General features: G+C 30.7%; 13 protein-coding genes across 18 annotated transcripts; 9 read left to right on the forward strand and 4 right to left on the reverse strand.

Moving 5' to 3' along the window:
• Window positions 1–856: 856 nt before the first annotated feature.
• LOC113849904 (histone-lysine N-methyltransferase ATX3-like) lies at window positions 857–10,287 on the forward strand. The gene is made up of 23 exons (XM_027480146.1): window positions 857–2,184; window positions 2,278–2,333; window positions 2,416–2,614; window positions 4,279–4,386; window positions 4,479–4,547; window positions 4,661–4,729; window positions 4,844–4,935; window positions 5,028–5,120; window positions 5,643–5,778; window positions 5,868–5,940; window positions 6,092–6,191; window positions 6,324–6,448; window positions 6,755–6,900; window positions 7,326–7,430; window positions 7,647–7,711; window positions 7,801–8,014; window positions 8,237–8,320; window positions 8,456–8,512; window positions 8,626–8,715; window positions 8,822–8,908; window positions 9,147–9,221; window positions 9,636–9,736; window positions 9,884–10,287. Exons 1-23 carry the CDS (start codon window positions 1,321–1,323, stop codon window positions 9,972–9,974), a joined length of 3,099 nt encoding a protein of 1,032 aa, XP_027335947.1. The 5' UTR covers window positions 857–1,320; the 3' UTR covers window positions 9,975–10,287.
• Window positions 10,288–11,402: 1,115 nt separating this feature from the next.
• On the forward strand, window positions 11,403–15,013 carry LOC113851079 (probable F-box protein At3g61730). The gene is made up of 8 exons (XM_027481566.1): window positions 11,403–11,539; window positions 12,476–12,675; window positions 12,826–12,870; window positions 13,569–13,733; window positions 13,840–13,887; window positions 14,098–14,268; window positions 14,627–14,734; window positions 14,931–15,013. The coding sequence occupies exons 1-8, from the start codon at window positions 11,403–11,405 to the stop codon at window positions 15,011–15,013; spliced, it is 957 nt and encodes a 318-aa protein (XP_027337367.1).
• An 838-nt stretch (window positions 15,014–15,851) lies between these two features.
• Window positions 15,852–24,381, forward strand: LOC113851081 (putative RING-H2 finger protein ATL21A). The gene is made up of 4 exons (XM_027481567.1): window positions 15,852–16,524; window positions 17,351–17,784; window positions 23,688–24,005; window positions 24,265–24,381. Exons 1-4 carry the CDS (start codon window positions 15,852–15,854, stop codon window positions 24,379–24,381), a joined length of 1,542 nt encoding a protein of 513 aa, XP_027337368.1.
• A 22,121-nt stretch (window positions 24,382–46,502) lies between these two features.
• LOC113851082 (cyclic nucleotide-gated ion channel 1-like) lies at window positions 46,503–51,623 on the reverse strand. The gene is made up of 8 exons (XM_027481568.1): window positions 51,595–51,623; window positions 50,359–50,851; window positions 49,823–50,023; window positions 49,425–49,723; window positions 49,050–49,161; window positions 48,506–48,742; window positions 47,867–48,264; window positions 46,503–47,216 (listed from the first exon to the last, which is right to left on the reverse strand). The coding sequence occupies exons 1-8, from the start codon at window positions 51,621–51,623 to the stop codon at window positions 46,916–46,918; spliced, it is 2,070 nt and encodes a 689-aa protein (XP_027337369.1). The 3' UTR covers window positions 46,503–46,915.
• Window positions 51,624–58,905: 7,282 nt separating this feature from the next.
• Window positions 58,906–66,250, reverse strand: LOC113849910. Of its 3 annotated transcripts, none has more exons than XM_027480155.1 (9): window positions 65,894–66,250; window positions 64,922–65,058; window positions 63,546–63,701; window positions 63,281–63,386; window positions 62,791–62,973; window positions 60,983–61,148; window positions 60,264–60,577; window positions 59,659–59,748; window positions 58,906–59,368 (listed from the first exon to the last, which is right to left on the reverse strand). In XM_027480155.1, exons 2-9 carry the CDS (start codon window positions 64,934–64,936, stop codon window positions 59,307–59,309), a joined length of 1,092 nt encoding a protein of 363 aa, XP_027335956.1. In that variant the 5' UTR covers window positions 64,937–65,058; window positions 65,894–66,250; the 3' UTR covers window positions 58,906–59,306. The 3 variants fall into 3 exon arrangements, with proteins under 3 accessions (XP_027335956.1, XP_027335958.1, XP_027335959.1); XM_027480157.1 differs by lacking the exon at window positions 65,894–66,250 and adding an exon at window positions 64,129–64,185 and having other exon boundaries at window positions 59,039–59,368; window positions 64,922–65,047; XM_027480158.1 differs by lacking the exon at window positions 65,894–66,250 and adding an exon at window positions 64,129–64,193 and having other exon boundaries at window positions 59,039–59,368; window positions 64,922–65,042.
• Window positions 66,251–85,736: 19,486 nt separating this feature from the next.
• On the forward strand, window positions 85,737–88,300 carry LOC113851083 (probable trehalose-phosphate phosphatase 2). The gene is made up of 9 exons (XM_027481569.1): window positions 85,737–85,778; window positions 85,900–86,040; window positions 86,192–86,263; window positions 86,365–86,490; window positions 86,645–86,701; window positions 87,072–87,176; window positions 87,721–87,798; window positions 87,887–88,027; window positions 88,169–88,300. Exons 1-9 carry the CDS (start codon window positions 85,737–85,739, stop codon window positions 88,298–88,300), a joined length of 894 nt encoding a protein of 297 aa, XP_027337370.1.
• Window positions 88,301–90,952: 2,652 nt separating this feature from the next.
• On the forward strand, window positions 90,953–96,056 carry LOC113849905 (DEAD-box ATP-dependent RNA helicase 31-like). The gene is made up of 10 exons (XM_027480147.1): window positions 90,953–91,732; window positions 92,310–92,416; window positions 92,690–92,745; window positions 93,222–93,446; window positions 94,043–94,249; window positions 94,349–94,435; window positions 94,550–94,645; window positions 94,868–95,083; window positions 95,402–95,584; window positions 95,692–96,056. Exons 1-10 carry the CDS (start codon window positions 90,993–90,995, stop codon window positions 95,917–95,919), a joined length of 2,145 nt encoding a protein of 714 aa, XP_027335948.1. The 5' UTR covers window positions 90,953–90,992; the 3' UTR covers window positions 95,920–96,056.
• Window positions 96,057–97,343: 1,287 nt separating this feature from the next.
• Window positions 97,344–105,154, reverse strand: LOC113849902. Of its 4 annotated transcripts, none has more exons than XM_027480140.1 (9): window positions 104,123–105,154; window positions 103,495–103,683; window positions 102,816–102,908; window positions 102,534–102,716; window positions 102,351–102,453; window positions 102,064–102,249; window positions 98,958–101,380; window positions 98,208–98,794; window positions 97,344–97,918 (listed from the first exon to the last, which is right to left on the reverse strand). In XM_027480140.1, the coding sequence occupies exons 1-9, from the start codon at window positions 104,354–104,356 to the stop codon at window positions 97,909–97,911; spliced, it is 4,008 nt and encodes a 1,335-aa protein (XP_027335941.1). In that variant the 5' UTR covers window positions 104,357–105,154; the 3' UTR covers window positions 97,344–97,908. The 4 variants fall into 4 exon arrangements, with proteins under 4 accessions (XP_027335941.1, XP_027335943.1, XP_027335944.1 ...); XM_027480142.1 differs by having other exon boundaries at window positions 104,117–105,154; XM_027480143.1 differs by having other exon boundaries at window positions 103,495–103,640; window positions 104,123–104,260.
• A 13,404-nt stretch (window positions 105,155–118,558) lies between these two features.
• LOC113849080 (abscisic acid receptor PYL9-like) lies at window positions 118,559–122,315 on the forward strand. Its single transcript, XM_027478680.1, has 3 exons — window positions 118,559–118,935; window positions 119,815–120,030; window positions 120,953–122,315. The coding sequence occupies exons 1-3, from the start codon at window positions 118,810–118,812 to the stop codon at window positions 121,166–121,168; spliced, it is 558 nt and encodes a 185-aa protein (XP_027334481.1). The 5' UTR covers window positions 118,559–118,809; the 3' UTR covers window positions 121,169–122,315.
• A 398-nt stretch (window positions 122,316–122,713) lies between these two features.
• On the reverse strand, window positions 122,714–126,531 carry LOC113849079 (pentatricopeptide repeat-containing protein At4g01030, mitochondrial). Its single transcript, XM_027478679.1, has one exon. The coding sequence runs from the start codon at window positions 126,242–126,244 to the stop codon at window positions 123,404–123,406; it is 2,841 nt and encodes a 946-aa protein (XP_027334480.1). The 5' UTR covers window positions 126,245–126,531; the 3' UTR covers window positions 122,714–123,403.
• A 911-nt stretch (window positions 126,532–127,442) lies between these two features.
• Window positions 127,443–127,655, forward strand: LOC113851084. The gene has a single exon (XM_027481571.1). The coding sequence runs from the start codon at window positions 127,443–127,445 to the stop codon at window positions 127,653–127,655; it is 213 nt and encodes a 70-aa protein (XP_027337372.1).
• A 2,091-nt stretch (window positions 127,656–129,746) lies between these two features.
• LOC113849708 (rhodanese-like domain-containing protein 4, chloroplastic) lies at window positions 129,747–134,348 on the forward strand. The gene is made up of 8 exons (XM_027479802.1): window positions 129,747–130,586; window positions 130,915–131,017; window positions 131,118–131,204; window positions 131,607–131,684; window positions 131,794–131,868; window positions 132,789–132,869; window positions 133,055–133,246; window positions 133,942–134,348. The coding sequence occupies exons 1-8, from the start codon at window positions 129,940–129,942 to the stop codon at window positions 133,987–133,989; spliced, it is 1,311 nt and encodes a 436-aa protein (XP_027335603.1). The 5' UTR covers window positions 129,747–129,939; the 3' UTR covers window positions 133,990–134,348.
• A 1,838-nt stretch (window positions 134,349–136,186) lies between these two features.
• On the forward strand, window positions 136,187–139,951 carry LOC113849676 (histone H3.3). The gene is made up of 7 exons (XM_027479750.1): window positions 136,187–136,305; window positions 136,385–136,434; window positions 136,514–136,556; window positions 136,648–136,769; window positions 137,660–137,734; window positions 138,943–139,018; window positions 139,896–139,951. Exons 1-7 carry the CDS (start codon window positions 136,266–136,268, stop codon window positions 139,949–139,951), a joined length of 462 nt encoding a protein of 153 aa, XP_027335551.1. The 5' UTR covers window positions 136,187–136,265.
• Window positions 139,952–144,179: the final 4,228 nt, after the last annotated feature.

Genomic DNA, 144,179 nt, shown 5'->3' on the forward strand with positions numbered 1-144,179 from the left:
TAAATTTTAAGACGTGTAACCAAAATTTGTTGTCTTCATAAATTGAAGAGATGGATAATGCAAATTCAAACCATTGCTTTGAATTAATTTAATAATTTTTTCAAAGATAAAATGAGTCAATGAAACCCTATTTTAAAAAATTTATTTATTTATTTAAATTAATTTATTATTTAATTTCCTAGTTATAGTAAAACCTTGATAAATTTCCTTGCACATATTCCTTCTTTTGTTTTTTTAGCAAAGAGAGTGAACCTTTGATGTAAAAAAAATGCAAATTGAATATATTATTTTAAAATAATTTTAAATTTTTTAAAAAAATTAACTAATAAATTGTATGCTTTATAAAATTTATTTATTTGGTCATATGCATAAACAATTCATAAAAAAAATTTACTTTTATTCAAAATTAACGAATTTTCATGCAAATTTTTTGTTCATTTGTTTTGGTAAAAAGAAATACCAGTTAAAGAATTACAAAATTTAAACCGCTACTCTGTGTTAGTTCTATATTTATTAAAAATTCAATGAACAGAACCCACTTTTTAAAATAAATTATTTATTTGAAAAAACCAATAAATTTTCATACATCTCTTTTTTTTATTTGTTTCAGAGGATTTGAGAGAACGAAACTTTTAATGTTTGTAAATGCAAATTCAAACCGTTACTTTGAATTAATTTTATAAGACTTTGAAAATTAAAATTAATAAGTGAAACCTTATTTTTTTTATAACTTTTATATTTTTTATATATAACAAATTAATTAATTAATTAATTCCATTGTTTTCTTTGTAAAAAAATTATAAATTTTCCTTCACATCTCCTTTTATTATTTTGTTTTGGACTGACCCGTTCCTTGTGCCATACACACACAAGCTTCTGCTGCTTTCTTTTATTTTCTCTCTGCCAATTCAAATTGCTTGTTTCTCGGCAAAAATTTTCACGCCGTGTTTTCCCGGAATTAATTGTTCTGCGTTCCCGTAATTGTTTCAGAGATCGAAAACAACGTTTAATCTCCGTGCAATTCTTTTGTCTTTTTGTTTTCCGTGAGTTCTCAAAAGGGAAAATAAAATAACCACTCAAACTTTTCGTTTTCTCATTCACTGGTGGCTTCATTGTTCGATTCAGGGTTTTGGGATCGTAGTTTTGCGGCTCTCGTGGTTCGCAGAGTGGTGCTATTCAAAACTTGTGGTGATAACTGAACATATCGCCCAAGCCACGAGGTTTGGGTTCCGAATTGTGCGAATATTGGCTTCGATTCGTAATTTGATGTGAAATTAGGGTTTTTCGGTGAGCATAAACGTCGTTGTGGATGGTTACAACATGATAATTAAGCGAACGATGAAAATTGAAATGCCGAACCTTAAACGGTGTAACATGGAGGAGCCTGATTCCGAGGATGGGTGTTCGGCGATTCAGAAGAAGCGTAGGGTGAATGGGTTTTACTCTCTGGGCATGCCAGGTGATGCTGAAGATTTCAGCAGCGGTTCTGGTTCTTGGAGCAGTGAAGGATCGTATTGGGGTGGTGGCGAGGTTCAGTCCAATTCAAATTCTGTTCTGTTTAACCGGAAAACAGCGAAATACAGGGGCTCTGAAGCTTCTCGGCCTCCTCTGTTGCGGTCTTCGCGTGGCCGGGTTCAGACACTTCCCTCAAGGTTCAATGACTCGGTTCTTGATACGTGGAAGAATCGAGGAACCAAAGAAGAGGATGGAGACTCCAGCTTTGAAGATGATAAGAGTTTTTTGGAAGATGAAAGGGGTGGCATTGGTGCAAAGGGGATTGTGAAACTGGAGAAGAGTGATAGTGTGTGTTATCCGTATTCTGAAGTGAAGGTGGTAGCGGATTTGGGGGCGTTAGGTTTCAACGGTTTTGATAAAAGGGAGCATGCTGATTCGTGTAGTGTTGGAAGAAGGAATGTTAAGGCTGAGAGTAATACGTCTGGTCTTAGTTTTGAGGGTGTGGATCAAAAGCCTAATGGGAATGCTGAGAAGAGGAAGGAGGTTTACAAGCCGGAGGATTTTGCTTTGGGTGATCTAGTATGGGCTAAATGTGGGAAGAGGTATCCTGCATGGCCGGCTGTGGTGATTGATCCTATCTTGGAGGCTCCTAAATCTGTCCTCAGCTGCTGTGTCCCTGGTGCGCTTTGCGTGATGTTTTTCGGTTATTCGAAAAATGGAACACAGAGGGTAAATTTCTCGTCGGGTCTTGTTTATGCCCTAAATTTGAGTTTTTGGTTTTTGGTTTTTGGTGTTGAGAGCTTAGAGAATGGTGATGCGCAGGATTATGCGTGGGTGAAGCAGGGAATGCTATACCCCTTCTTGGAATTCATGGACAGGTGTGTGGTTAAATGATATTGGCTGCAATTGTTTCTGTAAGGATATTGGATGTTTAACAAATAAAATTTCATCTTCATTCAGATTCAAGGGGCAGACCCGGTTGTACAAGAGCAAACCAAGTGACTTTCACATGGCACTGGAGGAGGCAATGTTGGCAGAAGATGGTATCATGGAATCACAGTTGAGAGGAGAGGAAGTAACAAATGTGAAAGATGATCCTGATGAACTTATAGAGGCCACCTGTTCATATATTGATGAGGAATATTACTGCCAGGATCAGGTGAGGTTGATTTTTTCATTTTATGATTTATGACTAGATGAGAGCTTTTACAAAATTTGCATGAGTTGTGATTGACAGACACTGCAGTAGTCAATATTTATTTGTGGGGGAATGACTGAGGAGTGCCTATGATATATAGGATTGGAGCTAGATAAAAAGGAAAAGCGTAGGATGGTCAACAAAGAAAAACCAAGATTGAGGCCTTGAGGGTGGCCAAGCTTAGAAAATTAATTATTTTTTTCAGAATTATATTAGACATCTACTTCTGAGAAGAACTGAGCAGAGACAAAGCCCCTCTCAACTCAACCACAAGGAGGCATTGCCTTTTATCATTACTGTGTACTTGTATCTGAAGCAGGAGGTCATGTTTGAACATGGCACATGGAGTGATATGCAAAAGAAAAGTGTATAACCTATTAGTCTGTTAACAATTAAACTAATCATCATAGGTTTTAAAATGGAAATAATTATCTTCCACATGTGGAAGTATGGGTTTTAACTTTTCATGGTCAAAATGCTAGCTTGAAGGGACTAGTAACTATGGATCAACAGCTAGTATCTGTTACTCCCAAGTTAAAAATAAAAAGTATTCATCCAAACCAAAGAAAGAACACCAATCTTGTAGTGTAATTTAAATATTTTCAATCACTAGAGAAGCCCTGTTTCTTAAGTCCAGCATCATAAATTATTTAAATATTTGTTCAAATTCTCATGCATACTGCACAGATGTCATTGATGTAGTGATGTATGCATTGCACACTGACATGCCACAGTGCTATTTGTCTGAGCAAGAATTATGCATATTCAGGACTCATCCTAGTAATATTAGGAGATGGATTTAATGAAAAGAATGAGTTGAAATAGGTGTACGAAATTTCTACTGTTCCAATGCATTACAAACTTGTAGATTTTCATCATCAATTGTATGCTGTACAGATTAACTTGGTTAACATGCTTCAAAATTATTTTTTCTTTCAAATTCTTCCCAAGATTATTATTTTAATGACCCCCTAAATTTGAAAATTGAGCATCTATTTATAGTGTTTTGGAAGAGCATACTCTTCTAATCTAGATGACAATTTAACAACATTATATAACTGCAAGCCTTTACAACTTGAGGGTTTCCTCATTGTTCTGAGCTCTGTATTTCTTCTTTTTCCCTTTGTTGACCTTGTTATTATCAAATCTTCTGTTTTTGTATTAGCCTATCAAATCCAAAGCTATATATGTGTGTTTGTGTGTGTCTATATATATGTATTTGTGTATAGCTAGACAATTCATTTTATGATCTCATAGATGATGTAAAATGTACATGGTTCAACATACATAATTACTGCAATAACATAGTAATTTGTGTATCATTACTTTTATCTATAGGATTAGTTTGTTTTCTCACGTGTTTACAATTGTTGTAGAATAAATATTTTACAATTCTTTCTGGGAATGCCTCTCTATGCACCTGTATGAGAGATGGAAATAATCTGTAGTGAATTGCTGATTATGAACCTTATGTTGCGTCTTGTTGGTTGTTATGTTGTGTTGCTGTTTTGTCCTGTGCTGATAGATAATCTGAAAGGAAGGTCTGCGTAAAAGTTAATTGTATAAAAGGGTTTCTTATAGATAATGTTATTTGTATACTTTTATCCATTGGATATATTGTGCAGGATGCAAGATATTGTGCTGGCTGTGGTCTGATGTTGCCATGCAAAACCATGAAGAAGATTAAGGATTCAAATTGTGCACCTCAATTTTATTGCAAACATTGTGCTAAGGTTATGCAGAATGGTTCATTTATAATACTTTCAAAAACTTCAGTAGATAATTTTATAGCAGATATTTGATTTTCTTTTTTTTGTTCTTACAGTTGCGAAAATCAAAACAATATTGTGGCATTTGCAAAAAGATTTGGCACCATTCAGACGGTGGGAATTGGGTAAGATTGTCTGTTTTGTCACTGTAGTTTTTTTTAAAAAAATAATTAATAATTTAGGTTGTTTGAATAACTCAAAATTTTGACATCATTTGGGTCTGAACTCTTTGCATCAGGTATGTTGTGATGGTTGTAATGTTTGGGTGCATGCCGAGTGTGATAAAATTTCCAGCGAGCTTTTCAAGGTCTGTGTTGGTCAATGTTGAGTGTGACACCATTAATTTCTCTGTTTTTTTTAATTATTTAATTTCCCTCTTTCAAGAAGTGGCTGAAGATAAATGACTGATGTTTAATTGCAGGATTTGGAAAATACAGATTATTACTGTCCAGATTGCAAGGGAAAAATCAATTGTAAATTACCAGCATCACAAACGTACAAGACAAAAATCAAGTATGTAGTAATTGTCTGCCACTTCCCTTTTCTTCTATTTACAGCATTTTATTTTATTCTAAGTTTTATGATGCAATATCTTTTTGATACAGATCAATAGAGAATAGCCAGAAATCTCTGATACCTGAGAAAGTAATGGTGGTGTGCAATGGGATGGAGGGAATTTACATCCCAAAGCTTCACCTGTAAGCCTCCAACACTTTTTGAATATTATGGGATTGATAACAATTTAAATATTTTGACTTCCTACATATGATGGAAAGGAATTTTTTTATACTTGCCCCTGCAGTCTTTAATTCATGTTTCTGGGGATGATCCCTCTCCATTTCTCCATTTTTTATTTTCCTTTTGTCCCCAAAAATTTTTGGAGAAAATCTGTGTGTGTGTGTATATATATATATATATATATATTATTTCCCTCTAGCTATTTCATAACCATTTCTTTATTTATGGTTTTGTTGTTGACTATTATGTTTATCAATGGTATCGTGTGATCTATGTAGCTTACCTCACCCAGTAGCATAAGGTTAGGTTGTTGTATCTTTAAGAAAGATACCACCATCAATATAGTTTTGTTTATCAATCTGAATAGGTTCTATACCAACAAAACGGTGAGAGAAAAATAAAAGAACCTTAGGTGAATGCACATTATTTCTTCCTAGAAGAATTCTATTGAGCTGCTTGTGACAGATTGTCTTTCCTTGCAGGGTCATGTGCAAGTGTCTCACTTGTGGTTCAAGGAAGCAGACACTGAGTGAATGGGAAAGACATACAGGTTGCAGAGCCAAAAAATGGAAACATAGTGTGAAAGTAAAAGGCACAATGCTACCGCTAGAAAAATGGGTCTGTATTATTTCTTGCCATATCAGACGGATGCCAAATATTATGTTTTGCTTCTTTCTCATTTCTTTTCTTAACGTAAATTACTTCAGATGACAGATCACATTCCTCAAGAAGGAATACCCCAGCAGTTAGATCAGCAGCAGGTGCTTGCCTTTTTGCAAGGTAAATGTGCATTCCCCTTAAATTTTATACTAAAGCCTTCATTTTTAAAAGTTAACCAAGTTTTATTCCACAACACAGGATCATGCTTTCTTTTGAATTTGAATACATCTTTAAAGACATTTTTTTTTTAACTTTTATCTCACTGTCACAGAGAAATATGAGCCAGTTTATGCAAAATGGACCACAGAAAGATGTGCCGTTTGCAGATGGGTTGAAGATTGGGAAGATAACAAAATTATTATCTGTAACAGGTATTTCATTATTATTCATGATATTTCCCCTAAGTTGTAGAGTTTTGGAGTTGTTTAGTATTTGATTTCAAATTTACAATGCTTTAAAGGTACCACTGTTGATTAATATATGTTCACTTGTTCATTGTGCAGATGCCAAATAGCAGTCCACCAAGAATGCTATGGGGCAAAGCATGTTCAGGATTTTACTTCTTGGGTTTGTAGAGTATGTGAAACTCCTGATGTGGAGAGAGAGTGTTGCCTCTGTCCAGTAAAAGGCATGCTATATTTGTATTTTGCAATCTGAATTCTCCTTTTTTCTTATGTCTATATTCTATGACGTTAAATTCTTTATGAAAGTGATAAATGACAAAATGGCTGATTAGGCACTCTTATAGGAGGCCTTTTTCACTCTTATATTGTATTGAAATTCTTTCTAATATTCAAAAATTCTTTCCTTTAGTGGACCTTCAATCTCTAATGTTATCATTTTTTGTCCATTCTCTCATTGCTAAGAAATCCTCTTATGAGCCTGATGGTCAGTTGTGTGATCAACTGCTAATATGGGAAAACATGTTTTTCAGGCGGTGCTCTAAAGCCAACTGATGTTGAGATGTTGTGGGTTCATGTAACTTGTGCTTGGTTTCGACCTCAAGTTGCTTTCCAAAACCATGAGGCCATGGAACCTGCCATGGGAATCCTTAAAATTCCTCCTAATTCCTTTGTTAAGGTAAAGTGCTGGGCTAAAAGGTGATCTTGGCATTTATTGAGCAGATGGTTTCAGCTTAAATATTGCCTGGAGCCAATCCTGGTTGATTATGAATTTTATTTGGCTGACAAGCTAAAATGCAATGATTATTTTATTTAAGTCTATATACTTATGCTCAAAGTACATGTGGACAACTATTCCTATCCCAAAAGAGAAATTTCATTCTTCCAAAGTACTTTTTGCTAAAACGAATTTCCACACTAATTATCCAAACATTCACTATATAATCTTTTACCTTTGTGTGCGTGTGTGTTGTTCACAAAGATAGTGGTGAGGTCATTATATAATCACTTTACTCTTGCCTTTTTTTTTTCCACCTTTTTTGTTATATTAGGTTGGGATGTACTCGTTAACTCGTGTATGTTTCTTGTCCACTATGACTGCAGACTTGTGTGATCTGTAAACAGAGCCATGGTTCCTGTACAAGTTGTTGCAAGTGTGCTACTTATTTTCATGTGATGTGTGCATCAAGGGCAGGATATACAATGGAAGTAAGTTTCATGCTTCTTTCAAGTGTAAATACTAAATATGTTGATCTGAAATTGTTAATTTTTTCTTGATTTGTTTTATCACTCCCCTACTTTTCTCTATTGGAGGGCATAGGCGACCATTTTATATTTTCATCCTAAATAAATAATTCCTATGATTATTTGAATTTAATATGTGGATTGCTTGGGAAAATATGTTGATATTGTTTAAACTTACAGTTGCATTCCATGGAGAAGAATGGGACTCAAATAACAAAGAAGCTAATATACTGTGCAGTTCACAGGTTTGAGTTCTAAGCGATGTAATTGCATATCTAAGGTTATTTTCCATGTCCTTTTTAATAACATGGTTTATATGTTAATTCCATCTCAGAGTCCCAAGTCCAGATTCAGTACTGGTCATACACACACCCATGGGGGTTTTCTCTCCCCGAACTTCTCTTCAAAGTCACAAGGGATGCTTCAGGGGATCAAGGCTAGTTTCATCAAAAAATGTAGAGCTTAACGAATCTTCAACCACTGAAAATGACAAAGTTGAGCCGCTGTCTGCTGCCAGATGTCGTGTGTACCGAAGGTCTCCTAGTAAGGTGATGATTCTAAACATGCTTACAAGAACATAATAATATATTAACTCCATTCTGTTGCTCTTATAGTGTTTTATTTTATTTATAGTCAATCACTTCTGGTATTTTTATTACATCCAATGCTCTTCATATAATGCTTACTGTTAATACAAATACGCTAATTACTTACATTATCTATTATTTTCAATTTGGTCTCTTACAATATATTTTCTCCTGTATTGCCAGAGGGCTGATCTGCCTGTAATTCACTTGCTGAGGGGACCTAGCATTCATTCTTTAGGTGCAATAACTCAGCTGAACCACTACAAGGTAATCTTCATGGCTAACTTGATACAAATTAGGCTTTTTGCTGTTTAAATAAATAACCTATTCTTAGAGTTGTGACGGTAATATGCTGGGAAAAAAAGGGCCAATTTGTTGTCTAATAATAATTCTTTGCGATAGGATGCTGAAGAATCTAAAGTATTCACTTCTTTCAAGGAACGTCTTCACCATTTACAGGTAAATCTTATCTTTCCATTTGCTGATCTTATTTTTTTAATTTTAAATAATATATATATATATATATATATATTAATTAATTAAAATTCAATTATAATATTTCCGTTTTACAGAAAATGGAAAAACTTAGAGTTTGCTTTGGAAAATCGGGTATTCATGGATGGGGTCTCTTTGCTCGTAGAGATATACATGAAGGAGAGATGGTAATTGCTATATTCATTTAATATGGTTACTGAAATGTAATATGTTTACAGTACCACAAATTTTTCTGAAGACAATTAAGTTCATGCTTGTTATGTTTGTTTGCAGGTTGTTGAATATCGTGGTGTGCAGGTAAGGCGCAGTGTTGCTGATCTGAGGGAAGCCAAGTACCGATCAGAAGGCAAAGATTGCTACGTGAGTCTCTTGTTTAAGATAGTCATAAATATCTGTATATACTTGCAAGTTCCAATCTCTTTGTCTTGATTAACATAGCAAGGCATTTGATAGGCATTAAAAATAGTATCACGTTTCATTCATGGTCTTTTAATCCTATATTTGGTTCAAATGCCTGTTTTAGACAGGTTTGTGTTTGCTGTTAACTTTGAATTCATTTACTGCTAATCTTTAACACTGAATAAAATAAATCATGCAGCTGTTCAAGATAAGTGAAGAAGTGGTAATTGATGCAACGCACAAGGGCAATATAGCACGTTTAATAAACCATTCTGTAAGTTACTATTGTGCTTTGCTGTAACTATGAATCTTGTCTGCTTTTCTTTATATTTTATGGCATGCCCTATGAAGCTCCGAATAATTTTTTAGGCATATTGCAGTGGGGTTGGCTGGATGGTTATTGTTCTCAGCAACATAGGATTTTCTAAATTCAAACTACATTAGTTATATGATAATATAGTTTTATACAGAAACTAGTTCATTTTCTTGTCCTTTAATTCCTGTGTGTTGCCAAAAGAAAGAGGAACAATGTGGAAGATGTTGTGGTTAGATTATGAATATTGTTTGAACATTGTATAATTCAAACAGAACCATGCACTGTGGTTCTGAATAAAGATAATATTGCTATGGTCAAATGACCAAAAAAAGAAAACGAAGAAAATACTGATTTCAACTTGTCTTGCTTCAGTGCATGCCAAACTGCTATGCAAGGATTATGAGTTTGGGTGATCAGGAGAGCCGGATTGTTCTTATTGCCAAGACCAATGTTTCTGCTGGTGAAGAACTAACGTACGGTTTGTGGTGTTTGCATGTCTTTTAATGTGTTCTAATATATGTAAGCATGCATTATTGGGTACGTGTCATATATCTTGCTTAGGCATGAAAAATTTGATTTGTCTGACATGAATTACTTTCATTTTTCTCATGTTGCAACAGGTATGATTACTTGTTCGATCCAGATGAGCGGGATGAACTGAAAGTTCCCTGCCTATGCAAAGCCCCCAATTGTAGGAAATTTATGAACTAGGTTTAACATTCATTGGTTCTTTGAGCAATTGCAGTTACCAAACCACAGCAATATTAGTCCGTTGATTTTTATTTTTTTTACTAGTATAATTTGTATATCATTTATATAATAAAATATAAAATTTCCGAGCAGATGAGCTTGGAGGCATTTTGTAACTTGCCAGTATATTCAAATTATATTGACATTTGGAAGCAATTTACTTAAAGACAAAAGGTGTATAGAGCACATATATCATATATGTTTATACGCTTCATAGGCATATCATGGAAACTCTTACCTATATTTACTGATTGAAGTAATAATTTTATTACTTTACGTTAAAGTGTTCATAAATTGTGAAATAATCTATCTCAATTAAACATGCCATAAATTGGTCCTTACAATTAGTTGTTCACACTCGTTAGACTTGAGTTCCGATTGTTAAATATTTTTATTTCTTTTTATTTATATGTTTAAGAGAATACAAATTCAGAAGTATAATTAATAATGTCGTTTATGTTTAAATTACCTTTAACTTTGTAATATAATTAATATTATTTCTCGTTTATAATAATTAGTGTGTTATTTAAGAATTTGGTAGAAATGACATAATTAAAAATTAGTTAATAATGGATAGATGAATAGAAAAAAAAATATATATATATATATTGCTGAATGTTGTGCTTCTTAATGGGATCAATGAAGCAAGTATTTAATACTAACAAAAAAATTTTGTTAGAGCATTTATATTGTCGGATCACATTTTTTCTTATTACTAAAATTTATATATATTACTAAATTTTTTTCTACTAAAAATTCATAAAACTATTTCTATTTTAAAATTCTTTCATTAAAAAAAGCCATCCATCATTTTTTATTTTAAAAAATTTAATTAATTAATTATTGTTTTATTAACCTTTAATTGATTTGATCTTTATGTTTTTTTATCCTTTCGTACTTAACTTTTTATAACATACAAGTTACATTTTACTTATTTTAATTCGAGAGCTTTATGTTATACTTTAGAATTTAAACTGTAATATCTTCAACAATTGAACTGAACAGAATTTAAAGCTATATTATCAAAAGAAAATACAGTTAATTATTTTAAAAAAATTGATTAAAACTTAAATCTAACGTAAATTGATTTCTCCTAAAACAAAAAGCTAACATGCATTTTGGTAAATTAGTTCAGCGACTATGCTAATCAGATGGAAACGAGACTCCTTTAAAATGTATTTATCACAATAAATATTTAATTGCGCTTTCCTTGTTATTTTTATTTTTATTACAGTTTTGTTTGAATTTGGAGACTTTGGCGCGCCTATATAAGGAGGGAAATTCACGAGAACCGTTGTGTTCAGCTTTAGAGTTGAGAGTGGGTAGTGGATTCAGTGCTTTAGCTTCAGAATTTCAGATAGAAAACTAATCTCAGATTTCTGAGGCAGTATGGGAAAGCGCCTCCAAAGTGCTACTTCTACCGGCGGAGAAATGCCACCGGAGAAGCGGATTCGGAGGAGCAAAACCATCTGCTCTTGCAACTCTCCTCGTCCTCCCTTTCTCTCCGCTCATTCCACTTTCTCCTGGTTCTCACACACTCTCTCAAATGTTACTGCATAAGCGGATTGCACTTTGCTCGTATATATCAATGCTGCTTTTAAATGTGATCTTATGCATTTCTGTGTCACTGATCAGAATTCAGTTCGGATTTTCAATAGGATCTGGTTTTAGAATTGTGCACCGTGCGATTCAGTTAATTTATCTATTTATATTTGGTTTGTGTGTTCACTCTTGAACGATTTAGTGAAATCCGTTCTTTCTTGGTCGGAGACTCGTACAGAAACTGGAGTGTGATCTATTTATACATTTTGTTTGAGATCTTTGTGTTTGTTTATTATTTATATTTTTCAAGATGCTTTTGAATGCGATATTTTCTTCTTGTGATGAACTTCGAATGTGATTCTCGATAGCGAGTTCAATTTTAAATTGCATGCTGAATCGTGTTTTATGACAATTTTGACGTAAGAGGAAACGAGAATGCTTCATCAACTGGTAATTTGCGACTTCAAACATTTGCTTCATTCCGAGAGTTAGATTAGATCGTTTCAAGTTCCATGAGTTCTGGAAGTATCTGCTCGATATTAAGAAACGCATTTTCTGTTGATCACTCTGCAAACTCTGTTTCGTTATAGTCAACTATTTCGATTTTTAACTGCACAGCAGCTTAATCACTCTTTAATTGGTTTCTCAGTAATTTCAGATCGTCGTTTTTCCATAGCTTTAATATGTGGAAAAGATCAATGGATGCATCTTTGTTGTTGTTTCTTTTCATTTTGATTTTTCCTTTTTTCATTTCTAGATACAAAATGTTGTAATGGTTCAAATTGTCGTTTTCGGTAGCTTCTTTCTATACGAGAATATAATTGCTGGAATAATTTTTTTTTCTATTTTTATAGTACTATGGTTAATTATTATTCCTATTTTTGTCTGAACAACGTGTAATGTTAATATTCAACGAGAAGGTTCGAAGAGGACATTTGGACAGAGATTGCTAAGTTTCTGGACGGAAAATCTCTGGTGATGCTGGCAGCCACAAGCCGATGGTTCCGCCGTGCTATCATGGATGACGGTATATGGAAGTTCGTGAGCCTGCGTGATCTTCAGGTCCCACCGCCGCAACGCGTGGCATTCAGGTGGTGTAAGCTGTACACGTCAGCCTTTGGTAAGCCTGACCCTTCTTCAACGTCCAAATCAATTACTTTCTTTTACGTGTATGCAACATATAAGAAATTAAGATCGGCAAAACATAATTAAGATACGACGAACTGCCATATATCCTCCGATTAACTTCGATTTTGCATCGAAATTTCAGATGGAAGCCACTCCTACTTGTTCCGTCAAAAAGAGAAACATATTGGTGAGTGGGTTCTTTGGTTAGCTACCCATCGTTCCTCGTCAGCTGTAATTTTGTTTTTTACGTTTTTTTTAACAATGAAATTAGCGGTTGAATTTTCTTAACTGGATGGATGGCAAACCCTATCATATTTTAACTAAATAGAGGACATATTGTTATGGAAGTGGAGGGTATAGTCCTTTTTTTTTTTTTCACGTCAAAAAGCTATTATTTGATTTAGAAAGCAACACAGCTAGGTACTTCTATATATATCTAGTAATCATGTGAAATTCATACTAGATTTTACCACTGTATGCGTACGGAATTTTAACAGATCCACGCATAATACCTTATCCACATTTTAATATATGTGAAATTCACAATTAATTTTAATAGATCCAACACAATACTACTCCCACAGTATCACTGAACAATGTGCTCAAGCAGATAATTTCCTTGTGAATGGAATTTCGTTGATATAACCACTAATCAGTTTTAGCACCAAATCTTCCTCCCTCTTTCTGATTGTTTAGCTATGATGCACATTCGCGGTGTAGGTCTTTTAGAATTTATACAACCACTGCTGATTCATTCTTGTAGTACATATATTGTTGAACAAACAAGGCCCACATAAACTGAAAATATGTTACGGGCAGTATGTGCAACTTCAACATTGACTTGGAAAATTATTGATGTTGTAACTGTTTATTATGTACCACCAGATTGGATGCGTATTGGCGCTTTTTCTTTTGATTCTTCTGTAGCCGTCCTGACAGAGAGACTGACTTTTCCGGGGAAGATACGGAAAGAAGAAAGCTTGGAAAAGATGTTGCGGTCTCAGGGTTGTTGCGTGCTAGACAATGTTAAATCTGGAATCTGGATAGCTGGTAACTCCCAAGTTGACTTTTACCCTAGGACTATCCTTGAAATGAATGATGTCAGATTATGATCTTAGTTGAATTTAATTAATGTTTGATATCGTTAAATTTTCAGACCTGCAGCTTGTTCGATGCCCTGTTTGTGATCTCAATACGTGCGATGGTAATTTGAATACGATCCGAAGAGTCCTGCATATCCCTAATCCATTTGTACTGTCTGCGATTGCCTTCTAATTTGGACAAGAGTCACAAGACAAATAAAACTGCCATGAATAATACATCACTGACCACTGTGTTGTACAGCAAGGATTTGCCATTAGAGTAAGGCTAGATTAAAGTTAGTTAATTTGACAGGTTTCTCCTACTTATATAGGAACAATGCAGACATTAGATGCAAGGCATATAGAACTGTTCCTCTCTGAAGGATACCAAACTGGGAGCTGGGAATACCAGCTTGTAGGATCTCATGATATTAAAAAACGAGCAGATGGGGCTGCTGGAGCCATTTTTGACATTAAACACCTGGAGGATTCTTCCACGTCTGGTAAATCTTAATACTTCCGAGTCTACTCGATAACCCCGTAAAAATTTTTCCCGAGAATAAACCGCCGACCTAATGTCAACGCATAAAGAGATTACCTTCTGTTTAGCACAATAGAGCTAAAAATATTTGAAAATTATATTTTGCGATTAGTTTCAATTACAGATAGGCTATTTAATTCCAGCGAAGAGTGAATTCATAGATATTCCACAAACGAATTTAAATAAGAATATTATGCCTCATAATATTTCAGTAACTTCATGTTCTAATCCATTTTATTGCCTACCATTTTATAGAAGACAGTTTAGTCATGAGATTAACACATACAACAATCTGCTTTGATTTCCAAATTAAATGGCAGCGGTATTTGATTACAAGTCATGGATTGGGAGACCAAATGACTGGCAACCCAAGGCCATGATTGCTTTCCATGCAGTAGCTGTGAACACTAATTTACAAGAAAATGAAGGTCAGGAGCTTTCCATGCAGTAGTTGAATTTAATTACTGGAATGAATCTCAGCAAAATTGAGTCCCGTGATTTCTTATTTAGACTGTCCTTTGCAATTTCACTGGCCCTTGTGTTGACTCACTTCTACTTCTTTTCTTTCTTTATGCTTGAATATTAAAGTTTCATGATTTTCCATTTTGTTTTCAATACAAGCAGGTCTTCACGTGAAATACCACGCTATGAGGGCAGGAACTGATGGAGAAGTTGTTTCCATTAGAATCTCTCAGCAGCTCCTGTGATTCATCCCTAACCCGTCTTTGAGAGGGGCTGGGCAGTTCTTTCCTAGCTTTTAAAATGCCTTTCTGGCAGTATTATACAAGACTAACTCTTAGACCCGAAAACAATTATTGTATAATTCATTCATTAATTTCCCACATGTAGCTTTGGTTTAAACATTGAAAGATGATAATAGATAATGTTTCCAAATGAAATGTTGCAAATGGTGATGACCAAGCATTATTTTGTTTGAAAGTATAAAAAGTACCCTGTAGATCTTGAAGCATTTGCTTTCCCTAAAATTGAATGATTTGTGTAACATTCTGGAAATATACAAATGAAAATCAAATAGTACTTAATGATCGTTGGTGACGATTCTGAATATTTTCCTCCCAATAAACTGACTTGACAAAAATAGGAATTATAAGTTCATGCCCTCTTGCTGAAAGATCTAGTAGTTAATGTAACTACCCTGTCGAGGCAGATAAGTAATAATTCTGCAGATAGCAATCTTACGTCATATCTTCTATATATCTATTTATTTATTACATTATACTGACATGTAATAGGAAAATGTTAAATTCAGACTAAATTTAAGTAATTAATAATAATAAAATTTGATTAGAAAAGAAAGCTTACATTTTTATATTTCTAATATAATAAATATTTCCTTTTTATAACAACTTTCACTCATAGATATTTTGAAATCAGACCTTTTAACGGGCTGATTAATAAAACCTTACATAATAAAATTTGACTTTCAGCATTGCTATGAAATGCAAGGAGTTAAGATTAAAATACGGTTTTCTCCTTCTTATAAACTGGGACCTCAGTTCAACCGATTTGTACACCTGAAGAGTAATGGTTATCTTGAAGATCCTTTTTTCCTTCTTCATCTTTCCTGTCATATATGCCTCAAATGATTGCCAATTTTCTGTATGTGGTAACGATAATATCCTTATTCGTTTCCCCTTTCAAATCGAAGGTGAGCAACATCCTTATTGTGGCTATCCTGGTTTCAACTTAATTTGTACGAATGACAGCAAAACAGTTCTAAAACTTCCTTACTCTGGAGAATTCTATGTACGCAACATAACCTATCTCACACAACAGATACAAGTTTACGACCCTGATGATTGCCTTCCCAAACGTCTTCTGAGCCTCAAATTTTCAGGTTCACCCTTCACTGCCACTTTCAGTCGTAACTACACCTTCTTAAGCTGCCCATCTCGGAACGCAAGATCACAATTCATTCCCATTGAATGCCTTAGTAATTCCACAAATTTTGTGTCAGCTATTCCTACTGTGAACTTGGGCACTTCATTGCCTGAGTCTTGCCATGTTATTACAACGCTTTCAGTTCCAGTTGCAAGGCCAGCGCAGTATGAGGGAAATCTCGTAGATGACCTTAGTGAAGATCTTCAATTGACATGGGATAAACCCGACTGCCAATATTGCGAATCACAGGAGCTAATGTGTGAATTTGCGAGCAGTAACAGTAATCAAGTTCTCTGTTTCTCTCATTATCAAACAGGTAAAGATGTTATATGATTTTCAATCTGCATTTCATAAGTCTGTTTTCAGAAACTAGATTACCCAAAAATAACATGTTTGAACGGTTAAAAGAAAAGACCTGCTAACATATTGTAGAAGTCTATATTAGGTGCCGACATGCTGAAGTTACAAGGAATCGCTAATCAAATGTTGGTCAATGGTTTACTTCAGTAGCCAGGATAACTATGGGATTTTTTTTGTTTTGTATATACCTTATACCTATTGACTTCAGATTTAATTTGCACGTTGGCATTAAATTAATCCAAAACAATGCTGAGCAAGGTAAGTGTTATTCGGGCATATGCAAAAGTCAAATTAACCCCACTTGTATTATTATAATTAAGGCAGATGTATGAGTGGTTTTTCCAATCCTTTATATTCAATCACTCGGTACTCTCTGATTTTTGGAGTAAAACAACTATTTTAAAGGGAGTGTATGTTGCTGACGTGATCAGCAGGAGACTGAAAAGCCTTTTCTATCCTAGTTCGAACACTATATTTTCACGCACTTGAAATATTACCAAACTGGCTCACGTTTGTCATACGCTAGCTTGATGGATGTGAACGCTTAAGTATGTTCATCCATCATTCTTCATTATTTCAACATACATACAACGTAGCACTGACCCTTCTTCATTTTTCTAATTATTATTTAAAAAAAAAACTTGGCTGCAATATTTCTCAACCATATTGATTTGCTCCTATTGGTAACATTTCCTCTTGTAGGTAGTCCCATTTTATCCCATTTTCGGATACCAAAGAACAATCTTACATAATGGAGTTTACTGGCTTATTTTAAATTTCAGGTAATTCACAGCATGGACTTGTAGTTTTTAGAATCATCGCATTATGCCTTGCTGGACCCGCTGCCGTCTTTGCTATAGTGATGGCAGGTTGCGTGTGCTACAAAGACAGAATAGGGAATATTCACAACAATGCTGCATCTGCACGAGGTGCAATATCACCTACACCACTACCAGACATTGTGAGTAGGGGTTTGGACGAGTGTACAATAGAGTCATATGAGAAGGTTATACTTGGAGAGAGTCGACGGTTGCCTGGACCCAACAATGAATGTTGTTGGATATGCTTGGCAGAATACAACACCAAAGACACAATAAGATGCATTCCTGAATGCAAACATTGCTTCCATTCTCGCTGCATTGATGAGTGGCTTCGCATCAACAACACATGCCCAGTTTGCCGTAACTCTCCTTCCCCTTCTCCCCTTCAAATTCCCGTTACGTCCACTTAGTAACCCTCATCTCATCAAACATTTCGAGCATCCCCCTCTTAATTGTAAGAATAATTATTGCCTGGCATTTATATTTTGAGTGTAGGGTGAGTGGACGAAAGAGAGAGATATAGAAAGAAAGAAAAAAAGAAAAATTATAATTGGTTATGTAATAGAAAGAGAGAGAGAGAAATAAATAAAAAAAAGTAAGAAAAAGTAAATATATAAATATATAAAAATGTCAATACTAGTCTTTAAGATTGAATCTGTTTTTTCCTCATGATTTTTATTTGTTTTTTAAACTTAAAGCCTAAAAATTAAGATTAACAAAACTCATGAATCAAATAGACATAATTAAAAAAAAGTTTGTTGAACACCTAAAAGGAGATACCTTTAGATATTCTTTTGTATTTTAAAGGTAATTTTAGAATGCTTGTATATATAAATTATTCAAATAATGGAACTAAACTATAAATCATGTTATTAAGTTAATAGATCCATGTGTATCAAGTATCCTACACCTTAGCGGAAAGTATCTACTAATTGGTTAAGGATTTATCTTTTCCATAGATATTGTGTTTCTTAATTCTTACTTTCTTACGAAGATTGTACTTTGGTAAAAGTAAAATTAGTAGAATTATTAATTCAGGTTACTAAATTGAGATTGAGTCAGTTCGAATCCAGTAGTGAGTTAAGGTAAGTTGGGTTAAAAAAAAAACTCAAAATAATTCAATTTTTAAAAATGATAGTCTAAATTCAACTTTTTACAAGTAACAAGCTTATGCATATATGTATATCATCTAATCATTTATAACTTTAAGATAAAAGACTTTCAATTAATGGTGATAAAGTGAAATATAGAACTCTAAAAAAAGGACAAAATTTAGATATTTTTAGTACCTTTTTAATTTAAAATCAAATTTCTATTTTAATAAAAAAAATAAATGTATAATGCTATATTGTAAATTATTAAAATAAAATTTCATTGAAAATATTTAAAAAATTGTACCCAAATTTTATCTGGTTGTGCCATGAGTTATATAACTGAGAAGGCGAGTCCAAATAAATTAAACGCAATGAAAAATTTTATTTTTGTCAGAAAGCAACGGATAGTTTTTGTTTTTGGTGTTGGGACTAGGAAACCTACGACGGGCCTTGGAAAGTCCAGTCCAGGCCCAACTCAGCATAGTACTCAAATAGACACAAAGGCACCCTAAACAGAGATTTAAGCAATGGATTGTTTGAAGTCCAACAAGAGAAATTGTTAGGAAATGGATTGGACCCCTCAGGTCAGGATAATGAATCAGGCCATGAGAGCCCCCCACCATCAACAACTTTTAAGGTTTCTTATTTTCTTACTCTCTTTTTTACAACTGTATGATTTAAAAAAGAAAATAAAATATTAGTCGTTTATAGAACACCATTAACATTGATGGAGCAATTGTAGTGGCAAAGAAATGATTTAATTTTCTAAATAAAATATTATTTTAGAAAATAAAATATCCTTAATATTTTTAAATAAAAATTAATAATTACAATGATTATTTTATTATACAGGTAATTTTATAAAAAATTTAACCATTATTTTTTAATTAATAATTATAAATATATTTTATTTTTTGAGAATTCAAATCCTTTACAAACATTTAAAGATGGAGTGCAGTACCCACGGGAGAATTTTGAGGTTGTCTGGTTTCTCGCGAGAATGAAAAGACAGGAACAGTGAAAAGAAGGAGCGAAGGCACATGTTGTGTGTCGTGGTCCAATGTCCATTTTCTCTCTAGAAAGAAGAGCGAGCTTTCCGTACTCCTTTTCATTATTATAATTTAGTGATACGATAGTCAACTTATACTTACAAAAGTAGTAGCACTTATATACGTAGAGGAAGTGTGCTTATAACGAACGTCATAATAATTTAAGCATAACTGTCAATTATTCAGGTGCCGTCCCGCGACTGATGGCTTTATTAAGATAAAGAGGGCCCACTTTTTTTTATTTGATTGTCAGACATTCTCAGCCTCTCTCACTCCACTCACACTCTCACTCACTTTTCTTTCTTTGTACTAGTTAATAAATAAGAAAGTGTAAAAAAAGTGAGATAGAAAATAAAATAAAATAAAAAATATTTATAAAAATATTAATAATCTAATAATAATAAAAGAAACATATATTGACATACAAGAGTATTAAATGGAGGGAGAACAAAATAAAATAAAATAAAAATATAAAGAATGATGTAATAAAAAAGCAAATAATATAAATATAAGTTATCATCATAATAATAATATAAAACTAGTAAGTGCGGCATCTAATCACGGTAATAATGTTAGATCTGTAGCATGGGTCGCATTTGTAAAAGATATTATTGATGTTTCAAAAATTCCCTTTAAATTTCTGAGTTTGTAATAATTCTCTTCAAAAGTGGGATCATGTTGATGTGGGTCACGATCGACGTCGGCAACTATAAAGTCTTGCTGGGATGGTTTCCATTTATTCCAACATATGGGTCATTAGCTTCGTAGGTGTTATTCCTTTCCTTTAAGTTCAATTCTATCCCAAGATTCTACATTAATTATTTTAATTATCATTCCTTTCGTTGTTGTTACTCACTAATGTTTATCTATTTATTTAGTGATTGATTGGTAGATTGGACCAATTTTTATTCACCAATCACTAAATATACTTAGTAAAATTAATTAATTAATTTCAGCGTCAAATTCAACTGGCGGGTACGTTGCTGATGACTAGGGATGGCAATGGGTAAAGTACCCGATGGGCACCCGCAAAATTTATCCACAATGGATAGGGTATTTACCCGCTATACGAGTACGGGGTATGGGTATGGGTAAAAACCCGCAAATTTGGGGATGGGTGCGGGTATGGGTATCTAAGTACCCACCCCGCCCCATACTCGCATATATATATATATATATGCTTGAACTTTATTCTACAATTATGCATTGAATTTTTGTATTATTATATTACTTATGTGAAGTTATATAAGATTAATATAAAAATATATTTAATAATAAAGTAAACCAAAAAATTTATTTTGGTTTATATTTTTAATAGAAAAATTTATTTACTATTTTATATCATTTAATTAGGTTAACACAATTTAATTATTACATAGTTAATATAAGATTGACTTTTTTTAAAATATTATTTATATATGACACACATAAAATATTTTTTACACAAATATTTTTGTTAATAAAATCATATTGATGTTTAAATCATAAAGTGAATGATAAATAATAAATATATTATAAATATTTTATAAATTTTACAATCACCTACTATTACCGTAAACTTATTATTTATTAATAATATTTAAATTTTATTTTTATATTTTAATTTAAAATAATATTTTTCTATGTAACATATGTATTACAAGCACAACTATAATCTATTGAATCTAAATAATATTATTCTTACTATTTATTCACATTCAAAGAAGTTTTTGAAAAGATATAAATATAAAAAATTATTACTAATTTTTATTTGTTAATTTTTTTTAGATAAAAAAGTATAATTTTTTTAATATACACGTATATTTCTTTATTATAAAATTTTATTGTAACTATTTATCTTTTATTCAAATTCTTTTTTTTAAATTTATATACATTATAAATATTTAATTCACTAAAATAATTTTTCAAAAATTTATATTTTTGATAAAATATTTTCGTATAGTATATGAGTTAAAAAATACTAGTATTAATACATATATATATATATATATATATATTAATTATATTATATTATTTTAATTAAATCTATTATTTTTCTTACAATTTCAAATTCAAAAGTTAAAAAAAATATTTTATGTATCAACTTTCTATTGTTAGTATTGAACTTCTCTACCCTAACTCTATTCTCATTCTCAATGTCTGTCTCGCTAAAATTTAATAAAACTATGAAATGTTATTCATTAGAGTTAGTTGTTAATGTCGTCACAAGAGGTTACTAAGTGATCCCACACGAAGGGACAACCATTGTACAAATCTATTTCGTTGTCGTTCTGACATTACCAACAATCAAATCTCACACAAGATAGGATTATCACTGACAAATAACTTGTGTGTTTAGTTTTGCTTATTGTTTCTAAGAATTTTAGTTTAGAAAATTATTATATTAAGATACATTTAACGTTTATGATCTTTGAATATTTATTTTTTATCTATATTTGTACCTTGTTCGGCAACTACATATTGAATTTTTGTATTATTATGCTACTTATGTGAAGTTATATAAACATATTTTTCTTTATAAATATTTTTTTCTTAAATAAGCGCGGGTAATGAGTACAAGACGGGTATGCGGGTACCCAGAGGGTACGGGTACGGGGATTAATGTTCATACTCATGCGGGTATGGGGCCGGATACAGATTTTTTTTAAAACGCGGGTATGAGGATGGGTACTGTAGTACCCTACCCATTGCCATCCCTACTGATGACGAGAGCAGTGCTCACATACCAATGCCAGAAGGTAAAGGTAGCTTCAGCTGCAACGAGGTCAAATATTTTAATGTGAAAGAAGGTCCATAAATCAACAGCTAAGATTGCTTAGAAGATTTTCAACATAGCCTAGTTAGCTACGGATGTCGTCTCACGTTACTGAATTAATGTGCCATATTGCATCATTGATGCAAATGCAATAATAATTATAAACTTCAAACTTTTCTTTAGTTTCTCTTGTCAAGTCCAGCTTCTTTCCATTTTTAACTCATGTACCAGCTTCGAGCCTCATATATAAAATTCATTACTTATATCATCTCAACATTGCTATTACAACATGTATAATGTGTTTTGTCACATGCCATATTTGCCACAATTTAGTCTTCATTATAAAATGGACTTGTTCAAGGTTGCATGATGACTCCCAATCCTGTCACCATGTAGACAGCTGCATGCCACATGCTCTACACATGACATGTACCAAAAATAAAAGGACACTTCTGCTGTCTCTGATGCACTTGCTGATATATAATTAACTAAAAAGATAGTCTTTCTTGGAGCATGAGATGTGGTCCATTCGTGGGACCTAATTTGTGCTACTCAGTTCCCAGTCACGTGTCGTCAACCATTTTGCTAACAAGTATACAAAGGAATAAGGAGTGAGGAGAAGAGAAAAAATAAAAATGTTTTTTTTATCAGCCAAAAGAAAGCAATAAAAAGGGTACCTAACCCACTCTTATAAAGAACACATAAAATCCTTCACATTTTCTCTAGTCCAAGACCATGACCTCATTAATTTGAATAAAATCTAAAATAGATTCCATGTTAAATCTTTATTCTTTAAACATTTGATGAGTGTAAAAGATATAGAGTGAAAAAAAAAAATCAAATTTATCATGACAAATAAAGAAACACAAGGGTGAACAGAAAAACATGTCATTGGAAAAAGTCCATAAAGATGCATGGAGGTGTAAATCAAGTCATCCACAACCAGTGAGTGGCTTAATTAATAAAACAATCTTTTTAACTTATGCAACATTGCAGAAGAAATTATACATAATAAGTTTTATTAAAAATTACATAAGTTAATATATTTGAAGTTGTTGGGTACCTCTTTTCGCAATGATTCCAAGACAAAGGGAAAGTGACTTCTGATGTGGATGATCTCCACACTCCTTAGTTATAAGCTGTTGTACTTATTATATAAGTTGTGGTACTAGTAAAAGTAAAGGGAAAGAACGTTTGATGAATAGAATGTGGTGCCGTCCCCTGTTCTTGTTAGGTTAGGTGGTCCAACGCTTTTTAGATTTGATTCGTTCTGACACTCTGACAAGTCAAGGTCTTTTCTTCCTTTTTGTCTTACATACGAATTCTCTGTATATATATATCCCCAAATGAATCGATGCTCTGCACAAAAATCTATCCTCTTCAATTGTTCTGTTTCAAAGGTGCAATCGAGTATACTCCTAGCACTAGCACTGATGGCTAGAAGTCCCCACCCCGTTTTGCCTGATTTGAATGAATCCACTGTGCCTGATCAAAATGAGCGCAGTCTTCCATTTCGGCTCATTTTGCCTGATCTAAATGAGCCCAGGGTTCCATTCGAGCGCGCTTGGCCTGATCTAAATGACCCCGTTCTTTCTTTTCCATATAAACCCACTTCGCCTGTTCGTAAGGAACCTGCTTTGTCTTTGCCTTATGTGAGTTTACTCCCTCCTCTCGAGGGTATTAATGACGAGAATGAACAAGAATCTGAAGAGAATGAGGTAGGTGAATGACGTGTTGTGTATAATTTAATATGCTTTATATTCCTCTCTTCGATTGCCTCTGTCTCTCTGTCTGTGTATTTAACTAATAGTGTGATTGATTGATTAATTGTTAATGTATGTGTTCGGCATCCATTCACCGCTTACTTACTCAATGAAATTAATTAGTTTCAGCGCCCAATTCCACTGCTGTTTGATGATGAAGAAAGCAGTACTGCTACCACTGCTGCCTCTAGGAAACGTACAAGAGAAAGAGAAGGAGAAGGAGAAGGTGAAGGGGAAGGTAGCTCCAAACACTCAACATGGAAGAAGATGTGTTATTCAGCAAAGAAGGCTGTTAAAAAGTTCGTCAAAGACACATGGAACTAATGTGTGATGATGTATGATTGGATGCACACGGAATAATTAAGCGCACGTTTATGTTTCTGTTTGTTTTTGTTTGCTCTTTAATTAGATGCTTTGGAGGGTCTACTGTGGAGTCTCATGTCGTTCTGTTTTATTACTTAATTTGATGTATTTGACATGATATTGAATATTTGTACCAAATTTGTCATATTATCATTATGTAAAAGACTAGTTTGGATATATCTTTTTTTTATTTTTTTAAAATTCTTCTCTTCTTAAATGGAAGTGAAAAGAGAGCTAGGAAATAAAGTAAAATAATACCCACATAGCAGATGCACCCTGCAAGATACTTTCAAATGAAAAAGCTTACTCCACCTACTTGGCTTTGGTGATGCATAATTAAGTAAAATGATGCTTCCTCTCCTCTATCACTTATCAACTGCTTCAAACCGACACCAATAAAAGTTGTGTTCGCTTTTGCTTCAGCATGAGATGCCCCATTCGTGATTTGTGGGACTCTAATTTTTCCATGGATTTAGAATACCTTTTAAATTTATCAGTAAATACTTTTTTTTATCACAAATTAAAAACTGCATCTTGAGAGAAGCGTGAGAGGATGTGGGATGGTGGGAAAGCATAGGGGATTTTTTTTAATTTCATTTTTTATTTTTAAAAATAGTGATAAAATATAATACATTATAAAATTATTTTTTATCAAGAAAAGTGTTATAATAACAAATATGTTTTAATTATTTCTTTCACTTTCTCTTTTGTTTATTCAAATAAACAAAAAATATATATTTTTGTGAAGTGTCCTAAAAAAAAAATCCTCTCTATCTCTGGATACCATATCTACCAATTATAGAACCTCTACTTACCAACTGCCGACAAAAATAATTATTAAAGTGTCATATCTTCGTTTTCTATTTGCAAAGTTTTGTGAAGGATGTATTCTTTCTTGTTTTTATGATTCCCTTCACAAGACATTTAAAATATGAAATATAAATAAAATGTTACCAACAATTTTACAATTACTAACAGTAGTTGGTTGTTTTGACGTAGACAGATAAAGTAAATTACAGAATTTAATTTTCCAAACAAAAAACTAATTTTGAAAGAATAATACAAATCATGTTTCTTGAATAGAAAATCAATAAATAAAATTATAACTACGTTTAGAATATACTGTACATATACTTATTTTTTTAACAATTTTTAATCGCTATTGTTTTAATTAATAATTATAAATATATTTTCTTTTTTCCTTTGGAGGACATTGAAAGGTGGGGAGTGCAACCCCATGCGGAGAAATTTGAGGTTGTCTGTTTTCTGATAAATATGAAAGACAGATAACAGTAAAAAGGAGATCTAGTTCGTAGGTTTTGTGTCGTTTGCATTATTGCCTTGTGAATCTGTTTGCATAGCTGTCAAGTGAGAAAGGTTATCAGTATTATAAATTTATTGTACTTTTTTATAAATTAGAGAAAATATTAAATTTTTTTGCATTGCTTCTTCCTTTTCTTGTCTTTTTTAAATTACTTCCTCCATGAAATTTTAAAAATAGAACATGAAAATGTGAGGTTTTAATAATTATTGATGTTGGCCGGTAGAGCTTATTTACTGATATGTATCTAGACAAAAGGGACAGCGTTTTAATAATAATTTAATGATAATTGAGGTTGCTTATATACGTTTACGGACTTATAAAAGTAGATGAGGTGCGCATTTAAATAATACTATAATAATTTAACTATGATCATTACTTACTCAGCTGAACGTGGTGCTTCTCGTGACTGATGGCTAGATTAGGTTCGGTGTTCCCACACTTTTTTATTTGATTTGTCAAACACTCTTCCTTTTGCTTCACTCACTTCTTCTCCCTTTTAGTTCATTCATTCCCGCTAAAATGGGTGAAATTTTGGTCAAAAGGTGAAAAAGGAGAGAAAATGAAAGATACAATAAATGATGCTATAGAAAAAAGTGAATATAAAAATATAATTATTTCAATAATAACAAAAACTTATATATTGCCATGCACAAGTGTGTTATTGCAACTAAATTTGTTGAATTTTATTTTTCTGCTAAAAGGTTGTCCCACATGTTTTAAACAGTATCCTTTAACAAGACAATTAGCCATTCCGAATTAAAGTCGCACATTTGTCACTTTCCTATCAGTATCAACTTTTCTTGGGATTGCATCTATTTTTATCCTATGTGAATCGATGTGTATATATGGCTGTGGTTCTCTCAATTAGCCATATACACTTCACTGATATTTAGCTTATAAATAAATTGGTGGTTTTTGCTGTTGTTGGTTATGTTTCTAAACTAATGAATGGGAGGAGGTGAGGTAATTTGTGGACTATATATGCTCTCTGTTTTCTCTTATAATTGTAAGTCATTTTTTATTCATTTTTCAGATTAATATAAATGTGCATTTCTTTTATTTTTCTTATGAACCATATTTTTTAACATGGTATCAGAGCCTTAGTATCCACCATGAGCTTATAAATTATTTGCATACTCAACAGAGAGAAAATCTCACTCTCTCTTTTTGCCTTGTTCTGTACATAAAAAAAAAGCCTTGACTTGGGTTGCAATCAAATCCCTCCATGGCTCTCTCTTTCTCAAGATTCTTTTTTTTTTCAAGCACATGGAATAGTACTTGCTTTCGATACATTAGCCACCACAAGATATTTTCTCTCTCTCTTGTTCGCCGCTCCAACAAAAACTTGCTGCGTTGAGTGGGTGCCTTAACCTTCTTTTGTTGTTTGATGGATCAAGAAGGAGGAGGATCCAACAACAGATCTTGCTACTACTCCATTCTTGAAATTTTTCTAGTGGTTCTTGATGATAAAATTGCGATTTTACTGTGAAACTCTGTTTTCCTTTGTCGTTTTGCTCCCAAGATGGTGTCATTTTTCAAGAATATAGTTTTGCTCTGGGAATAACGGTTCTAGTTTAGCACTAAATCATTGGTTAGATAGGTTTATTTGAAGTGAAATTGGATACGCGTCGTTGTGGAACTCAATTCAATTTGGTCAGAGGCAGTAGAGGTGCCTTCGCTCCTTGGTTGCCGTCCTATTTGTGGTGGAAGTTCGACCAGAGATGTTTCTAGTAAACGCAAATCTTTGAATACTTGTAGGTTCCCAACAACTGAGTTTCTTGGTGGAAGGATTGATGTTTCTCTGCATTTGTCTAAATCTGGTATCTTTTTGTCATCTTCAATTATGGCCTTGGTTGTGGAGTTCACAGGCTGTTTGGATCAAGATCTTTATTTGAAGATTTCTCTTATATTCATGAAGATTGACATATGCTCCTGTTAATTTGTTATTGTTTCAACCTTGTTTTGACTTGATTTTTGGGCTTCTTCCAAGTGGTTAAGTGTTGAGGTATCACTTCTGTTTGGTGGTTAAGTTCTCGTGGATTAAGCTTCTATTCTACGGTGGTTAAGCTTGATTTTTTCTTCATCATGGTTTCAGCTTCTGCCCTATGGTGATTTTCCTACCTTAGTGGTTAAGTCAATGTTGATGAAGGTTTCTTCTTTAGATGGTCAAGCATTGATTTTTTATTACTGGATGATTAAGTGTTGAAGCTCATTTTTTGTCTATTATTCTAGCTTTGATCATATTACAGGTTAGCGTCTTTGTGTTTGTTTTTTCTTTGGCCAATGTATTTCTAGCTTTTTATGTTTGTGTTGTTCATTCTAAGCTTGAAATGCTAGCACTTCCTGCTTGCAGGGAACTGTTAGAAATTAGTTAAGATTGTTAGTAATTAGTTAGTTTTGTGAGCTATATAAGCCCTCTGTTTCCTCCTGTAATTGTAAGTTATTTTTCATTCATTTTTTGGTATAAAAATAAGTGTGCATTTCTTTTATTTTTCTTGTGGACCATATTTCTTAACATATCTCTTGCTAATTTTTCACAACCTAGCCTTCATTATAATTATTTACGTGCTTTTGACTCATTTGAATTTTTTTATTTCCCTTTAAATTCCATCGGCCAACTCTGCTTTAACGTTGAAAAAGATGGGCTTTTAAATGAAATGAAAATGTTATACATGTACAAAGTGTATATATTTAAAGAAAGATAAAAAAAAAAAAGGTTTAACAAAAAAAAATATAATATAAATAAAAAGCTATATAAAATAATATATTATATATGAAATTACAGTCGATATCGATCCTGTCGCAAAACTTGACTTTGGATGACAAGTGAAATTGGATTATCTCACGTCAGATTAATAGAAGTCCAGAAACTTCTCATTAAATTTTTTACCTAAAACTGTAAGTACCTTTAAAAATAATTAGATAAGTAGACCCTTTAAATAGCTAACCTTTTTTTTTAATAATTATTTATTGTGTATAAAAATTGTAAATTTTATTTTACTAGACAAACAGAATTCGAAACTATTGTTTATTATATTTTGTGACAACATTTTTAAAGCGTAGCAAGGGACAGGAGCTCCCTAATCTCAGTAAGCGAATGCTACAAACCAAATGGTAGCTTATAAATCCATGCGTATCAAGTATCCTACACCTTAGAGGAAAGTATCTACTAATTGGTTAAGGATTTTATCTTTTCCATAGATATTATGTTTCTTAATTCTTACTTTCTTACGAAGATTTTACTTTGGTAAAAGTAAAATTAGTAGAATTATTAATTCAGGTTACTTAATTTAGATTGAATCAGTTCCAATCCAGTAGTGAGTTAAGGTGAGTGGGGTTAAAAAACAAATTTCAAAATAATTCAATTTTTTAAAATATAGTCTAAATTCAACTTTTTACAAGTAACAAGCTCATGCATATATGTATATCATCTAATCATTTATAACTTTAAGATAAAAGACTTTCAATTAATAGTGATAAAGTGAATTACAGAACTATAAAGAAGTACAAATTTTAGGTATTTTTAGTATTGTTTTTAATTTAAAATTAAAGTTTTGTTTTGATAAAAATAAATGTATAATGCTATTGTAAAGTATTAAAATAAAAATTTCATTAAAAATATTTTAAAAATTATACCCAAATTTTATCCGTAAAATAAACTACGTTTCAATTTGGGTTGTGTAATGAGTTATGACTGAGATGACTGAGAAAACGAGTCCGAATACATTAAACGCAATGGAAATTTTTTTTGTTGTCAAAAAAGCAGCGGATAGGTTTTATTTTTGGGGAAAAAAACCCTACAACGGGCCTGGGAAAGTCCAATCCAGACCCAACTCAGTAAAGCACTCAAATAGACACAAAATAGAGATTCAAGCAATGGACTGTTAAAAGTTCAATATGAGAAGTTTTTAGGAAATGGATTGGCCCCCTCAAGTCAGGATAATGAATCAGGCCATGAGATCCCCCCGCCACCAACATCTTTTAAGGTTTCATATATTCTTACTCTCTTTTTGACAACTGTATAATTTTTAAAATAAAATAAAATATCACTCCTTTATGGAATACCATTAACATTGATGGAGCAATTGTAGTGACAAAGACAGAAAGTAATTATATGATTTAATTTTCTAAAATAAAAAATTAATAATTAAAATGATAACTATTTTATTATACATGTAATTTTATAACAAATTTAATCGTTATTTTTTAATTAATAATTATAAATGTATTTTATTTTTTGAGAATTCAAATCCTGTACGGACATTTAAAGATGGAGTGCAATACAACCCCCGCCACCCACTGGAGAATTTTGAGGTTGTCGGGTTTCTCACGAGAATGAAAAGACAGGAACAGTGAAAAGAAGAAGGAGCGAAGGCACATGTTGTGTGTCGTGTCCAATGCCTTGTGAATTTGTTTGCATATTTACTATCTAGAAAAAAGGTTTTTCTATCCGTAATCCTTTTCATTATTATAATTCAGTGATAAGTCCGTGCACTTATAAAAGTGGATGCACTTTTATAAGTAGAGGAACGTCATAATAATTTAAGCATAACCGTCAATGATTTAGGTGCCGTCCCCTGACCGATGGTTTATCAAGATAAGAGGTCCCACGCCTTTTTTATTTGATTTGTCAGACATTCTCAGCCTCTCTCACTCCACTCACACGCTCACTCACTTTTCTTTCTTTGTACTAGTTAACAATAAGAAAGTGTAAAAAAAGTGAGATAAAAATAAAATAAAATAAAATATAAAATAATAAAAAGTGACAAATTATGCAATAAAAAATAAATATAAAAATAATAATAAAAGAAGTATATGTTGACAAATTATGCCACATGCTCTACACATGACTTGTACCAAAATAGGACCCTTTCTGACTCTGATGTACTTGCTGATATATAATTAACTGAAAAGATAGTCTTTCTTGGATCATGAGATGTGGTCCATTCGTGGGATCCTAATTTGTGCTACTCAGTTCCCAGTATGACGTGTCGTCAATCATTTTGCTAACAAGTATACAAAGGAATAAGGAGTGAGGAGAAAAGAAAAATAGAAGTATTTTTTTATACCCAAAAGAAAGCAATGTACCTAACCAATGCACTTAAAGTTAACAAACACAACAAGGATAGTTTCACCCACTCTCATAAAGAACACTTAAAATCCTTCACATTTCCTCTAATCCAATACCATGGCCAATTTGAGTCAAATCTAACATAGATTCCATGTTAGATATTTATTCTTTAAACATTTGATAAGTGTAAAAAGAAAAGAGTGAAAAAATCAAAATTATCATGACAAATAAAAAAATAACAGGGTGAACGAAAAGCATATTATTGGAAAAAGTCCATAAAGATGCATGGCAGTGTAAATCAAGTCAGCTACAACCGTCGGCGGTTTCATTAATAAAATAATTTTTTTAAAACCATATAATATTGCATATAATAAAAATTTATATATAATAAAAATTTATTAAAAATTATAAAAGTTACATAACTTAATGTATTGATGCTATTAAATGCTACAAATTTTAATAAAAAATTATTATATATAATTTTTATCATGTAAAACATTATACAAATTAAAAAATTATTAATAAAATACTAATCATGTTGATTTTAATTGAAATTTGCCTAGCTGGCGACAACATTAATATGTATTATATAAAGCTTAGGGTTCAAAATAACATTTTAAGGTGCAGGTCACTTTTCTTCATACAGCCAAATAGAATAAATTAGAAATGCAACCAAGACACGAGATAAAATATAACCAAGATCCACCTTCTTTTTATTCTCTTTCTTTTCCTTTTCAGGTGAAAACAGACAAAACCTCAAAATTCACTCCGTACGTGGGGATTGCCCTCCATCTTTCAATGTTTTGACTAATGTACGCAAGATCCAACTGAGACTGTGGCGGCAATGATGTGGGAGGTATTTCTTTACTGATATGATTTCTAGACAAAGGGAGCGCGGCTGTTGATGTGGATGATTTCCCACTCCTTAGTTATAAATTATTGGACTTTATAAGTTGTCGTACTTATAAAAGGAGGGGAGATTCTCGTTTAACGAATAGCATGTGGTGCCTTCCCCTTTGTCTTATTAGGCTGGTTAGTCCAACGCTTTTTTGATTTGATTTGTCAGACACTAACAAGTCAACGTCGTTTCTCCACGTTCCCTTACACATGAATTCTCTATATAAGGACACACATGAATCATTGTTTTGCACAACATCCATCCTCCTTAATTTGTTCTGTTACAATTTGCAACCTGATATACTCCTAGCACTAGCACTCATGGCTGGAAGTCACCACCCCGGATTGCCTGGTCTAAATGAACGCACTCTTCCATTTCCGCTCATTTTGGCTGATCTAAATGAGCCCCGGGTTCCATTCGAGCGCACTTCGCCTGATCTAAATGACCCCGTTCTTTTTTTTCCATATAAACCCACTTTGCCTGATCTTAAGGAACCTGCTTTGTCTTTGCCTTATGTGAGTTTACTCCCTCCTCTCGAGGGTATTAATGACGAGAATGAACAAAAATCTGAAGAGAATGAGAACGAGGTAGGTGAATGACGTGTTGTGTATAATTTAATATGCTTCGTATTCCTCTCTTTGATTTGCCGCTGTCTATCTATCTGTGTATTTAATTTATTTTGTGATTGATTGATTGATTAATTGTTTATGTATGTGTGCGGCATTCATTCACTGCTTACTTACTAAATGAAATTAATTAATTTCAGCGTCCAATTACACTGCTGGTTGCTGATGAAGAAAGCAGTACTGCTACCACTGCTGCCTCTAGGAAACGTACAAGAGAAGGAGAAGGTAGCTCCAAACATTCATCAACATGGAAGAAGATGAGTGAATCAGCAATTAAGGTTGCTAAAAAGTTCATCAATTGTTCTCGTGACTGAATTAATGTGGGATATTGTACGGTTGGATGCATATGGAATAATTAAGCGCACGTTTTGTGTCTGTTTCTGTTTGTTTTTGTTTGCTCTTTAGATGCTTTGTAGGATCTATTGTCGACTCATGTCGTGCTGTTTTACTACTTAATTTGATGTATTAGTTTCTGGCATGATAAATGCCTATTGATTAGACACGATATTGAATATTTGTACGTGTGTTTATCACTTCCCAAATTTGTCATATTATCATTATGTAAATGACTAGCTAGTTGGATTTTTTTTTCTTAAATTCTTCTCTTCTGCCCTGTCAGCCTTTGCAGTGAATAAAAAATGATATTTTGATATCCATTTGTCGGTGTTAAATGGAAGTGAAAAGAGAGATAGGAAATAAAGTAAAATAATAATATAGAAAATAAAATATAAAAGAAATGTACAGAGAGATATAGAAAGAATGAGGATGGACAATACATATATATATGTCCCCACATAGCACATGCACAATGCAAGATACCTTTTAACTAACACCGAAAAAGAAAAAAGTTTACTCCAGGTACTTGGCGCTGGTGATGCATATTTAACTAAAAAGATGCTTCCTCTTATCTATCACTGGTTCAAACCGACAGCAATAAAAAGTTGGGTTCGCCATTGCTTGAGCATGAGATGCCCCATTCGTGATTTGTGGGACTCAAATCTTCCCATGGATTTAGAACTACGTATATGACAAAAAGAAGAAAAAAAAAAACTGTACACTTTATTTGAAAAGTGAAAAGAAGAAGAAGAAAGAAATAAGGAATAGAAGAGAAAAGAGAAACATCCTTTGTTCAGATGCAAAAGAGAGAGAGAGAGATTTTGTTTTTCTTCGTTGGTTCTACCACAAAATAAAAGTCGCATTTTGAGGGAAGTGTGAGGGGATGTGGAGTGGTAGGAGAGCATAGGAGATTTTTTAAGATTTTCATTTTTTATTTTTAAAAAAATAGCGATAAATATAATAAATTGTAAAACATTTTTTTATCAAGAAAAGTATTATAATAAAAAGTTATTATTTTCATATTTTTTATAATTATTTTTAATATAATTTAATTATTTCTTTTACTCTCTTTTTTTAATTTAAATAAACAGAAATAAATTATATTTTATTTCAACTTATTCAAATATTAAAAATCTTTATTTCATATCTCTTCTAAATGCAGCCTTATAACATTGAGGTTATACTTACTAGTTTAAAGTAAATAAAAAGGTAGATTCAAATTCTTTTAAGTGAAAACAGGACCCTTCAATTTATTTATTCTTAAATGATTAGCCAAAAATGATGTAAAAGGCATGCAAATTTTATATAAACGACCTTAAGTTTGCTTAAACAAATTTGCTATAAAAAATAAAAAGATAAATTAACAATGAGAAAAAGGAGAATTAAAAGTAATATGATATTCAAACAATATGCTCTCGTATCCCTTTCTTGTGTTCTTTCTTTACAACTTCTAGGTTTTTCTTACTCTAACACCAACCCGTCCTATTGAAGTTTTGGTTTTACTTGCACTTCCATTCCTTTTCTTACTTTGATTTTTCACTTTTTAGGTTTTTCTTGCTCTCTTTCATTGACATTTTTAATCTTGGAAATGGACAACTAAGATCAAGGAAGAAGTCAAACTGCATTTTCTCCTTAAAGGGTCGCTGGTCTCATTTTTCCTTTTCTGCCTTTTCATTTATTTACTTTTTCTCTTTTTCCAAGTTTTGTTAGTTTGGTGTTTTTCTTGAGTTGGATCTTTCGCTTACCGACTTTAATTTTACTTTGAAAAAAAAAAAAAAGTTATGTATACTCTTTAGACTAAATTCTTTTAAAAAATTTAAATTTTATCCTTATAAAGTATGAAATTCAACAGAATTTTAAATCTGTCTTATTTTGTTTGTTTCATCTACCTATAAAACTTAATTAAAAAAAATTTAAATTTTGTCCTTTGAAAGAATGAAGCTTACGGTTACATAACAAAACGATAGAGAAATTATTTTAAAAAATATTATTTTAGTAATTTATTTTTAAAAAATAAAAAAACCTTAATAATTATTTAAGATGGTCGGTACAGCTTATTTAGTGGTATGGTATCTAGACAAAAGGGACAGCGCTTTAATAATAATTTAATGATAACTTAAGGTGCTTATATAAGTTGGGTACTTATGAAGAGGAGTTGGTGGCATTTAAAGAATAAGAATTTAATTATGAGCATTACTTACTCAGCTGCATCCCCTCTTTTACTCGCACATGTTTTAAACAGTACCCTCCTGATAAGACAATGGACCCAGCCGAATTAGAGTCGCACATTTGTCACTATCCGATCAATGTCAACTTTTCTTGGGATTGCATATATGGTTATATATAGAATCACAACCAACTGAAAAATGCAGATCCAAAATCTCGCATTTGCTTATAGTATCAGTGAAGTGTATATGATGGCTGATCGAGAGAGCCAAAGCTCCGGGTCGATGAAGAGTGGTGTTACTGATTCAGCTCCTGTGGTGTTAGAGCAATTCATGCAGCGTCCAAATCGGCTGCCCGATCTCAATCAGCTCCCTCCTGACAGTGACGATGAGTCTGCTGTTACTACTCAGCTTTCTCATCATCAGCAAACCCATGTTCGTGTTTATTATACAAGTTACCAACGTGCTTTCATATATGTTTTTATTCATCTTCTTAATAATTATTTTGCTATTTTATAAATTAACCATTAACTACATCGTAGTTCTTTATATTCTCCCCCTCTCTTATCACATTAAACGTTAAAAAAGAAAGGTAAACCGTGTGGTTCAGAAAATATTTTTGTTAATTTATTAAATTAAACAAACTTGACAGTATTTTTTATTTGTGCATTTCTTTCCGAGATTTCAGGTCTCAAGGAAACGTGAGAGACCAGCAGGTGAGAGTGGCAGTAGCTCCAGCTTGCTCAAATCAATGTTGGAGAATATCTGTGGCTTTTATAAGAAGTCCAAGAAGGACCACCGTCCAGATGAGGATGGACACAAGGCATGAATTGTGGAAGCATATGTTTCAATATATATACATATATTCCCTTTTTCGTTGTATGGGGATAAATAAATTGGTGGGGTTTGCTGTTTAGTTGCTCATGTTTCTAATTTAATATTATGGTCACGTGGTTAGATATCTCTTGCTAATTATTGAGGATCCATACTTCATTATAATTATTTACGTGCTTTTGACTCGTTTGGATTTTTTTATTTCCCCTTAAATTCCATCGGCCAACTCTGCTTTAACGTTGAAAAAGATGGGCTTTTAAATGAAATGAAAATGTTATACATTTACGAAGTGTATATATTTAAAGAAAGATAAAAAAAAAGGGTTCAACAAAAGAAAAAAAACGATATAATGTAAATAAAAAGCTATATACAATAGCTAAAAAGATAAATAAAAAATGTTTCAAGTACTTAGATGTTGGTGATGTATATTTAACTAAAAAGATACTTGATCTCATCTATCACTATCAGTATCACTGGTTCAACATGACAGCAACAAAAAGATGGGGCCACCTTGGCTTTAGCATGAGATGACTCATTCGTGGTTTGTGGGACACTTGACGTAGATCTCTGCCCATGGCGTAGTCCTCATTTGGTAATGGAGGCAAATTGAATTAATTCCTTCGATTCAGTACATGTTTGTCTCTTAAAGGGAAAAGCTTTCTGAATGGAACTTCAAATATTACCTACCAATGACGATATATATATCTTATGATTTAATAATATTATATTATATTAAAACTAATCTAATTAACTTAAAACTACACCTCATTTTATTAAATTAAACCCTTTGCCGTACGAGTGTGCATAGAGTCGTATGAGGAGAGGATAGTTGGAGTGAGTGGATGGTTTGGCTGGACCCAACGTGGATGTTGTTGGATATAATTCTCAGAGTACTGAACAAAATATATTTTATTAAATCTATGATTGAACCATGCTCTGCTCTTGATTACTCTCTGCAATTCAATTCAGCTAAACTTTCACGAACTAAAATGATTAAATCTATGATTAAGTTAAACTAATCCATTGTTAAGTTAAAATACTGTACAATACAAAGTGTACATTTTGCAAATTAATAGTAGCATATAAATGTACTTCATTTAAAAAATAAGACTCACAGATGTAAATAATGTAATCATGTTTAACTCTAAGATAAAAATGTTTCATTATGTATATTTTTGGTCGTGAACCTGGTTTTTTCAAGTAGGTTAGTGCAAATTTTCAGAAATGAAATGGACTCTTTACGATAATGAATCAGGCCCACAACTGATCCATTATGAACTTTTAGTCACCGTTGCTTGGGCTTCGTACTTGCTCGTTCTTTGCACAGATGGCACTAGTATTTTTAAGCCTTTTCCTTTGTTACTACTCTTTCAAATGTTAAATTGTTAAAGAGACTTTTAAATTTTATTTTTTAAAAAGGAATAATATTTTCCACAAATTAATATTTAGAAAAATAATAATATTCTAGTGCCTTGTGTTTTTAGTGTTACTTGAATGTTTTTTGTGCTCGGGCCTTATGCTTCAGTGTTTTGTACCATCGACCTAAACAAAGATTAATATACAGAGATACAATAATGCAGAAAAAGAATACGATGACATTATTTGAAATGTTTAAAATTAAAATTAAAATGAACGTGTTTAATATTTTATTTTTCTTTCATTTAATTCGGAGTGCAAGATAGAATTAGTTTATTATTCATTAATTTTTTTATTACTCCGTTAACTTCTTAAACAGTGAAATGAAATCTTCAATTGATCCATTTCATTAAAAAATACCATTCTATTTCGTATCATTTTATTATATTCTATTCAAGTCACACCATATTTAAGTATGCCTTACATTGGAGTCCTTTTTATTTTTTTTATTGATGAATCTGTGGGTTTGATGCTAACAAATAAAGCCCATGTATCACTGTTTTTCCGACATGTCATCTAGGCCCAACTTTACTTCTGGCGAAGGGAAATTTGTATTTAGAAACAGAAATAGGCATGACAAAAAAGAAAGAAAGCAAGGCTAATACTTTTTTTTTTATCGGTGCCTTTAGTTATTTAATTTATTATTTGTAAATAATTTGTGTACTTAACAAAAAAAATTGTAAACAATTCAAGGATTATCTCATAAGTTTTATTATTTAATAATTTGTTTAATTAATTGAGAAATTTTAGCTAGATTTCTACACTTAACAGGATTATTAGTGATTTGACATATATTTATTTTTAGGCAAAAGTATCCGATCGTATGATAAATATATATTGTGTTTTGCTTTAGAACGATTAAAATAAAAAGTTTACATTCAATTTAGTCCAATTCAATTTGATTAAAAGTTTTTTAATATATTATTTAATTAAAGAATGTAAATAAAATATTTTATTATATTTTATATATTTAATCAGTATAAAATAATTATTTATTATAATATTGTAAATACATAATTGTATAAATATGAGTAAAAAGTTTGTATTGAACATATTAAAATTAAATCTAAAGTTCGATCTAATATAATAAAAAACTTTTGAGTTTTTTCAAATTTCTTTTCGTTTTCTTATTGATTTTAATTCTAACAAAAATATGAACAGAGACCCAATTGAAAATGATTTAGAAGTTTAAAGATCTATTCATAAATTTTTAAAGTATACAAACTTGTTTAAAATTTTTTAAATAATTCAAGTACTTATAAATAATTTAATCATATAAAAAAAATGTTAGAAGAACACAAAAGAAGGAGTAACGAGAGTTAAAAAAAGAAAAGAGAAGATAGTTTCATTTTATTGAAACGAGTAACGTTAATGCAAGTTAAGATATTAATAAATTGACTATTTCTCATCAATTACGAGTTTTCACGTAATTAAAAATAAGAATACAGATAAAAATAAAAAAAAATTAGTGAAAAGAAAAAGGTTTGTTGAACAATGTCATTACCAACATTATGCAAATATTATATATCACCCAAACCCTAAACACTTTTATGTTTTTCTTTTCCAACAGAATATTGATTATTGAAGGCCCAATAGCCTGGGTTCAGATATTCCACTTTTTAATCAAACACACTGAAAGATAGATAAAGCAAAAGCGCAAATCTCCAGTCACGGATATTGCCGTCAAAGATCAAGATTCGTGTGCAGCTAATTATTAATATATTTAGATGACATGGCTAGCATGGGATGGGAACCCTAATTAGAATTTAATATTATAATTTTAAAAATGATTAAATAATATAATTTTAAATTTTAATCTTTTTTTATTCAAAGTCAGAATTTACAAATTCATAATTAAATAACAATATAAAATATTTTGTAGTATCAGTATATTTTAGTTATTATATGCATATATACAAACAAATATTCTGAACTTTCTTATCGCTTTTTCCTTTGGATCTGGAAAAATATAATTACTAGAAGATGATTCAGAACGCGTAACATCAACAGTGACTTATCTTTGAACCAATGACTATGCTTAAGAAAATGACCGCTACCTTTAAGTTTTTCATTGTTTATGATTCCTTATTTTGTATTTTCAATAGATTGGATTTTAAATTTCGTGTACTAGCTAGTTGACTTAGTATAGTCAGACTTGTTTGATAATTAACATCCATTTTTGTCCAAAATATTTTATCTAAATGTAAGTTTTAAGATAGATTTTTTCTTATGTTATCGATTAGGCACGTGTATATGAGGGATAACTCAATTATATCAACACCTCGTTTGATAAAAGAATTAAAAAAATAATGAGAAAAATTATGTTATCTAATATTGTTTGGTTTGAAAGAAAAGTAAAGAGTCACTATTTTTGTTTGACAAGAAAAAAATGAAACAAAAGAAGTGCAAAAAAAATTTACGATTTGTTTGAATGAAGTAGAAAAGAAAGTAAAGAAATTTGGAGGGGAGCAGGAAAATAGGAGAGGAGAGAAGCTTTTTTTTGGGTCTTACCATAAAAAAACCTCTAAAAGTAAACATATTTGTCTTTTCCAATCGTCTACTCGTCGTTGCAAAAGAGAAACCATCGTTGATCAAGATTGCTTTGTTGTATCGATCAAGAATCAATAAAATAAATTTTAACAGCCTGAGAAGGACAGAAGAATTAATTAATGCATGTTTAGGAAATATTATTATTCTCTTAAAAATAATATCTTGTTATTTTAAATGAAAAAATGATTAATTTATAAAATAAATTAAACCAATAACATGCTTTATGCGAAGCTGAGGGAATAAGAGCTAGCGTGTCCCTCTTTCTCTCTGATAGTGTCACATCTATTTATTTCTCAAATTTAGGAGCACAACTTTAGCAAGAACCTCATTTCTTTTCTGGAAATGTGGTCCATTTTTCAACTTCTATATCTTCATTCTGTGAATTTTTAACCCCACTGTCTTTGCCAACCAAACCTTTTCTTTTGCTCTCTTTTGCTCCCTGTATCATACTCATTCCTAGCCATTGGATTTTAAAAATACAAAGACAGGGAGGACGCTAGAATCACGCTGAATTCAGCTCTTGTTTTCTGATTGAAAAAGTTGCTTTCTCTTTTCACTTCCACTTTCCACTTCACCCCAGCTATCTCGTCTTTGATTTGGAATTTCACATAAGGACAATGTCGTTTTCGAGGTTCAAACCATGGGGAGTGAAGAGAATTGTCCCAGGCGAGTTGACAATTTTGTTTTTTTTTTCTTAACAACTTCATGACCTAATATACATACATTCTCCAAAACAAACATTTAAATATCTCACAACACTATAAAAAAATTAGTACAAATAAAAAAGAAAGCCAGGTACAAATAATTTAAAGTGTTTCTGATTGATGCGGTTTAAAATAAAAACTTATAATTAGTATATAGTCGTAGTTCTCATTCTTCCTTCACAGCACTGATTAATATAAAATTTGTTCTAAAATATTTTATTTCAAATAATTTCAATAGCACATTCCTCATTCATATACATGCTCATATTCTGAACTTTATTATTATTTTTTCTTTCGCTTCTTGTATATAAAGGAAACATATAATTACTAGAAGAAGATGATTCGTAAATAAATATATCTTTGAACGCAATGACTATGCTTCAGAAAACCAAATGCTGCCTTTAAATTTTTCATTGTTTATGAGTCCTTATTTTGTATTGTCGATAGATAGAATCTTAGATTTCGTGAACTCGGTAGTTGACGGAGTATACTCTTATTTGTTAGATAATTAACATCCATTTTTGTCCAAAATATTCTATCTAAATATAAATATTAAGATATGTTTTCTAAAGTTAATGTAGACTTTTTCTTATGCTTATTGATTACTCACTTGTGTGAACACAAGGGATAACACAATCTCCGAACTGGGGTTATAGTTTTATTGTAGAAAGGGGTGGTGGGTCTTAAACATCATCCAAGAGAATAACATATGGTGCCATCGCGTGTCGACAACATTTCTATATAATTCTTTGTCGTGTGGACCTTTTATCTTTTAATATAGCCCTCTTTTCTTTTTACTTTATTTTTTGATTACATCATGATAACCATACCTCCACCAAAAAAATAAAATAAAATCATGATAACCATATTCTTGGGGAATGCCACACGAGCAGGATATATCGTCTCCAAGGATAGATGGGGGTTGGGGTATAAATCAAAGACAGTATTGGAGAAGGAAGTTTCTTAGAAGCTGCATTTTGAGTGTTAAGCGAGTAGAGAGAAGAGAGAGACAATAAAATAAGCCCTACTGGCCTTAGCACCGCTTCTACTGTGCTTCTCTCTGTGTTGGTGGTCTTCTAAAAAGTAGCGTAAAAATCTAAAACACTCAAAGGAATTATAAAATGTGGTGGTCTATAGATACTACAAAATTATGAATAAAAAATAAACTGAATTCAGGTTGAATAGTTCTCTATTTCCTTTGTTTTCACTTATTTCAGACGCATATATTACATTTACTAATTCTCTATTACATTTAACAATCCATCCAGCCATACCCCCGACAAGAAGTTCAGGAAAAGTACCGAATAGATGAATAAGCCATCATATACCATACCAATTGTGACGTTTCAGTTAATTAATTGCAAATATATTTCTCAAATATAATTGCAAACATAGGTTGTGTTTGACTTTGACACATGATATCAGATTGATTGAAAGGAATAAACCAATGTTAATTCCGCCTTTGAAATCTTGTAATATACAAATGAATATATAGTTTACATTTTGCAAGAAAAAGGGTTTAAGGCTTTAATGTTTGAGAATCAAGTGTAACAGCCAGCTAGTTCAACAGTAAAAATTGACAAAAAGTTTATCTCACAAGAATAATATGTTCTAAGAGACAAAATTAGATCTATGAAGTTGTGAAATATCCATCAAACTACTTATCATGATGAGGTGTAACCCTAATAGATAATTTTCTCATGCCCACCTACTGGATGGATTCTATCAAATTGGTATGATGGAACTCAAAATGCCATGCCTGCTTAATAGGTGACGAAAGGAAGTATTAGAGAAAGAAGAAATGCACTTTAAGGGTGGGATAGTTTCAAATTGAACTTAGAACACTAACTCCTTGAAGCAAATATAAAAATGTTGTTTCAAAAGGAAGAAGCATAGTTAAGAGAATCCAAGAGAATAAAATAACATGAATGAGTCAAATGCTAAGTGGAAGTATAATTCCAAATTAGGCTGCAGAAGTGTAGGCCAGGAGGAGAGTTCAGCATTCATATCTGACCAACTGGGACACGGGGACCCATGAATTTGAATCAGTTCTACATAGAAATATCCTAATTTGAGTTTTTAATGTTTTCAAAGTTTAATTAGTTTTGGTAGAACATCAGATGCGCTCTATGAATAAGATTATTTTATATGGATAGACATTCGAGAGGATCTGAACTCCAATTAATAAAGATTCTATCTAGTGATCGGCCTTTTTCTATGAAATTTGCCAAATGAAAAATTTTACGCTTTTAAAATTTCTCTTCTCAAGCCTTCGAACCTCTAGAGTCAGGGAACACTAATGTTTGAGATCCATATTCCTTGAACTCTTCATCTAAATTTAAATATTATATATGTTTTATTGATGCTTTTAATAAATATACTAGATCTTTCTGACGAGGCAAAAACATGAGACAAAATGATGTTTTATCTAATACTAGCCACAAATTGCAGAGCGTATTTATAGGAGAATTGTTGATGAACAATGAGAAATGTTAGAAATATTCTTTTCGAAATTTTTATTAATTTGTTTTATTATTAGATAAAGCTTCAGGTAAATTATATTAACACTTCGTTTGGTAAAAGAATAAAAATAAAGAGAAAACTATACTTTATCTAATATTATTTTATTTGAAAGAAAAGTAAAGCGTGACTATTTTTGTTTGAAGAGAAAAAATGAAACAAAGGAACTGTACACAAATTTAAAATCAGTATTAACTTTTACATTATTCTGATTAATAATATTATTGATTAAGTATTATGCACTGTTATTATAAAATTATTTTACACTGACATTTAAATAAGTTTTGACACCTCATACTTTTATACATTAAAATTATTAAATAAGCTTATTCGATTAATTCTATTATATTTAAAAAATTAAACCTAATGTTTCTTTTCCATGCCTCGTGATCAATATTTCTTTGTCGTATCGATCAAGACGTCATTCTTAGCCCACTTCTCGCGAAGAAAGCATCACCAACGCCAAGAATCAGTAAATAATGTTAATCATATATAAAAATAAAGCATAGGAATGGGATAATTGTTGCGGAGGATTGCATGTTTAGGATTTAGGAATAGTATTATTTACTTAAAATAATAGCTTATCTTGAATGAAATGATTTTTATTAAATAAATCAAATCAATGACATTTGAGTTTGGCTATGAGCGTGATTGCAGCTTACATTTGGCTTGCGAACCTTGGGGAATTATGAACAAAAAGCATATGCTGTCTTTCTCTCTGTCAGTGTCACATAGATTTATTTATTTTCTCGATATGTGGTCAACTTTGTTTTCAACTTTTATATTCGTTCCTTCTCTGGTTACTTTTATAATATTCATTTCTTTTCTGGAAACCGAAACCTTTGCCAACCTAACTTTTGTTGTGTCGTCAATGCAGCAAAGAAGAAAACAAAAAGGAAACATCTATATATAGCCCAAGCTCTTTTCAAGAGGCATGCAAGAAATACCATATCATTTTTAACCTTTGTTCTGGTGAAGAAGCTGCAGAGCTAAGTGGGATATCATGACTTCTTCTGAGTCATCGGTGAATAATTACGATACTACCCCAACTCCAACTCCAACTCCAACTCCAACTCCAGCTCTAGCTCTAGCTCCAGCTCCAGCCATGGTCGAGGTGGTTTCACTCCCAAAACATGCATTTGATCTGAATGAACTCCCGGCTTCGGAGAACGAAGAAGCATTTCCCAATGTTACAAAGGTGACGTGTTTAAACTTAACTCATGTCATGTCATTTTTAACAAGTCTCACGCTTACATGTCTCTGCCATACCTGATTAGGATGCTTAGTAATGAATTATTAATTAATTTTGATTAGGTTGCTGTTGAAGAAGCACGAAACACAAAAAAACGAAAGATACGAGAAGAAGACAATGAGCCCAACTGGTTCAAGAAAAGGTTGAAGGAGTTTACTAATTTATTTAAGAAGGTGGCTCCAGCACATGAGGAGAAGAAGAAACACAAGACCCAACAAGAGTGAGAGCGATTCGGGACAAAGTTTATGTCTAATACTTTATGTTTAAACATTCATGTAAGTTAGATATTTGTGTGAACTTCAATTTCCTTCTTAGATAAGTTCTATTCAGCTCTAATTTCCCGTGTTTTTTAATGTACCTTGGATTCAGTACATGTTTGGTCTCTTGTTTTCTGATTTAAAAGGTTTCCTTCTCTTTTCACTTCCGTGTGTTCCACCAATCATTAATTTTCTTTTTGGCTTTTCTTTCAAGAATGGTAATTTCTTTCTTTGTTATTATTTTTTTAGTTATTATTTTATAATTGAAATATCAGAACAAGTAACAGATAGCGCATCACTTTGGTCCTGTGCCGTTTTTTTCCTTTATTTTTCTATACATATTTTAGTAGAAAAACAAAATTACAAAAGTGGGCGCCAGCGGCACTGGAAAGTCGCACTTCTCCGACGACCTCGCTTTCCCTTCCGACAAAATGCAACTCTATCGAAGACCGAAACAGAGTGCCACACCCCCTTCTCAACCCTTCCAACGGCGAGTTCACCCCGTCGGAGCCTCGTCCACGAACCGAGAGGAAGCTCCCCCTCCAACTCGTGCGTTCACGCCTTTCCCGGGGAACGAATTGACCCCGACTTGAACGGGTTTTTGAGTACCGTCCGAGTTGACTCGGTTGAGGTGGGAGTGTTGCTTCTTGTGGGTGGATGTTTCGTTCTCGGGTATGCCAAGTAACATGGACTATTTTCAACCATCAATATTCTTTTAATATTATAATTTTTAAAATAAATCATGAGTAATATATTAATATAAATTTAATATGTCTTTTCTTAATTTTTATTTATTTTTTCCAAAATCCAATTCTCAACACAGTGAAAGTGTGAAACAGGCTCTCTGCCAAGGCCCTGTCCCCACACGAGTGCCCAACAAAACGTGAAGGAACTCACAATTTCACAAACGAGAAAAAAATTCACAAGCATTTTTATTCATTCTAAGGCTGGCTCCATTACCTCCTCGGCCCAAGTAAGAAGCCCATACCAGTTTTCATATTAATAAAATGGTAAATCTTATTTGGAATGTATTAAATCCTCGATTTTTTTATTATTATTAAAAGAAATTATATTGATATTAGCATATACTTCAATTGATAGTAATTTCGAATGTAAGTTCAAATAAATAAAGCTGTGTTAAATATTTGAAAAAGAAAACATGTAGTTTAAAAACAAATTAAGTCGAATTATTTTTAATACCTCCTTTTCTATCTTATCCTACCCAAGCTCCCTTATTTTATAATACTTATATCTTTCTCATCAGGAAACTTTCCTTGATTTATTATTTGAGAGGTGTGTAAGGCAAAAAAACAATATTGAGCATAACTTGATTAAAATTCAAAATGTATGAATGTAACTTACTGATATTTAAATGATGCTCCCTTCGGTCATATTTATAAAAAATAAAAGATTAAAATACAATAACTAAGAAAAGTAATAAATTTAATTACATTTTTCATAAACATAAATTTTATTCTAAAAATATTTATGATATTAAATGATGTAGTTGGTATAATTTTTTTTCATAAATATAAATTTAACAATAAAAAAAGTATAAAAATAATTCAACAATTAATACATCTCAAATATATTATATGTTTCTTATAATTAGAACTTAATTTTTTTTTTTATTTCTTATAAAAAGGATAGGAGAAAGTAGTTATTTCCATTAGTTGATAAACCAACACCCACAAACATGACAGAGTGTAGAATGCACTGAAGCTTTGAAGTCATCATAAAACTTCTGTTCAAAAATACCACAAAGATAGATAAGCCATATATCAATTGTGATGTTTCAGTAAATTGTTAATAAATTTCTCAAATAAAAACAATTTATGTCGTGTTTGACTTTGACCGACTAATTGAAAGGGACAAACCAACGTTAATTCCTCATTTGAAATCTTGTACAAATTCCAAGATATAGAAACATTATGTCAATTGTCATGTAATATCCAAATAAATATCTAGCTTACATTTTGCAAGAGAAGGGTACAAGGCTATAAAGTTTGACAATCGAGTGTAAAAGCACGCTGGCTCAACCAATAAAATTGATAAGTTTATACCATAAGAATAATCTAGTCTAATAAACACAGTTAGATATCTGAAATTGTACTAATGCCAAGATGCTTAATAGATGAACCAAAAGACAATATTCTTACCCGGTAAAACATAGATAAAACACCAGTCAACAAACATGGAAGGAAGGTAAATTCTGGCTTGTCCTCTTTCAAGCACCTGAATCTCACCGCTCAAAGTGTGCATTGGGAGAGTTTCGTACATTTTGGACACCCACTGCTTAGGCACCCAAAGCCATCATTTAAGCAATGACATGGCAGCAAGTCATCGTTTAAAAAATTCATAAAAAACAACCAATATTTTTCCATACTTTTGTGTTTACATATGCGCATATTTTTGTTGTAGGAAAACATAAAATCCACATTATGCACACACAATTACAAAGGAAATGTTAAATATGAACAATTCTCAAGTTTAGTTTTATCAAAAATGAAACTTGGTATAAATATTCTTAAAACTAGTGTACAACACCCTTAGTCCTTTTGAGTAGTGAAATCTGGCTCAGCTGGCTTCTGAGGCATCAGGGGTAGTAATCTCTGAGTCTGTGGGATTCTGTTGCGTTTACCACTTCGCAAATGCTGCAATGCATTGGATGCAAACCTTGATGCATAAAATGTGGCAGCAAAGCTTGGTGAGGACCCTTCTTCATTTTCAAAAGCATGTAGCCTTTGTTCTGCTTCCCGTAATGACCTCTCAGTCTTCCTTTTCCGGTGTCTACGCCAAGCTGCTTGTATGAAACATGCAGCCCATGTCCTCCATTGCAAGGAATAGAACCTAAACAAACATTAATGAGATTATGAAACATATTTTCTTTCTTCTATTTTCTGTTTAAAATGGAATTCACTCTATGATCTTTACATCGAAAATATTTGTCCTAGTATGGTTTCTTATAACCATCATATTGCTAAAAATTGTGATTCACATTGTTAAAATGACTTTGATGGGATGATCTAAGCTACCTATAGAATCAGAATCTAAATCGGAATCTAAACAAAAGTCGTGACTTCTGCCCCTTATTTCTTTTTGTGTAACATTTTTTTATTAAAAATATAAAAATGAACCAATGTTCTCAAGGAATTACTTAAGAAATTATTAAATACATTTTTTACTATAAATCAAATTAAAAAATTTAGAAATTTCAGAGAAAGTATATTAATAGCAATTTTTCAAATTCAAAAACTCTATTTTTTATTATTTAACAGACCCAAAAGACCATTTGTTAGCATTTGCTTAGTTCTAAATCTTCTTACAAAACATCTATCCTCATAGAGTCTTAGTCATTTGCAAAGAAAGTGTCGAATTTTTTTTAATTTGATGCTTATTTATAAAAAAATTAAGATTAACATGAAGAAATTGTATGCAAATATGTCATTGATGCATCATATATCAACGAAAGAAAAGGTGAAACACATATCAAGCCTTGCCTGAAACTGTGTTGGAGTTGGTTGTTGTTTATAAGGCGTCGAAATTGGGAAGCAACAAACTTCAAGTCCTCAGGCGTGAGAGCAAAGGCTTCAACCTCAGATATAGTTTCTACTGTTCTAGTTGAAATGGGTAGTGTTGGGGAGGAGTTGGGATCCAAGGCCCATGTTAGAAGCTCTTCTCCACAGAAATCACCAGCTTTGAGCACTGATGAGTTGAAGAAACCAGTTCTTCCGCCATTTGTTGTGGCAGTAGCAAGTTTTCCACGCATGATAAAGAGCATTTCATCAACTGGATCTCCTTCACGAACTACGTAACTTTTCTCTGTATAAAGGACTGGCCTCAGTCTATCACACAATGCATCAAGTAGCTGTTTATCCATGTTCTCAAACATTGGCACCTAGAGCAATAAGAATATTTAATGTTCATTAACATTTGACAGGTAGTAAGAGGGTAAAAAAAATAAAAAAACAACTAAATGCAAAGAGAAGAAAGCTAACAATACACTCTTTCGAACACGTCCTTGTGATTAGTCCATTTTTTAAAAAGTTAATTTTTAAAGTTGATCAATCACAAAGAATTATTGAAGAACTTGTTTGTGAAAGTGTGTTACTAGCATTTCTTCTATGGATGATACACACTTTTTTTAGTAGACCTAAGCAAAGATGATGCTTGATGTCTCTTCTGAGATCTTTAGGGAGGTTGTGAATTAATTTCTCTTCCTCAACACCTCTATTTACTTGCCATTTGTATTGTTCATATCGTCTAATTCTTTCTTTAAGCAAGTCAGGTAGCATGCGGTGTGACATCCACTGTTCTGCATCCCGCCTTTTGAGTCTCATCTCTTCAACTCTAACAGTTGTAGATTGTAGATATTTCTGTAACAATAAACACAAGCCATGAATCCAGTATATGAAGTTTGATGTAGCTTGCTCTTTTAATACCCCAAATTGATTATATTTTGGTTTGTAATGGAAGGCATGGAATTAGTATCTTAAGGTTTAAAGTTTGTCCCTTTTTGAGTGCTTAGTTTTAATTCTATCGCAAACACCATTAATATGCCAAAACAAAGGACTAATGAATCATACTTAATGCACGACTTAGGAAGCGTAATTAATGACATTAATATATGAAAGATCCTTATCATGTCTATGATCTCATCTCATAGTCCTAACGAAAAATTACCTGCATGTTTGAAATAAGTGACGCAAATAGAACCAACCCAAAAGTAGCTATAAAAATAGCAAAAAAAATCTCCCCAAGATAAGTACTTGTTTGGAGGTTTTGCCCAACAGAACTGCAAAACAAAAGGCGAAAATGTTAATTTTGAAATGCTTTTCTCCCTCTTTATAAAGAGAGACAGACATAAATTTTCACATAACATTATAACAAATTCATGCGAAAATTCAGTCATGTGAAAATTCAACATCGATGAGAGGAACCATTTCCCTTAACTAATGACTAGTCCGCAGAAAAGATCCACAAGGGTACAAAAGTTTTAAATTTCATAAAAATGAATCTTGCATTTGGAATCAAGTGCAGAAAAGATAATTTTTCAACCTTACACTGCGCAAACCCCACCAAAAGCAGAAGAAGAACTTGTGATGAAAATCTGTAGTAGATTCTACCACACGAGACTTTAGAGCGTCTAAAAATATTCCAAAATTGAAAGCTGTCAAGTCTCCAATTTTATCAGGATCATCGTAAGGGCAAGAAGCATTGAGAATTGATAGAACAGTAGAATTCTTAGTTCCACAGCTAAGAAAGGATTCATGAGGAAAGATAGTATGGTTCAACTGCCGGCGCCAGCACCGCAACCTTGATTCTAACGAAAACAGATACCAGAAAGCTCCAACAACCTAGTATGCCAAATGTACTTGATGATAATATAACTTGGCAGGATAACTAGGAACATAAATGATGAGGTACTGTGAACGTAAATAAGAAAACCAGCTTACATGACTTGCTAGCATGTAGAGAAAAAGATTGTAAGCAGCTCCAGCCCATGCTGTCTCAGTCAATATGCCAGAAGTGCTTGTTACTTCTTTGAATAAAGGGTAGATCCGCAGAAGTCTTGGCACATACTGGGCTATTACCGCATACTTCAACAAATCCTTTATCATATATGGAACTGAGCCTTTTGGGATTAAAATGACCACCTGAATACGCATTAAAGGTGTTAAAACAATGTCAAATTATGTCTTTCACTTCAAACTTATCTGAAAGCTATTATTGCAGGTGTCTTCATTTTGGATATACCAAAATACCAAACTGAGTATATTCCTAGAGGACATTAAAATCATTCCGAGGGGTTAATTATATATTTAGGCTTTTGAGATTACAATTTAATTACACCTATTGATTGTTCAAACAAAGGTGTCTAGTGATTCAGTACATAATAATTGTTAAATGGTAATTAACACTTTGTTGACAGATAATGATAATATCAAAAAGCACTTCTGACTTGAGAATGAATAGAAGAAGAGGGAGATACCTGAGGAAGTGGAATAATTGATAAAATGTCAATCATGAAGTAAGAACTTAAGTATCTCATCATTATGGCACAAGGATCATCAACCAGCTCACCCCTTCCAAATACACGAGAAGGAGGGGCAATGAACCCAGTTCGAAACTGAGAGATGATATGAAGAATGTAGAAAAGATCAAAGAATGTGCGCAGAACACTAGCAATAATCTTCAATTTTTTATCCAAATTAAGGCACTTTTCCTTGTCATCTATCACTGGGATGTAAAAGAAAAGAGGGTCCACAGAGATTGCCATCACACACGTGATTACAAATATTTTGTTCCATTTCTGAAGTATTGGCCCCTGTGGATCAAAAACATTGCCCCTACAAGAAATTTTTTTTATTGATCCATCACTGACAGGACATACACTTGATTTAACTTCTCTCTTGTGAAATCCGTCACTGGTAGAATCATTGTGCTCAATACTTGAAGATGACAGTGACTTCCAATTCACAAACCTGGACAGAAATATAAAATCAAGTACCTTGAGGTAAGAATCAGGAATATGTTAGCATAAAAATGTTCCAACAACATCAAAAAATTATATGATCAAATTTTGTTACTAGGTGTTAAGTAGGAACAGGAATGTAGGATAGTGTTGAAGGATAGGGGTAGGCCCGTTGTTGCTGGTTAATCCGAATACCATACGAACAAAATCAATGACTGGATTGAACTTGAATCACACATAACTGAAGTGTAGTTTATTAGGTGTTGTCAGAGTTTCTTATTAATCAAAATTAGAGTTTTATATTGATAATTTAAATAAATATTTCACTAAAATAAAACTCTAGTTTTAATTGATAAAAGCATTCCCATCTTGGAAAACTCCGTAGTCTACGCTATATTATCACCTCAACTATGATTGTATTAGCAGTCCTAGTAGTAACATATGATCATATGTGAATTATTGATTGCTCTGTTTAATATCAATTTGTAGAAATCTTTAAAATAGGTAAATAGCTCCATACTTTTGGAGAAAAATCAATAAAAGAAAACTTATTTTTGAATGATGGAAACTAATGACTTACTTTTTGGTACAAAAGAAAGATGAAAGCTGAGGCATCACAAAACATTTGATTCTTAAAGTACGCAAATAGAGTACTAAAATTAAAACCTTAGCTGTACCAAAAACAATTAAATAAATAAAATTGCAGAAAAAAATATATATATATATAACAAGACCAGGCTTGGGCAAACGAACCTCACAAATTTCTGTCCCTTTGAAGTCATGATTCAACCACTTCTACAGCCAGGGAGAATATTTATGCTTTATAGTAATAATAATAAAATAAAATAAAAACTTTAGTTAGACAATAGAAGATTCAGGCTACAAAATCCAATTTCAAATTAGAAACTTGTCTTCTTCGAAAACTCTAAGTTAGTGCACACTTAACTAAGGGATAAAAAAGGTAAATCATTTATGTCTTTCTTTTGTTTTATTATTAAGCCATGGTTACTTAAAAGACAAAATTTAAGTACATTTTTTAATGGACTATTAGTGTTATTTATTAATCAAAATTTGAGTCTTATCTTAATAATATTCAATAACTTTAAATACAAACTTTTCTATTAAAATAAAACTCTAAATTTAATTGATAAAAATTCTAGCAGTACCTAAATTACATCACATAAGTTTTGTTCTTATTTAAATTTTAAACTAAGAATTCCTCTCCCAGGCCTCAAGATTCGGTACGTTCTGCTAAATTATTAAATCATTAGCCTTTTTTTTTTCTTTTTATAACTTTCTGTAAGTAATAACTGCAAAATTAGTACACAAACCAGAAGGCATCAATAACAAAAATTTTATTTAAAGTTATCAAGTCAATGAAGTCAACTTCTAAACTCCAAAGCGAAGTACTTATAAACAAGCCAAACAACCTCAATCAGGGTCAAATGAATTTGGAAATAACCAGATACGGAATCATAAAGAGAGAAGAAAAAGGAGGGGAGAGAGGGGGATGACTCGATCCACAGTGGAAGTGTTGATAAATATTTCAAATAAATAAATAAATACTATAAAAGATTGAAAAATAAGAATATATATGGGATCAATGGACGAGCAAGTAAAAGGCTAATATGAAACAAATGAATAAATATGAAGAAAACTGCAAGTAGCACATAGACATGTAAAGATAAACGACCAAAACATATTCAATCCAAAAACATCTGACTTAGAATTTTTCTCATCTATAGAAGTCCATGGAAGGACCATAAGCCAAACTCAGAAACCCACTTCAGAATATTTAGGGAACTAAAATAAAAGTTTCAAAGAGAAAGGTTGAACAAACATGGTTTTGTGCTTTGTTCCCAACAAAGTTAAGAGTACTTGCAAAAGGCTGAAAAGGGTTTGCTTAACTATGTCAAGGTTGCAACTTGCATGATAAGTGTATCCTTACTTACCCCAGGAACCAAGGGAAAAAATGTAATAAACATGAAGGCTTCAGAGAAAGATTAGAATTAGATTATGAAGGGCACGCATGCAGTTACGAGTATTATAGTGATTGAGGGAGAAAAAGAGAGAGTGAAATAATAGGCACGATGTGACTGAGGATGTGAGAAGACTCGTAATGGTATATATACGGCACTAAATACGTACATAACTCAGTTTCATGCAGAGATATACACTTCTAACTACCAAACTACGAAATGGTATAATGCTATCCCATGCCTTTACACGGAGTTTCTCATTACAATTTTTCTTATATGGAAGAGATATTAAGGACTTTTTCTTGCTGTTTTGATTTTTAATTTTTAAATATTGTATTTTAATACAATTTTAAAAAATTATTTTTTAAAATAAAAATAAAATTTATGTCAACAAACAAAATTTATTTTATTTTACTTTTAAAAAGTAAAAACTGTTTTTAAAAATAAAAAACAAACAAGTTTTTTCTTCAACCATTATCTTTATATGTTTTAACATTAATTGACTTTTTTATTATTGTATCATTCGTTGGCTTTTTTAATATGAAAAAATTATGAAAATATAAAAAAAATTCAAAAATTAGTATTGACAATTTTTAATATTTTTTAAAAAATATTATTTTTAAAAAATCACCATTAGCAACATTTGAAAGAATACTTTTTTTATAATTGTTTAAAAAAATTACTATTGAATTTAATATTCAATTTAAATTTAAATTACTATTAAATAAATTTAAGCAATAATATTTAAATAATAGAAATAAAAAATTGAGATACTTAATGCAAGAGATATCCTCCTAAAAAAACAATGATAACTCAAATTTATAATATAGAGATAAATTAAGGTCATCCCACATTTTGAAATTTAAGAAATATATATTTTGAATTTGACACACCAAATCAAATTAATAAATAAAAAGATGATGTGTCTTGATTAACATTTTTTTTTTAATTTTAAAATTTTTCCCTTTTTGTTTTATATATTAAATAACATAATTTCTTCATTATTAACAATACATAAAAGCATCTCTTATTGCATCATTTTATTTTTAAAAATATACAGTGATATTTTTCTCTTATGTATTTTTCATTTAACTAAAATGGATAATTTACCTTAGTTAAAAATTATCCATACCATGTGGGAAAGTTGTTAGTAAAGATATAATTGTCCAGAACAAAACACACACACAGCAATCTACACCTTATAACTTAATTGCTTAGGTAGAATTCTCATGAGATCAAACCATTTGGAATGGGTTAATGATCAGGATGATGTGCAAGGATGTTAAATTTATCTAAAGCTATTAAAAAATAAAAAAAATTCAATAAATTAAGAAGGGACACTATCCCCTCTTAAGTAAACCAAAATATCAACAGGAAAATGATTGACTTTGAACGAGTGAATAAGAAGAGCTGCAAAAATATGCATCAGGTTGCGTGATCAATTGCTTTACCTTTCAATATCATTGTGTCCTGTAATGCATGGCCCATCATAAAGTGGTAAAAACACCACTTCAATTCCATGCACTTGTCCTCAGATTGATACTCATAGTTCAATGGTAAGAGTTAAGAGGATAGTATGCATCATGATTGAGGTTTTAATTAGCTCTAGAAAATTTTAATATCTCCTCCATCGACTTCTAATATCCCTTCCTAATGAAAAACAAATTCCATACACTCTTTCACCATAGAAATAAATCAGAATTCTATTTACTCTTATTATAACATTAAGCCGAGGCATCAATAATTGTTAGCTATATTTAAGTTTGGTTATATTTCTAAGATTCAGCACTTTTAAGATACCCTGAAGAATATCACTTATTAATAATTTAATACTATTAGATTAGACATTATTGATATAAGTTCTTCTTAATAAAAATTAAATTAATAATATAAATGTTATGAATTTTTAACAATAATATAATATATAATTCTAATAAATAATAATATTGATAAAATTATTAACATATACTATCAATATATCAAATGTTAGTATAATATATTTTTTTATTATTATAAGCCTTTAAAATTTATACAAACATTTTTTTTCATTAAACAAAGACTGTACTAATAAAAATTATTCTAACACTTAATAATTTTTTTTTATGGTTGGTTAACATTTTTTTTTCAAAAGAAATAATGTTAAAGATTGATTTATGTTTAAGAATAATTTTCCAAAAGCAAATTTAAAAGCGTTGACTAAAATAAATTTCGAAGGATAAATGTTACTTTATTTAAAAAAATTTAGTGGGAGGCATATTTACAGTCAATTCCATTTACTTTGAAAACGTTTTTCTTTTACTTATATCAAATTGATCAATTTTACGCATCAACTGAAATGATTTCGAAAATCAACAAAATTTGCCAAGCATATGAAGTATTGTTCACTGATTTTTCCAACAAACCAAACAAGCTAGATAAAGCAGTATTAGTCACCAAACTTAAAGATAAATCCCAAGAAAATATATATGAAGACACATCTTTACTAGTGGCAGGCATATGAAAATACTCCTCAAGAAAAAAGTCCCACCAGCGTTATGAATTTTCTCCCAAATAGTTGTAAGCTTGTAAATAATTTCAAACTAACAAAGAAAAATAATTAAAAGTAATTCTTTTGATATATCTTAGTCAAGGACCAAGTGAAGCATTTTAAAAAGTTCTTTTGTCAATAGCTTTATTATTAGGTTAAAAAATATCCGTGCAATAATAAGCTTAAAAGCTGAACTACTATAATGTAGGTGAGATCCCACCTTAAAAATCTCTTCCACTTTGTTAATTGTCTTGGCCAATAATGATAGAGTAATCTATATTTATTAGCATTTTGATCATTTATAATTATTAATGCATATTAAAAGGAGTCCTGAGGGTTTCTGCATTATTTTTTGTCTGCTTCGAACTTTTTCTCACTCTATGTCTATGACTTGTAATCGAATAGAGGTGTTCCATATAACAACGGACATGAAAAGGAAGAGACAAGAAAAGAAAGATGGAAAAAAAAAAAGGCACTGAAAGAAATAAAGAAAGCAAGAAAAAACAATAAAGTTATTATCACCATTATGCACTACCAACGTGTTTCCCGTGAAATCTCTTTTTCTGTATAGAAGATGGATTCATTATACGTAATGTTATTAGTTTCTCCATCCTACGTACTCCTATCAACTAATTTTACTTGTGCGTATTTAAATTAACTTATTTTGGAGCTAGTAAAAGAAATTTTAATAAAAACAACTTTTGATTTTTTTCTAAATAAATAATTATGTCTTAAAGTTGATTAATTATTCCTCAAGATGTTTTTACAGCAAATAAATAACATTACGTAGTGTGATAGTAGATAAGTTTTCAGCAGTGGTGGCCACCAGCAACCTCTTAATTTCAAACTTAAGTTCATATTAAGTACTTATGAAGAGTGGTTAGCGCTAGTAACTAGTAGATGAATGAATCATAATAAGCAGTTAAGTGATAATGTAAAATTGTTTTGATGTGATTAATTTGGAATCATAATTTAGTTACTTGAAGTCAAATGTGGGGTCAAAACGTCAAAGTTAAAAGTTACTTCATTACCACTAGATGTGTATAAATTATGGAACGTGAATATGATAAACAAACAAACAAATAAAGAACTTAAGACACAAAAACCTTTGTCTGGCATCATTCTCCAAAGGGTTTTTGAGAGGTGCACTTGTTATATCTTGTTTTTTTTATCTTTTTTTTTTTCACCAACTTCACACTCAAGTATGAAATATAATAACCTTAATTATAAAGAAAATTCTTTTACACGGTCCAAGATCATAATAGTCTCAACTAATCAACACTTGACACCTGTCAAATATTGATTGATTGAGAATATCATATTTTTGCAAAAAAAATCCAATTGTAAAATCATTTGTTATAATCTAAAATTAAATATGAAATATATTTTCTTTTATTTTGAAAAGGATTTGCTATATATCCAAGATATATTGAAAAGGAATTAGAATGGGAAATTTTAAAGATGAAGAATAAACGACCATATTGAGCCTGGAGATTTGTCCTCACTTTAAATGACAGTCACCCGAACCTTAAGCAGAATAAACAGGAGATACTCTTTGCACCTTCTTCATGTCAAGTCATAGGGATATGGATTGGATTCAAATTGTTTTTCATAATTACACACAGAACGAGACAAATTGTAATTATTCGCATTAAAATACCACTTCTGGCAAAAAAAAATGTTATTGATTTTGGCTAGTTATAAATATAATACTTAATTTCATTTTAAAAACTAACAAATAAAAAACTACTAGACAGTCTAGACCAGCCAATGGAGATATCATCCTTCTAACACTGGATAGTAAGACATAATTTAAGTCGCAAGACCATGAAGATAATATTTCATTAATATATAAACGTACAAAATTATGGACGCATCATAAATTCGCTTTGAATTGAATTAAATTAATTAATCTGATTCAACATGATAAAAATTTATCATCTTTTAAATTTATAGTTTGATTAATTTTCAATTTATTTAAATTTTTTATTTTTACAATTTACATTAAACTTAATTGATGAACAAGTTTTTCCTGATCAATAATTTATGAACAAACCGTGTGACACAAACAATATAAAATCTAATGCAATAGATTGGGCCATAGTTAGGTTAGTAATCTAACTCAGAGTTTGCATTACATAAAGTATACATTTCATTACCACTTTGCTTATAAAGTAAATGGCAATATAGTTTGGCGTTTGTAAAATAGAATATCTGTTAATTGTAAGTAAACATAATCTTAACCGATTTGACAAATACTACAATGAATAAACCACCAATATCAATTTGTCATCTCTAGTTTATTTTCTTTCTTGCAAAAGGTTATTTTTTCTTTACAATAGTTTAATTAAAGTTACTGAGTTGTTGCCAGATACTTGGGAAGAATGGTGAAACTGATTATAATGCAAGTAAAATTAATGATTTAGAAAAATTTTCAGGTATTTTATTATTACTATTAACTAAATATCTCTTCAAACATAGACCCACTAATCCTCCAGATCAAGAGTGATAATTAAATAATCCTTCATAAAACAATGGTCCAAATTTCTAAGCCCCAAACACTATTATTTTGATTAGAACCAAAATTTGAAATTTTAACGAGGCATTTCCGCAATTTACTATATAAGCAATATTTTCGTCGTAAAAGCATAGTATATTAAAATCGTTTCAATTACCACATCCAAATATAAAATCATAATTAAATATGTGAAGTTAAAATTTTCTGGAAATGTTTTTTTTGTTTTAATTTTCAGACAACCTTAATTATTCTAATTTTAGAATTTTCATATTAATTTTTGTATTATGATCGTTTTATCTTTATTTTTTTATTTGAGAGTTTTCAGATAATTCCATCATTTTATCCAACACATATAAGGTTTTTTCTCTATTTAACAAAAAAAAATAGTGCAGATTTAGAAAAACTACAAGTATATCATAGTTGGGTCAATGAACTATCTTTAACATCAACAACGGACCGTAATTAACATAATGAAACTATCACAAACATGAAACTTTAAATAGAAAGGCACATCTTCATTTAATATAATACAAGTGGTATTTGTGAACTCAGATTGCCATACATCAAACAAAATTATGCCTTATCTTTTTCTTGCTTAAGGCATACATGAGAACCATTGGGGGCTGAAGGGCATGTCCAAAATCAGAGGTTTGAGTCAATAAAAACACATTGCTAAACGGTTCAATGTCACTATCTGAACAAAATTAGTCTCAAAACAAAAAAAGAAAAAAGAAAAAAAGAAATGTAAACAGTAAACATAGCCAGGCAAAGATTAAAAACAAAGAAAAAACAAAAACAAAATACTCGACCTTGCAAGCAGAAATGGTTAAGAAAATGGAGCTGTGTCCCACAGAAATACCCCTTTTTTAAGCCTGAGATTTGATCATTTCATTAGTTTTTAACTATGTTAAAGAATTATTTTAGTAATCTTAAAGCAACAGCCAAAAGGCAATGCAGAGATTTGTGCTTACAAGAGTAAAGAGTCAACCATCACAATCTATTCTAATTGAAGTAAACTAAAAGAAGGACACTTTAACATGCTGTTATTAGATTAACTTGCAATCATGTCATGTTGTTATGACATGTAATTTGGCACCATTGGGGTGTCAAGGGAATAAAATATTTCCTTGAAACTCTGAATTAGATATCGCATCAACTTTTGCACTGACAATGACCCAAGTAATATATATATATCCAAATTCATAAAATCAATTACATCCTAAACACTGTTACCAACTCTTCCTGATAAAAGATTTCTCAAAAGAATGCAAAAGATTACAACTAAAGGTAACAATTGACATTCTATCTTCATCCTGATGATACAGATCAGGCTGCCTACACTTAACAGTAAGCCTTTTATGCCAAGTAAGCTAGATGACATTTATTAATCCTAATTTTCCCTAACCTAACAATTAATGCGAAACATGCAACTTGTCTCACCTCAAGATTTCTCCTCGTCGGATTGAGAGCAAGGGGGCTCAGAATTAACAAAGAAGTCATCCACTGAAATAAAAGCAAATGTATCTTTTTTAAATCAAACTAGAACTTAATTTTAAAAACTATAAAGCAATACAGAATTTCCGGATAGATTCCAGCATTACATTGCGTATATATTGCCATTTTAGAGACCAGATGCTGTTAAAAGTGTCAAATTAACCAACCTATCATTTTTATCATATAAACATTATTTGACAAATTAAGTAAATAAGCATCAATCAACAAATGCAAATTCAAATGCAGTACAATCATGTTAATGACGGTTAAGAAAAAGATATATGTGTCTTTCACATTACCTATATCCTGTTGATCTGGAGATTCAAGCAAAATGTCTGAATCAGATGGCAAAAATGGTGAACCAGGATAGTTTCCCAGAGCTCCTAGATCTGCAAAGGATTCAATATAATGTAAGCAAGAAGATGCCAACAAAGGGTGAACATGTAAAATCTTCAGGATAATCCTTGACAGCATTTAATGGCCTTTAACAAGATTATCCATCTTTTACTTGCAACTGAGCCCTTGAGTCATCAAAGCCAAACTTCGAAATTGTTAACAGTATAGCCCAACTAGTAGATATCTTACGATAACTATATGAAATATATTAATGGTTCTTTGCAGATAAGGAAACAAAACAGACCAGCTCAAAGTTTCACTCAATTCAATATTGACAATAAATGCTTCCAGCTTCTTTTTGGAGGACATTTCACTGCACTAACAGAAACTTAACAGTTTTGATTCCAAAAGATTCACATTTTACTTCTCAAATATACAGCTTTGGCATTTCGGAGACACAATATCACATAAACTCAACATATGCTGTACATCTCAACTCCACTACCGCTGATTAACTTTAATTGCATGCATATCTAAAAGTGATTCACAGAGTCAAATAAGAAATTACCTCCCAAGTTTGGCAAATCTGCTGTTAGATCAGATAGGCTAAAGTTCCATTGAATTTGATCCAGGGATCTGGAAATTCCAGTGCCACCATCTGGTGCAAGCTGTAGTCCAACTGAACTTGCCACATCTGATGTAAATGCTGTATCAAGAGCTGATGCATCTGGGCCCATTCCTGATATTTCTGATGCAGTGAAGGGGAAATGACCACTGGATGCTACTGACGTTGGACTCACTGGCATTTCTGAGACGGATGACATAGCTCCATTTGGTGGAATAACAGGAACCATATCAGGAGCACTGTGGTCCATCACCATACTTGATCAAGCACAAAAGAAGAGCTAATTACTTTTAGATTAAAGGAAGAAGACCCTCCACATTGAATCAATTTAAGTAATATCTAAAAGTTCATGACAGCTGGATGTGTGATGCAGAGACAGGAGGGGGCACAGTTGCATGGTAAACCATATCAAAAGTTAAAAAGCCTACAACATGGACCATGTATCATTTTTACATTATCAGTCACACTTCTAAAAGTTCTTCAATGAAATCAATTCCAATTTTTTACCAACAAAACAGTGAAACACTTGTTTCACATTTCAGACAACTTTACAAAAGCTAGCAATGCAAGACCATTGACAAACAATCTTAATTGTAAATTAGTAACACTGTCCATTATATGAATACCATAAAAGAATTGAGCGTAGTAGGGCAAGTTCTCACTCATTCCCAGAATTCATCCGAATGGGATGAAAGTTGCCAGGGGCAGGGACTCCATTAACTACATGACAACTTGATATGCCACAACCCATGGAGTCAATATGAGGTTGACCTGTTGCTGGAATGGGAGGCTGCTGTAGCACTGGGTATCCCATAGGTAGGTTGTTAACTGCACTGCAAACAAATGGTGTTAAAGAATAATGGGAAGAAATGAGAAAAAGATTAAGCAAAGAAGCGGACTTATGCATCTATAACCTAAGCCATCTTCTTTAAGACTGAAATGCATTCAACAGTAGACACAAAAAGATTATGCAAAAAGATTCAAATGCTCTTGGGCCAATAAATATTTACAAGCACTAGTATAGCATACTAAATACCTAGGCATCCATCACAATCAATATACAACCAAGAAATATAATTTCACTCTGCGGTTTACAGTTTTAAAATCAATTCTCACATTTTTTTAATAAAATATATGGCTAAGATTAAATTTGACACATCTCAATTTTGTTCAACAGTTCAAAATTGATTCTATCAAAATCAATTCTACTCTACCATACCCATAAAAGATTTCCTCAACCTAGGGTAATACAAAGCCAGCAATGAATAGACTAACAAGAATTTCCTGCAAAAAGAATACTACACAATGAATGTTGTAACAAATACTGAAATTTCCAATTTTTGTACTTCTGAGGAAGGAAAATTTCCAGTAACAGTCATATAAACAATCTCATAACAGTACTAGTAATTGACCATTTCTCAGCTATCCAAACTTCTTAACTAACCAAAGATTTGGATAAATCCAAACATTAACATCTGGAGTTTTCACAGTAGCAATATCATGAATTAGTTATTGAACAAGGCATCATATCAGGAATTAACATCATAACACAGTTGTTAATGATTCCAGAAATGCAGTTAAACCCTTTAATATTGCTAAACTTTTTCAATCAGCGAAAATATTGAGGTTCTGAAAGTGAAGTGAAAGAAATTTGGATCTACTTCTTTTATCAGTTAAATTTTGCAAGTAATCAATATTGATGTCAACATTTGATATTTATTATATAAAATTGATGTGTTCAAAATTCATGTGTTGTCATTTCTGTTGAATCCTAAATAAATCATTGTATTTGTTGAGAATAGTAAATTCATAAATCATAAAAAGTTTGCAAATATATGATCCTAACCTCCAAGAATATCACACCACTGAAATATAAAATATCATATCAAAATCAGCGGTGTGAAAAAAAATATATAACACAATATGGAAGAATTATATGACTAAAGAATTTGGTGAATTCATGAAAAACAGCATGATTGTTTAATTACCTCCTGATCAAAGAAAATAAGAAAGCAAATTAGTAAAACCCAAATAAATATCCATAATCATAAGGTTTAGAACCACTGTTTTAAGGCTTCAAAACAACTAAAGGGGATGGAGATTCATATGGTGATTAGCATGATATATCCAGAATTTATCTTAATAAATACTTGGTGATCAGCTCAATATAAATATCAATGATAGGACAAGTCATCGAGCCTGTACAGCTTTAACTTTTAAGAAACTTCTAAGGATCCTGAATGTCTTCTTACTGTTTTCTTTGTTCTCATAAAAGTGATGAAAGTGCCACTTTAAACCTTTTCCATGAGACATGGCCTGTTCCCTATTGTTGGCCATGAAGTTTTTTGGGTGCACAGAGAACTGAGAATGAATGCATATCATAAGAAATGACTTTTAGTCATACAAAGAGGTGAAGATAATTTGGGTTATATACACACACATACACACTGATGAGAGGGCAAGAATTTACCAGGCATTGGATGAATTCCATTTTGAATTGGAGCCAATGGAACCTTTGCAGGCATGGGACACTTCATCAGATGATACTGATGCTCAAGTAAATGATTGAATAAAAGTATTTGCTTTTTCAATTTTAGCCTGATATAGTAGGCCCTGAAGAAATCAGCATTCTCTTCTTCCAGCTTCTGCCATACTGAATTAAAAGACATCAATTACAAAGCAATGGAACATGAGTTTGTATCCACTTTTAAAAGGCAAGGAAAATATACATGAAGACATGCAACGCCATGTTTTTTTAAAAGCAAAATATCTCAACTATCAAATTGTGTAGATGATTTCCATATTATCAACTCATAGATCAGATAACCACTTGGATTAAATAAAACATGGAAAATCATTGATAAATATACAAAGATTTTCTATGAACAGCATATACAATAGATTATTATAGATTACAATGCAATATATAAATGGCACAACAGAGACCTTAAGATGCCTACCAAGAGTCGTGAATCCAGGATCTATCTTTGCCCGAGTCAGTAGTGTTTTAACTACTTCATCTTTATTCATATATAACTGTAGGCACCTTTCTATTAAATTCTGGACCTACAAAAGTTTGAATATTTAATCAAAAAGGCAAAGAGACAGATTAGCTTCTGCAAATTATCCCTGTTAAAAATCAATCCACAGATATAGGAAACAAGTGGAAAAGTAGACAATAACAGAAAGTAAGACAAATGTTAGGCAACAAATAGATATCCTTACAAACTCAATATCCTGCCGTGAAACCTTTTTGCTGTCATTACTTGAAGCAGATGCTGAACCCGTGTCTGTAACAGGAGCATCAGTCGTGTGATTGTTTAGTTGTTCACTTTTGGGCTCATGAGAAGCTTGAGTTGAAGACTGTAATTCTTCCGTGCTCTGCAAATCCATAAAAGGTTTACTTATTTTAATTATAATATATGTGTGTAGCTAAATGTGTTATGAAAGAAATCTAGAGAATGAAGCCAACTTTGCATCATTAAGAGTAGAACGCCAGGATATAACCTATAACACTGAATACAACAGGATAAAAAAAACTCACTAATTTTTTTGGAGCATTAAATACTCTATTAGTTTCCTTACCAAAGCATTACAATTAATTTGACAACTAGAAACAACATGGGAATTTAAGTACTTTTCATGGAAATAACGAATTTTACCTCTCGATAACCTCCATCATAATCAATTTAGAGAAAATAAATATATCACTGTCTTCAATAAAGTAATAGACCTTCATTACAAATTTTATCCAGGTAGATTCCTATTATATAACAACTGGATTCAGAGGGACCCTGTCACCGCTAACCTATTCATTAGTTCTTACTGGCCACACCAGGGACAGATAACAAACTACCATGCAAACCTCCATTTCTTCAATTTTCAAAATACAAACCATCATCTCCATGTATTGATGTAATATTCAATATTTCAACAGAGCATTCCTTTTCTCTCATCACATAACCACTTGTTAGTCCACATGTCCATGTCATATCAGGGTTTTCTACCAAACAACCAAATTAACAATTTCATACGGGCAAACAAAACCATTCTACCTCCAGTCGACCCAAATGACAGACACTCAAAACTACAAAAATATTATACAAGAGGAATTGAGGAAACTTACAGTTACAGGTAAACTCTATTAACAATGGGTGACATAAAAAATTAAAAATTACACAAGGTAATTGTAGAACTACTACATAATGATGGTTAAAATTATTTATTAAAGCTTGTAAATTATAAACTTTTCAATTCCTCAACTTTGACAGACGGGTGAACAAACATATGTCAACACGCATTAATGTTTTCATCCTTGATTTTACAATTTCAGCTAATTCAAGGACAATATATGCTAATATTGATTGCATTTAGTAGTTTCCTCGGGGCAAATTTGCCCTTTTCTCAGCAAACACCCCAGCACACATAAAAGTTGTTGGCTATAAGCCTATAACTATATTTGAATAGGAATAATACCATGCATTTGTATTCTCAATATTGACAGCCAACATGGCCACACGTATTAGATCCATAAAATTAATCATTGTGATAGTGGATATTGCAAACTAAGTACAGAGATAAAAGGCAAATAATGGAAGAACCTGCAAGTTCTTCATTTCAACAGAAAGAAGGCTGACACCACATGTCTTTCAGGAATTTAAGTAATCAACAGCTGCCTTCAAATTCAAGATTGCTCACAAGTATGTCTATGACACCCCCAAGTCGAAGCAGTCCCCATCTGAAACAAGACAAGAGAGTTATGAGAAAATGGTAAACTGTACCACTTGAATAATTTTTCTTTAAATCAACAAGACCATCTACAAAGAAATCCAAATCCATATCAAAACCTTAAACAATTATAAGAAATAGTATTTTTTTACATCAGAGAGATCCTCATATCATAAAGAAAATGCAGTTGCCACTTGCCTATGTCTTGTAAAAACTTGAAAAAGAAAAGGAGGATGACAATTACATTTATTACTACACTAGAGTACACATAAGCAAGTCAGTGCAGTAAGCTTGAGAAGCTGTAAAGTACCACAATTAGCCCTTTTCTTTCAGCTAAGTTAGCAATTTCAACATTTCTTTTGAAAGAATAATCAGATTTGCAGCCAAGGTTGTTAACATGAATTTTAAATTTTTACATGAGAACGGACGATAATTAATATATAATCCTAGAAACTACATGAAAGGGGAAAAAAAATAATCTGTAACATTTTCAGAACCACTCAAGCAACAGAAAAATTGCAGTCACTGAAACAATGCCTTTCACCAATGAATGATGAGTATCTCCAATTATTATAAAAGGTGGAACAACAAAAATCCAATCTTTTTGAAATTTCAAAAAAAAAGTAGATAAACAAATTTGAGATAAACCAGATCTCAATTGTCAATGAGAAGTTGAGAACTGAAGTGGAAACAAACCACTGATTGATCAAGCAAATACCTCCTTCAAAGGAACAAAGTTTTCATGCTACCAAACAACAAGGAACCCAATGCCCCCAACAATAAAGACCCCGTGAAGCCAAAAAAAAAAAAAAAAAAAGGAAATGAAGATCTGCCATGTATATTACCTCACACCCAGTTCCTGAATCTCCAATCCAAAAACTGAAAATACAAAGAGAAAAAGCAGAACACTGTTTATTTCGACGAATTCGGAAAATCCCACCACCTAGTTCAAGCTGAATTAGCTTGAATAGGATGCATCAACCCATAGGAAAGGGAAAAATAATGAAAATTTGGGAAAACTTGCAAAGCTGAAAACTGGGGGTTGAAGTTGAAGTTGAAGTTGAAGCTCAAGGAATGAAGAAGCGAACACTGAATAATAAAAAAAAAAAAAAATAGTATTGAGGTTTAAGAAGATATTTTGAAAAGGGTGGAAAATGATATTTACATAGGGACACAAGTGTGAGTGACATTAAGGTTGATGGAAGAAAATTACAGAGGGTGAGGGATCTTAAAAGCAAAGGTGAAGTGAAAGTGAAAGAGATAGCGCGTGAGAAAATTGTGAGTAACAAAATAAAATTAAAATATATTTTTTAAAACAATTTGGGACAGTGACTACCCTTGACTCATGTGGTTTGGACTTTCTTTTAATTTTTTCCGGTGAAATTTAAAAATAAGTTAAATTGAATTTACAAAAAAAAGGTCCAGTTCTTATACGGCTTAGACGGCTCGTTACTCGGCTTCGGTCTCACCACCCTTCCAAAATAGTACAATTTTTTGATCTATGGTTAACCATGAAAAACGAAGCTTACTAGTTTAAAATGAATGTTTACATTAAAAAATAACAATTAATGTTATATATAGTAAATTACAAATATTAAAATTTATTTATATAGTTTACTATTAAGATTAAAGTACTGTAGTTTCATTAAATGTAATTTAAAAGAGTCAATTTAATCCAAAAAAAAATTATACAGATCCGTGTATGTATTATTTAATGAATAAGATGCTAAATTAGTAAATTAGTTTATAAAATTATGAGTCTTGGTTAATTTAAGTTTAAAAATTAAAAAATATTTTAAAATTTAAAATCAAATAATATTCCCTATTTTAGCATATAATTTAAATATTAAAATGCTTTTAATTTAAGAATTTCAAAAAATAAAATAATATGTTGGTAACTTTAAAAATTAAATAAAGCAATGTTCATAATTTCATAGACTAAATTTAATATGTTATTTATTATTTCATATTTATATTTGCGTCAATTGCAAGTATATAAAATGTTGACCACTATCATTGCCAACTTGTTGCGCGTCAAAACCATTATTATTATTCGTTTACAAGTGTATAAAAAGGGTAACGTACTTTTAAATTCACTTTATTTAAGATTGACTTCTGATTGGTGTTAGCAGCAGATCCAATGGCATATCAATCATGTCATTGGCCTGTGCGTTTACATCTTCATTCATCCACCATTTTAAAAACCAAAACAAAAAAAAAAATATTAAGCTTGTAAACCACTAAAAAACATATTTAGTGTTAATAAGTTTTCATATATTATGTTGAGAAAGAAACAAGTACTGAAAAAGTGCTTTTTTTATTAACAGTGATGATTCTATTATATTACATCTAAATAATTTAAAGAGATAGGCATGTGAAATTAAGAAAAGTATTGTAGGATAAAATATTTAAATAGATATTATTATATTTATTATTATTAATTTAGCATAGTGTTTCAAAAATTAAATTCTAATTATGATTCACTAAGCTTTAATAATAATATTTGAAATAAACAAAAAATAAACACTTAATAAAAACGTGACATGATAAAAAAATACACAATAAATCATAAACATCTTTAAATTATCCATAGTGCATTTCACTCCTCTTTTTATTTTCTTTCATCATCTTTCTTATAAGACCTAACATAGAGAGAGAATTAAAAGGCATTTAGTCTTGAATTGTAAATAATCAGATGTTGTTTTTAGTAAAAACTCAACCGGCTAAAACATATTTGCTAAATAATCAGAAAATTCATTTTTTTTAACAGATCTGTCTTTCCACACAAAACAGGTAATAATCTGCCCTAAATTGCTTTTTGCTTTTTTAGAAATGTTAAAAACCAGGTCAGAGAGAATCTTTAGGAAAAGGTAAAATAAAAATAACAATTAAATAATTAAAATTTAGAAAAAAAATAGTTTTTCTAAAATATTTTTTTAGAATTTTTTGCCTTCTACTTTTCTTCCTCGAAATTTTTAGGACCCAAAAGCTCACTACTAAAAAAGCCACCTTTAAAATAAAAAAAATTACTGACCGATTTAACTTTAAATTTAAAATTCTTACTTTAAGTTTAACTTTGAACTATTTTTTAACTTGTGAAAAACTATCCTTATAATACATTGTGTCCTCATTTTTATGAGCTGCTTATGAAAACGGGGCTAAGTGATTGAGTGAATTAGCAGCATGGGCTTCCTCCTTTTGAAGCTTTGTGTATTTGGCTTGCATTGGAAATGGTCACATATTATTTAATATCATTATATTCAAGTGTGAAATAATTAGAGGATCTATAGAAAATGACAAAGGCCCTTAATGCTGTCCCAATTTGTTGATTGTTGGTTTTGTAGTCACCCCTGACCTACGCACTATGCCACCATCATACGTTTTTCATTTTATTTCTTCCCATTCCCAATTAGTGGTCCAACCCTTCCCACCATATCCCAATCAACAAATCTTATATTTTAAGCTCTCATTTCATCTATATGATAATTATTTTATTTTGTAAACACAGTTACTATGTTGATAAACAATTCCCCTAAACTTTTTATAATAATATATGAAAAAATTAAATTTAAGTATACTATTCGTATTTTTTTATCATAAATTATTATACATAAAAATTATAAAATAATGCAATAATTTATAATTGAATAATGGTATAAAAAGCAGAATCGGCTTCTGGTAGCTAAGCCGCTCAGTAATTTGAGTTAGCTAATAATCATATTAACAAATAATTATCACTTAATATGGTATTATTTAATAAAATAAATAAAGGAAGGAGGTTGAAAAAAAACAAATTAAATAATGAATACCGAAAATCAGAGCAATGAGAGAGGTACACGTAAGAAAAGATTTGTTTGCATGCACACACCAATCGATGGAAGGGAAGGATGTTCCATACCGGGACATTCTGGCTGACATGTGAACACGTGTCACACTTTTAGCGGAGGAGCGTGGCGAACGCATGACCGTTAATAGTATCTGTTCATGTGGTCAAATATAATATATTAGTTTAAGAAAAAGAACGACTTTCAAAATTCCCGCTAAGATTGCGATCTTGTCGTTTTGGCGCCTTCCGTTCAGTGGTGCCCATCCCTCTCAGGTCAAGTATTTATATTGGTTATTTAAAAAAATAATAATACAATTATGTAAAAATAAATTGTAACTCTACACAAGTTTTAATTATAATAGCAAGAGTTTAAATTTTAAAATTTCAACTATAGACAGAGTTTTATTTTTCTTAACTGTTTTGATATATGATCAGTAAGAGAATATGCATAAATTAATTAATTAATTAAATGAGTAACTTTAAAGAATTCGTAACTATTCTTAAAATCTATTGCAAACCTTTGAATATGAATTCAAAAAAGCCTTTAAATGAAGTGAAAAAAAAGAGTTAAATATTTATTTGAGATTGATAATTGAGATTTGAAGGCAGGCGACAAATTTGAGGTCTGCAAGAGTGTTGTTCTGTCGGTGCTCATTCAGCCTCGAGCATATTCTTTTTCATATTAGAAAATAAATAAACACAGAAAAAAGACTTTATTTGATTTTAAATCCATAATAAATATAGATTGGACCCTATTCAATCTTTGGCCATGTTAATGCTACGACCTTTAATCAATTTCATGTTTTTATTTGGAAATTTTAACCATACTTCCACCATGTAATAAATGAACAATAGAAAATTTTCAACGTTATAAATAACCTTTGCATTTTTTTTTAATCAGTTAATTTTTCGTTCACCGTATATTTCAAAATTTTCGTTTACAAATAAATATTTATATTTTTAGATAAATATTTTTCCAACAGAATATTTACCAAGGAGTAACTTAAAAGTATAGATTAAGAAATTTTAATATAATTTTATTTATTGTTTTATATAAAAATAAAAAATATTATAACATATTAAACATTTTACTCAACACTGTATAATATTTTTACATTTATTTTTAACCAGTATATATGCCAAACAAATAAAGCAAGGACAAACCTACTTAATTATACTAAATGGAGGCACATGCCTCTACTTATTTCCAACTTTTAATAAGACTATAATGTTGTGTTGTCATTTAAGCTTTGTCATCATTGATTTTGCTCTCGTCATATATAATTTTTATCTTATTATATTTTGACTTTTAATTTTGATCCACTGTTGATGTAAAATATATATATATATATATATATATATATTATTAATTAAATAAAATGTATCATAAATTTAAAATTCATATTAATTATTATTACTATATAACAACTCGTAATTAAATAATAATATAAAAAATTATATTATTAGTATATTTAAATTAAATTCTTATTTTTTCTCATGTGAAAAAATATTATTTCTCTCCATTCCTAATTTAGACGGGTGTATTCAATATATTAAGCCAGTGAAAAATTAATATATAATTGGTTAATAATTCAATATCAATATTAATTATCGATTAAATATAATACTATTAATATTTTATTAACTTAACATACATATTAACAAAACTCAAATATAAAATACTAGGTGTTTGATGTTAAATGAGCATCAATCTTTAATCTTGACCACGAAGTATTGCATATGTCACTGAAATAAAAACTTAATATTTAATTATAAAATATATAAAACGCTTATAATATTGCAATTAATTTTATCTTATATACACTTAACTTTACAACGATTAATTGTGGCAATAGAAAACTGTGACTTCATCCAAACTTCATATTAAATGTGAGAGAATCAAATCTTAAAATTATTTTGACAAAAATAAATAAAATAAAAACAATATCTCTTTGAAATGTAACTTTTCATCGAGTTTAGAAAGTGTAACTCTATAATATAAAGCTCACTAATGGGTTGGTCGTCTTATCTTGTCCTGCCAACCACTAACCTATCAAAATCTAAGGTAAAGAAGGACAAGTTTATCGATTTTTTAAAAAATTATATATTGTTTATAAGAACGTTTAATTTTGCTTTTAAAATAAAATTAGACTTTAATATTGGTAAGAGATTTATTCTATAATTGTGTAATTTACCAATATAAAATTTTAATTTTAATTAAAAAAAATTATTTAATTTAATATTAAGATCTGATTATTTATTTTATTTAATAATGTTTTATCCATATTAAATTTTATTAATTTAATCATTGAATTATACATTATCGTATTTATAATTGTGTATGTGAAAATTTTGATTATTTGAATATTCACATGGTTAAACTTTATAATATTTATTTATATTTAAAATATATTATAAAATTTTAAAAATATTTTAAACTTGATCAAATTATTTAGAACTCTTAATCAATAATTGGATTAACAAAATATGATATTTATAAGACACTATTAAGTAAAATAGAGTACGTTAACCAAATTTTACTTACATTTTAAAAAAATAGTATTAAAAATATCTTAAAAGTGCACTTTTTTATCTTTTTAAAAAATAGACTACGAAATCCAACTCACTTCATTTTACGCGATTTAATAGATTAGTTGAACAATTCACTTAAATAATAATAAAAATAGCGAACAAGATTTTAAGTGAATGTGTGAATAAGAATAGTTTGATTAAACAATAATAAGAATTAAATCTATACCAAAATTTGAAAATAAAAAAAATAAAGAAAAATAGAAAAAATTATGGCAGTCAACCAGACACATCTGAGCAAATTACGTATAATGTGTTGACCTGACATTTTAAATACATTCTGCCATTTTTACTTATACATATGCAGCAAGTTTTTCTGACTCATCACACTTCTGAGACTTGTGTCAGCACCTTGTCGAAAATTGATGCAGGTTATGTTAATTATAAGCCGAACATCTCAAAATTTTCAACTTTTTTTTTTAATAATAATTTATGCTTTAAATTTAACAATAAAATTAATTGAATAAATTTAAAATAATTAATAAGACTCATGAACTATTTTTTTTTATAAAATATTCTCAACACACCTTCAAACTCTGTAAATTTGTAGCAGAAGAAGTTGCAGTAAGGTATATTGCATGTATATGTCGTAATTCCTACCCACTTCAATCTAATTAAAAGGTTGGCTCAATTGATTATACTCAAAACATGCCATTTATGCGTAATAAATATCACAGATTGACCATGTTCTTGCATTTGCTTATCAGGAACAATCTACGTAATATCTAGGATATTGTTTATTTTCATAACCATAAGATTATGAAAAAAAAAATTTGAACGATGGTTTGTTATTTTAATGTCTATTAACTTGATATAGTATATCTAGTATCAAATTTAAAACGAGACAAACTAAATTTAAGTAATAATCTTTTATTATTCTGTTCATACATTTTGTCAATATCACGAGGCTTGAAATTATGAATATGTATTCTTGTAACATAAATGCTTGACTAAATTCCCTTCACTACTTTCCCGTGATATCACCATCATCTACTTGAAAGTAGACAGTACAATTGCAAAACTAAGGCACCAGCTAAAAAGCACCCCAATCACCAACCAATTTTGAGCCACTTAAATTTAAAATAAAGTCAACAATTCCTTAATTAAAAATTTTTGGTAATTTTCGAGAAGGTGGACGTGTAATGGTACGATTGTTACATATACGAAACTAGGGTAGAAAAAATAAAGTAAAACCCTGAAAACAAGTTCATATATAGTTGAATTATTGAGATTTTAGCTGCTAGTGGATAAGCATGAGGTTTGCTAGCTCAGCACCTTCTTCGATCGGCTCAATTTAGATATATATCTCAAGGACATAGGGGTAAATTAATCTTATTTTGTTTGTCTTTGTTCATGTACTCAAACCTTTATAATTAATTTAGTTCGTGACATGATATGCTAACCTCTTTCATTTATTTTTATCAAGTACTTGTTCAATAAATATTTATCATATAAAACATTTATATTACAAATTTAATCATAAAATTTATTAATATATATTAAAATATCTCATATCAATTAAAACTAAAGTTTAAATATTTTTTATAAGATGTAAATAACCATATCTCTTTGAAGGAATTTAATATTCAAATAATTTATGATAGTTATAAATAATTTTTGTGACCTCTTCCAAATATCTCCAAATAGTTTCAGAGTAATTAATATCAAAATCTAGTACTGCTAGGTTTTGAAACTTGTTAATTAAAAATTTGTGAACTAAATTATTTAAATACAAAATAGGCTCTCTCTCCAAAAAAAGAAAAAGAAAAATCCAAAGTCTAAATGATGAATGAGTTAGTCCTATTCACAAAATTTATGGTGATTTACATGACAGGAAACAACGTTGGGTTGGTGATATAGGCAGTGGCAACCTATATAAAGAGTTGGAAGGACAGGAACATTTGACAGATCATGGATGGCACGACAAACTTTTGGTGCACATGGCTGAGACAAAGGCACGAACCATAACCCCAATGGTGCCAATAAGAGTACCAATTTACATTTGGATGACTAAGGGGAACCAAACTTGAGTTTAAACTTATTAGGGAAATTATTGGAAGGACCACAATCTATCAACTTCTATCACCTTTCTTCATCGTGTCTTCATTCTTTGTAGGTGAAAACCTTTTCTAGCCACTTATATAACCCAAACGACAAGTGCTGGACATACTTCACCTCCTTTTGCATGCCAAGTGGGTCCATTTTCAACCATAGCTACTCCCTAAGAAATGGTGAATTTTCATTAATTCTTTGATTTTAACATGTCAAACATTTTAAATATATATGTATATATGTGTGTGTTTAACGTATATTAATGAAATTATCAAAATGTATTTGTCTTTAAATCATTATTTTTAACGTTAATAGTATTTGATACAAAACTTGGTGGAGGCGGTTTTTAGTGCTATTTTTTATTTATCGTATTAAAATTTCATATTGATTTTTATTAACGTGCGTTATTTGGATACAATTTAATTTTAATTTAAAATAATAAAATAAAATAAATTATAATACTTTTATAGAGAACTAATAAGTGTTAGTGAATTAATAAGTTGTGCTATTTTTTATTATTTATTAATTTCTTACCATTTATAATTTTATACATGATCAGTTTCGAACTTTGCAGCTGAAAGTGTGAATGTCATGAAGCACCAATCATTATATACGAGTCCATAGTCCCATCAGCTAGAGGCCTAAACACATTTTTGGGCATCACCCTATAACTTGAATTATAGGATACCCACATTACAAGAAATCTGAACACGCTGCCAAGAACTCTCCACTATTGCTTGCCCATGTATTCTTCAACTTTTGCACCTTACGCATCAACGGTGGATACCCACATTTTTGGGCCTTAGCATCACCGCTAGAGGGGCTGGCTACGGATGACTAGAAAAATTACTGTTAATGGATATGTACTTATTAGTCAAATGAGTTTAAATTTACGTATAAGTAATTAGGCATACAATTCTATAGATACAGATACGGGTATAAATATACTAGTGTATCCAACCATACTAATGCATTTATTATATTCTATAATATTTTTTTAAAATTTAGCTATATTTTAACAAATTTAATATTTTTTATTCAACTTAAGAGTTTTTTTTCTTTAACTTTATTTTTATTCATTATAAACTTTTAACTCACTATAAGAAATTACATATATAGTGATTATAGTATTTATCATTAAAAACTTTAAAAGTTGTCATTAAAATAAGTTTGTGACGATATTTAAATTTATCATCTATCATCACTATAGTTAAGTCACTTTTAATATCATCTCTTCTTCTTTATCAAATAAGTGCAGTGCATCTATAAGTATCTTTTAAAATTAGGAGCCCATGGGTTTGAGGTTTTTAATACCCATATTTCCTAAAGCAACACTTTGTTCCACTCCTTTCTTTTATACCTAAACATGTTTATTATATAATATATAATTCCTTGATCACTTTGAGGTAGTGAAGGAAGAAGAGGAGTATAGTGATATTCTTGAGAGCAACAATCTGACAGTAAAGTTGGCAAGGTGAAAAATGCATGTTGGGAAAATAAGAAAAGAGGAAGAAATAGAAAAGAAAATAAACATTAAAGTTACTATAGATGTGAGTTTATATATATATATATATATATATATATAATTTTTTAAAATATAAATATAAAAAATAAAAATTTTATTTTTATTTATAAAAATAAGTACCAAATTCATTAAAATCAATAAAAAAATATATATGTTATAAATTTAGTCTCTATTCCATAAATATCCACAATACTAAAATAATATTAAATTAGTATGTCATATATTAAATAAGTTAATGTATGTTTTTTTATAAGTAAAATGTGAGTATCTTGTTAATATAAATTTTATAATAAATAAAAGTGAAAATAGAGCTTAATAATTAATGTATTTGAAAAATATTTATTTTTATATTTTTAAAAGAGTTATTATTATTTCGTATAGATAAAATGATAACAATGCTTTAATACTCTATTTATTATCGTTTTTAGTGTGAGCCTAGGCAAAAATATTAGGTAAAATACTAATAACTATACAAAATGTACTGTATAAAATGATATATAAATAGATTCAAAACATTCCATACTTATAAATTTATTATCCGTTTAATTGAAAAAAAAATTGCATTATATATTTTCCATCCGTAGGATCCGATGCATTACGATAAGGACCAATAAACTTTTGTCAGTGTCAATGAGGCCATCCATCATGAAAAATCGCACAGAACTTGTTCACCTATATCTTTTAGTATGAAAAGTAATAATTGCTTAATTTGAATGCAAACAAAGTAAAAAATTCCCTCCCCGCCCCCAAGCTCTTAGATGCTCCTCCATGGTAGCCCATTGAATATTTACAATTTTTTATTTCAAATATTAGTTCAGCTGATATAACATTACATAACTAAAATTACTCTTATATATATATATATATATATATATATATATATATATATATATATATATATATATTCAACATGTGATTTTTACTTGTACTTGACTTTTAAGGTATATAACTTAAAATAAGTTATGTAATATTTTTTTACATTGAAAAATAAATACTCATTTTCATTTTCTTCTGATTACTAAAATACTATGCTAAGAATTTCATAAATGATACGTAGATGATCCTTAACTGGGTAGATGAGTGCGAACTGCAAAAGTTCTCATACGACAAGTGGCCATATAACTTGAGTAAAGAATCTAGCAGGGTTTAAATATCAGTTTCTGGTTTGTAACTGAGGTTGGCTTTCTTGCATTCCTTACTATTCCGTGTTTAGTTTTTCTTTCACTTTTAGATTCTTGCTCTTTGTTTTCAAAATGCATTTACATTCTCGAATTTACCGTTAACACATGGCATAATATGAAAGTATACACTTTTATAAAATCAGAGATCAAATTATTTTTTATAATAGTTAATTAAATTTAAAATAAATTAACATTTTTTAATATTAACTTTTTATATAAATTATTATTTCTATAAAAAAAATAAGATTTTTCAGTTGAATCATTTCATAAAAAATAGTTTAATTTTTTCCATTGAGCTATTAATTTTGTGACAAATATTATCGAACTGCTCTCTGCATATGTATGTATACTAAGTCTCATCTCTCATATCATTTTAAGCTAACACGACGCCATGCATGTAACTGCTCGATGCACTCAAACTGTATGCTCTGATCAAATCCAAAATATGTAGTTACAAAAAATAAGTCCAATTATTGAAAAGGTACTTAATTAGTATCTTTCTTCTGTTCTTTGATCATAATTGAGTGCACTTAGTCCTTAAAAAACTTTCATCATTAAAGCTTGACAAAATTATAAATAAATAGCATATGAAAAAGACAACGATTTTAAGTGGTAGAATAAGTGGGGTGTGTCCACTTAATACCCATCAGGTGTCACTGACCACAATTAACCACATGCAACACCATTAATTAAGCCAAAGAAACTTTGTATGAACCAGTCCATGCAAAAGAACTACCTGGCAACGCATATAGTTAGAAGTTGCGTGATCTTAGAGATGTTTAGTTTATTCGTTAGTGATCTTTAAAAATATGTTTATTCTAGAATATTATTTGAAGGCTATATATTGAAGCTATCGTAGCAGAAAAGGGTCCCTTGAGGAGTGCGTCGTTCGGAAAATTAAATATCCTAATGTCCACTTTGACACCCAATAGATAATATTACTGGGTCTTAGAATATTTAGGATATGTACTTTTGGAATAGTTGTTTTAGCACATCATCTCTACCCTTTCAGCCTTGCATTGCATGGACAAGTTAGGTTAAAAATAAAAGACAGAAAGAAACTAAAGAATGGGAGTGCTTTTAACTTTTTAAGGACTATTTTGGATCAATGATTATGAAATTTTGTACGGTGAAGCTTATTGTTAATAATTTTAAAGTCAGATATTAAAGAAATAGAAAAGAAATTAAAGACTTTTTAGTGGACAAATACTACAAGAAAAGCCAGAATTTAGTTAGTTACTTATCGTCTATTTATATAATAATAAATTAGATAAGAATGAGATAAAGAAACGGTAAAATAGAGTTTTATTTTATTGTCTATTTGATACAAATTAAAATAATAAATTAAATACATTATGTTATTTTATTTTATATATTTCTAACTTAGATCTTTTAGATTAAAATTTATATTGGGGAATAAGATACAATAAGCCCATAAAATAAATTATCATATCTTGTTAATTAAATAAATATAAATAAATAAAATAAAATAAATTTATCTTATCATAACTATCAAATGAACTCTAGAAGTTAATTCTTCATAAAGAATAAGACTATGAATAACATTTTGTGTCAATATAAGAAGAGTTATATCAATTCAATTATTTTTATTTTATGAAAAATTATACCATTTATTTATTTAAAGACCATTTTATTTGATATTTTATGTAAAAAAAAAACACTTTTATTTTAAGTTATATATATTTATAAATAAACATATCATTTCATTTTATGTTTATTCATATATAAATAGTGATATGCTTTTAGTTGATTAATATTTGTATAAAAACACATCTCATGTGATCTACATATTTGTAATTAATAACTTACATATAAAATTTTATAATCTTTGAATTGAATTAAACATTTTTTTTAACAAAAATAAGACAACTTTTTAATACAAATTAATATAACTTTTATATAGAACGAGGAAATAGATCTCTTTATATTTTAAAATTTCTCATGTATTTATTGCATATTTGGAATATTGTTAAGCTGGCTCAATCTTGCTTCATTCTTGGTCTTTTTAGTCAGAAGATGTGTATGCGTTTAAAAGCTGTTATCATAATCAAATTCATTGTTTCATTGATAACGTTATTTCCACAATTGACTGGCGTACCTATTAAATTCATAGTCATTGTCGGTGTTAAAACAATTTGTGGAGATTGAAACCTTGACATATTGATTAGGTGTTACCTTGAAAATCAATAAATGTGTGTGTTTTTAAATCAATGTCGAAAATTTTTCCTTGAGTTGGAGGCTTCATTTATTATTTGGAACAATTCAAGAAAGTCCAATATTCTTTATTGACATTTTAAAATCAATGTCGCAGTCACTGTTTCGTGACCTAATATGCAACATGCTTCTGTACGTTTAACATTAACATGTTTTATTATTGTTCTCATTCAACAGACACACTAACTTCGACATTGAAATGTACACCATCTGTTGAAATTAATCTTCCACCTTACATATAGCATTTTGGTATCAATTTTTCATTAGACTTACCCAAAAACATCAGATCAAGTTATATTTATTTTCATATTATTTTATGATGTTAACTTTTACAAACATTATAAGTGATTTGAGTCCACTGGCAGAACACACACCACTTGAACTGGAGAATTCCTTAAGGGATATTGCACAGTCTAGCTATATTGCCATAATCACTGTCTGTAACTGACTCTCATCCATGTCTTATAAACAATTAAGACACTCACAATTGATTTATGTATACAATATAAATAATAAAATACCTTTGTTGTTAAAGACACTTCCCACACTCCACCACAGAAGCCACCAAAAGATCGACATATCTTTGTACTTAGAGAATCACGCGGATTTACTGGAAATTAAAATATGAAACAACTACTATATAGGAATAACAAAATCCCATTCATCATTTTTTTTTTGTCAACTGATCATTGTTACTTTGATTATTCTTGAAATAAATAAACCCACACATGTAATTATTTTTTCCTTGTTTTTTTATTACTCTCGAAATAACTAAACTCATATAGTATATTCATTTTAGATTTTCCAGAAACAGCCAAACTTGAACAAATTAAATAATTTGGTTGAAAAACTCAGACAAGCTCATTATAACCAATTCGTGATAATTAAACAGGGTGATATAGTATAAGATCATTTTTTTTATGAACATATACGATCATTGTAGCAAGTGAAGAGCTAAAGAGCATTAATATTCCCACATATAGCTTTACTCTGAACTCAGGCTACATATGAGACAGTGCAGTGAGGCAAAATATTATTCAACCTTTTCACGGACATCTCTTATGGTCGGATGTGAGAAAAGCACCGTACTTTTGTTTCATTTAGTGAGGTTTGCTTTTGCTTTATTATTATAGTTTTCTTTTTGTCCAAAACACTCTTATTAGTTATTTCTTTTTCTCATTAAACAGCACACACTTTAGAAAACGTGACTTATACGCATGCACTTAAAACTTGTAAATTAAAGGGATTCTTATATACCTTTATTTGATTGATTCTGGCACAAAACTAAATAGATCTTGCGTTTAAAAGTTGAGCCAATGTTGCTATTAACTTATTTAAATGATATTTTATATAAAAAGTATCTCGGTCTTATAATTTTTCATATTTTTTTTATCTTTATTTTCTTAGTTCCTTGTTTATCGTTTCAAGGGGGGTTTGTTGTGAAAAACTTTTTTTTTTGTCAGGAAAACAATTTGAAAAGGAGTAGAAGTCAAGGTGGAGGTTGCCCCCAAATTTTAATTTATTTATTTTAAGTTTAATTATTAATTAAACTTAAATATTTAGATCAATATTCAATTATAAATATTGAGACTAAAAGTATAATTAAATCAATATTCAATTATAAATATTTTTTTAAAATTTTAAATAAAAATTATTAATTAAATATATAGGTCTTAAAAAGGAAAAGTATTTATACAACTAGATTTATTTTATTATTTCAAATTGATATTTATACAACAAGTTTTACACTTCATTTTAAGAATACGATTTTTTAAATATATTTTAATGAAAAATATTCACTTTAGTTTCTTGCCATAATAAATTATCAAAATTATTTTTGCATATTCAATGTTATATATTTATATAAATTTTTAAAATAATAAATAATTAATTATTTCCTAAAATTATATATGGTGCAATATCTATCAATATTACACTTACTTTTTTGAAATTATTATAATATATATATAGTTATTTTTTACAAATTTTTTTAATCAAAATTTGTACTTAATAAAAAATTTTATTGACAATAAATTTGATTAATCCAGCAATTAAATAATAAGTTCTTACTGAGTATATCAAGTGTTTTAAAAATTCATAAGTCTAAAATACTATATCATTATTATAATGAAATATTAAAACTAAAGAAAAACAGTATTACAATAATTAAAATAAAAAATAATAAAATATATGATTATAGATATTAAAATAAACTAAATACAAAATATATAAAGAAAATATATAAAAATATTGTATTGTTCTTAAAAATAAAAGTTAAATTTACATATATAGAGTTTATTTAAATATAAACAAACATAGATAATTTAATAAATATTTATTATTACAACTTTTCAAAACCTAAAAGTATAAGAAAATATATATTTTAAGAATTAAAAATATCATGTTATTATTATAATAATTTTTAAAAATTATTGTAAAAATGTATAATATTAAATGTGTGTGTGTGTGTGTGTATTGTTATAATAACAAAATTCTCATTTTCAAAATAAAGAATCAAATTTGTTATATGATAAAATAAATTTTATTAAAAAATGTTTTATATTAAATCTTTTTCAAATTTAGTTATGTAAATACAGTTCATTTTAAAAGCATACAATGCATTTTTTTTTATATAATCAATAATTATTATTCTATACTAAAACATTTTAATTATTTACGAATCTTAAATTTAATCTAAAAATGTTAATTATAGCCAATCAAGAGACTACACAGTCAATTACTGTAAAACTCGTCTTTATTTTATTCATCCTTTCAAAATAGAATAGAATTATACATGTAGTAAATCTTATAAAAAGAACTAATTTTACAATATTATAAATTCTCTCAGTTTAAATATAATTTTTTAATAAAAATATATGTATTTTAAACAAAAAACAAAAACAAAATAACTTGCACAACCTTCCATTGGCATACTAATTGTATGGAAAATATTTAGTTTTAAATTAAATTATTAAATGATAATATATGTATTAATGTATTTAATAATTTTTTAGAAAAATAAGATATTTTAATTTTTGTATTCAATAAATAACATATTAAAATGTTCATATTTATAATTTTTAGAAATTAATTAATAACTTCTTTAAGAACTAAATTTGGATCCAATGAATTTTTTTATACACTACCAATCATAAATGCTATATGCACAATTAATACTCTCATTGAGTACTTAATAACTTTCCTTTTGTTTATTACAATGACTTCCTTAAAAAATATATACAAATTCTCATTTTTACAATATTTATTTGGTTTTGTTATGTTAATAATGTAAAAGGAAAGAAATTATTTAAAAATATTTAACTTTTATGTTTTTCATATACAAGTAATTTGTGTTTTTAGTAAAAAAAAAAATTATTTTGGATAGAGTTAACATTAAAATAATAATAATTTATTTATGAATTAAACATTTTATGTATTAAAATAAAGAAAAGGAGAATGGGGAAAAGTTGTGGAGTAGAGCCAGAATGAATTGTATTATAACAAATTGCATGACAACCTTCCTTAATTGGCCTACTAACTGTACATGTTATATATACAAAATTAATAACTTCTTTTTTGTTTATCCAAAAAAATAAATATATAACTTCCCTTTTATACAATAATTAATTGATTTTGTCATGCTACATATGTGAAATAGAAAGGAAATATTTTAAAAACATTTAATTTTTATGGTTTATTATATATTAAATATTTTGTTTTTAGTAAAATTATTAATTTTGCATCTTTAATATTCAAAAGTTTAACATTCAAAAAATAATTTATTCACCAATTAAGCATTTAGTGAATTAAAAGAGAGAAAAAGAAATCTGTAAAATGAAGACTACGCAAATTTATTACAACAATGATATTTAAATATTTGTACATGATTTTTATCATTTTTAATTTATTTACTAATTAAACATTTCATTATTAAAATAAAAGAGAGAGAAAGAAAGAAGTAGAATGGAGATCCCACCCAATTTTATCATAATAATGGTAATTAAATATTTGTACATGATCTTTATCTTTTTAATTTTTATTAATTTGGAATAAAATTACACCTATCATTTTTTTTCCTTTTCTTTCAATCTCTTATATGTATATATAGTGAGTGTATAATATAATATTCATCTTGTATGTAATGAAACTGTCCCCCCAAATGCTTTTATAGTCTAAGTTCTGTTGCATACGTTATGAACCTTATATAACCTCTTTTTCTTCCCTCTTTACTCTTTGTCATCTCTATATTCGATACGTAAGAGTTTATTCTCTAACACTCGTCGTTCAGCAACAAATCTTTCATTTGCTACCCTTCTCACTGTAAGTTTTCTTCTTTGTTCCTCTGAAGTTTGTTTATGATGTAATTTCTTAAGTAATAATACAGACAAGGAATACTTATGCTACTGTGCTAGAGTCCCCATATAGATATTCTGTGTCCTCATATGTTTCTGTCTGTTTCTTTTAATTTTCTTACTTCTTTCATTCCACTTTCTAATTTGTTAATTGTTCATAATTCTGTGGAAAATTCATAAATGACGGAAAAATAATGATCAGTTGTGACCCTTTAGGATGCATATATCTCATATGACAAGAGAGAAATATAATGAAATAAATTTTAGATTCTTTATTATTAAATAATATGATATAATTATGTTAGTGATGAAAATTTTAATTTATTATGTTTAATAATATGATAAGATTCAAATTTAATAAATGATGTGATAAGAAAGAGAGACAAAGGATTGCAAAATTAAGATAGGTACAAAAATTAGACTGTAAAAAATTGTATTTGCTTGAGGAAAATTGTTTTGGTCTCGTTAAGATTTTATTTTTAATCAAAAGTTAGCTACATTACTGCCAGATGTAACTTGTGCTTTGTGTTTGCTTTCCCTTGCATTGTAGGAGCTCAATTATTTTAGAAAAAAATTAAATATGCAAATAAAAATTAGTCTCATGGCATTAAAAATATATCGTATTGCTGTATGGTATGAATAGCGAATTATGACAAAATTGGAACAAAAGAATCAGGATTATTTAACAATCACTACTCATGTGTAGAATTTACACTACAAAATTCATATTTGTACAATTAGTCATTTTCCTTTAAAACATGCTCGGTAATTTAATGTGAAACAAAACATCTTTAAAGGCACATGAATAAAATTATATTGCTTTTTTTCTTTAAAATATGTTTGGTCAGTTAATGTGAAATTAAAACATCTTTCAAGGACACATGAATGCAGCTATTGAAAATATGTTGGTTAGTAAATGTGACATCAAAGGGTTTTTGAAGCAGGCATGAATCTAACAACACTGCATTTCATTTCGCCATTGATTGTTGCAGATTTTTTAAGGACTTAAACGCATCATTACAAATTATAGGCTTATAGCTGTTATTCAATGTTTGATATGATAATTAATAACATTTAAATCAAGAGCATGGTAGAATAATGGATTTTTTAGGTATTCCAATGCAGGATCATTATAAGCCATGGCTATTATTCAATGTTTATGATAATTAAACACATTTAATTAAGGAACACGTTAGAATTAAATATGGAATATATGGGAATGGGTATTTTCATGTGAAATGTGTCTGTGTAACTTTTCTTTTATAAATATGAATAAAAGGGCTATTTAACTATAAATTCTTACGAGGTGTGCTATTTTAACACTCAAAATGAGTGTCTACATCAGACACAACATTTTTTTGTGTTGAATTTTTTTAAAAAATTATTTTATATATAAAAGAGTTTAACACTTCTGAATTCTTATTTAGATTTGTATGTGTGAGCTGATCGTTGACATTTGCAAAGATATGGATTTCATAACTCTTATTTTTTAAATAAAGGAAAGGAAAATAATGTCAAATTCTAATTTTGGTATTTTTATTTTAAGAATATATAATATTCCCACATTAAAAAAGTTTCTTTGTTTGATTAAATTAAAATTACAATATCAAGTTAAACAAGAATAAATATATTTTCTGAATAAATCTTGATCCAATCAGAGTTGACTAGCTAGTCTTATAAATTGATAATTATATCTATAATTAACTGTTTTTTTCTTCCAACTATATAATATCTATTTTCTGAACTTTTTGGTATTTTATTTTCAATAACTTGGATGACTTAATGATTGAAAAAAATATTACTGGAAGAAGACATAATTATAACTTTTAATTAAAAATTCGTATGTTAAATGGTAAAAGGGTAAGTATTGAATTTTATTTTTATAAATTTTAATAAAATGCATAATTTTATCCTCAGGTTTCTAAATACATTCGGCTGAACTTTTGCTAAAATATGTAAATTACTTGATAGATTGCGGGATTATTTTTTGTTTCCCAACATAGACTCCTCCAATAACAATGCTTAATTAGAGGAATTATATACAAGTTGTGCCAAAATTCATTTGCAAAATGATCTATAAACCAATGCATGTGAATCATGCATGACTGATACTTCCAAATACATCCGGCAGCATTGGTTTGCATTGGGTTCCTTTAGAGACAGTTCATTTATACATAACATTACGCATCATAGTAAACTGTAAATTAAATACAACTTTTCTTCCATTTTATATATGAAGTATTGATCACTTCAAGTCACTGAATTCCCAATTTTCCATATCTATTGTGACACCTTACAAACCTTAATTCGCCACCTTTATCTCTCAGCTTTGACATTGAATTTGTAGCCACAAAAATAACATGGTGTTTAGTTCAATGAATTCTTGCAGTTCATGTGCAAGCTAATTCAGAATGCGACTGCTTGAGTTCCAGATAAGGAACTTCTTTATCTTCTGAAAAGATAAGGGTATCACGTGGTTTCACTTTTAATTTTTTTCACTTCGTGAACAATAAGAAAGTGGTCAAGTTTAATATTAAAAAATCCAAAGGCAGCCTTTGAAAACAAAAGGCTTGTGAACTTTCTGCGTTCTTCTTTTAACGGTCAACTAACACAAACTGTATATACTTGTTTAGTGTCATTTTCTTTAGGTTTTTTTGTTAAAATTTTATACTAATTCAGACTATGGTTACCCCTTGTTCTAAGTATCCATATGAAACCTTTTAATAATCAAATTTAATAACAGGTATATTAGTTAGATATTAAAAGTAAGACATTATTTCCATCAATTAACTCTCTCACAAACACTTGAATGCAGGCAGCAAAGGCTCAGTTTCTGCAAGATTCCGTTTTGAACCATCGTATATTGGGATATATACCACAACCATCAGAACACTAAACTTGAAATCAACCTCACTTGCAAAGCCGGATATGAGTGGAGAACCAATGCCATGTTCATATGCCTCTTGGCTAGTAAGCTTAAAAACTTGTACACCCAATAAAAATTTACTTAATACTTTGTTAAGCAGTTAAACTTAATTATACACGAGGGCTATCTTTATGATTCTTTTTCTTAATTATTATTACTCTCAAGGGAAATCATCCTTCTGCCTTGGACAATTTTGACGAAGTGATGAGCATTGCCAAAGGAAAAAAGATTGTGGTGTTCTTGGACTATGATGGAACACTCTCACCGATTGTGAATGACCCTGATAAGGCTTACATGAGTGATTCTGTAAGTGCTTTGCATGGGAAAATAAACACCACATCATATATTGGTGGTGACTTTATGTGATTCATTTATAAGTTGTGTAGTTGTGGCTGTGTTCTGTTGCTTTCATTTTCTCAAAATTTAATGGTCAATGTGGTATGTTTACAAATTGCAGATGCGTTCGGCTGTACGTGAAATTGCTTCTCGTTTTCCCACTGCCATTGTTAGTGGAAGGAGTAGGGATAAGGTAATAATCCACCCACTCAAAAGAAAAGTGCACTATATATATAATTTCCTTCTAGTTATCAATTGTGTATTTTCACTGCCTTTATTTTCCTTTTGGCTTAGGTATATGGATTTGTGAAGCTAAAGAATCTTTGTTATGCTGGAAGCCATGGTATGGATATATCAACTCCATCAGACTCTTCAAAATATGGCAATCAGAATAATCAGACAAAGGCTATTGATGAAAAGGTTTATTTAATTTTGCCATTTTTTTTTTGGTTCAAGAGTTTCCCATTGTTTGAACAAAACTCATATTATAATGGAGAAGTTTAATGATAGTGAAATGATGCTTGTGACAATTTGACTTTGTTATTCATGTCTCATAATGTGTTTAACTTGGTAGGGTAATCAAGTTGTTCACTTTCATCCGGCAAAAGATTTTTTACCTACAATCCAAGAGGTAATTCATTAATTTTCTGTTCAAAATAAATTAACTTCTTCATCTAGTTTGGTCTGACTTGCCTTTAGAATTAGTGTGAATAAACTTTTTAACAAGCATTTATTAGAAAAAAAGTTCTTGTATAATTTTAAATTAACTTATTTATCTCAAATTTTTAAAAGTTCTGTTTTTTATATAAACACCTATAAGCTTAATAAAGCTTGATATTCTTGTATGAAAAAGTTTTAACTGTGGAATTTCACAATTGAGAAAACCCATTAGTTAGAAGCTAATTCAAATTGGACATTGATTTCTCTCTCACAGATGTGAATAGACTTGACTTCATATATCATTTTCTTCAGTGCATGAGTGTTTCATTTATTTCTTGCAGATAATTAAGGTTTTGAAAGAAAATATTAAAAGAATAAAGGGCTCTAGCATTGAGGATAATACGTTCTGCGTCACGGTACACTATCGGCGTGTGAAGAAGGATGAGGTAGATATATACACTAGATTGACAAATCTAATGTAAAATTATGGCTAAATTGAAAATTTAGTGCATACACTTAACATTAATTTTTCAATTTAATCTTTTTTAAAAATTAGTATTTTAGTTTCTATAAAATATATTTATAAAATAGCTATTTGTCATTGATATAATGATGTTAGATTTAATTCTTATACTTAGTAATATTTTTTGTTTTAGTTGTTATAGGTATGAAATAAATTTATACTTTGTTTTGATCTTTGTATGACTTTTATTTTCACATTTCATTTCTATATCTAATAATTTTTTATATATTTTGTTCCTATAAAAAAAACTAATATCATTATAATGTTAACAAATATTAGGAACTAATAAATAAATAAATAAATCATATAAAAACTAAAAAGTGAACCTTTTTTTTTTCCTTGCAGAGACTCATTAAACTAAGAAATAGTATTAAATGTAAAGACTAAATTTTTAATTTAATTTAAAAATATATATGCAACAAATAATATAAGCTTATGTAATTATATGTTGCTTCTCAAAATCATAGGATGTGGATGTTCTTGAAGAAATTGTGAAGTCTGTTATGACAGATTATCCCAATTTTAAAATTTCAGAAGGAAAAAAGGTAAAAAAAAAACCTTTGCCATTGATGAATACAATTTTGTTGGATTCTAAAACCTGAACTTAAACATGAATTAAATATCCTTGATCAGGTTATGGAGATACGTCCAAGAATAGATTGGAATAAAGGTTCTGCTCTAAAGTATTTGCTTGACACTTTCGGCTTTGACAATTTTAATAATGTTCTTCCGATGTACATTGGGGATGACAAAACAGATGAAGATGCTTTTAAGGTACGGTTTGTTAAACAGAAACCTCAATTTATGAACTAGTTTTAGAAAATAAGAGGTCTAAGCATTTATACATAATCAAGACATTATAATGTTGCTTAATTAAGTTAATGGAGGATTTTCTCTGGATGAAAATGCATGCAGGTTATCAGAGACAGTGGAATTCCCATCGTTGTTTCTGACATTGCAAAGGACACCAACGCTGCTCATTCTCTGCGTGACCCTTCCGATGTTGAGAAATTTTTGATTCGTTTAGCAAAATGGAAGAACAACTAGTTTGTTTGTTTGTTTCTATTTTGATTTTAAATTTTTAAAATTATATTTTATAATAATTTTAATTTTTTTTTTAAACTTTTAGAAAGAAAAAACTGTTTTTAAAAACAGAAAAAAAAAACACACTTCGCATAAGTCTTAAGGAAATCTAATTAGGGCTAATTGTCTCGTTTTAAATTTGGCAAAATATTTATAATTTTTATAGGACGGATACATATTAAGATGATACCAAAATAAATTTTTTTAACTAAAAAAAAATATACTCCTTTATAACAAAATATACTCTCTGAAGTTTACATTTTCTCAATAAATTATGACATTTACAATTCTTTTTCTTATTTTAACTTCGATTTCTTTTGACATAAATATCGATATTTTTGTTTATACATTCAATTTTTTTTAATGTATACATTGTAAGTTCTAATTAGATTAATGGAATGTTCTTTTACAATTTTAAATATATTTTTTATTCTTTTTCTCAAATTTACAATCATTTGTCTAATACACTTATCCTTACGAATATATTTTAAAGATATTATCCTTTTTCGGAACTAAGGGTTGAAAATGAAGCTTTGAGTTCAAACAACTATTTTTCGTCGCACTAAAAAATATTATTAGAACCATATCATTAAAAGCAATCAAAATTAGAATTCAGGGGAAGAGATGGTTTTTGAGTTTCTACTGATTATTTCTGAATGACTTGGGGTTAGATGCATAACTATTTTAGGATATGTTTGGAAATTCAGTTTAATTAAATATTTATTGAATAAATTGTTTTTACATGATATATATGTTACATCATGTAATTGATTATATAACCTATTATAATAAATTAAAATATATTTTAATAACTTATATTGAATAAATTGTATAAATAATTTGGAAATTATTTATCTTAGAAAAAGGGTAAAGTGAATATTGTTTTACGAAGTTAAAAATTAATTAAGTATTTTAATATCTCAAAAATTAAGATGTTCAACTCATACGATTTTAAGGGTTAATTTGAGAATTTATTTGATTTAAGACAGAAAGAAATGAAAGAAAAAGAATATTTCAGGCGTTTGATAAAAAAATAAAATGAACTAATTTTTAAAAAATAGTTGAACTCACCAAATATTATTTTTTTTAAAAATAAAAAGAAATGATGAAGAGAAAAAGAAGAAGAAGATTAATTAAAAAAACATATCAACACAAAAAATGACTTTATTATTTGAATCACTAAAATTTGACGTAAATACGTTAAAAAAAGGCTTATTTCTTTTCTTTGGTTTTTTGACTGAAAAAAGTTAAATTTTAATATATATTATTTATTTAAAATAATTTTAATTATTTATTTATTGTATATTAAATATTATTGCACTAAATTTTATTATTTAGTTGAAATGTATTATTGTCTATTTCGATTTTATTAACTATTTAAATTGTATTCAATCAAATATTAAAATTTAATTATAAAAACTATTAAATATTTTTACACTATTTTTTTTTTGTTTTCCAATTTTTAAATTTTGTACTAAAAATGTCACGTGTCATTTTTTTTATTTTTGAATTAATATCAAGTAAATTTTTAGCTGCTAAATAAATAATTTAATATTTATTTGTAATTAAATTTTAATATTTTTATAAAGTAATTTAAAATTTAATAATATAAAATTAAAATATCAGATATATAATACAATTTATTAATTAAAATTTTAAATTAATAATAAATTTTAGTGTAAAAATATTTAATATTATTGAAATAACCGTTGGAATTATAAGAAAAATAAAGGACGATACTCATTGTATAATCACGTACTACACACAGTATTGTCCTAACATAAAGAATAAAATTTTTTATTTTTAAAAGAGTTTTGTTAATTTTAATAATTAGAGCAAAATTTAAGCATTCACAAATTAAAATATAATAAATACTTATTTTTTTAATAAATTTTTTATTATTAATTGTTTATCTTCAATTTTCAGTATTAAGATTAACAAAATTCTTTTTAAAAATAATATCACCCCTAGTCTAACATAGGTAAAATATATTTTTTACAAATAATTCTAAGAAATACATTCTTAAAAAAACTTGTTATCGATCATTTAACTAATATTAATAATGTTTTAAAATATATTTATTTTTTTATAAAACGTTATATTAATTTTTTTAGAGAATATAAGTTGTTACGAAATATTTTTCAAGTATTGATTAAAAAATTAAAAAAAGTATAACTCAAAATTTATTATTGGACAATGGTTCTTATCGATGTATTAATTGAAGTATTGTAATAAAATTAATTATTACTATTAAATTATTGATTCAAAAATTAAAATATAAACATTTTTAATATAATTTTTTAATAAAAAAGACACGTATTAACATATTATTAGTATTTTAAAAATATCTGTTAATAAATATTATTTCCAAATTTATTCAGTCTTAGGATTGATTTCCAATGAGCAAAAATTTCATGATTTTTCTTAAAAAACTGTTTGTTAAATAAAAATATAATAACGCAATAAACATTTTTGTCTAATAAAAATCATATTACTTTCAGATATCTAATAAAATCTTAAACATTTTCATAGTTTTTATTATAGAAAGAAAAAAAACAAAAACAAGAAATGGGTAGGCAGAAGGATAAAAAAAGAGAGTAGTAATTCTTAAACCCTAAAACCTTGTTAGTTTGCCTCCACAAAAACCTTTGTGGGTATGGTTGAACACTCAACACTGAAAACTGAAGAAGCTCACACTCTTTATCTCTCTGCATTTGCTATGCCTCCAAAGCTGTTATCAGTATCACACCTTCGTTTTCTCCTCCCAATGAAGTCCCAAACTCTACCCACGCTCTCTAGAACCTTCTTACTCCCTTTCAAGTTCAACTTCACCCACCTCGCCCTTCGAAACGCATCGTTTAAGCCTCGCCCCTTCTCCACTCGTGCCCACCGGAATAGCAGAGAAAACGTTAGGGTTTCCAAGAGTCTTGTCGACGACGAGGCCGAACTCAGCGATTGGGTCGACGACTTGCGAACCGGCCGCTCCGACCGTTTCTCCGATTCCACCAGAACCTCCCGTTTCAGCCGCCGGTTGGGTCGCGAGGATGACGATGATGATGAGGAAGAAGTAGAAGATAAATCACGGAGGAATAATAGGGCTTCTATGTTGGGGAAGAGAAGGGGTGAGGATTTGAGGAGGGGAAGACACAATGCTGATGCGAGGAGAAGGTTTCAATTGAAGAGTGATGATGATGATGATGATGTAGCAGGAAGAAAGTTGAAGGTTGGTGGCATTGGAGAGTTTCTTAGTGAAGAAGATGAAGATGAAGAGAGTGAGGATGAGGAGGTATTGAACAAAAGTAGAAGTGCTTTGTTTGGTCAACAAAAGAGGACCACTGAGTCAACTCCAAGACCTTCTTCACCTGGAGGATCTGATTCTTATTTGAGTGACACCAGGTGTGTTCATTGTACTATCAAATATTGTCTTGTATTACTCCTGGGTATTGCTTCCTCTGTGATTGTATAGTGTATGTTGATTATTGCGTACAATAGGGTAAATGATGTAAAGTTATGGTACTGGGTACTTGTTTGGGAATTGTAGTTGAACAAACCGAAATAAAGGAATGAGGGGGTGTGAGGGTGTCTATATGTTTGTTTTGGAGTTTGATTGGACTGTGTCTTTTTTGGATATCTATTTGATTGAGGTGTTGGATGGATAGAATTGTGCAACTTTACTTACTGGGTTGTTGTTGTTCCATGCTTTCTATGGCATGAATTTGGAAATTGGTGGGCGATTTTGTGACTACTCGCAGAGTGGGCAAATATTAAAAGCCAAATGTATTGTATTTGCGGAGGAGGATAGGAATATAATTAATATGGAGAGGAAGGTGAATCTTGTGCTCATACATCCATGTTGTTTCGTGTTTACCTTTTGTGACTCTCACATGTACTTGACCGTTTTCTTCTCTCCTGATTCGCTATTATTTATTGTTCTTGGTTCTGTATGTTTGACTTTTAAGATGTGGTGCTATAGGTTTGACCAATGTTCAATCTCCCCACTTTCATTAAAAGGAGTCAAGGATGCTGGGTATGAGAAAATGACTGTTGTGCAGGAGGCAACGCTTCCATTAATTCTCAAAGGTTTGTCTTCTTTAGTGGCCGTGGAGGATGTGAATCATGTGATATGATAATACCCTGTCCTTATTTACCCTTTTCCTTTTAGGATCCTTCTTGCGTGGAGTGGAGGTTATAGTTTTGATTTAATTATGTGTAGAATCAGTATTCAAAATATTAGGCTGTCCCTAATTAATAATATTAAGTGAGAAGCAACTTATTACTTATTTTTTTGTCATCATTCTCTTGTATCTTGAGTTTATTCATTGCTGTGGCACTTATTCCAGTTAACATTTGTAGGTAAGGACATCCTTGCCAAGGCTAAAACAGGCACTGGAAAAACAGTAGCCTTTTTGGTAAGTCTCATAATATGTGTTTGTCTTAGTGAATTAGTGGTTAATGCTCCCTTTATCAGTAGAATGTTCATATTTTTAACTTCATGATCTTGGCTTAGTACCTTGGGCATCAAAATCAGTTGGATACTGTATCATGATGGTGGTGCATTTCTGTTTCTGTTTTTTTTTTTTTTAATTGTTTTGGTTGTTCGGGCATGGGTCTACTATAACCTTTTATTTCTCCTTTTGTCTAGCTAGTTTGCAGTGGGAGTATCAAAGAAGGTTCAGTGTTTATCATACAGTATCTTAAAAGATTTTAAGATATAAATCAGGCTCTGAGTGTGCTTGATAAAAGAACAAAAAAAAGGGTCTACTTGAACCTCAACATATTAAGTTTGAGCTGGAAACTGATTGGTTGTTTTATTGCATCTGTACTAACAGATAAATAGTGCTTTACTGGTATTGATTCTACTTAATTTTTAAGTGTTTTTGTACAGCTTCCATCAATTGAAGTTGTTGCAAAGTCTGCTCCAAATGATTGTGATCAAAGGCGGCCACCAATTTTTGTTCTGGTTATATGCCCAACTCGAGAGCTTGCAAGTCAAGCTGCTGCAGAAGCCACCAAACTGCTGAAGTATCATCCTACCATTGGTGTTCAAGTTGTGATTGGAGGGACAAGACTTGCTTTAGAACAGAAACGTATGCAAGCAAACCCTTGCCAGGTAAAACTTTTTCTCATAACCATCACTTTTATTTTATGTAAACCTTTGTGCATCTGCATAAGCCTAATAATTAACCAAATGAAGATTCTGAACTATCCTTACACTATTAAACCACCTTTACATAAAGATGCTGAATATTATGTTTCTTCTTATTGGGAATTAATGTTGCAGCTATCACAAATTGTAGGATACAATTTTATTTTCTTCTTTTACAGTAACATCTTAGAACTCATTTCCACCATCAGTCATAAGTTTTTTAACTATTTTTCCATTGAACATCAATAAACAAGGAGAAACAAATTTGTGTTGACAAGTTTAGGTGTGTTTTGGAAAATGATTCTGTGAAGATCATCTTTCTAAAAGCTAGAAGCCAGAAACCTATAGCATCTTGATTTACTGATTTGATTTCAGGCTTGGGACCATGTACTTATTTGGCTTAAACAATAATTAGGTTATGATAATTGGGTTTCATGCTGACCTTGGACAAATCATCATCTTATACAAAACCAGTTTCCAGATCTTGTTATCGAGTACTGAGTTTCACTTAGGCTAGCTGTTCTGTTCACATGCTAACTATAAGTTTGCATACTGTACAGATCCTTGTTGCTACACCTGGAAGGCTTAGAGATCATATTGAGAATACTGCTGGTTTTGCTTCTAGGATGATGGGAGTAAAGGTCCTGGTGCTTGACGAAGCTGATCATTTACTAGACATGGGATTTCGCAAAGATATTGAGAAGATAATTGCTGCAGTCCCCAAACAGCGACAAACACTTATGTTTTCTGCCACCATTCCAGAAGAGGTCTGTCTTTCTTTCTTTTCTCCTTTTCCATCTTGAGTGTATGATTGTTTCTTTTCCTGGGAGTAGTGGGCTTATTTGGATTTGATTATTGTTGTGAAGGTGCGTCAAGTCTGCCATATTGCTTTGAGACGGGATCATGAATTTATCAATACAGTTCAAGAGGGTACTGAGGAGACACATTCACAGGTAATTGGTTATGATTTCATGCTATTCACTATTAAGGTACTTACATGTGTATATGTATGTGAAAGGTTATGCATGTATAATGCCTTATGATTTTTTTATTTTGGATCATTTCAGGTCCGCCAGATGCATTTAGTAGCCCCGTTAGACAATCATTTCTCTTTACTCTATGTTCTTCTGAAGGAGCACATTGCAGATGATGTTGACTATAAGGTATGCAATCTGCAACCAGCTGCATTGACTGCTTTTCACTTTTATCCTTTCACTTAATGACACATAACTTGATTAACGAAGAAAATCATGTTTTAAACTTGATTAACGAAGAAAATCATGTTTTGCTTTAGTCTGTTGCTTGGTAGATAAGGTTTTACTTTTATCAGGTTTTACCATCACACTTAAAAGTGTTTTAAAAGGATATAGCTATTGGTTTATCAGGTTCTTGTTTTCTGCACAACTGCTATGTTTACAAGACTTGTTTCTGAACTTCTTGGTGAGTTGAACTTGAATGTAAGAGAAATCCATTCAAAAAAGCCTCAGAGTTATAGAACCAGAGTCTCTGAGGAGTTTCGGAAGTCAAAGGGTCTCATCCTGGTAACTTCAGATGTGTCTGCCCGTGGTGTCGATTATCCAGACGTCACTCTTGTTGTACAGGTAATATACGCAGAACACCTTCCTTGCATCATTGCACTTTTGCAAGGCATCTGTTGGAACATGTATTAAAAAATTCATTACTATGACACTGGCGGTTTTACCATCAGCACTACTGAACCTTGCTAGTGGGCATCCCAGAAAGGTTTATGTGGATTTTATGCACTGTTTGTGAATGTCAATGCACAATTGAGAAAATGCTCAATACATTAGCCGAAAATAGATGCCTGTTGGCATTGGAGAGAAGTTAAAACAAACAGTATTCTTTCTTTCAAAATATTTTGTTTTCAATTTTAATTGCCGAGCTTCCTTGATGGATAGGTTGGTTTGCCAGCGGGCAGAGAACAGTATATACATCGACTAGGTAGAACAGGGCGAAGAGGGAAAGAAGGGCAGGGCATACTGCTACTGGCTCCTTGGGAAGACTTCTTTTTATCTACCATAAAAGATTTACCTGTTGAGAAAGCTGCAGTACCTTCAGTTGATCCTGACACTAAGAAAAAGGTATTACTGGGATATACAATGGAGACATTCTTAATCTTCTTCTAATGCTTTGGACAAGTTTATATACGAATCAATTTGGAGCTATTATACCAAAATTTTGTTAACAGGTGGAAAGAGCTCTATCCCATGTAGAGATGAAGAATAAAGCAACAGCATATCAGGCATGGCTTGGTTACTACAATTCCAACAAGAAAGTGGGGGGAGACAAGTATAGACTAGTGGAGCTTGCAAATGAGTTCAGTCGATGCATGGGGCTTGATAACCCTCCAGCCATCTCTCAGTCAGTCCTTGGCAAGATGGGCCTTAGGAATATCCCTGGTTTACGTGCCAAATAGGTTGTTTATTCAATTCAATTTTTGATATAGTCGTGAAATATATAATGTTCTCGAGTGAAAATGCTTCTTTATAATTTAATTGTAAGACATGAATCATCTAAATTTCAATTATAGATATCGTCCATTTTCAGTTTAGCTTCCAGATTAATTGTCATTCAACGAAAAGGCCTTTTCTATTTTGAGCGCGGGTTTTTCACCAAGGAAACTTCATGCTTACTGAATTTTTTCGTAATTAACTAATTCACTACATTGCAACATGTGCTGCTCCAGCTTTACAAAAATATATATATTTAAAACATATTTTGTACGTCAGATTGTCATTAAATACGCAAATGGATATAAAAATGTTAATTATTTTTTTATAAATAATAATAACAGTGAATTTCAAGTTTAAACTAAAATGAAATTTTCATTTTGATAATTTCACACTTTAAAAAATTAGTTGTTAATTAATTATGATTTAAAGGATATATATATAAAATGTGTTCAATTTCACAAAAATGTTACCCCAGTTGCTACGATCGAAGACGAATAGAGTCATGTACATGTAGCTTGTTAGTTAACAATTTAATGAGCAAAATTAAATTTGGCGTTATTATGAATGAATTAAGTTTGATATAAAGGTGCTGATATTCTTTAACCACGGTTTTTCTACATTCTGAGATTCTTGCTATTACATCTGCGATAGATGTCGCAAACAAAAAGTTTTGCTGGAGAGGCAAGCAAAGATCTCTGCCATTAAATTTACATCCAATGGTTATAAAAAACCTATAATACTAAATAGTTAGTCAATCTTATTTCACAATAGTCAATTTTTTGTAGAGGATCAAAATTTCGTTTTTTCTGCTTTCTTACTGCACCTAAAAAAGCTCGAATAACTTCTGAACTTTCAAGTTTGAAACAAAGAAACTAGAATAAATTCTTGTTTGTGAATCCAACTCAAGCTCACCTAACCCCAGCCTAACCTCACTCTCGGTACAACTCGAATAAATGCTTGGCTGGTGTGCGTGTGTACTTTTTATTTTGTAATTTAATTATACATAATGTTTAAAATTGTATATTATATCAATAAATTAAGTTAATCCAGTCTTATCCCTTACTTTATCGAGTCAGATTTAGACCTACAAATGATCCTACCAAACTTTTATAAGGTTGGAATCAAGATTACTAAGCCACAATTCATTCTTTATACATCCTTACTGTGATAATGGAAAAAAAAAAAACTCTATAAATACACTAATACTAATAGTTATTTACTTCATGAAGGATTGACCTTTTGCTTCTTTTCTTTATCCCCAAAAAAAAAACACTTCAACCACTTATCAAATTTTAATTATATGATGAAAATATACTTCAAAGACTATCGTTATTCGTTTTATCCAATTAATTTTTTTTTATAGGTAGAAATCGTAGAAAGACAAATGCAAATGACATCTGATACTATCTTATAACAATTTTATTGCTAAACTAAAACAATGTTCAAAAGTTCAACAAAGATCTCCTGCATGTTCTAAAACAAGTACCCTACAACATCGTATAATAGAGAAGCTGACAAATCTATAACATGGTAAAATTTCTAAATTCTGAACCTAAGCCAGTTTTCTACTTTGATTGAGTTACAAATGTGTCTAAACCTTCAATAAAAATCTAACCACAAAGTCTTCCATCCCTTTTCCTTTTGGTAGACTGTGAGGAGAGTCCTGGTCCTGCATCCTCTTTGTCACCACTGTCTTCATCCTAAAAACACGGTCTTGGAAAGACAAACTTAACCAAAGTTGGTTAATAACCTGTGAGTGTACATGCACAAGCCGCCACAAGGGGCCTACATTCTTTCTTTTTAAAACAACAATACAAAGCCTTGAAATGGACAGGTTTCAAGTTATATAGCATTCTCCACTTGCATGCCCTGCCCAGTCCTGATATGAAAAAGGAGTAAGATCCTCCCCTTTCAGTTGTTAATTCCTCCTGGCCACTGATCTGACAGAAGAATCAGGGGGCCCTGTTGAAAACCATAAAATGAGACATTTAAGAAACAGCCCAAGGAAATAGTAATAATAATAATTTGATATGAAATAAGATATTTCATGGCCAGGAAATGAGCTAAAAGACTTGACGATGTCTTTTGAGTACAAGGGGCAATCAAAAGGGGTAGTTTTATGTTTGGTTCAGTTTAACTCTAAAGAAATAATCGCTCATTTTTTGAAAGCTCAACCAGGAATCTGAAACAGCAAATAATTATTTTCTAAAATAAGTTAAACCAAACATGCACGGAGACAGGAACAACTTACCTTGAAACATGGGGTGAAGAGGGTTGATCTGGTGATGATCGTTGGGCAGGGACACCATGAAACCTTTGCTCTTCAAGTGCTACACCGGATCGACTTCCCTCATTCGACTGTGACAGTTCATTGACACCCGAGAAACCCATTGGTCCCAAAGAACCAAACTCAAGCTGCTCTGCTGGTGAACTGTAGCCAGCATTGTGATCATAAGGATACAACATTACTACAGATGGAATTGAAGGTCCATTCGATGAGACCGCACTGGGGTTCATGGCTGGAATAGGGTACATTCCATAAGCTACATTGGCAGGATTGCTCTGTGTGGAATTTGAGCGGACTGGACCATTCTGGTGAGAAAGGAAAGATTCATGTCTATGTGAACCCCAATGTCTCTCAACTCGGCTCTCACTAGTTGCCCGCTCTGGTTTTGAGCTGGGCTTCTCTGTTTGGTTGCGGTTATGGCCACGCCCAGTTCCTCGCAACTTTGAGTTTGTATTCCAGTTTCCTTCTCTATCACCATGATGGTCATTTCTATCATAGTGGTAATTTCCTCTTCTCGTATTTGTGGAATGTCTATCCCGAACAGTAACCTTCTGAAATAATTAGAGAAGGAAAAATACCATAAAGAAAACGGCAGAACCAAAAAGCAGAGTGAACCCGTTCTGAAGTGGGAACACTTCTTTATTTTGGTACACGCGTGAGAAGAAAAAATAAAACTGCAGAAAAAGAACCAGGTTTCATAGAAATTTATCATACCGGATTTGGAAGGTAGGTTCCAGTCCCACTTCGATACCGTGGCATATCATCTACATAGCGTTGGTAAATATTTGCAGGTCTATTAGAAACCGATTGGAGAGGAGCAACAGGAACCAGACGTGGCCCATAACTCATAAGCTGACTGAAAATATTCATCTTAGCAGAAAGTGGTCTTCCAGGACCATCCCAAGGATATCGACCCTGCAAATAAACAGGAGGCACCATAACAGGTGAAGGATAGACCATTGAAGGCGGATGACGTGAGTTTTGACAAAATCGGCCATATTGCAAATTTTGCCAGTGACTAACAAAGTCACTATTAAGAATGTCAGGCTTGTGCTCTGATGACTCAATACTTGCCCTTGTCATAGAATTAGAAGGGCTTGACACCACAGGCTGTTCATATCCCTCAGATGAATTAAAATTCTGACCTGAATCACTGTTATCTGCCCCTTCTTCCACATTGAAGTTGCTTGTCGATGTGTCAGAAGACTCAGTTGGAAAATTATATAAAGGAAGCATTGTAACAAACGGAACTGGTGGCCCGGTTGGATAGAACGCAAATGGAACAACCCCAGAATTATCAGTTGTTCTTTGGCGAGAACCAGGACCTAAAAGCACAGGAGCTATGGGTAATGGAGAGTCTGATCCACTTGTCTGAGCAGTTTCATAACCAGATATTTGATTCCTAGGAATATGCATGGAAGTACCAGGTGTGGGTCCAGTGCTTCTTTCAGCCATATCAGATGGCATAGTCGACAAAGCAGTCCACTCTCTGTTTTCATCATCTGCTTGACTTGATGAAATTTCTGAGGTATTCTTACCCTTTCCATAAACAGGAGATGGCATTGAAGGAGTATTTTTCCTCCCCCTTTTTTCCTTTGTTGATTTCGAGGATTTGGCTAATGATCCTTCCCAAGAGCTTTCAGAAGCGGTCCTACTCCTGAAGGAGCCCGAAGGAGGTGCACTGGGCAACTCAGAATTTGCTGTTCTATCATCAAAATAAATGTCATTTCTCTGATCATCTTGATAATGAAAATTATCAATATGCTCTTCTCTTGTTGACCCTCGGTTTTCTTTAGTAAACTTTGGCTGACCTCTTGAAGAACTTCTGGAGCTGCCTACCCGAGACAATGGGGCAGAGTTAAAATTACCTGAAGTAGACTGTTGTTTATCATCTGGAAGCATTTCAAAATTTCCATTATCAACTTCAACCTCACTGGCAGAACCCCTTTCATGGTCATGCCAGAAATCATTATCAGCTTCGGCTATGTTCATTTCAACAGAGCTGAAATTCTCATTGTTGGTTTCAAGTAAATCTTGAGGGTTTGAGGTCAATCCTATGCCAGGGAAATATGGAGTCAACGGTGAAGGGACAAAACCTTGAGGAAATTGCATATTTGTAGCCCAAGGAGCCTCAATAAAGGGAATGCTACCCATATTTCTCTGAGCATATCCCATTGATGCAACAATGGATGGTGGAAAGGGAAATGGTAGGTGACCTGGAGCTATATTAACTGGAACATGTGCCTGACCACTGAAACCCTGAGCTACGGGAGAAGCCATCATATTCAAAAGGTCCTGCTCCTCCTGATGCATCATCTGCATTCCACCTGCTCCAGGAACAGAAGCAAATTCTTCTCCCATCACACCTGAGCCTGAATCATCGTGATTACTGTTTAAATCAGCAGCACTATCAAGAACTTGGCGAGATGAGATGTGCCTAGCAGATGACTCATCAACTCTTGCAGCTACATCAGGTTCAAGGTCCTTCCTATGACTATTCTCCAACTTTGCAATGGAATTATGGGCTTTGCTACTTTCTGTTGCGTTTGTACGCCTTCCTTGGGAGGATACTTCACCATATGAGTCAGTCAGCTCTGGGCTAGATCGTGTCCTGGCAAATAGAAATCTCCCCTGAATATCACTCGCTAGGTTATCAGCTTTAACATTTCTCTGACCTTTATCAACATAAGCACCTTGATTAGAATTAGTTTCCCTTCGTACATGATCAAATTTTCTTGAATTATTTTGGTTTCCATAACTCTTTTGACTCTGAGAATGTGACACTGTGGAAACAACACTTTTATATGAGTTTTCAGATGATAAATTGCTATACTGAGATAAACCACTTCGTGGAACATGTTCCCCTTCCATATTAAATTCACAGTTGGAGGCATTATCAATTTTGTGGTTATTGTTCTGGAGATTCTCAGATCTCTGTAATTGGTCATGACTAGATAACCTCAAACGCCATAGGTCATTGCTTGGAGCATCAGGTCGTTGCCCACTTCCATGTCTGTCCCAAGTGTTCCAAAAGAATTGATTGACCTCAAAAGACAATTCCTCCTCTGGACAATCAAGTAATCTAGCCAGCCGTTTTGCTCCATATGCAAAGGCACTGCGTATCCTAAAGAAATTACCTGGTTCACATGAATCACATATGCAAGATTAGCAACTAGCCAAAAAGATAAATTAATTAAAAATAATTCAGGGGAACTTATGACAATCAAATATAAAACTTGTGTATCTCCAACAGGAGGCAAAAAAAATCATTTTGCATGATTCTCAAATCCAAAATGAGTACCCAAATTATTAGAAACTACAAACAATTACAGCACCAATCTTCTATAATATGTCCAGATTTCTACATTACCACCAATGAAAATAAAATTTCCATGATGATGACTCCAAAGACATAGATGAAATCAAACTACCATATTTGTGTAGGGAAATATCGCAGGTCACCATGAAAACGATGAGACATGTTTAAATATCTGCTTATGAGTTTTATGCATTCTTCATTACACATCCAATGCATAAATTTACGTATGACAAGAAAAACAATAAAAGGGAAAGAGACTACAGTGTGTCAAAAGACACATGCATGCTTATCCACAGATGATAACCATAGTCCATAATCCCATGTATCTTTTTTAATCCTTCCAACATCACGAAGTCCATAATATGGAACAACTGCTAATACTGTCACATTAAAAACAAGTACCAGAGAATACAAAATGAACTCAGTCCAATTTATAATCTGACACACAGTAATACAAATGCATATAATGAACCAGATCCAAATTTTCAGAGACCAACACACCTTTACTGACACTACGACCAAGGTTATTGTTGACACGCAAAGGATCAATAACATTGAAATGCTTGGAAACAAAGGGTTGCCCCTGATTTTCTTGGCCACCAGGGAAAACAGCATAAACTGAGCTACAGGCATCGAGAAATAACTTGCTGAGCAGTAAATCTCCACCATCTTTTCGAGGAGGTTCAGCTGGGGACAATGTTAGGGAACGAAGAAGATCAATATAATCAATACACAAGATGAACCTAAATCAATGTACACAAGGGAATCTTCAGCTAGAATGTAACTACCTGATACATCTGGGAGTGAACTAATGGATACTGGACCCCATAAACTTACACAGAAATGGTCCCAGTCAAACTTACTAAAAAACTCCAAAAATCGATACAATACCTATGTAAGCAAAGACAATACCATGTCAAATCAATAAAAAAAAACGCTACAATAAAAGCAAGCCATGCAATTTTTGCTACCTCAAGTGGTCCAGCAAAGGAATTGTTGAAAACATGAAATATGTAAAGAACCAAGGTTTCTAAAGCATAAGTTGAGATAAGTCCGTGGTGGGCACCAAGTATACGGCTCTCATAGTAACACCAAGCTTTTATCAGTATAATGCTACGCTTGAATAAATGATTTTGGTTAATCAGATTATCAACCTACAGCAACAAATTCAAATTATTGTAAATCCAAGAAAAGACAATATCAATGTCACATTATCAAATGACTTGTGAGATTTCTGTGATACACCAAATTACCTCCTCAAGGAAACAAAGGGTACACAACCCTCCAAGCTGGTTAAATGAAATGTCTACTACGATATTCTCAACAAGACACTTTATAATTTTCACCTGCAAATATGAAGGGAATCAATGTAAAATAATGCCTCTACAATCCCAATAGAAGGACTACAAAACATTCTTCAAAATGCTAAATCAAGTTAGACAGTTAGCAATAATTATAACTGTCAGAAAACAAATAGCAAGCACATCATTCTAAGTACTTAAAAATGCTTCAGCAATTAATAGCATGAAATATGTATTTCTCAGGCTAACAATTATTTAACTAGGATTTGTTCTTCCACCAGCGTGATAGAACCTATCACCTTAAGCTACTGTAACAATTTCACACAACCACTTAAAAAGTCCCCTCGTACTTGCATAATCCAGTGCACTAGTGCTATGTATGAGTAGGTGAGTTTCATTAAATATAGGAAAATGACCACACAGGTTTTGTCCTCAATGAATATGACAAAGCAGAGCAACACAAAACGTCAAAATAAATTCTAGAAAAACCCAAACTTAAGCATGGCAGAAAGATCTCAACCATATTGAGAAAGCAACTGACATTAACAAACTAGATAATTAATTAACATTCTAAGCAGAGTGACGGTCAGTGTTCAACAATTTAAAAAAATCTGCTGTTAGAGGAACCCACTTCAGCCTGGATGTACTGAACCTCTTTGACATGAAACTCTGCATTCTCATTCTTCTCCTCATTCTCCAGCATGTCACGAACCTGATGTGCCCATGTATCCTTCAGATTTTGATTCTCACTGAACGCTGTTAAGTCAATATCTCCATCTGGCAAATAAGTTTTTAGGGGTACCGACCCAAAGGTAAACACCTGCAATTGTAGATAATCATTTACACCATAATGTGTAAATACAACTACAAGTCTACAAGTTTACATCAAGGATATTACCGATGCTCTCCTGGATGAAACAAATAAAGCCACTATACCCATTTGCCACCACATCAAAATTTAAAAAGGCATGATGCATAATTTTTCACTATTTGGGAGAACATAATTCCACTATCAAAACCATGATGTTAACATCCCCATTGCAAACACATCATACATGAACCTTTTAAGCACAAATTAGGATTTCTGATCTACTGCCACTTCATTAAAAAACTTGCCATAGCACATAATAGCTTTACAATGTGCTTAAATCCTTCAATAATTAACATATCATAGCATTGTTATAGCTAAAATAAACCACAACTCACTAATTAAAAGTTCTTAAGCAATAAATAATCTGCAATCTCCACAAAACACCAACCTGACAAGGGAAGCACTTCATGATCAGCCGCTGGACATAGTCTGCAACTGCATTGCGGCGCTCCTCAGAGGGTGGATTAGGCTGAATACAGGCAATCAGCTCTGCAGTCCTCTGTTCAGCCTTCAACCACCGCTCCGAATCAAGCGCCTGTATCACAGAGGCACCTTCATTGGGCAACAACCCATTTGGCAATAGCCCACTTGGTGGCTGTGCCCACCCCTCATGTTCTCCCATGCAAGCCTATGTTTCAACCCTCCCAAGTACACCAACCAACCCAAGCCAAGACACCGCCCCCACCAACACAGCTCCTTCTAGATAACCCCAACAACCAATATTCAAACTAACAAAGCATCACACAAAAAGCTTGCAGCAGTAGCTATTGTCACAGTGCTTTCCCTCAAACGTATGATGGGGAATTTTTACCCCAGCACAACAAACAAGACAAGATAGGACTTTGCACCCTCAGGAGTTCCAAAAAATTTATATATAAAAAAAAAGAAAAAACTGTGAAGTTTCACTAAACCAATCCTGGGTATTACCCAAAAATAACACAAACAGATTAAAACACACAATTTCAGAGTGCCCACCAGCTACCAAACAAATCCCCCCCAAAAAAACACAAACACCCAAATGAATCAAAAAAAAAAAAAGTTGCTCTGTTATACAATACGAGAATAGTTTAGATGATTAAAACCCTAATGGAAAAGGGAAAATCCCAACACAGTTGAAGTGTGGAGGCGAATCAAAAGCGTAGTGGGCAAACACAGAAATGCGTAGGCATTAAAAATTAGGGGTGAGAGGAGTTGGGGTGCGATCAAAAACGGGTTCTGGTACAGATGGAGATAAGGGTGCAAAACGAGGAGTGGTTGTGAAATATGAATGAATATTAGGGATTGAAGAAGTAGGCTAGAAATGAAAGGGGGTTCGGCGTTGAGAGAAGAGTGTTGTGAATGTTATGTGCATTTAAGGGGTTTTTGGTTTTGGTTTTTGTAATGCGAAAAATTTATTGGCAATCTGAGCCTATGAGGGTGATAATAGAATCTTGTGAGATAGACAAGGAACAAAAGCAGCATAGAGAAAAAGGAAAGAAAATTAGTAAATTATTTCCCCTTTTCCCCCCCTGATTGGGACTTTTTTGTCACTTGAAACAATTTGCGTTCTCATATCATCACACCCGTTAGAAAAAGCCCGGCCCATTTCGTGTTAAATTTGGACTCTTGTTCTGTTTTTTGGTTATCTTGTAGTTTAAAAGTTTCAAAATCAATCCTTCGTTTAAGTATTGATTTTGACAATTCTTAATTTATATTGGGTCAAAATATTTTAAATGTATAGTAATTTTGTTTTCTATTTTAAATTTTTTTTTACTTACTAAATTATTTACATTTTTTTGTTGAAAGAAAAATAGTCAACAAATTATTAATGCTTCACTAATAACTTTGATTGTCATAATCATCTTTTAACTTTTGTAATGTCTTCAAATAAGTTCACAGTGAAAAATAGTCAGCAAACTATTAAATATTATTGGATTGGTATCAGATTTTGTGAATACAATTTATATAATAGAAACTTTAAAATTTAATGGTAGATTTTAAGATTAAAAAAAATATAATATAAAGTCATTTGATAGTGTAAAAATAGTGTAACTAACATTTTAGCATAACTTATATTATTGGAAGCCGGTTCAAACTAAAAATCACTTTAAAATTACACGTTGGTTCTATTTGCTTCATGTTAGTTTCGTAAGACCTATTTTCTTTAGCTTTATATCAATTACTTATTCATAATTGAAGTTTTTACTTTTTAAGGTTTTAAGTTATGACTTTTTTTACCTTTCGAACGTATTTATGGTGAACTTATTAGTAAATAAATAAATTCAAAAATAATATGAGATTAAATCTTAGATTCTGTCAATAAGTTATTTATAGTATGTTTTTAATGAAATGAATTAATAATATTACATACATAATGCAAAGTAAAAAAAAAAGAATAAGAAGAATTGCAAGAAAATGTGAAAATAAAACAATAAAAAACAAAGTAAACAGTTGGATTAAAAGTACTTTACAATTTTAAAATGTACAACTTTTAATAAGATAAAGCTCTGTTAATATGTTTTTGTTTAAGTTTAACATGTTGGTAATTATTGAGTCGTTAATTGTAAACATCTGATCCACTTTACTATGATTTGAAATTCTATTTATAAACCCAATATTATAAAACTACCTAAAACATGATTTTGTACAATATTACTGTTTAAAACAATTTTTTGTAACCGTTATTGCATATCATTCATGATATTTGTCACTTGTCTTCACCTATTGCTTATAACGGCTTTCAATACATTAGTATTTCAACACAAACTCTTTTGAAAACTTTATATTTGAAATACTTCATTAATAATAGTTTAAGCTGACTTTCTTGATAAAGTATTATTTGACTGATTTTTAACCACAATTGTTAACAATTGCAATGCTTTCTAGAAACACCTTTAAACATATTTTTTCAATCAACTTTGACATTCTTGTATCTTGCAATTTCATCTACAAACAACCATTCAATAATCTATCAAAAATTTATTGAAATGTCATTTTTTTTTACTAAAAATCATATTTCTTTTATCACAACTTTTTTATGAAAATTAGTTAAAAACATATTTTCATGTTGACTAAAACTCCATGCCCTTTCGTTTTGACTAAAACTCCATATATTCTTTGATTATTGTTTATTTTATAAAGACTTGTCAAAAAGTAAAAAAAAAATAAAAAATCTTATATACTTAGGCTATAAACAATATGTTGTTATAACATAAATTTCTCGAGTAGAAGCAATAAGGTTTTTTACCTTATGTTTTTCAACCAAAATAGTTCAAATACACTTTAATCACGTTGGAAAATTTTATTTTGGGCAAACTAGTGTGAACTTCTTTTAATTATAAAAAAATGAAAGACTTACTAAAAAGAAAAAATGTATAACATAAACGCGTTAAAAAGTAAAAGATGAGAGTAATTATTTTATCTAAATTATTATTTTTATACAAAGTCTTCTCACGCAATATGCTTTGTGCAGGTGTGTGTATATATATATATAAGTAATTATATATAAATAATAAAAGTTTACATTTATTTTAAATTACATAATCACTTAAAAGTCACATAATTTGTTTTTAAATATTGTCCATAATAAAATCTAATAATCCATATTTTTCTTTTTCTTTCATTATTATTTTTTGTCGAGAATTGTTTTTAATCAATTCATGATTCGTTTTTGTTTTAGATTTCCCGGATCAAACTTTTTAATGGACTATTATGACATGGAAGAACATTGAACTACTTGGGCAGGAATTTCTTTGGTCTATGAAGGCCTATATTTTAGGTCTGAAAACATGGGCCTTCCTCGTATAAAGTCCTTTACTTTGTGTCCCACTTAATCCTTACCTCGTTGTTGACCAGAAAACAAAATGATCTATTAAAAATACTAAAATGAGTTAGTTAATTGCACCTAAGGATTCAACTCCCCATGTTACATGCTTTTACTAAATCCACGATTTGTTGGAAATATGAAGTGCATCGATTTCACAGATTGTACCAAAACCATTATTTATATGTGAGATTCTCTAATCTCATTCATACTATCAACTTAAATTGTAAATAAATATAAATCAAAATCTGAGCAATTCATGCCACGAATATTTAAGTATAGAATCATGAAGTATTTTATAGAGAGAAAGTACAAATCATTTTAGAACTTGCGATCTTGGATTATCAGATAAATTGTATAAATAAGCTCAAATAAAAGCTCATCAAAGATACAAAATTAGGATGTTTTATGTCAACCAACAAAGAGAATGACCTTAAATTTTGTATGCTTGTTTATCTAATAATCCTTCCTATTTTCGCATTCTACTTATATACAATCAATATTCTACTGTCAGCAGATTTTTGTCCTTTTACATATATGTACTTATTTGATGGTGAAAGTTAATTTTTTTGCTTGTTTGCTTTGATGTAAGGGGACCCAGAACCGATTTCGTAATTTGTGTAGACGGTCATGGTAATTATTTAAATGAATCCATGCACATTTAACTACAACTATTTTTCTTTTATTTGAAACAATCGATTCTTCCAGTAAACTAATCAAGCACTTTGTCCCTAAGTAAAAAACCATTATTTACTTAAGTACTTCCCTAGTTCAAGATTAATCGCAGAGTCATATTTATAAGGATATACCCATGGAAACAGCCTAAGAGTCAATCCTACGACATTTTAGGACAAAAGGAAGTTCAATTATGTATAACCCACTTTTGAACATTACGTAAAACAATCTTCTTCTAAGTCAGAGTCAGTCTAGTGTTATATTCACTTAATATTTTGATCATTATCTTCAGTCAAATACTTGGTTACTACTATCTTTTTCTGTTGACTCGTATTCTAGTAAAGACAAACAATATTTCTCTTATAAGGACCAACTTTGGATAAATCCAACCGAAAGTTTGATAACTAAAGTAATAATACGCCCTTTAAAGCAGTTAGGCTGTTCTAGTGGAAAAATAAAATAAAATCAAATCAAATCAAATGGCAATAAGAGAAAACAACAAACTCTAAGCACGCTAGGAATCTAAGGAAGAATTACCCTTGATAGCTAAGTATGCACCCTAAAGAGTTCAAAAGAAGAGCCAAATTTCCTGTGTGTTATCATGAGAACTATCATATAATTGACCAGAGATTTGCAAAATGACCCTATCAAAAACCAACACCTTTGAAAATCTGATATTTGATGTGACTATATTGCTACGTGTTCAAGGCCTTGAATGCCTTGTAAATATTGGTTAACTTTATTATATATGCAGCTAAACACGACACAGGAAGTGGTCCAACAACTTTTTGTAGTTAAGATAAGGATTTGAGTTCTTACCAGACACTTTTCTTTTGCAAAGTGTCCCTATTCAATTTTGGTGATAAATTATTGGTCTTCTTTCCCCCTCTTCTAATAGGTCTATGGTAAAAAGTAGCTTTAATTGGTTCACACAACAAATTAAACCTTATTTGCCGAGGATAAAACCTTCCATGTTAATCCGAAAAAGGTTGATGGGGAATTTGATAAACTAGCAAGAAATTGAATTTTCTTACATGCCCACATCACATGCATTAGTTTGGCTGCACGCATTGCTGTCCCTTTCATTCATTTATATACTCTTTCGAAGATAGAGATGAATAAGTCTAATTAAAACTCTTAAAAAACACCAAGTGTAAAAATTTGTGCACCAACTCACTGCTCAAGATCCTTAATTAACATTACTCACAACCATACTGTTTCCTGCTATATTTGAATTTCGTGTTAGATTTCGAGTTGGGGTCATTTTAGAAACAATTATGAAGTTTATTTAACCTTTTTATTTGTGTGTGTGTGTACCAAGTATCTGAACTCGTAGAGATCATCTTCTCTATCTCTTCATTATCATCGAATAAAAAGATAAAATTTCCTTTAATCCTTATACTATAAATTTCATTACCTCGAGCAATTTCTTGAGTAAGTATACACCACACCTTTTAAATATAGGATCAACACTCTCAAATAAGATATTCTCCCACGCATACAATTTGCCTCTTAATATTGATATTGCTCTATACTTTACCTTTAATTTGAACGTTAAAATAACTTTGATAGCCTGTTTGGATTAAGAACCAAACTCCGTTTATACAACTACTGAAATAAGTTTTGTGAGAAGCTAAAAAAAAATTATTTCACCAAAAATAGAATTATGGATATCAAACAAACAGGCGCTCAATTCCAAACATCACACTTGTTTTGTTTTCTTTGTAAAATTCCTATTTAGACATCAGGGCATCCTTGGAGTCCAGTTTGGCCATACCCCAGAAGAAGTTATTATACTAAAATAAGGTTTTGCAAATAACAATGCTTCCTAGTTTTTTCAGTTCTTTTTTGGTGAGTGAAATTATCCCCCACAAGTGCATTAAAGCTAAACAAGGGCTTTTTTCATTAAAAGGTATAAATAGTGGTTTTGCTTGAAAATAAAAGAAAAAATATTTTATTGCACCTCAATCTATTCTAAAACCTACTACAGTGCATCCAGTTTTGCATATGATCCAATAAAATTGTTCCACTTTGATTTAGGGTAGTGATATAAAGGACGTACTATGTAACATTAATTTGTCGCAAACAAAGGAACTATAATAGTCCAATGGGATTACATCAGATACTCTATGCATGGGATAAAATTGCCCCGTGTTTTCTCCAAGGCATGGATACCAATAGATTTATGTTGTGCTTTGTTGGGACACTTGGCACTTGGCAGTTCCTATTTGGATGTTTTTCCACCTTATAATAATGAGATAAAATCCTGATACTTACAACATTTAATTCTTGTTTGATCTTTCCAGGAGCATTAATTGAGGGAAACGTTTTTTAATTATGTGTTGCCCTTTGGTTAACTTTGAATTTCTATTGGGCGCATGCCCACCTAACACAGACATAGGTTTGTCAAAAGGTTGGGCCAAATTATTAACCCAGCAAGTAAAGTTTGAAATGATACCAAATCAATTAATCTCTGGGATTTAAAGTTGGGGAAAAAGTTTAGTATTACTTGAAAGAGCTATCTTTAACTGCTTTTTTTTAATGAAAACGTTTTATTAAAAATTTTACTTTTATATATTTAAATATATTTCAACATAATTTTAATAAAAAATTATTATTTATTTATTTTTAACTTGTGTTTTAAAGATATCAGATACTAACGTTTTTTATATTTAAAAAAATTATTTTTAATATATAAATAAATCATAAAATCAATTCTATACAATACGATTTTAAAAATCTCAAATTTTAAATTGAGTTTAAGTATTTAAAATAATAATTTTTCATTAAAAAATTATGACATCAAATATATAAAATATAATAAATATTTTTCTACTTAAATTCAGTCTGTAAATAAAATTATTTGTAGTATACTATTATTTTATAATTATTAATTATTTAAATAAAGGATATATCCGTTGAAAGCTGGAGTTGCGTGGGCAGGGTGGTTGATCGTGGATCATTATGGACAATTGTTCTCTTTTGAGGTATAAGCGTGTGGTCTACAGGGAGAAGATACATCTAAACTATGAAACTCGCGTAGCTTTCGTCGTCAATACAAAATAATTTATTAAATACTGATTTTAATTCGTAAATATAAAATCATTGTTTAAAAGACAACAATTTAATGAAATTATTTATTTAAAAATGATGTCAAATTATCTAAACGGGGATGAACTTTCAGAACTTTTATGTTTGATCAAAGTAATGTATATAAACTTGTAAACAATTGAATTTGTGATATTTGATTTTTTGTTCAATTAATTAAGTATTTTATGCTATGTTTAAGTTTTATATCTATTGCTTCTTGAAAGATATTAAATAAGCAAAGCTTTATAAAAATTAATAAAGAAGGTGACAGACTCATGCATAACATTATCGTGTGAAATTTGAATATTAGAGAATCTATTTGCATCTCTCCTCCTTATTAATTTTTTAATATATATATATATATATATATATATATATATATATTTGATAAGTAAATTTTTATTAATTCCTATTAACTCAAGTAGTATAATATATAACTTACTGAATCACTTTAAAAGCATGATGTTAAACGATAAGCAAATTCCCTTTATGTCAAGTTCAATATTAAATCTCCATCTCTTGAGAGAGGGAGAGAAAAAGTGTGAAATTCTTAGCCGTCCTTTTACGAACTCAAGTTAGGTTTAGGACCCACCATTTATACCAATCTTAAGTGACTACCTTAAAAATATGGCTTCAAATGCTGTAAACTTTATCACTTTAACATTGTGGAACTGAAAAAAATGTTTTTCTTAGGAGGTATGAAATAGAATTGGAACATTGAACATGGCTCAAATATCTTAGTCCCTAGCACAAAGACATTATGGTCCTTTGCCTCTAGCTTTGAAACCTTAAGAAACCATATAGAAACCACACATTATTGGACCTAACCCAGATGCAAATAATTCCAATTGGTGCCCCAAAAAGAATCTATGGTGCCCTTGCACTTTAGTTTTACACAATAGGTTGGTCTATGATCTTAGAAGAATAAGGCTCCGCCCACGTGACTGTTGTTGATCCATAGGACTGATTCTTTGAAACAAAAGTTAATGCTTTGCATACGTGCACTTGGATAGCATCTCCAAATAATTAATGAGGGGAAATTTAAGCATATAGAAAGGAGAAGAATATCCATATCGTATGATGCCCTAATTTGCATGGAAAATATATTCCTTTACACTTGAAATTCCATACCTGATGTATATATATGATAATCAGTAATTTGTATAAGATATTAGAGTATCTTTATCCACTTACTCTTTTAAGAAAAATATTTTTAATCGTATCACATGACTAGTTTAATAATAATTTTAATACCTAACAAGTAATTGGGTATCTAGACCTCTCTTTACCCATGTTTTGCATGAATAATATGCTCTCTTTCTTATTTCTAATTTGTTTTTAATTTAATACTAAAACTAGCAAATAAATTAATGATCATAAGAATATACCTTTACAAAATATCAAAAAGTAATATAATTGATTTAAAATTATCTTATTGCTTATCCGTATATTTCATTGCCTACATTTTTTTATGAGTAAATTTACATGATCATATAATTATATTTATCTTAACTATTTCTAAATTAGAATAGCTACATTACTCATCTAACAATAAAGATTATTTTGAGCAAAATAAAACTTGTTATTATAGTATTCCCTTTAGTTTTTTTATAAAAAATAAAAAAATTATTTTTTTGTCCTAATTATAAGAAACATAAAATATATTTAAGATATATTAATTGTTAAATTATTTTTATATTATTATTATTAAATATATATTTATGAGTTAATAACTACATTATTTAATATTATGAGTATTTTTAGAATAAAATTTATATTTATAAAAAATATAATTAAATTAATTACTTTCCTTTGTTTAATTAATATAGTCTTGTATTTTTTATAAATAGGATTAGAGGGAATATTTTCTTATGCCTAATGTTGATATAATAAATTTGAACATTGAATAAAGAAAATTAACAAAGGTACAAATCTGACCCGCTTGATTAAATAAGTAATTAAAAAGTGAAAAATGATGAGTGAGATAATAAAAACGATGTGTGACTACAGAATAAGGAAAGTGCAATGGGTGTGCATCTAATTGAAAGTCATTAATTTGTATTTAAGTAGTATGCATAATAATTAATTACTAGTAAGTGTTATCCCCAACGCTACGGGAACTACTCGACTGAAAATTTTTGAATTACTTGAACAACAGTGGGATACCAATATTGATTAATCCAACTTTTTATAAAGAAAAAAAGTTATTCTCCTCTCCAAATTAGGAAAATTTAAATAGCAATAACATATTTAATACCCATTTGTGTTTAGCTATAAATAACAATGCTTGATAGTAAAAAAGACTCTCTGATAAATGAGCACGAATCAACGTAATTTTAATGTTTTTAGCTTTAAAAGTTTTTTAAAATATGTATATAATGATGGGTAAGTGAACAAAATTAAGTTGGGTTCATAATTTACAATTTTAGTGAAATTTCATTTTGTACCATTTAATATTTGTAAGTGTCCAAATGAGGAACTGTGGAATCTGTGGCAAGTAGTCAGTCACACAGCTTGGAGGAAACAATGAGTTAATGATTAATTAATATTATATATTTGTCCTGTTTTTATTGATAATTTTTTTTATTTAAACCACACAGATTAAAAATTATATTATAATTATTTAATATATTATTTTAAATAAATTAATTACAATATTATAAAAAAATACATTCTTATCATTTTAATGATTAAAAAGTTAAAAATATTCCATACTTATAAAGGATAAATATAATTTTTTTTTAATTTTATAAAAATATATATTAAAGATTAATAATTTTAGAATTAAAATTAATTAAAAATAAAATTTAAATTGCTTTATTTGTAAAAATTTTATTTTTACTCGTAAATTCATTAATTTTACTCTAAATTTTAAAAATTAAAATTGTTATTTAAGCTTCTCTTGTTTTATTTTATAAATTTTATATTTTTCATGAATATTTATTTTTATATTTATAAAAATCATATTTTTTTTGTAAATTTAGAAATTACTTTTCAAGTTTCATTTCTTAAATTTATGATTATTAATATTTAATTAAAAAATTATTTTTACATTACAGGATAAAAGTATTATTTTAAAATAAATTATATTTAAAATTATTTAATTCTACTAAATTTTTATCATTTTAATACATACTATTATTCACAGTTATAGAGTTAAGTTAAGATAAAAATAATAATTTTTTTATATAAATATTGAAAAAAAATATAACTTTTTTAAAAACAATCTCTTAAAAAATAGAGAATATATCAACTACTTAACACTAAAACACTAAAAAAAATTTCGGAGAAATTAATTTGCTTATTAACTAGTTGATTAACAATTGATTCCCCGTAAGTAAGATGTGTAAATTTTAGACGTAGAGATAACTGAGCCCTTAATTAATTTAACGAAGGAGGTGATAAGATCGACTTTGATTCTAAAATTGGAATAGGATCTAAGATAGCAGTAACTTTCCAACATGGTTTTTAAAATTAAGAAAAACAGTTGGGTACGATATTAAAGTGATCATCAATTTCATATGTTTATAGCAAATTTGTCGTGTTGTATCCACTTGTTCCAATAGCATGGGGTTGGACCAGAGTTGTCCCCCAAGTGACTCTACACAAAAGTCATTTCATTTCTCAGCCAAATGGGTGGGAACAATACAACAATTGATTTTGAAGCCATGGTCGGTGGATTCCATATATTGAATAAACCACTGAACTTAAACAATTCATGTTGTGAATACGTGGTCTTATAAAATTCCACATGCATCATCTTAGCTGTTTCTCATCCTCTAGTCATTTTATGGAAAGGGTTTGTGACTATTTAGAACAAAATAATGTCTAAAAATATCATTCAAGTTCTTTTCCCTTTTCTCTTTTCAAATGATGCAAGGGTCTAGCTACTATTTATAGGTGAACATGGTTTAGTATGGGGGCTAAGAATATGACTAATATGGGTTAAGGAATCAACAACTTGGGAAGAGAAAAAAGTTTCAAATGTTCTAACTTCAACGCTCATCACCAATCTTTTATTAATTATCCTCATGGAATTGGTCCCTTTCCGTAACACACAATTGGATATATCTTCAAATCCTATCATAGTGTTTGATTGGAAGGTATAGCCTAAAAAGTCTTAACATATACACGCTGGGAGAGATATCTATAAAGGGGATTTCTTGCCAAATCTAGTTCAAAGTTAGCAATATTTCGTTCAAACACTTGCACAAAATTTATCATTTTAATTGGATTTTCACTCGCAATGAAAATAAATAAACTCTTCAAAGGCATTTATTTAGATGCATCAAGAAAGAAAAAAGTTTGTTGAATTTTTATTTTTTATCAAAACTTTTCACATATAATTTTTGTATCGTTTTTATGGAAGTTTTCGCTATATTAAAAAATATATCTATGTCATTAATTATATATTTTAACTAAATAAAAACTATAGTCTTTGCAATAAGTTGATCACTTTATATTGAATTTTAGCATAATTTTTTAAATATAAATATAAATTAATTTACTTTAAAATGTTTTTAGCTACAAACAATTATTTCTTATACATTAATAGGAAGAAGAGACATAAAATAAAGGTAAACAAAATTGAACCCTTCTTTCGTCCATTTTCCTATAAGTTTTGAGGAGATGTTTAATCAGAATTAGATATAAATACATATTTTCTATCCTATTTTGATATTATTTTAAATTACAGGAAATACATTAAAAAATTATTCATTCTTTTTATAACTTTTATACTCATTTTGTTTTTGATTGTGAATACGTTATCGATTGGTGACGTGGTCTTGGCTTTCATAATTTAATTAATGAGAAGTCAGCATGTTGGTTTGATATGCTTTTGTTCAACGCGTACGGTTAATTGTACATTAATATTTCACCATTACTAACAAGTTATTTCTTTAAATTATGAATTGCATATTTTTATTTTTGAAAAAGTTATTAAATTTAGTTTTGTAAAAAAATTTTCATTTTATTTTTTTATTCCACTTTTTGCTATTATCATTATAAAAATATTATTAATTGAAAAATGTTAATTGTTAAAATAATTTTTATTAGTATAACCTTTACTTAATAAAAAATTATTAAAAGAAGTAAGAGAGGAGAGAATTTGAGTAAAAAATGTGTATATTTTTAGATAATTTAAATTAATCAAAATACAAAAAAGTACATTCATTTAATTAAAATATATATTAAATTCTTATAATATAATAAAATCAAATTAAAATATTGATATTTTTGTCATTATGTAAATTTCTTAATTGAAAAATAAAATTAGCCTTACTTTGATTTTGTTCTAAAATTGTATTATCAAGCATATCTGATACTCTGAAAAAGAATTTAAAAATAAAGTTTGATTGGTGCAACTTTGTCTTTTTGTGAAGTGGCACATCTCATCCACACATGTTTTAGGAGAGAAAGATGCTGCGGGATATACCTTAGAAGAAACATGCGTGAAAATTTGTACCAAAAAGTAAATAAACAAATTAGTGAACTTGGATGGAAGATGACGAAACCATTGTGAAAAATTACAAATAATATGAATCTCATTAAAAATTGGGTACTTTTTTTTATTGTGTTCTTGCCTTTTCTTAAAAGTAAAATCTGAATTTAAAACTAACTTATTCTTAGATAATGCATTTATTGCACCCACAAGTGGATATACAGTGGACACCCCCAATTGCAATAATTAGTTATATGTCAAAATCTGATTTGATGTTTTGGATGGATGTTCTTTAATTGTTTCATTTTAAAAATTAATAAACATATAAAATAATAAGAGGCTCTTATTAATTATTTTTAATTGTGATGAAGCAATGAGAGGTAAGTTATATGTACTTTAATTATTTATTTTTCTATACTGGACAAATAAAATATATATAAAGATGTCTTTTGTGACCTCAGTTAGTTAATATTGATAAATATTAGATTAATAGTTATTTTTTATGCATTTAATTTAAAAAATAAATTAAACCCTATGATAAAAACACATACCTGGCTATACAAATGTGAAAATATTCCTTCTGTTGATTAAAATTATTCAAAGTGTTACAATTTCAATAAAAAAAAATAAAAAATAATAGGTCTAGAAAAAGCGAATACAATAAAATTGTTAGTCACTTAAACGATAGTTATGGTAGTTTTGAAACGCATGAAGAGCAACTTGATGTTTCTATTTTTATTTAAAAACTTATACTAATATAATTTTAATATATTATTAATATGAAAAAAGTTGTTATTTTTCATGTGATTAATTAATACAAAATGTTAAAATTAGCAAATAATATAAATATACCATTAAATACAATCATACAACATTTACTTTAATAATATATCAAAATAAAATTGATTTAAAACTGAGAACAGGATAAATAAAAATGTTATTTATTATTTTATTAAATTATATTAATTAATTTTTAAAAACTTCAATGCTGTATTTTTTTATAATATTTATTTATGTTCTAAACAAAGGCCTTTTTTATTAATAAAATTTCATTTTTAAAATTTTAATGCCATTATTTAAAATAAAAATTTAAAAATATATGAATAATTAATAAAAATATTTTATAATTTACATAAACTATTTTTGAAACTTATTTTAATATAATTTATTAAAATAAACCATTTTTATTTTATCTAATAAATTTTACCATTAAATTTATAATATGAATTATTATTTAAATAAAATTTGTTAAATAGTTACTTAAATGAGCAGTATATCAAGATGTAGCCTTAATCTTTGAACTAGTTTTGAGTTTTAACTAATATGAAATTTTGGGAAATGTTGGAACTTGGAAGGTGAAGTCAATCCCCCTTAACGGTTTGACTTCAACTCAGTGCGGCTGCTTTTGCCAATTCAACAGCAGGGATTGGCTGTAACCTCAAAGAGACCTTAGGAATGTGGTCACTGCACCTGTACTTTCACTTCCTTTTCTAAAACCAATTACCAAAAATAAAGGATTCCATTAGTGATTATCATTATTATTTATAATATAAATATATCAATCACTTTACATTAATTTGTACAATATTAACAAAACCATTTATTTATACATAATTAAAAAAAATTCACACAATGTCAATGATGATCCCTTTTGTCTTTACATTATTTAAAGAGGCAATAATGGGCCAAAGGGAAAGGGCATTCGGGAACATGAAATACATAAAATAATAACACCCACTCATAATATGCTTAATATTGACATCGATGTATGCTAAGCATTGTTGAAATAAAAAACAATAAAATAAAACATTGTCGGTGGATTCATGGATTTTTTATGTACTGCCAAGCCAAGCTAAGGTTGACACTTTTTTACACCAACTCTTCTTTCTCTCTCTCTCTTTCTCTCTCTATGTACAGCCTAAGCTTATCCCTCCCCACTTGTTGCCTCTGCCATATGTTATAGGCAAAAGAGAGAGAGAGATAAACAGGAAGAGCAGAACCATCATCAGAAGAGAGAGAGAAACAGAATCAAAGTTGAGTTTAGTTGAGAGAGATAGAAGGGAAGATGAACGGTGGTGAGTCGTACGGTGCTATTGAGACACAGTATATAAGGAGGCATCACAGGCACGAACCTAGGGACAACCAGTGCACTTCTGCACTTGTCAAACACATAAGAGCTCCTGTTCATCTTGTTAGTTTGCTTTTTCTGCCTTACCTTGTTCCAACAAAATAGCGTTTTTTTTTTTTTTTGGGTTCTGAATTGGGTGTTTCTGGTTGGTGTGTCTGATTTATGCGGTGGAAAAAAGTTATCCTTTTCTTCCTTTGAAGATCTGTGAGGTTTTGCTTGTTTCCGGGTGTCTTTGTTGGTTTCCAATGTTGTATACTCATCTGGGTGTGTGGGTCTTGGCATTTCCCTTGTTTTTGTCATTTTTCTGGGATGGATTTTGTTCTAGATTTTGGGTTTTATGAGGGTATTGCAAAAGTTGGATTTTTTAACTCGTGGGATGCAAGTTTTTGTTGGTTTTTGGTTATGAAATCAGTTATGGTGGAACGGAAATCTTTGTCTTGTTATGTGGTTTCATTCGAATTTTGTTGTCAATTCTGATTTCAGAAGATAAAAAACATAGTCATATAGCTGGTGGTTGTGGTTTGTCTTTTTTTTCGGGGGGCGGGGGATTCCTTTTCATTTTCAATCCTTTTGGATATAAGAGGGTGCAGTACTGCAATGGAATAATAAGGAAATCTGAAAAATTTAAGGCTGGAATTTGATGCATTTTTCTTAGAAGATGACAAGAGTTCATCGCCCAAGTTTCTTATCTGTACAATGCCTTTTAATTCTTTGTTGTTTGCAGACTAGTTTTTAGTAAACTAGGGATGCAGAACATTTATATATTTTACAAAAATTATCTTCCCATGTTATTCTTTATGGGCCATTGAATTGTGGTTCAGTGTCATGGAATTGAAGAAGTAAGTTTATGTGATGGCATGTTTTATTATTTAGTGAATTTTGTGGGAGAAGAGAAAAAAATGATTATTTATTTGATCTGATTAGTTTATTTCTCTCTGTCAGGTATGGTCGCTGGTTAGAAGATTTGATCAGCCCCAGAAATATAAACCGTTTGTAAGCAGGTGTATCATGCAAGGGGACCTTGGCATTGGAAGCGTTAGAGAAGTGAATGTTAAATCTGGTCTTCCAGCTACAACCAGTACTGAGAGATTGGAACAACTTGATGATGAGGAACACATTCTTGGCATCAGGATTGTTGGAGGTGACCATAGGCTGAGGGTATGATCCTTCGTTTTCTTTTTGAAGTTTGTCTTCCAGAAGAAATTAGTTGAATCCTATTTTGAAATTTGGAATTTAAGTTATGGACTTTTTAAGCATAAGTAATGACAATGTGAAGAAATGCTGGTATATATAATCGAACTCTCACTTGCCTGCTTATGTTGTTTTATTAGTATTATTTCTGGGATCTTATTTCTTTTTATCATTACATTTGACCTTTCTATCTCAAAAAACAATAATCTTTGACCGGCCTGTCCTATCATGTATTTTACATACTACATAGTGAATGGGTTGAAAAACCTGTGGATTACATTACAGATTACAGAGTCTCCTATTTGTCAGTGGTATTTACTCTGTTTGGTCTATAATTTATAATGCCAACCTTGGTTACTCGATTTAATTTGCATTATGGTTTATTTTTCAACTTATTACTATGGTCTCTATTTGCCAAAATAAATCCACTGTTTTACAGTGCTACCATCAATGTCTTATAGTTTTTTATCATATCATTTAACATGTGACACCGACTAGGGATGAAAAGTTGGTGGAAACTTGCAAGACTATTTTGAAGGTTTGTTTGATTCCACTTCCATTCACAATAATTGAAAAAAAAAAATTGCTTTGAAGAAACCACGTTGTGCATGCTTTCGAAATTGTGAAACTCCGCTTTCATTGTTGCATAACAGACACTTAACAACTTGCATTTTATTCAGGGTTACTGCACTATAGAAAACTCTTGGATTCACAAATTACAATGCATGGATATTTGTTCAAATTGGTGATATGCATTTAAAGTACAGTCTAACTTAAAGTTTACTCATTTCATGATGTTATATTGACACTAATAGATGTGTGTACTAGCTCTATCATCAGCTGTAAGCCAACTGAATACAAACTTAATCATGTTATATGGAATTTGCAGAACTATTCTTCTATAATCACCGTCCATCCAGAGGTAATTGATGGGAGACCTGGTACAATGGTGATTGAATCATTTATGGTGGATGTGCCTGATGGGAACACGAGGGACGAAACTTGTTACTTTGTGGAGGCTTTGATCAGGTGCAACCTAAGCTCTTTGGCTGATGTCTCAGAGAGGATGGCTGTGCAGGGTCGAACTGATCCTATCAACCAATAAGTTTGTCTAGGGGAGCATGAAGTTGGATTCATACAATTATATGATCCATTGCTTTCTGATCCTAGTTCAGGCGCGGAGTTTGGTTGGAGTATTCCTTCCATATTCCGAGAAGTTTTGGATGTTTTTTCCCTCTGTATGATGGATACATTCCCCCTATCATCCCTCCTACATTTTTAGCTGTGTATTCACTCTTTTGAACAGCTAGGTTTCTCTTCTTCAGTTTTTGTAAGATGAGATTCTGGGCTTCATGAGGACACGGATGGGAGGAGGAAGTTGTTCTTTCCCTGCTATATTCTTCCTGGATTTTGTCGATGGGTGGTGTGATACTACAGTTATTTGTAAATATTTTGGAAAAAGACAACTTCTCTTTCATGTTTCATGTTTAGTAGCAACTAGCCAGATTTATGTGCTGGCTGAAGAGGACCCCAAAACAGTGGATACTGCTTTGTTATTTTCATATAAGTAGTTTAGTTTTTGTAAGTTAATCTATTCCACATTCTCCTTGTTTAGGACTATGTTTAGAACACTCAAATCAAATTGATTTTGCTTCTGGTTCTTGTATGGCATCATGCGCCTTGCTTTGAGGAATTTCAAACACGCTCTTTCTTCTTCCAAGCATAGCAAGCGCTTTCAAATTTGACCTTTTATTTAGGCTTTTTATGGAAGATAAATGCAACTCGTGAGGAAAAAAGCATTACAACATACACGCATGTACTAGAAGGGTTGAAGAGTTGAAATAAATATAATTCCTGCCTGAATTGGAAAGTATGGAGAATTTTGCCTTTTAGTAGAATAAATTTTCTAGGGAGAGCAGTTTTCTTAGGTACTTTGGAGTTCTTTGTCATCTTTTGCTAGTAATGCAAGAAAAGTAATTCATCTTGTTAAAAAAAAGACAGCTTTATGAATGAGGATTGGGGGATGGAAACCCTTGTTTGTATGTACCAGCACAACATTTATGCATATCATTTTCAAGGCTGTAGGCTGTACAAGTTGGTACGAATATAATGTAAAATTATTCATAAACTTTACTTTAATTACTTGAGCCTTTTTAGTAATTCGTTCACGAAATGGTATTAGAGTTTTTATGATTAAATGATTTAAAATTTAATCCTTACCATTTCTATTCTTCTAACAAAAAGTTCAATTTCAAAAGAAGATAGGTGAATTTGAGCATTGTTCACACTTAATAGTAAGGAACTCTAGTGGGAGGGGAATGTTAGACATATAATAATATAAACTTATTTATGTCTTTACTTGACAATTTAAAGTTTTGGCATGTTGGTTCATGACACGTGATAAAATTGGATTAAATATAATCAATTTTAACTGAGTTCTGTTTGTAAGAGACTAATTATTCAATATTAATTAGTTTGTAGGAAGTGGCTTACAAAAACAATAAATTACTTATAACTAAGAGTAAATTGGTGATTATTTATGGTGGAAATTAATTTTCGAGTTATTCGTGTACCGAACTCAAACTCGACTCCGCAATCAATTTTCAATTTCCATGTTCACAACTCACTAACTCTGCAAGTCTAAATAATTTGTATCATAGTCAGCTTATTATATTTTATATCTGCCCTGAAAATTGCATGCATGTATACATACTATTTACATGTGCACGCACGCCAATAAAATATAGTATACATCGAACTCGTGAAAGATGAAGAAAAGCATGGGAAAAAATGATGCAATAATCATAAGACAAAAATACTACAAAATTTATGAATTTTTTGTCATGCTGGATTGCTAGTTGTGTGAATTTGAAAAATAACTTTTGACAATCTTGACTTTACTTTTCATTGCTGAAGAAGCCAACCTTGAGAAGCAGATGCTACTCTTGTCAATGGTGAAACCTGGTAATACAAAACTTGTTGCAGAAGTGGCACATTGCTCTAATCAATTATCTTAGGCACATGTTGTGCCACTGTTTAGTAACTTGCATGGTATTTTTCGTCTGATAGCATGTTATGCTTTAAAGTGGGAGCTAAACCACGTTGTTGGTGATGCACGCTGTTCTAACCTTTTCATACTGTGACTTGAAAATAAGGTAAGCTATTTCAGGTGAAGATTGCAACTTGCAAACAGTGTATTTCAATGATTCCTCAAGTAATATAGACATTCCTTAGTTTAGAGTACTGTTCCCTTCAGGAACACACTCCCTCTGTGGATGTACAAGAGCATAATGACCCCTCCAGAGAAGAAAATGCTTCAGGCTTTTGCATATGCATCTTATTACCAACGATCATTACATGAGCATTTTCCATTCGTGAAATGGTGAAAACGACCACCGTCTCTTAGGAAAATCTCACAATTTCGAGCCAAAGAAATGTACTTAGCTGCTGTATGACAATCTTGACAAATTCTTGTGTTCTTCACTACCCTGATTGGTGATCCACCTTTAGTTTTCATTAGTCCATATGTCATAGCCAACTTCTCAGTGTGACTGAGTACAACCTTCTCCTTCTCACTGTTATCAATGTTCTGATATACACAACTAATATCAGGTACATATCCCAGCTTTCGTATTTCCGAAACTAATTGATATAACTCAAAATATACTTCCCCTTCTTCTGGATGTGATTTCCCTTCTGTGGAGAACACATGAATAGTCTGATTAACTTGTGTCCAACTCCAGACATTTGGGATTTTCACCCCCAATGCTGTCATTGAGTCTTTAAGGCGCTCCACATCCTCCCATCTGTCAAGTGAGGAATACATATTCATCATCATCACATAGTTAGCAGAATTATATGGTTCCAACTTGAAAAGATTCCTTGCTGCAATCTCTGCTAGCATGTCTTTGTGAATTCTGCAGGATGTAAGAAGAGCACCCCAAATACTAGCATCTGGCTTTAACGGCATGTTTTGGATGAAATCCAAAGCTTCATCAAGAAAACCAGCTTTTCCAAGAAGGTCTACCATGCAAGAGTAGTGCTCAATTGTAGGAATAATGTTGTAATCTGTCCTCATACTGTCAAAGTACTTCCACCCTTCCATAACTAAACCTGAATTTTTGCAGCCAGAGAGAAGAGCTGTGAAGGTTATAGCATCAGGTCTGATACCTATTTTGCACATGTTGTCAAAAAGATTCATTACCTCTTCCCCATGGCCATAAATAGCATATCCCATCATCATGCAATTCCAACATGGTAGTGTTTTCTCCTTAATTTTCCTGAAAATCTCATGGGCTTCTTTTAATTTTCCTCCTTTACTATACATGTCAATGAGGGCTGTGGCTATAAATATGTCATCCACAAACCCAAGTCTCATACAGAAGCAGTGTATCTCTTCACCTTTCTTTAACAGTGATGGGCCCGTGCATGCCCGAAGTAAGCTGCAGATGGTAGTAGAGTTTGGTTTTACATTTTCTTCTTGCATTTGGCTGAAAATCTGTAGGGCATCCATGTACTTCTCATTTTGACAACAGCCTGATATCATAGCAGTCCATGACACCACGTTAGGAGTAAATCCCAAACTCTTGATCCGATTGATCACAGCCAAAGCTTCCTCGCCACAGCCCCACATTGAATAACCTGAAATCAAACTATTCCATGTCACCAAATCAGGTTTTATCCCTTCCTCCTCCATCTGGTTCAACAGTTTCTCAGCAACATTGAATAGGCCCTTGAAGGAGTACCCTGATATCAATGAATTCCAAGCACAAATATTTTTGTTCTTTGACTGATGGAACACTGCTTTAGCTTTATCTAAGCAATCATTTTTTATATACATATCCACCAATGAAGTACAAACAAAGACATCATAATCAAGCTTACTTCTCATTATGTAACCATGAATTTCTTTCCCTAAATTAAAGGAACCCAATTCAATAACTGCTTGTATTGCACTTGTTATTGAACATGAATCTGGTTTGAAGCCTGCACGTTGCAGGCTCCGAAAATTGGTGAGAACCATTTCATATGACCCCTGAAGAAGATGTCCAGATAAAAGCGAATTCCAAGTTATTATGTCTGGTTTAATGCTGGAAGACTCCATTTGTTGAAAGATATCACAGGCATCATTCAAACAACAACTAGCTGCATAACTCGAAATAATTGCATTCCAAGATGATAAGTCGCGATCTTCCATTGAATCAAAAACTGCTCTAGCTAGTTCAAGTTTATTGTTTCTAGAGTACATGCTAATTACAGAATTGCAAATTGAGGTATTTGACACTAGTCCAAGTCTTATAGCATACCCATGAATCTGCTTCCCTTCATTGAGAGCTCTCAATTTTCCACATGCTTGCAGCAGCTTGACAATGTTGCCATCAGTGACTCTAGCAGAAGCTGATTGCATTCTACGGAACAGTTCTAAGGCATTCTCCCACCTCTCACTCCTCAAATTTGCCATAATAACTGTATTCCACAAGAAATTCTCTTGGAGTGGACTCTCATCAAATACTTGATTTGCTTTATCTATGCCCCAACACTTCTCATAGAGATTGATCAGTGCACAACTCAAGTGCGCATCAACATGGAAGCCTTTCTTAACCAAAAAAGCATGAACTTCCATACCAATCCACAAATCCATTAAAACCAAACAAATCTTCAGAACAACAGTGAGAGCTTTGCTATCAAAGTTCACTCCTTTTTTATGCAAGTCCTTAAAAACCTCCAGAACCTCACGTGGGTCACCTCCAAAACTTGCAAATTCCTCCAGAAAAGAGTTCCACAGAAGATAATTCCTTGCAAAACCAACAAAGAAAACCTTTGTTGCTGAGATAGAATCTCCAAATTCCAAGTAGTTCCTCATCATGCTTCCATCCATTGTAACCAAGCTCCTATTTTTTGGCATTTTGATCATCTGGGCATGCAATTCCCTGACAGAATTCAAAGTCCTTATATCACCCAAGTTATCCAACGGTTGAAAGCATGGAGAAACTTCAGATGAGCAAAATTGAGTAGAAGAAAACATCTGAATATCAGACACTGCAAGAGAAACTGAAGAGGGCGAATGGTTTTTGGGTTGCATGTTGGTTTGTGGGTTATGAATAGAACAAGGATTAAGATGATGAAAAGGAGCAAGCTTATCTATAAAGCTTTGGTAGGGAAAGGAGATGCAAAATGCCATATTACAGTTATAAATGTGATTGAATAGTAGGGACAATTATATATATATACTAAGATAGCTCTAGCTTGAACTGCAACTCCAATGATGTGTTTCCTAAGTTGTTCATCATCTAAATTCTGGGTATTGGCTGGGATGTTAGAAAGTTCGTGTCTTTGTGAGCCTGTGGGATGCAAAAGTTTTGAGTTTAGTTGATAAGGTTTATCCGTATAACTCATGAATGAACCGTAAACAAGAAAAAGGTAAAGTGCCCAAGAGGCAATTATTGCCACTTTGGCACTCGCTATTGGCTCGGTGAACCCGATTTAAATAAACAAGCGGAATGTATAAATTTGTTGTGATAAGTTGCTATTAGGACATTTGAGTGTGAGAGGTTCATACAAAATTGAATGAAAGAGATCGAGTGTGATACCATATTAGAACTTTAAGTATGAGCTTAATCTAAATTGAAAAAAAAAAAAAAGAAGAAGAGAGATTGAGCTATAAACATTTTAGACAATTTAAAGTAATAATCTTTTTATTTATTCATCATTTTAGACGAATGAATAAATTTGTTATAATACGTTATAACTATGATGTCGTGCTTTTAATCATAAACTTTTTTTTTCCATTCTACATTTCATAAACATTAGCTGCCAACATTTATCGGCTCGATCCTCCGAGGTTTTATCATTACAATGTATTTTTTTTAGTTTCCTGCTGAGTGTCCTAAAAAATATTAAAAATTTTAATTCTAAAAATAAATATTTAATAAGTATGTATTTTAAATACAATAAACATTCCATTCCTCAATGGAAAAAAAAATATGTTTACTTTTCTAAACAGAAGCATATTTGTAAGATTTGAAGTAATACATGACTGTCATAAAATTTTTTAATTTATTAAAATGATTTAATAAATTTAAATTAAATTGATACCATAAATTTTTATAAGATAGTAACTAAACAGTTGGTTGCATGTATGTGGGTATGAGTTGTGAAATTTGAATCAGAATCGCTTGATTTTATAAGCTTTGCCTTTTCCCCCTTTCTAGGCAAGAATTTCTTCCTTCCTAGTCATCAATTTCTTGTCTCTTCTTCCAAAGTCACCAACCTCACCCTTCTAATTGTATTTGTTTTTTAAAGTTCCATGTGCACTCATTGAAACACCAACCAACCATTGAGACATATCAGCACAAGAATAAGAGGAAACAAGTGAAGAGATGGGAGATTGGGGGCCAGTTTTTGTGTCTGTGGTGCTCTTCATTCTCTTGACTCCAGGGTTGCTCATCCAAATTCCTGGCAAAACCAAGATGGTAGAGTTTAGCAACTTTCAGACAAGTGGATTATCCATATTGGTTCACTCCATCCTCTACTTTGCACTCGTTTGCATCTTCTTGTTGGCTATTGGAATCCACATGTACACTGGTTCTTGATCCCACAATATCTCATTATTTATAACTGGTTCATTTCTTCTGGGGTTTCAATTGTGGGGTTTTATTTATTTTTATCATGGTTTATTTTATATTTGGATTTTCTTCTGTTATTCAACAGGATATGATCATGCTGAGAGAAAAAAAGACAGCTTTTATTAAATTTAATTAGTAGATCATTCAATTAATTATAATAAATTTTTATTTGGTAAAGAATGTATCTTTCTCTCTTGATTATGTCATGTTAATTAATAATACGGAAGAATTAAAATTCGATTATTTTCCGTGCATTATATAATTTAAATTCTTAGGCCAGATCCCCTTATACGTCATTATAGAATTTTCTCTTATGTTAAAAAGAAAATGATTTATAGACATTAGTTGCCAATGTTTTTGGATCAAACTGCAAGGCTAGAATTGAAGCTTTAACAGAGTCTTCGTCAAAGAATAATGAAAGGAAGAAAATTGATGTTATTAGTGTGGTTGATATACACGTCAACGTTTTTGTTTTACTAAAATTTATCGAAAAATATAATATATATATATATATATATATAATTTTCACTTTGCAAATATAAAATTTATCCACATTAGTTTTTTACTATAGATAAATTTTTTAAAAAAATCGATATTGAAAGAATTATTTGTGAAATAATAATATTTTAAAAGTAAATTTAAAATATTAATACTTAAATATAAATATAAAAATATTTTAAATAATATGCTGAACTCATGCTTATAGTTAATTCTATTCAACTAAAAAATTCGGTTCCTCTGAAATTCAATTATAATCACTGTAGATTTTTTTTTTATTTTATTTATTTATTTACTTTTCAACTAAGTTGACGTAAATGTGATTTTTAGGCAATTCAAACTCAGAGAGTTATCAAAGGAATTTTGTTGTCACGTATAACATTTGTCAAATAAGCATAACTTTTTCCTACATAAAGGTGTTTGATCTTGTAGCATTAAAAACATGAGAAAGAAAATTACAATTGTTTTAAACACATGCCATAATCCAATAATTTTTAATTAAGGTGTAATTTGAGTATTAAGAATGCAGTCAAAGGAGACAAAATATTAAAGATAAATTATAATTATTTTTTTAAAATAGAGACAAATGTTAAGATTAATTGAAACTAAATTTTTTGACAATGATGTGACATTTAAATATAAAATATTTTTATTAATTAAGAATTTTTTCAAGTACCACCTAATCAATCTATTTGAAGGACAGTTTGAAGAGTTGTGTAAAGGATTGTCTAAAATAACTATTAAAGATCGTTCCAAAGATTAAGACGCAGTGAACTTCCAGAGAAATTTGTATGGAAGAAAAAAATTAATATAAAAAATTAAATAAAATAAAATATTTTCTATAAGTCAAATTTAACTTATTTTTAAAATTTTAGAGAAAGTAAATAAAAGAACTTAGTAGATCTTAAAAAAATAAAAATTATTTTTAATTCATAAAAAATATATTAATTTTTATATTAGTAATTTTTTATAAATTCCTTTTCTAAAAATTTACTCAAGTTGAACTTAACCCGATAAATTTAAAAGTTTCAATGACAAAATTATTACCATTATATGCAAGAATTCTCTTCATAAACAAAAATCATAGCATATCCAAAAGCATGAGTGAGTATAAATTCATATTTCTTATTTAGAAAAGCGTGGCGCAACTAATATTTTTCATTTATGGCTTGCAAGTGCTTAAACGGTCATCTTCTAAAAATATTGTATAAAATTTTAAAAACTAATAATATATTTTCTAGAATATTTTAATTATTAAAATTGAAAAAAATATGTTTCTAACCCTTTTTATTATTATTTGTAAAAAAAAAATAACATACGGTGATTAGGATTTTTCTTTTCTTCTTGGAACTAGTTGAATTTACAAAATTGTACTACACTCTACACTCTCCATGTGTAGTACTAGTATGTTTCCACAAATGCAGTAGTTTTCGAACATTTCTGAGCCACACAATTGCAGCCTCAACTCAATCCTCATCAGCTGAGTCTCATCTTCATTATCCACGTGTCAAGCAACCAGTGGTTGTGTTCTCATATCCTTAACACGTCAGCACCTCCACTGAATCGCACCATGCCACCTAACAGCACACCCTTAGCTTTTGTTCCTTCTTCTTTCTCTCTGAGTTTGTCCTCAAACAACCTTAACAAGGCAACAGAATCTACCCTTTGAACTTGCAACAATTCTCATGGTACTTCAGACTCTGATTCTTTGAGTGCCTCACTACAGAGTCTGTGATATACGAAGAATTATGCTATGGAGGCCCTCAATGCTGCATCCTTGACCCCTCTATCTGTGCTTTCTGATAGAAGAACAGAACCCAGAAAATTCTCATCACTGCCCACAATTTCTGCATGCAAAGTCTCAAACTTTTCTTCCTTTAGCAACAAGAAACACACGGTGTTGCAAAGTTGCTTATCAACAGGTTTTCATGGAGGGTTATTTCTTGCAGCTTCAGTTGTGAATGTTGGAGTTGCCACTGCTCTAACATATGAGGAAGCACTTGGGCAATCTGTAGGTTTCCCTAGTGGTGGAGACTTTGATGTGAATGGGTTTGTGGACAGTGTTATCACCTTTGCATCTGAGAACCCTGCAATTGTTGCTGGAGGAGTGGCTGTTTTGGCAGTGCCATTGGTTTTGTCTCAGATTCTTAAGAAGCCTAAGCCATGGGGTGTTGAGTCAGCAAAAAATGCATATGCAAAGCTTGGTGCTGATGGGAATGCTCAGTTGCTTGATATCAGAGCATTGGCTGAGATTAGGCAGGTGGGTGCACCTAATGTTGGGGGTCTGAGGAAGAAACCAGTGTCAATTCCTTATAAGGGTGATGATAAACCAGGGTTCCTAAGGAAGCTTGCTTTGAAGTTTAAGGAACCAGAGAATACCACATTGTTCATTCTTGACAAGTAAGAGTAATTAAGAACAATTTCATTTGTAGTTTTTCTCTATTTGTCATTATAATGCATGTTGTCATGTTGATTCTATGGCATGTTGAGTCATCGCATTTTTAGCTTTTATTGGTGGAAAATAAAATTCAAGAATTATCATTAACATTCAAAGGTTGTTGTGTTATTGTATCATGTATTCAAATGGTAATCTCAATTAAATCAATCTTGGATATCGGTATTTCCACTAGGGAATAATAATTTTCAATTACTTATATTTATTGTTTCTTATTGCACTTCGAAAAGAATATACTTTAAGCTGATTGAATGAACTTGTGATGGAAGCCAGATTTGATGGGAACTCTGAACTGGTTGCAGAGTTGGTCACCATTAACGGATTCAAAGCTGCTTATGCAATTAAGGATGGTGCAGAAGGACCACGAGGATGGATTGTATTTCTTTTCCCTTTCCATTTTATGTTTCATGCTTATTGTATTTATTATTTGCACTCTTTTCTGCTCATCAATACACACATGGACTGGACTTCTGCAGAAAAGTGGTCTCCCTTGGGTGGCACCGAGGAAAGCTTTGGGTTTGGATTTAGGCAATATAACAGATGCTATCGCCGATGCAATTGGAGTATGTAATCTGGGATTTGTCTAATTGCAATTATAATTTTCAATGCCGATGCACAATGCTACTATTGTTTTTCAGATTGCAAAAACTAGTCATATTCCTTCTGTGAAATTTAATAATATTGTAAATTACTGTTAAACTGTTTTGAGAGAAATAAAATGTTAGCTTCTTCAAATTGAGGATTTTTTCGAGCAAGAAAGGAAATGGACCAATCAGGAAAAATGTAGAATTAATTGTTAACTAAACTTGTTCATTAGAAATGTTAAATACAAGAATGAGATATTTTTTTTAGGAATATGATGATCAATCCATTTGTACATGCTTGCCTTTAAAATAAATAGATTTTGTTCATGATCTTAAGTTTTAATATTTCTGTGTGTAGAATTAAATGGAGGTTTATTGCAGGATACCTCTGATGGCGTGGCTGTTACTCTTGGGATTGTTGCAGCTGCAACTGGACTGAGTCTATTAGCTTTTTCTGAGGTTGATTGATGAGTTATTGCTTACAATATTTCTCCCAAAAAGCAATAATCCATTATGGTTCGACTCAACTGACATAAATTACCTGTTCATGATGTTTTTATATTTATAGGTAGAATCAATTCTCCAAGTCGTAGGATCAGCCGCAATCATTCAGTTTGCAAGCAAGAAGCTTCTGTTTGCTAAGGTAAGTATGATTTTCCATGCAGGATGCATGACTTTCCACTTATGTTTTCATTTTCAATTTACTGAACAATGCAACTTTGACTCTTAGAGGAAACCTTTCTTTTGTTGCATGTCTGCACATTAAATTAGTAATTCCTCCTCCTGGTGAGTTTATTGAGACATATTAGCATCATATTTTTCTCTTCAAAGAATGAAGGGAATGGAGAAGCGCCATTTAAATGTATGTAACTATGTGATGAGAAGGGGTGGGGTAAGTCCAACGGATCTTCCATTCAGTCCAGAAATTTTAACCAGTCAAATTGTGATCCTATATATGATTGTTGTTTAAAGTTTTGTTAGCAGCGTAATTGAGTTTTGGAAATGAAAATGGAATAGATGTTCAAATATTCCGTTACTTCAACGGATTTCTGACAACACCCAGTAGGTGATTCTCAATGTTAATTGTTAATCTGTTATCAAGAAATGGTTTTCCCATAGATGATGTGCTTTTCTCTAGAGTTAAGATTCCCAGTTCAATGGTTTCCCTATCTTGATCAAGAACATTTTTCCTCTTTAAGTGCATTAGTGTAGAGTTACTTGAGTACTGTTGCTAGAACCTGCAAAGCTATTTAGCCTGTAGTATTGTTCTTTGGGGTAATTTTCTGTACACATAACACATCTCATAGGTGCAATTGGTCATAGTTGTATTCTGTGAACTTCCACCAAAGCAGACAGTGAAGAGTGATGTTTAGTTGTACACTCAGCAATATGTACATTATGGCTTTTGTTAACAATTCAGTCCAAACATTGCATGACAATTGAGCCTGTTTCATTATACATGCCCTTTATTTGTGGTTTATTGTTATTAACACGGGTAAAGGCTCAAGCTGGCGTTATTTTTTTTGTTTTTCTTTGTATTAATTTCAATTTATTTGATGACAGGACCGAAAGCAAACACTGCAACAACTTGATGAGTTCTTGAACACCAAGATTGCCCCTAAAGAGCTTGTTGATGAAATGAAGGTACTTCAGATTTTTCTTGATCTAATAAATTGGCTGTAATTGTGATGCATTTTGGAATATACATTTTAAATTTTAATTGAGAATTACTATATCTATTTGTTAAAGTTTACCTTATATGAATTGTGAACTTCTTTTTCCCTCTTCCTGATCTTTTTCTCTTTGAATGGAATGGTTGGGAACATTAGGATATTGGAAAGGCCCTTCTACCAACCTCCACCGATAATAAGGCTCTTCCTTCTCCAAAAGCTGATAACCCTGTGCAGAAAGCAGATGTAGCAGCAGCAACACCTGCTCCTGAAATAAACTCAGTGCCCAAAGCTGAAGTTAAGGCAGAATCACTTCCTGTGCAACCAAAGCCACTTTCACCATACCCATACGTAATGTCTTAATTTCCTTTATCTGTGAAATTTTCACTTTCGGTGCTGATTAGTTATGCTTGTTGTGGCCAATTTTCTTGGAACATTTCTTTCCGTATATATTTTTGTTTCAGTGTGATTATGAGTCCATCAAATAGGATATCTTTGTTAAGACTGTAAGACAAATATTTGTGTTGTCATTATCAAATGTCACACCACATTTTGTAATCACACTGAAACCTCATTTGTGAGGCCCTCCTGCCTAAGGAAAGGGTGAAATATTGAGTGAATTTTGGGAGAATGTGAAGTTGTATGTAAGATGAAAAATCATATTTCACCAAGTTTTAAAAATTGTTTTAGGGAGTGTGTGGAAGTGCTTACGAAGAAATTATGAAAATAACTTAAGACTCTCGTAAGTTCTTTTTAACTTATTTTAATAAATTTCTTAAAATAGCCAATCAACATATAAGTTTTTTTCAACTTATTTCAATAAATTTCATGATCAAATTTATACCATAAATTTTGTGTGACAAAAACTTGTTAAATAAATGCTTAATTAAGTTGTTTACCAACACACAACCATAGTATTAGTAATAAATGATAAATTAATATATGAAGACCATTCTCTGCTTTATAATGCATGATTCCGACACATTTTTATCATCTCTCTTGACTGTCTTTGCTTTCCCTTTCTTTTATTTTTCTCTGAATTGCAGTATCCAGATTTCAAGCCTCCAACATCTCCTACCCCTTCACAGCCCTAGAGGTTCACTTTTTCTAATCTTGAAGAAAATTCCATAGAAGGCAAATCAATTGTCAGAATATCCAGCACGTATCAAGAGCTATACAATACTACAATCCATTATCCTTTTAGAAAGTCTTCAACTTCCATGCATCTGATCCATGACATAAGTTGTATAATTTCATAGTCTGTTATGATTATCCTATCACTTGTGCTACTCAGTACACTTTTGTAATTGATGGGTGTGTTGTAGAAGTAGCTATCAAGTTAACATTGTATTGAAAGTAGTTATTTTGAGATATAGTATAACATTCAATCCTTCAGTTTTGGAGTAAGCAAATAAGATTCTATATATTGAATTCTGCCACTGTACCAATTCATCAACTCAATTTGACTTTGCAATTGTGAAGTTTAAAAGCTCAAGGCTTGTTTTAACCCACAAAAAACAAGAGAAGAAAATAATAGAACTGGTGTTAGATATGATCTGAAAATATGGAAATAAAATTTCTTGATACATTGGTAATTATTTTAAAGTAGATTGTGATGTGACATATTTAAATGTTTGATATTTACTAGTAAATGGTGATAAAAAAAAAATTAACTTTTTAAAATTTTACTTTTAATAAGAAAATATTAAAAGTGAAATTTTTTTCACTAAATAAAAATATTTTTATGTAAAAAAATAATTTTCAATTATTGAATTTTATTATAAATGATTGTGATTTAATTATTTTACATGCATGAAAGAAATTTAATGTTGGCTAGTTTAATTAACAAATAATTTTGTTTAGTTTCTAAATTTGCTAATAAATAGTGCCTTGATGTGGAGTGAATTTTTGCCTTCAAAATTTGTTAGCTCATCTTTCTTTCTTTTTGTTTCTTTAGATTTTTTTTTTCTGCATATTCATTGACATTTTTTCAAGCAATTTTATGATTTTTTTTTCTCTGAACCTTCAACACACAATAATTTTTATTATCATTTTACTCACTTAACATAACATCTCAATAAAAATTAATATCGTTACAATAGAAGTTATTAATTAGATTAAAGTATTCAACTTTTTACAAGTTCATTTTAAATTTTTTAGAACTAATTTGCTTGGTACTCAGAATCTTGTAATTCATCTATAAATTTACTTATAAAGCAAAAGAAAAAAATTATAAAGCTCAAAAACTAATATAGAAAACATGACAATAATGTTTATTTAGGTTAAAAAACTCAAGTCATCACGTCATATAATTGTAAGCTTTATATTTTATCAATTAATATTTATTGTCACTTTTATTTATTTATTTTCATATAAAATATTCTTACTACTAATATAGTTATAAGAAAAAATATATATTTTAGACCAAAGTCAATTAAAAATATAATAATAATAAATATATGAGCATAACATTAATCACACCCCTGTAATGCCTGTATCAAAAGTTAATAGCTTGAACTTCTCTCACACACCTTTAGTTGCAGATCATTTAGTTGGCACATGAATAAACTTCTATGAACTTAAAAAAAAAAAGAAAAAGTGAAGGTTACCGTTTGAGTGAGAGAGAGAATCATATTATATCATTTGCATTTCTCTAATATCGTTAATTCTTAAATAAAAAAAGGAAAAAGGTATTTCAACATTTTCTTTCTTAATTATTGTCATCTTAATTAAAAAAAATGGTTATAAACTTAACATAAAAAAAAAGGCAAATATTGTCAAATATTTTAAGAACACTAATTAAAAAAAGCATTATTAATGAATGTACATATTTTCATGATTTTAATTAAAACTTTTATCCCTCCAACTTTTGTTCAACATTTAAGGTCTGACACGCAAATTACAAAATTAATTAGTATTCTAAATTTCATAAAAATATTAATTAAATTTTTATTCTATCAGTCTATTATATTATTAAATATTTGACTTATTTATTATCTTCTATAAAAATATTAATTATTTAAAATAACTTTCATCGATTTCATAAAATAATAAAAAAGTAGAAAAAGCTAAAATGTAAATTGAAATAATTTTTTTAACTCAAACACTCTTCGAAAAAAGTCAGTTCGATAAGTTAAGTTTGAAGAGGAGGGGTAGTTTGGGGAATGAGGAAAAGTGGAAAATGGAGGCAAACCGTTTCCGTTTAAAAAATCAAATCGAAAAAGTGAAAATGAAAGCACGTTTTGAGTTCTGATTCCAAACACCAAAACAACAATGCGCCATCTCAAACACTTTACCCCGAAAATGCAGAAAACCAAAAGCTGAAGTTTCACCCAAACGTGTTTTCCTCTCCTTTCGTTGATTCATTCCCATGGCAAGAGTTAAGCACACCCCAGCATCGCGTAAACCTGGTACCTAATCATTTCCATCTCTTCGCTTTCACTTCTCATTTCCAAAAACCCTCATTCCCTTTACTCTGCATTTTTACAGCAAGAAAGAAAGCGCCATCAGCATCTGCATCAACACCACAATCCCAATCAGTAACCTTCTCTCTCTCTCTATTTCGATTTACAAAATCCCCAATTTAACCTTTCTTTTCTGAATTTGAATGTCGTGAAGCCTCGTCGTAGCGAGCGGAGAAGAACTCAAGAGCAACCGCAGTGTATGTCGTTTCGAGAAAACCCACGTTCTGTTGTTTGTTTCTCAGTTAGTTTTGATGTTTTATTGTCGTTTATTAAAAATGAACATTGCAGCAGCTGAGACTCAGGGAGGGAAGAAAAGGCGCAGTAAGCCAGGAGCAGCGGCACTTCGCGAGATTCGAAAATATCAGAAGACTTTCAAGCTTCTTATCCCAGCTGCACCCTTTATTAGATGTGTGAGTTTTTCAGTTCCCTACTTAACCGCTGAAATTAAATTCAGAGTAGTGTTATTTAAAGAGATTTAGTGATAAATAATGTATGAGAGATTTTGGTTTTTGACCGAGTTTAATGATAGTGTGTAATATATGTAGCTGTTCTTACTTAGTTGGATAAGGGTTGGTTGTCGTGGTCGTTGTTTTAGTATTAATTTGGGTGTGCTGTTGCATAGAATCTAAACTTTTTGCATTTGTTTACTACTAATGGTTCGGTTAAAATTAGGCATTTGAGTAAATTAGTAGATGTCAATTATATTTGTTAGATAGTTTGCAGAATTAATCACTCCTTATCTCGCTTCACCATTTATTCAACTCATACAGCTATAAATAGTCGAATATTCATTTTAAACCTGGATAAAACTTAGGTGTAATATCATGTGTGAGTGTTTGTGTGTTTTGTGTTGTTCTTCAATCAAAATTGGAGTTTCACCTCAGTGACGCGCACCAACTTTTAATTCCAACTTTTTTTGTGCAGGTTTCCGTGGTGAAACTTTAATTTTAATTGAAGAACTGCGTCAAAAGCACTTGCTGGATTGCCAAAGTTTTGTACTTTTCACAATCCTTTTCTTTTTCCAGTTTCTCTTACATAATCACTATCAGATATAAACTTGGGTGTCAAAATAAGCATCATAGTTTGGTTGTTTTATTTATCCTTCGAGGAATATTTTTGTAGCCTTGTCTGTTTCACTAATGAAAGTGCTTGAAAAATATGAACATATAGAATTAAAGGTTTGCAATTTGTTGTTTATGAATATTTATTGGCATGGCAATAGGTCATGAATTCAGCTGACTTAAATCTTGCGTGAAATTTGTTGTTTCGTATGTTGTAATGTTCTTACTTTTGCCTGTAGGTCAAACAGATTACAAACCAATTATCTACGCAGGTCTCTCGCTGGACACCAGAAGCTGTGGTAGCACTCCAAGAGGTATGCAACTTTTTCATGCTTACTTGAGAGTCCTTGCACGTTGCAATTTATCTAAATTATAATGCAAAAGAAGTTATTTTCCAATGTAAATTCGTTTTAACTTCTTCCAGGCATTATTTCAATTTGTTCCTGGATGAAATATTAACACCTTTTGTACTTAGAATATTGTTTATAAGTTATTTGAATATACTGTCGTCCATTTTTTGTATATTTATTTTATGTATATGCTTTGCATTATTATGTAACAAATTGAAGCACAATGAAAAAATGAAATATTACTTAATCTGCTAAGAAAATAATCCATTGATTATTGAAGATTCAGATTTTAACGCTTTTTTTTTGGATGAGGAATGAAATAAGAGGAAAAGAATAAGGAGGGATAGAAATAAAAAGGAAATAAAGCAGAAATGTATAATGCAATATGCTCTAGTTCCCTGCAGGTCTTAATGAAATGAGTGTAATATCAAGTAAATTGTTTTTTCCTTAAGAGGTATCTGATCAGACTTCCTAGTGATGAACATTTGATTTGAAGGTACTCTATTTAATTTTTATGACAACATAAGCATTTCATTTATTCAAGAATCCTGCAACCGTATTTCATAAATTCTTATAAATTCAATAGGCGTAAATGGAATTTTTATTTTGGGTACTGGGGGAAAGGTCACGGGAGGGTCCACAGACCACAGGGTGGGGGAAGTGGGAACAGGGGATGGGAGGCAGGGTGCACTTTTCTTGCATGTTACAAAATCGAAATAGAGTGGATGGAATAAGTGTTGCGATCCCTGCTTTTGGATTATTATTAATGAGGGATGAAAGGTAAAGGGTTATTAGTGTAAATTATCAATATAACTTCAAAAATTATTTTAAGTAACTCCGTTTTACAAGGTATAATGGTAAATGATTTTTTAAAAATTAAATTTCATTCCCCTTCGCTTCCCAAGTTTTGGGAGGAGGGGGAACAAATGTAGAGTTGAAGGAGAAATGGTTCCCCTCTCATTTCCTTCCCTTCCAAAAATATTTAACTTTCAAGCATGGAGAACTACTCCTGACCCGTACTAAGTCCAAGTCAACAGTGCTGCTGATTTTCGTCAGTTACTTAAAAATGTTTCTGGTTGCTTTAAGAATTACTTACACCTGTTATGTAATTTATAACCATATTTCATATACAATATGGTCATTCTTTGAATTTTTATTTGACAATCCTGCAGGCAGCTGAGGATTATCTGATTCATATGTTTGAAGATGGAATGCTCTGTGCAATTCATGCAAAGCGTGTTACTCTTAGTAAGTTGATATAATTTTTCAAATCCTTTGCTCTGACTTTCCTTTCATTGATCATCAATTCATCCACAAATTCATCTTTCATAAATTCTATGTTGCTTTTATTGGTGATGAATGGATTTTTTTTAGTTACAGATAAATGAATTCCTTTATTGCTATATTAATTACATTTAAGAGGATAATTTACAGTCTGTAATCTTTATGATGGAGTTTGCTTTGGGGGATACAGAAAATACTAGAGAAATTTTTTGTGGTAGATTGTTGTGTAGTGGTTGGAAAATTTTGTATAATGTTATAAAACATCATGCATTGTTTTAATTGAGAAGAATGCCTGGAGTTCTGACTTATCATGTCCATTCACTCCCATCCTTTTAATTTGGTATGATCATTTTTAAAGAATGCTATGCTTGGCTATACCATGTAAAGGGCACGTGCAGCAACTGCTAGGTTCAGAAAGTGAAAAATTTTCATTGTGGACTTGGTTATTTCTGATCATGTAAAGGGTTTCGGAGGGCGATTAAGATCAACAATTTTCAGTATCAAAGAAAAGTCATTCTTAAGCAGAGATATTCGTGTTACCTTTTTTTTTTTGGGCCCGGGGGGGGGGGGGGGGCGCTGTATCATATTATCATCTAATCTCGTCGATGAACTTCGGTAGAAAAATATTTAAATGAACAGAATACTTGAGCAGACTTTATTCCTCTGGTGGAAAATAATAGAATATTCAAACAGAACTTTGGTTAGCAAGTAGTAGTTACCAAAATACATTATTGCTGTTTATATTGGTTTATGTTTCTCCCTTATGAATATTCCTGTGTTGTTTCTTTCAGTAACATGAATATAAATGCTCAATATGCCTTTTCTTTTGGTGCTTTTTCAGTGAAAAAGGATATTGAGTTGGCCCGTAGGCTTGCAGGAATAGGAAGGCCTTGGTGACTGCACGATGGCGGTAGTGAACAACATACTCCTTTTGTTATGTAAAAGCTTGACACTGTAGAGACCGGAGTACAAAGGATTTCAATGAAGCCATTGCTGCTTGTAAACCGAGCTCACAAATTGCAATGATTATTTCGCATTAAATACTAGGAACTAGGCTAACTCATGTATTGTCTATGATTATATCTTTGTAGGTAAAATAATCTGTTGTAAAATGAATCTACCATTGTAGGATAGTTTGCTACTTCTATGACTTCAAAATTGATGAGTGACGTACTAGTTTAACATTGTAGCATTGCCCTAAAAGAATCATAGTAATGAAAATTTTCAAGATTATTGTGATTTACATGATATTGTAGAAGGAATTGAAGGTCTAGTGAATGAATTGAGTAAATGAATTGGCTGTCAAATTTTAGTCTTCCTGTTCGGGACTGTACAAACTTGCCTTGGAGAATGGCGACCATGGAATTTAGACCTAACAGGGGTTGTTTTGCAAAGGCAATAAATCATGACTTCAAATTTGAGTCATGAGTCATGACTTATAATCAACTTATCTCAGGGCAATCTATGTCAAAGACCAAAATAATAATGTATTTGAAAAATATTATACTATCCTATTCATATTCATCTAATATTTATGTATGGTTAAATTCATTTATTTTTGGAAGAAATTTAGTTTGACAATTTTTTTTAAAGTTATAGATAACATTCAAATTAGTACATTAAAATATTTTGGAATAATTGTACGCTTACGTAAGAAACCACATTGCATGTACATAAGTACATAGCTATGACGTGTAACAAATCTGAAATAGGCAAACAGTGAGCATGCTTACAATATTGTTATAATCAAATCACAAAGAATGTAAAGAATATACCACTAGACTGAATTTTTTTTTTCAGTTTTATTATTTAAACACTAGATAATTAATATTATATATAATTTGTTTTCTTCTAAGTGAAAAAAGACAATAAAATAATTGCATAATAAGAAAATTAGCTAAATTCTTGTAAAGGCATCATCTAAAGACAAAGAAAGAAATTTAAAAAAATTATCTACAATGATGTTGACAAACTTATAAATATGTTTTAACCTAGTATCTAAGACTTTTACAACAACTTTAAGTAATTGAATCATATTAAGTGGGATCCAGATTGCTTATAGTTTTAGCAAGAACTGTAGACTATAATTTTGCATTCGCTTAAGCAAAATTTGGTAAAAAGTAATTTTAGTTTAAGCTAAAAAAAATTTACTTAAGTCAAAAATATTCGCTTAGGCAAATTTAAAAAGAGTGACAAAAAAATTAGAAAAAAAAAAAAGAGAAACAGAGGCTGGGAGGGAGATAAAAAATGAGAGCAAGAGCACAAGGGAAAGAAAAAGAGCAGGAGAAGGCTAATAGAGAGAAGAAAAAAAGGTTAGATAAGAAAAGAAAGAGAAGAAGATGAGTGAGGATGAAGGAAAATGGGTTGGTTAAAGGAAGAAAAAATAGAAAAAGAAAAAAAAGAAAAGAACTGAGTGATAGAAAAAAAAGAAAAAAATGACTAAATTGAAGAGAAAAAATAAAAGAGAAAGTTAAATAAAATTTACTTAAATAAAAATAAGTAAAAAAAAAATACTTTATTTTTATTTAAATAAATATTTTTAGCTTAAGTCAAAATTATTTTTTATCAAAATTTACTCAAACGAACAAAAAATTTACTTAAGGAAACACAAAACTGCAATTTGCAGTTTCTGCTAGAACTGCAAGCAATCCGTGTCTTATTAAGCGACGGTAAGCTTTTATGAATAGCAAATAACTCGACTAAGAATATTTACACTAAAGTGGCCTAAAAAAGCTGTTGACCAATAATTTAAATTTAAACCTTAGAGACTATCACGTCCCATCATTACAAAAGAAGAATTTCAACTACCGTTAATATTGAGTTTGATTTTATAATTAATTAAATAATTTCTAAATCTTCAAATTTTTATACTATTTTAAATAGTTTCTCATAAAAAAAAAGTAAATTATTCTTTGTGATATATCACGATTAGAAGTTATATATATATTTTTTGTTTTTTATGTGCATAAACATATGTTCCCAAAATTAAAAGAGATAACAAAAATAAAGGATACAATGTGGGAAATAATTTAATCTTACCTTAAACAATACCAGAACAGGATTAATTCACCCCAAATTATATTCGATTTATAATTTCTATGTCGCTTTGTTTGCCAGTGGTCCCCAAATAATAAACGTCAGTGTGAACACATTGCAACAAAGGCTGGGAAAAGTGTGGTACACGATACATTGAAAGGGATGACACTATAGAGTTTAGAATGAAAACTTAAATTGAAATTTTAAAAAAAGCTATTAGATTAAATTTTAAATTTTAAATTAAAAAACCATATAAAAATAATAATTAAAATTATTTTAAAAATTAATAAATATTTTTTCTTAACCTTCAAGTATAAAATTAAATTAAGTAGGGTATGACCCTTAATTGTGAAGGGAGGGTATATTTTACATGCTGGAACAGGGCATGTCTCCATCAGAATAATTTGCTGCTCTTTTCCCATCTCTTTCTTTCTTAAATTCATTCGTCAGTGGGTTTTTCTTTCATTGTTGTGGTCGTGTGTTTGTTATTTATTTATTTGTTTATTATTATTTCATAACACTTTTCTTATATGAAATTTCTCTTTAACGTTAAAGTTAGGAAACGGGGGATGTAATGTTTGTTGACAGATTATACAGAATAAGTTATCTGTATAGAAGTTTATCAGAATGTTTATTACAATAAACAAATTCTTCAATGATATGAGATATTTGAAGTTATTTTATTTTACAAAATATTTGTTCTTCTTTATATTTTCACAAAGTTGTATATATAACTGAAATAATTTTTTTACTATATATCTGTACAAAATTTTAAAAATATAATAAAAATAATGATTAGATAATTAAAAATAAAACATGTTTTCAAAAATCAAGCTGGCAGTTCATAGCTTCTATACATTTGTTGTTGGAAAAATCATATATTTTGTGTGATATCAACTTTTGTTCACATTACTAGAACAGGTAGGGGTGCACAAGAATTGTTTCAAACTAAAAAATTATTATCATCGAGCACGTGCTGATGAAAATTGTTTCAGTTTAATTTATAATTTTAAGTTTGATGGAAACGCAGTTATGTTAAATATTTAAAGGTCTTAGGATAAAATTATAAAAAAATATAAATAAACAAAAAAAATTACTTTTTCTGATGCGGTTTGAAATCAACAATATATTATTTATAATCAAATGTGTGTTTAAAATTATATTTTCACTCATATGTTTTATTATGAATATATTTTAAAAATATAATTATAAGACTAATCTTTGAAGTTAAGGAAAAGGGCAAGATAAAACTATCTTAAATTAAAATTTTAATACTTAAGCTCTTCACATTTCAAATAAGGTGTTCTTCCAACACGATGTTTGAGTGTTGGGTTAATTATAATCTTATTAAAGAGTTTGAACAATCTTATATTGATAATGAACATAATAATTTTATATATAAGATAATTTTAATAATGTTTATGAATTTTATTTTTTTTATATCTGAAAAGAGGGGCTAATTAAGTCCTCACCCAAATTATTATTTAAGAGAAATTATATTCTCCTAAACAAATATAAATATGTTTTCTTTCTTCTCTCTATCCATTTTTCTCATTTATGTTGAAATATAACTTTCCCATACCAAATTATTGATATGTTGACACACGTTGTGAAATCCTTTAACATATATGTGATGAAATTTTACAATTATTTAGCAGCAGACGGAGAAGTATGAAAATTCAAATCTATAGAAAATTCAAGGAAATGGCAAACGTTAATATGAACCCATTGTTCACTTCCATGCATCTAGAACCATATCTTGAAAATTTCAACTGGTTGGACCATGGGCACATCCATACGTGGCTGCTTGTGTTCTGTAATGCCCAACGCTTTTCTAATTAGCGTTTGGTACCACTGGTTTAACCCTAGAAAATAAAAATGTTAAACCCTGAAGCTAGAAGACAAAACATTCAAGGACCAAAAGCTTACGCGGTTCTAGTACTAAAATAAGCGACAAAACCTTCATAACACATCACACAGTAACACTCTTTCTCGCTTTCACTTTCCACAAAATAACCTGGCAGTTTCTTCATGGAAAATTTGCACCCCCGTCTTCGTCCTGTTTTTATTATTATTATCATCGTTGATG

Source organism: Abrus precatorius, unplaced genomic scaffold (assembly GCF_003935025.1).
Source record: "Abrus precatorius isolate BTA unplaced genomic scaffold, Abrus_2018 Scaffold9, whole genome shotgun sequence".
Classification (NCBI taxonomy): domain Eukaryota; kingdom Viridiplantae; phylum Streptophyta; class Magnoliopsida; order Fabales; family Fabaceae; genus Abrus; species Abrus precatorius.

Excerpts from the sequence above, each read along its gene's own strand:
- LOC113849079 (XM_027478679.1), bottom strand. The coding sequence starts at position 126,244 with ATGGCATTTTGCATCTCCTTTCCCTACCAAAGCTTTATAGATAAGCTT.
- LOC113849910 (XM_027480155.1), bottom strand. Across the intron at positions 63,387-63,545 it reads CACGGCAGGATATTGAGTTT|GTCCAGAATTTAATAGAAAG; the intron begins GTAAGGATATCT and ends AAACTTTTGTAG. Across the intron at positions 59,749-60,263 it reads AGATTTGCCAAACTTGGGAG|ATCTAGGAGCTCTGGGAAAC; the intron begins GTAATTTCTTAT and ends AATCCTTTGCAG.
- LOC113849902 (XM_027480142.1), bottom strand. The coding sequence starts at position 104,356 with ATGGGAGAACATGAGGGGTGGGCACAGCCACCAAGTGGGCTATTGCCA. Across the intron at positions 103,684-104,116 it reads GCTTCCCTTGTCAGGTTGGT|GTGTTTACCTTTGGGTCGGT; the intron begins GTTTTGTGGAGA and ends CTACAATTGCAG. Across the intron at positions 98,795-98,957 it reads GAACCTACCTTCCAAATCCG|AAGGTTACTGTTCGGGATAG; the intron begins GTATGATAAATT and ends TAATTATTTCAG.
- LOC113849080 (XM_027478680.1), top strand. The coding sequence starts at position 118,810 with ATGAACGGTGGTGAGTCGTACGGTGCTATTGAGACACAGTATATAAGG. Across the intron at positions 118,936-119,814 it reads TAAGAGCTCCTGTTCATCTT|GTATGGTCGCTGGTTAGAAG; the intron begins GTTAGTTTGCTT and ends TCTCTCTGTCAG. Across the intron at positions 120,031-120,952 it reads GAGGTGACCATAGGCTGAGG|AACTATTCTTCTATAATCAC; the intron begins GTATGATCCTTC and ends TGGAATTTGCAG.
- LOC113849708 (XM_027479802.1), top strand. The coding sequence starts at position 129,940 with ATGGAGGCCCTCAATGCTGCATCCTTGACCCCTCTATCTGTGCTTTCT. Across the intron at positions 130,587-130,914 it reads ACATTGTTCATTCTTGACAA|ATTTGATGGGAACTCTGAAC; the intron begins GTAAGAGTAATT and ends GATGGAAGCCAG. Across the intron at positions 131,685-131,793 it reads GTCTATTAGCTTTTTCTGAG|GTAGAATCAATTCTCCAAGT; the intron begins GTTGATTGATGA and ends TTATATTTATAG.
- LOC113851081 (XM_027481567.1), top strand. The coding sequence starts at position 15,852 with ATGGTTATCTTGAAGATCCTTTTTTCCTTCTTCATCTTTCCTGTCATA. Across the intron at positions 16,525-17,350 it reads TTTCTCTCATTATCAAACAG|GTAATTCACAGCATGGACTT; the intron begins GTAAAGATGTTA and ends TTTAAATTTCAG. Across the intron at positions 24,006-24,264 it reads AAGAATCTGAAGAGAATGAG|GAGAAGGAGAAGGTGAAGGG; the intron begins GTAGGTGAATGA and ends GAGAAAGAGAAG.
- LOC113849905 (XM_027480147.1), top strand. The coding sequence starts at position 90,993 with ATGGTTGAACACTCAACACTGAAAACTGAAGAAGCTCACACTCTTTAT. Across the intron at positions 92,417-92,689 it reads GCTTCCATTAATTCTCAAAG|GTAAGGACATCCTTGCCAAG; the intron begins GTTTGTCTTCTT and ends TAACATTTGTAG. Across the intron at positions 92,746-93,221 it reads GAAAAACAGTAGCCTTTTTG|CTTCCATCAATTGAAGTTGT; the intron begins GTAAGTCTCATA and ends GTTTTTGTACAG.
- LOC113849676 (XM_027479750.1), top strand. The coding sequence starts at position 136,266 with ATGGCAAGAGTTAAGCACACCCCAGCATCGCGTAAACCTG. Across the intron at positions 136,435-136,513 it reads CAACACCACAATCCCAATCA|CCTCGTCGTAGCGAGCGGAG; the intron begins GTAACCTTCTCT and ends AATGTCGTGAAG. Across the intron at positions 136,770-137,659 it reads CTGCACCCTTTATTAGATGT|GTCAAACAGATTACAAACCA; the intron begins GTGAGTTTTTCA and ends TTTTGCCTGTAG.
- LOC113849904 (XM_027480146.1), top strand. The coding sequence starts at position 1,321 with ATGATAATTAAGCGAACGATGAAAATTGAAATGCCGAACCTTAAACGG. Across the intron at positions 5,779-5,867 it reads TGCTACCGCTAGAAAAATGG|ATGACAGATCACATTCCTCA; the intron begins GTCTGTATTATT and ends AAATTACTTCAG. Across the intron at positions 8,015-8,236 it reads ACCGAAGGTCTCCTAGTAAG|AGGGCTGATCTGCCTGTAAT; the intron begins GTGATGATTCTA and ends CTGTATTGCCAG.
- LOC113851083 (XM_027481569.1), top strand. The coding sequence starts at position 85,737 with ATGAGTGGAGAACCAATGCCATGTTCATATGCCTCTTGGCTA. Across the intron at positions 87,799-87,886 it reads AAATTTCAGAAGGAAAAAAG|GTTATGGAGATACGTCCAAG; the intron begins GTAAAAAAAAAA and ends ATCCTTGATCAG. Across the intron at positions 88,028-88,168 it reads CAGATGAAGATGCTTTTAAG|GTTATCAGAGACAGTGGAAT; the intron begins GTACGGTTTGTT and ends AAATGCATGCAG.
- LOC113851084 (XM_027481571.1), top strand. The coding sequence starts at position 127,443 with ATGGGAGATTGGGGGCCAGTTTTTGTGTCTGTGGTGCTCTTCATTCTC.
- LOC113851082 (XM_027481568.1), bottom strand. The coding sequence starts at position 51,623 with ATGACTTCAAAGGGACAGAAATTTGTGAG. Across the intron at positions 50,024-50,358 it reads CAATTATTCCACTTCCTCAG|GTGGTCATTTTAATCCCAAA; the intron begins GTATCTCCCTCT and ends ATGCGTATTCAG. Across the intron at positions 47,217-47,866 it reads CAACTCCAACACAGTTTCAG|GTTCTATTCCTTGCAATGGA; the intron begins GCAAGGCTTGAT and ends ATGTTTGTTTAG.
- LOC113851079 (XM_027481566.1), top strand. The coding sequence starts at position 11,403 with ATGGGAAAGCGCCTCCAAAGTGCTACTTCTACCGGCGGAGAAATGCCA. Across the intron at positions 13,734-13,839 it reads ATCTGGAATCTGGATAGCTG|ACCTGCAGCTTGTTCGATGC; the intron begins GTAACTCCCAAG and ends TTAAATTTTCAG. Across the intron at positions 14,735-14,930 it reads TAATTTACAAGAAAATGAAG|GTCTTCACGTGAAATACCAC; the intron begins GTCAGGAGCTTT and ends CAATACAAGCAG.